The following is a 144179-nucleotide window of genomic DNA, read 5'->3' as shown; positions in this document are numbered from 1 at the left end:
CATACAAATCTTAAGTTTGTGACTTGCAAATTTTCAGGAAGAGATGGAGATAAAATTCTTAGAATGACTGTGGAGTGTGTCCCATATGAGTACCCACCAAAAAGCCCCCACTTGTCGACAAGTTCTGTAGATGTCAGCCTCACTTCTCAAACATTGCCAGTGGGTTCATGGCAGAGTAGCAGAAGTTCTGAGTGTAATAACTTCATGTGTTTTGCTCTGGACTAAGTAGAACTCCTTCTCTTTCTATCCTAATCAAAAGTGATAACCTCTTAGGTCAAACATAAGGTATTATATTTATACCTCTGTGTAATAGCTATTGCCTCCAAATGTAAAGAAACTTTCTAGCATTGCCTCATAGTAGAGGATGGCCTTGATGGAAAGGGTCATGTTCTTCGGGACAAACGATATGCATGGACATCACAAAATAACTTGCAGTTGCTAAGGTTGGCCCAGCCATCACTGATTTCTCATTTTACAAGCAATAGCCAACTACCAGGATTTTTTGTTTGTTTGTTTGGTTTTGTTTTTTAAGATTTTATTTATTTATTTGACAGACAGAGATCACAAGTAGACAGAGAAGCAGGCAGAGAGGAGGAAGCAGGCTCCCTTCTGAGCAGGGAGCCTGATGCGGGGCTTGATTCCAGGACCCTGGGATCATGACCCGAGCCGAAGACAGAGGCTTTAAACCATTGAGCCATCCAGGTGCCCCTACCAGGGGTTTTCATAATCTTGGGACTACTAAGTAGTTACCTGATGGCTGATTGATTATAATGGAATGCTCTCCTCATGGGTGGAAGCACTTGAATTTGTTCTCCTTGGAAGATAGTTACTCTAAACGTGAGTTTGCTTCCAGCATCAGTATCAGTGGACTTACTAATGCTTTATATGCCATTATCATATTTCATACCACATGTATTCTCCTCATGTTACAATTAAAGATACAAAGCCTAGAGCTGAGCCCATAAATCCACTGTTCATGCTTATGAAGACTCCATTTCCTAGAAGCAGCTGGCCTTATGAAATGGCTGAGTGCTTTGTAAAAGACTCATGCACCCCACCATCTGGGAACAATTCTTTGTGAGGTTGGGATGCTGTCGTGCAGACAAGGGTATAGGTTCTGAATCAGTGACCAATATAATTACACTATTTCTTCTGTAGACATGGTATAGGAGTCAGAGAATAAAAAGGTGGACATGGAAAATTTCTAAAATCAAATAACCCACTCACAACACTTTTTTTTTTTCTATTCCCAAGATTCTTGGCTCTGCTGTTTTATTTTTAACCAAATGGCACACAGTGTCCCTATTGAATTAGAAGATAAAACTGCCAGCTACCATCTGGGGATTTTTCATACCATTGACTGATTAGGTAAAAGCAGATTTGAGATGTTGGTTGGGTTGTTGATCCTTATGATCAGGGAGAGATGGATAGCTACTAGTCAGTGAAGATGAAGAGGAATATGGGTGGAACACAGGTCATCTCTGGGGCTACTTCCTTTCATTACCGTGTCTGGTACAGAATGCTGAAGAACACTGGAAGAGTATTATATCCCCATGAACAGATATGTACCTCAGAGTTAAAGGAACTTAGAATATAAAATAGAAAGGGGAACTCAAATATGCAGCTAAGACCTACAACAAACTGTAGAAATAAGAATTATGGTAACTTCTTGTGTGTGTGTGTGTGTGTGTGTGTGTGTGTGTGTGTGTTTACATGTATTCATGTACAGGCAGATGTATCTGTTCGTGCGTGTGCTTGTGTGTGCACTTAGGTTTATACACACATTGTGTGTGTGTGTGTGTGTGTGCATACATAGATCTTCATACTTTTTTTCTGTGTCCTTGTATGTAGGGTATACATTGGGATAATTATTAACTTTATGATTTTGTCCATAGCTGGTATGATATTGAATCAGTATCTTGCTGGAACTAGATGAGGAACAGGTCTCCCCCTCAAAATTCTGAACATGGAATTGAGCTCCCCCCAATGAGAAATTTGTGGAGAGGGTAAAAGTGCTTGGATTTATATGAACAATGGTTGCATTTTGTTATGAAGGGAGTCATTCTTAAAGGTTAAAGTAGGAAAAAACCAAAGATCTTAATATTGTGCCAATTGATATGAATTGAAGTGGCTATGTGTTGGTTTTTATGGGGAAAGAAAAGTTCATTCTCTCCTACTATAGAATCTAAAAAAAATAACAAAAAATACAAAACAAAACCTCCATACTTATTTTCTCAGGCCCCTGTGCAAAGACCATGGCAAATTCCTTTGGGGGCAGTGGTACGAAGCAGTGTAGAGTTTCTAGGACTGAAATGATAGGAGTGTGAGTTGGAGGAGTGATGTCCAGAACTCAGCCTCAGATGTGCTAGTGAAGCAAGCTGAGCCTCCGGTACTGTACTCAGTGCTTCAGGTGTATATCCTGCCAGCATAGTGTTATGGCCTTATTTGCCTTGAGTTCTAGCCATTCAGCCTCCCTTTGATTTGAGGGCTCCAATCTCTGGCCTTCCACATGATTCTGAGTATCTTTCAAAATCTTCTACATAAATTATTTTTACTTTTTAAGAGGACTAAATCAGTTTTCCGTAGTTGTCTTAGGACCCTAATAAGCATAACAACTTTTTATTCCAAAGATATTTTCTTACATGTTATGTCCCAAAAATTAAATCACAAAAGAATGTATTTGAGTTATTTTCCAGTTTTCTAGTAGAGACATTTTTTTTCTGCCTCGCTGAACTGATGTACTTCACAGTAAAAATTCTTCAGAGAGGGAGGGATTTATATAGTTCAACTTATCTTTTCTGTGTCACAAACAAGGGATGTAAATTTTGGAGTCAAATTATCTACTTAGTATATCTGATAAGATATAAATCCACTCAAACTAAAATTATTAAATTATATCTCACAAATATTATATTATCATTTTTTCTGGTTTCTGGAAGACTTGGAGTCCTTATTAAAAAAGAAACAAATAGTAAAAAATTAATTCTACATTTTAGCAATTAAAATGCATCCATTGTTTTAGTAGGTGGTCTGAGATTAAGCAAAACAAGCTACTCATTTCAGAAAATTCCTGGCAGTGTTTCTTCGACTACCAATTAGAAATAAATAGTAGCTCTTCCTGCCATCTGCTTTAATACTCTTGTTTTCAGGGTCACTTTGTTTTGTTCACTGAGGCCTGAACTAGTTTGTTGTCATTGCAATGGAGGAAGTAGTCGACATACACTTATCGTTGATATTAATGACTATCAACTTTGTGAAGACCTCAAAGTCGATAACATACCAGTTTTGAGGTCCAGGCTATTGTCATCATTCCAGACCTAATTGCTTTGCTTAAATCATTTTCCATGAACATACAGGAACCTCAGTCTCAGATTTTATGGGTTTGCACCAGTGACACAAGAACAGATTGAGCACTTTTCAGCTGGAGAATAAAGTGCCCATGAGAATAACACTTGCACACCTGCTCTCTATCCATCTAGACGACGGGCACTCTTTATAGGCTCTTTGGGGATTCAAGACAGAGTCCCAAAGGCTAAAGCAGAGATGAAGACATTGTTGCTTTTCATAGTGAATGGTGTTTGATAGTGGAGTTTCAAGGGAAAGATGAAACACATACACACACATCCCCTCTTAAAACAGCTCAGCAATGAAGGAATGCTATCTCATTTTTAGCCTTACTCATTTAATAGATTATGCCTTTCTCAACAAAAACAAAAGCAAAGTTCTGTTGGTCCCATAAAAATGTGACTCCCAAGTGAGCAGATGGTGACGAGAACTCCATATGTAGCTCCACTAGAAATAATTTGCTTTGTTTCAACAAAAAGCAGAAGAACATTTACATTACCGATTTCCTTTTCAAATATTTTACTGTATTCTTCCCTGTTTTTAATCAGGTTGCAAATCACTTGTCTTGACTACTTTAGTATCTTAGGTAAGTGATTGCACAATATTCTGACCAATGTCAGAGGACAGTTCCCCAAAATGTTACCCAACATTTATCATCAATAAAACGTTGATGTCAGTGCTTAGTTCCTCATTTATTGGCTCATTTGTATCTGCATATGAATGTCTTCACTGTGAAACAAACTTTTGTGGCATTTTGTTTTCTGTTCCTGATATATATATATATATATATATATATATATATATATATATATATAATCAGATGAAGATTGAAAGTAGATACTTCATAGGATTGATGTTTTAGGGGACCAGACTAATTTGATATTTTTAGGTCTGAGTTGACAACCACTTTAAACAAAATAAAGGTTGATCTACAGCACCCATTCAGTTGGAATAAGTAGGCAACTATGTATAACTTTCTCTGAGCCATTTTTTTTATTACAGCTATCAATTTATTTATTTTCAGAAAAACAGTATTCATTATTTTTTTAAGTTAAAGTCTGATGACAACCCTAGGAGTGAGGTTTTTATTAGCTCTGTCAGAATCAGACTTACAAAAGGTTAAATAATTTATTCAAAGTTACAGAGCTGAGAAGTGACAGAGTCAGTATTCAAACCTAGATGTATTTGACTTTAATCATATGCTATTTCTACTCTACCATTCTATCAACTGTCTAAAACGTATTTTTGCTCTATGTTTAATGGACTTTGTTCTTGTTAAAAGAAGCAGTTAATAGTTAACATGAAGGATAAGGTAAGAGGGGTGCCAGTGGGTCAAAGCCTCTGCCTTCAGCTCAGGTCATGATCCCAGGGTTCTAGGATGGAGCCCCGCATCGGGCTCTCTGCTCAGCAGGGAGCTTGCTTCGTCCTCTCTTTCTGCCAGCCTCTCTGCCTGCTTGTAATCTCTGTCAAATAAATAAGTAAAATCTTAAAAGAAAAAAAAAAAAAGGATAAGGTAAGAGGAAATTGATGTGTTTTGAATGGCAAGAGTATTCACATTGGTTTTTACCTATTGTTGTCTGTCTAATCATCACAAAAATCTTACAGATACCATGACCTTATTTTATAGATGAAGAGTTAGTTACTTTTACAATATTATATAGTTAATATGTGAGAGACTAATAACTAAAAACTTAATTTTTCAAATGCAAGATTGAAGAAAAATTTGTGCAGGAACTGATACAGAACTAGTGTGTAGAAAACTGAAGTAAGTTGCTTGCAGAGTTATCTTCAAGATGTTAAGGAAAGATGTGTAGGATTTTAGGAAAGGACCAGAACAAGCTCTTAGGGCATGTGGTAGATTTTATCCATGCGTCTAGAATGGTTTTGTTCAAATGTGATAGGTAGTATAAGAATGCTGATGTCATGCGTTACAAGATCAAAGTAGAGAAATGGAAACAGTCTAGTGCTGTCACACAATTTGTAGTAGTAATGTGGAAAATGTAGAATTGCTCATTTAGTGTTTAGATACATTGAGGATCTTCTACATTCACATGTTACTCTAATCCTTACAGCATCTAAGGTGATCATAAATTTCAATAATGTTTTTGGATATAAGAGCAAGAGAAGAGGCTGACTTTGAATATTCCATCAACCAAGTCACTAGCTTTGTAACTAGAGTCTACTTCTTTGAAGCTCACTTGAAAAATACTATAAAGATTGGTTCAGATTTTCAGAATGGTAGTTTGGGAAGGTGTATCAAAATGTAAAAGATAAATACCATTTATATAAGAAATATCTAAGAAGTTAAGCTTACAAGAGCCATGCAAGTGGATATCAGGGTGGGAATTAACCCAAAGGACATAATTCTACCAACTTTGAAAGTAATCTGTCCTTTTTAAGAAGAACTATATGAGAGAAAATACCATAATTTATTCAAGTTGGGGTTGGAGGCAAGGTTACAAAGAGAAAGCCATCTGTCAACAATGATAATGGATGGTAATATGGGAGAGATGGATAAAACTCAGAAGAATTGAAGGAGAGGCAAGATGGGAATCATACCCATGAATCATGATGGGAAGTTGAAATCCGAGTTTAAGAATGCCCAAGCCATTTTTAACAACATGAACACATCATATAAAATGTGGACTTGGTTGCCTTGTTGTGATACAGTTTCTTACATCTCCCCAAATCTCCTATGCCTCACAAAAATGAGTTTGTGAGTAAGACAATTTGGGAGGATATTCAGGAAGAGTGTTTGAACAGAAGAGAAAGAACATACACAGAGTGATGAAGCAATATTAAACCAAGTCAGTCGAAGCAGGAAATCAACCTACCAGTAATGATGAAAGTAACACCCCACCAGGATATATAGAAATCCTTGGAGAGGCACTGAACTTTCCATAATTTGTGGAATAAACATTGAATCAATTATGTCTCGATCTTAAGGTAAAACTTGATAGCTGTTGACCTTTGATTTATAGAGTATGCACAAAGGTGATGATTATATATTTAAACAAAAAACATCACCCAAACTTCAAATTTCCATTCACTAGGGAGTGATACTTATGTTCAGTTCCATGATATATATTTTTGAAATATTTGGGACATTTTTGAATAAAAATAATGTTAGTGTACTGGATTCATAGTTTGATCGCAACTGAAAATAATTCTATAAGTTTATTTACATATGAACATCTGTATAAATACATAGCCAAAAGGTGTTTGCTCAAACACCTTTCTCCTGGGTGGGGCATATAAAATATAAAATAATACAAACCATTCTAATTTGTATACTTCTTAGTGTTTTATTGAGATTTGATAAGAGTATGCACTAAATTTTAAAAATTCTGTGTAATTATTTTCAAAAGTAAAAAGAAAGTAAAGCTAAAACATTTTACTTTTTTTTTAATTTTTTATTTTTTATAAACATATATTTTTATCCCCAGGGGTACAGGTCTGTGAATTGCCAGGTTTACACACTTCACAGCACTCACCAAAGCACATACCCTCCCCAATGTCCATAACCCCCCCCTTCCCCTCCCCCAGCAACCCTCAGTTTGTTTTGTGAGATTAAGAGTCACTTATGGTTTGTCTCCCTCCCAATTCCATCTTGTTTCATTGATTCTTCTCCTACCCACTAAAGCCCCCATGTTGCATCACCACTTCCTCATATCAGGGAGATCATATGATAGTTGTCTTTCTCTGTTTGACTTATTTCGCTAAGCATGATATGCTCTAGTTCCATCCATGTTGTCGCAAATGGCAAGATTTCATTTCTTTTGATGGCTGCATAGTATGCCATTGTGTATATATACCACATCTTCTTGATCCATTCATCTGTTGATGGACATCTAGGTTCTTTCCATAGTTTGGCTATTGTGGACATTGCTGCTATAAACATTCGGGTGCACGTGCCCCTTTGGATCACTATGTTAGTATCTTTAGGGTAAATACCCAGTAGTGCAATTGCTGGGTCATAGGGCAGTTCTATTTTCAACATTTTGAGGAACCTCCATGCTGTTTTCCAGAGTGGTTGCACCAGCTTGCATTCCCACCAACAGTGTAGGAGGGTTCCCCTTTCTCCGCATCCTCGCCAGCATCTTCATTTCCTGACTTGTTGATTTTAGCCATTCTGACTGGTGTGAGGTGATATCTCATTGTGGTTTTGATTTGTATTTCCCTGATGCCGAGTGATATGGAGCACTTTTTCATGTGTCTGTTGGCCATCTGGATGTCTTCTTTGCAGAAATGTCTGTTCATGTCTTCTGCCCATTTCTTGATTGGATTATTTGTTCTTTGGGTGTTCAATTTGCTAAGTTCTTTATAGATTTTGGACACTAGTCCTTTATCTGACATGTCGTTTGCAAATATCTTCTCCCATTCTGTCAGTTGTCTTTTGATTTTGTTAACTGTTTCCTTTGCTGTGCAAAAGCTTTTGATCTTGATGAAATCCCAATAGTTCATTTTTGCCCTTGCTTCCCTTGCCTTTGGCGATGTTCCTAGGAAGATGTTGCTGCGGCTGAGGTCGAAGAGGTTGCTGCCTGTGTTCTCCTCAAGGATTTTGATGGATTCCTTTCGCACATTGAGGTCCTTCATCCATTTTGAGTCTATTTTCGTGTGTGGTGTAAGGAAATGGTCCAATTTCATTTTTCTGCATGTGGCTGTCCAATTTTCCCAGCACCATTTATTGAAGAGGCTGTCTTTTTTCCATTGGACATTCTTTCCAGCTTTGTCGAAGATTAGTTGACCATAGAGTTGAGGGTCTATTTCTGGGCTCTCTATTCTGTTCCATTGATCTCTGTGTCTGTTTTTGTGCCAGTACCATGCTGTCTTGATGATGACAGCTTTGTAATAGAGCTTGAAGTCCGGAATTGTGATGCCACCAACTTTGGCTTTCTTTTTCAATATCCCTTTGGCTATTCGAGGTCTTTTCTGGTTCCATATAAATTTTAGAATTATTTGCTCCATTTCTTTGAAAAAGATGGATGGTACTTTGATAGGATTTGCATTAAATGTGTAGATTGCTTTAGGTAGCATAGACATTTTCACAATATTTATTCTTCCAATCCAGGAGCATGGAACATTTTTCCATTTCTTTGTGTCTTCCTCAATTTCTTTCATGAGTATTTTATAGTTTTCTGAGTATAGATTCTGTGCCTCTTTGGTTAGTTTTATTCCTAGGTATCTTATGGTTTGGGGTGCAGTTGTAAATGGGATTGACTCCTTAATTTCTCTTTCTTCTGTCTTGTTGTTGTTGTAGAGAAATGCAACTGATTTCTGTGCATTGATTTTATATCCTGACACTTTACTGAATTCCTGTACAAGTTCTAGCAGTTTTGGAGTGGAGTCTTTTGGGTTTTCCATATATAGTATCATATCATCTGCGAAGAGTAATAATTTGACTTCTTCTTTGCTGATTTGGATGCCTTTAATTTCCTTTTGTTGTCTGATTGCTGAGGCTAGGACTTCTAGTACTATGTTGAATAGCAGTGGTGATAATGGACATCCCTGCCGTGTTCCTGACCTTAGCGGAAAAGCTTTCAGTTTTTCTCCATTGAGAATGATATTTGTGGTGGGTTTTTCATAGATGGCTTTGATGATATTGAGGTATGTGCCCTCTATCCCTACACTTTGAAGAGTTTTTATCAGGAAGTGATGCTGTACTTTGTCAAATGCTTTTCCAGCATCTATTGAGAGTATCATATGGTTCTTGTTCTTTCTTTTATTGATGTGTTGTATCACATTGACTGATTTGCAGATGTTGAACCAACCTTGCAGCCCTGGAATAAATCCCACTTAGTCGTGGTGAATAATCCTTTTAATGTACTGTTGAATCCTATTGGCTAGTATTTTGGTGAGAATTTTCGCATCTGTGTTCATCAAGGATATTGGTCTATAGCTCTCTTTTTTGATGGGATCCTTGTCTGGTTTTGGGATCAAGGTGATGCTGGCCTCATAAAATGAGTTTGGAAGTTTTCCTTCCATTTCTATTTTTTGGAACAGTTTCAGGATAACAGGAATTAGTTCTTCTTTAAATATTTGGTAGAATTCCCCCGGGGTAAAACATTTTACTTTTAATGGTTGCTAAAGGAATTCTATGTTTAATGAAATATGGGACCCTAGTACAACATTTGGTTCATTATAGGTGCTGAGGAAACGTGAATTTGCTTTGCTCCTCTTCTCTGCATATTTGTTCCTCTCAGCTTCAGCTTTCTTTTCTGTAAAATGGAAGAAATTGGTAGTTATAACCTGGCAAGTTATTAGAAACTTCTGGAGAAATTAGAGACCAATCAAAACAGTAATAACAAAAACCAAAAACAGTTTCCTGGGGCTCTATTCCTGAAGGTTCTGATTTGGGTAATTATTTAGATGGGGAAAGTGTTGACTCTGATGGTTCCTAAGCTATCACTCATCTCTAATATTCTAGAGTGCGTTTATTATAATGCATCCTATTGGACATATGTGATTATTACTTCTACCTAGGTAAGCATTGGTGTTAGATTTCATCTGAAGTAGAGTGAGAAGGTATTTTAAAGTTCTGAACAAGGGAATTAGTTGAAACTATTTATGTTTTGTTCTGGTCTATTCTTTACTCAGAAATATGTCAAACATACAAGAATATGAAATTATGTAACAAACACTTATGTGTGCAGCAAACTTTTTGTCAAATCTTGATATAACGAACTTAAAAAAAAAAAAACTGTTGATGAAATGGAAGTTCCTGGGTACTCCTATTTTCCTCTCCCAGAAGAAACAACAACTGTGAAGTGAGTGTTCATTATTATCATATATAGTTTCATAATTTTACAACATGATTATGTACTAAAAATTTATAGCAGTAGTTTTCATGCTTTAAACTTATATAAGTAGTACCATATCATAAAGTTTTATAACACTTTCCTTTTTTTTCTTTTTGCAAAATTGCATTTTTGTAACATTTTTAAAATGTGTATCTCAAGTTCATAATTTAAATTGCTGTATAAGAATCTACTATATGCATTTTTAAAGGCAGACCCCCAAAAAGGATCTTTCTGCCTCACTCTAATAATCTACCAAATGAGAAATAAATTAATGAGGCACAGGGAAGATCAAAATATCATCTTTATTACTGATAGCCTAATGCTGAGTTATAAGATGAAGCCTAATGTAAGTGTCAAATAGTCCTGCTAATTCTCTATCCCACCTGAAGGCAAATTTGAATCTGTAAAGCAGACAAATGGACTCAGTTCTCTGAGCTCACCTGCTTGGGGAGAATAATGGAAAGAAAGAAAAAAAAAGACCAAATCCCCTGTGCTAGGACTTCAGTTAAATTAGCCCCACCTAGGGGAGAAATGTTGATCCATGGTTGTCATCAACTGCCCAGGTAACTCAGCTCATTTCCTTGGGGAATAATAAGAATAGGGTAAAATGCCATTAATATTTCTTATTAGTATCTATTAATAGCAAAAGTTCTTGCTTTTGATTACACCTATTTTTTTTTCAATTTTATGGTTTGTGTTTTATGTCCTAAGAAATCTTTATTTACCCCAAAGTAACAGATAATACTCTATATTTTCTTCTTGAAGTTTTATATTATGAGATTTTACATCTAGACCTATCACCAATTTTTAGTGAATTTTTATGTAGAATGAAAAACATTAATTTTTTTCCCATATGGGTATCCAGATGTTCCATCCCACAGTGGAAAACATTCCAATCAGAAGACATTTAGGAAAGAGATAGCAACATGGATTGACCTTAAAAATTTATGACTAACTCAAATAAGAAAAAAAAAATCAAAATTATGCTTTTAGTTTTTAGCACATAGCAGAATAAGTTATCTGAATAAACTTCCCAATAGGAAAAATGCTGAATAAAAATATATTTTTAAATGTTTCACTTTAAACGCATTGCTGAATTAGTATGCAGAAAATTCTTCAGAACCAAAAGAAAATACTCAGATAACTAAATACCAAAGATTAGTTTTGCCCTAACCTAACCATTTTAGCTCAGTTAAAAGAATCTTAAATCGGCTTGATTGCTGAAAAGGAAAGAGGACAAATGATAAAGATCAAGGCCCTTCTGGGATTAGGCATCTTACTGGAGACTTCATCATAAAAAGTAGGGCCTTAAAAAACAATACACTCAGTATCAGAAATAAATGAATTGTGCAGAAGATGTAGTGAGGAAAATCATTTTCAGATTTAAATGCTGTAAAAAGGATTACAAAAAGTCTCCTTGAGATTTCATGGCCAAAAGGCAGCCTTCTATGAATCTATAACCTGAATTAATACTACTTATGTGGTCTGTGTAAGGTGAGGATTAAAATTCATTTTAGAGTCATTTTGGCTTAGGTTAAAGCCAATTTTTAAAAAGTAAAAGTGAAATCTACTTAGAGGAACACTGTTTCTAAAGTTTAAGAAGTTTAAAGAAAATGAACAGTTTGCACTCAAAAATAAAACACATGGAAATAAGTCATTAAGTGAAAGACAATGAAAAAGAGCAAAGGATATATGACTCTCAAATACAAAATACTGAAATCATGAGAGACAGATTTACCGAATCTATTCAAAGAAATTAAAGAGAAGTATGCAAGTATAAGCAAGAGAGGAAGACTCAAAAATGCAAAGAAATTTTGAAGAAAAAAACCCAAAATATTCTATATTCTCAGAATATTTTGAGAAAATATAATGGTAAAATAAAATAACCAATGAAGAGCTAGTTAAATTTAGAAATAGAAAGTTGGAAGTTATACTTGAAGGAATTGTTCATAAAGTGAAGTAGAAAAGATGATATAAAATTAAAAGAACTTAAGAGTTGTGGATGATAAAATAACAAGGTCTGACATACATTTAATGGAAGATCCAGAGCGAGAAAAAAGGAAGAAGCAGCTGTATTTGAACAGAAAATGGCTGAAGATTTTCCAGAATTGTTAAAAGTCATCAACATTTAGACACAGAGGAAGCCTAGTAGAACTTAGGTAATAAAAGTAAATTTATTCCTAAAAAAAAAAATTACAGTAAAACTGAAACAAAAAAGGCAAGGTCATTAAAGAATGGTAATAATTATGAGATGCCTGTGTGGCCCAGTTGGTTAAGCATTTGCCTTCAGCTTAGGCCATGATCCCAGCATCCAGGAATCAAATCCTACATCCGGCTCCTTGCTCAGTAGAGAACCTGCTTTTCCCTCTTCCTGAGGCTCCCCTGCTTGTACTCTTAAAGCTCTCTCTCTCTGATGGGTATATAAAATCTTTAAAAAGAAATGGTAGTTGTACTGATGATCAATTTCTTAATCACGCCAATGAAAGCCAACAGATTCTCACTAAAGCAATGGTGAATGAGGTTCTCAAGCATAAAAAAAAAAAAAATCCGAATAGTGTATTGGAATGCAAAAAAAAAAAAAAGGAATCTAAAGATATTGGTAAATATGTAGGTAAATCATAAAACAATAGTAATATTGCTTAATTTATGGACAATGAAACAGGAGAGAAAGAAAAACTTTGGAAGATGGTGATACAAGCTAACAATTGGGATTCATCCGCTCTTTGCCTTTTTAATCTACTTTGTTTTTTATTTGAGTATACTTGACACACTATGTTACATTAGTTTCAGGTTTAGGACTTAGTGATTTGACAAGTTTATACGTTATGCTATGTTCACCACAAGTGTAGCTACCTTCTATTCTGGTACATCACTATTACAATATCTTTGACTATACCATGTCTTTCATTCCTGTGAGTTATTCATTCCATAACTAGAGGCCTGTATCTCCCTCTTTTCTTTACCCATTTTGCCCAGTCCCCCACTTCTTCACATCTGGCAACCATTAGTTGGATTTCTTTAGTTACAGGTGTAATTCAGGATTTTCTTTGCTTATACATTTTTTTGTAGGTTCTATTTATGAGTGGAATCACATGGTATTTGTCTTTCTCAGTCTGGTTTATTTCACATAGCATAATATCCTCTAGGTCCATCATATTTTCTCAAATGGCTGGATCATATCCTTCTTTATGGCTGCATAATATTACAGTGTGTGTGTGTGTGTGTGTGTGTGTGTGTGTGTGTGTGCCACTTTCCCTATCCATTTGTCTGTTGATGGATGTTTAAGTTGCTACTATCCCAGCTATTGTAAATAAAAATACAATAAACACAGAAGTGCATATATCTTTTTGAATTTGTGTTTTCATTTTCTCTGGTAAATACCCAGTAGTGGAATTATCGGATCATACGGTATTTCTATTTTTCACTTTTTGAGGACACTTGATACTGTTTTCCACAGTAACTGTACAAATTTACATTCTTACCAACAGTGCACAAGGGCTCCTTCTTCATATTCTCACCAAAAAGTGTTATTTCTTATAATTTTTATTTTAACCACTCTGTTTAAGATAATATCTTGTTGTGGTTTTGATTTCCCTAATGGTTAATGGTATTGAGCATCTTTTCATGTGTCTTTAGGCCATCCAGATGTCTTCTTTAGAAAAATGTCTATTCAAGTCCATCCATTTTTATATCAGATTGTTCTTTTTTGTTGATTTGAGTTGTATAAATTCTTTATATAGTTTTGGTATTAATTCTTTATCAGAATTATCATTTGCATATATCTTCTTGTATTCAATAGTTTGTCTTTTTATTTTGTTGATGGTTTCCTTTGCTGTGCAAAAGCTTTTCATTTTGATGCAGTCCCAATGGATTAATTTTGCTTCTGTTCCACTTGCCTTAGGAAATATATCTAGAAAAATGTTCCTGTTTCCGATGTCAGAGAAATTACTGTCTCTGTCTCTTTTAGATTCTTGTGGTTTCAGGTCTTTAATGCCTTTCAGACATTTAGGTCTTTAGTCCACTTTGAGGTGGTTTTTTTTGTGTGTGTATAGTATTCCATTTTCCTGGCACCATTTATTGAAAAGACTGTCTTTTCCCAATGTATAATCTTGCCTCCTTTGCCATAGATTAATTGACCATATAATTATTTCTGGAGTCTCTATTCTGTTCTCTTGATCTGTGTGTCTGTTTTTGTGCCAGTGCCATACTGTTTTGATTACTATAGCTTTGTAGTATATCTTAAAATCTGGGACTGTGATACCTCTAGCTTTGTTCTTTCTCAGAATTGCTTTGGTTATTTGGGGTCTTCTGTGGTTCCATAAAAATTTTAGTATTATTCTAGTTCTGTGGAAAAATGCAGTTGGTAATTTGATAGGGATTGCACTGAATATGTAGATTGCTTTGGGTAATATGGATATTTTGACAATATTAATTTTTCCAATCAATGAGCATGGAATATCTTTCCATTTATAAGTGTCATCTTCACTTTATTCCACTAGAATTTTACAGTTTTCAGAGTACAGGTCTTTCACCTCTTTGGCGTAGTTTATTCTTTTTTTTTTTTTTTTTTACAAGAAATAAGCCTATTATACGTATATTTTAATTGGAAAATGCTGATTGGACATATGACAATATTCTCCCCCTACACTGGATTAGAATTTTATTAATGCTATTGGAATTTGGAAGTACAGGCATACTTCATTTTATTGTGCTTTCCTTGATTGTGCTTTGCAGATATAACTTTTTTTTATTATTATTATTTTTTTTTATATTTATTTTTATTTCCAGCATAACAGTATTCATTATTTTTGCACCACACCCCGTGCTCCATGCAATCCGTGCCCTCTATAATACCCACCACCTGGTACCCCAACCTCCCACCCCCCGTCCCTTCAAAACCCTCAGATTGTTTTTCAGAGTCCATAGTCTCTCATGGTTCACCTCCCCTTCCAATTTCCCCCAACTCCCTTCTCCACTCTAAGTCCCCATGTCCTCCATGCTATTTGTTATGCTCCACAAATAAGTGAAACCATATGATAGTTGACTCTCTCTGCTTGACTTATTTCACTCAGCATAATCTCTTCCAGTCCCGTCCATGTTGCTACAAAAGTTGGGTATTCATCCTTTCTGATGGAGGCATAATACTCTATCCCCAGGGGTACAGGTCTGTGAATCACCAGGTTTACACACTTCACAGCACTCACCAAAGCACATACCCTCCCCAATGTCCATAATCCCACCCCCTTCTCCCAAACCCCCTCCCCCCAGCAACCCTCAGTTTGTTTTGTGAGATTAAAAGTCACTTATGGTTTGTCTCCCTCCCAATCCCATCTTGTTTCATTTATTCTTCTCCTACCCACTTAAGCCCCCATGTTGCATCACCACTTCCTCATATCAAGGAGATCATATGATAGTTGTCTTTCTCTGCTTGACTTATTTCGCTAAGCATGATACGCTCTAGTTCCATCCATGTTGTCGCAAATGGCAAGATTTCATTTCTTTTGATGGCTGCATAGTATTCCATTGTGTATATATACCACATCTTCTTGATCCATTCATCTGTTGATGGACATCTAGGTTCTTTCCATAGTTTGGCTATTGTGGACATTGCTGCTATAAACATTCGGGTGCATGTGCCCCTTCGGATCACTACGTTTGTATCCTTAGGGTAAATACCCAATAGTGCAATTGCTGGGTCATAGGGCAGTTCTATTTTCAACATTTTGAGGAACCTCCATGCTGTTTTCCAGAGTGGCTGCACCAGCTTGCATTCCCACCAACAGTGTAGGAGGGTTCCCCTTTCTCCGCATCCTCGCCAGCATCTGTCATTTCCTGACTTGTTGATTTTAGCCATTCTGACTGGTGTGAGGTGATATCTCATTGTGGTTTTGATTTGTATTTCCCTGATGCCAAGTGATATGGAGCACTTTTTCATGTGTCTGTTGGCCATCTGGATGTCTTCTTTGCAGAAATGTCTGTTCATGTCCTCTGCCCATTTCTTGATTGGATTATTTGTTCTTTGGGTGTTGAGTTTGCTAAGTTCTTTATAGATTCTGGACACTAGTCCTTTATCTGATATGTCGTTTGCAAATATCTTCTCCCATTCTGTCAGTTGTCTTTTGATTTTGTTAACTGTTTCCTTTGCTGTGCAAAAGCTTTTGATCTTGATGAAATCCCAATAGTTCATTTTTGCCCTTGCTTCCCTTGCCTTTTGCGTTGTTCCTAGGAAGATGTTGCTGCGGTTGAGGTCAAAGAGGTTGCTGCCCGTGTTCTCCTCAAGGATTTTGATGGATTCCTTTCGCACATTGAGGTCCTTCATCCATTTTGAGTCTATTTTTGTGTGTGGTGTAAGGAAATGGTCCAATTTCATTTTTCTGCATGTGGCTGTCCAATTTTCCCAGCACCATTTATTGAAGAGGCTGTCTTTTTGCCATTGGACATTCTTTCCTGCTTTGTCGAAGATTAGTTGACCATAGTGTTGAGGGTCTATTTCTGGGCTCTCTATTCTGTTCCATTGATCTATGTGTCTGTTTTTGTGCCAGTACCATGCTGTCTTGATGACGACAGCTTTGTAATAGAGCTTGAAGTCCGGAATTGTGATGCCACCAACGTTGGCTTTCTTTTTCAATATCCCTTTGGCTATTCGAGGTCTTTTCTGGTTCCATATAAATTTTAGCATTATTTGTTCCATTTCTTTGAAAAAGATGGATGGTACTTTGATAGGAATTGCATTAAATGTGTAGATTGCTTTAGGTAGCATAGACATTTTCACAATATTTATTCTTCCAATCCAGGAGCATGGAACATTTTTCCATTTCTTTGTGTCTTCCTCAATTTCTTTCATGAGTACTTTATAGTTTTCTGAGTATAGATTCTGTGTCTCTTTGGTTAGGTTTATTCCTAGGTATCTTATGGTTTTGGGTGCAATTGTAAATGGGATTGACTCCTTAATTTCTCTTTCTTCTGTCTTGCTGTTGGTGTAGAGAAATGCAACTGATTTCTGTGCATTGATTTTATATCCTGACACTTTACTGAATTCCTGTATAAGTTCTAGCAGTTTTGGAGTGGAGTCTTTTGGGTTTTCCACATATAGTATCATATCATCTGCGAAGAGTGATAATTTGACTTCTTCTTTGCCGATTTGGATGCCTTTAATTTCCTTTTGTTGTCTGATTGCTGAGGCTAGGACCTCTAGTACTATGTTGAATAGCAGTGGTGATAATGGACATCCCTGCCGTGTTCCTGACCTTAGCGGAAAAGCTTTCAGGTTTTCTCCGTTGAGAATGATATTTGCGGTGGGTTTTTCATAGATGGCTTTGATGATATTGAGGTATGTGCCCTCTATCCCTACACTTTGAAGAGTTTTGATCAGGAAGGGATGCTGTACTTTGTCAAATGCTTTTTCAGCATCTATTGAGAGTATCATATGGTTCTTGTTCTTTCTTTTATTGATGTGTTGTATCACATTGACTGATTTGCGGATGTTGAACCAACCTTGCAGCCCTGGAATAAATCCCACTTGGTCGTGGTGAATAATCTTTTTAATGTACTGTTGAATCCTATTGGCTAGTATTTTGTTGAGTATTTTCGCATCTGTGTTCATCAAGGATATCGGTCTATAGCTCTCTTTTTTGGTGGGATCCTTGTCTGGTTTTAGGATCAAGGTGATGCTGGCCTCATAAAATGAGTTTGGAAGTTTTCCTTCCATTTCTATTTTTTGGAACAGTTTCAGGAGAATAGGAATTAGTTCTTCTTTAAATGTTTGGTAGAATTCCCCCGGGAAGCCGTCTGGCCCTGGGCTTTTGTTTGTTTGGAGATTTTTAATGACTGTTTCAATCTCCTTACTGGTTATGGGTCTGTTCAGGCTTTCTATTTCTTCCTGGTTCAGTTGTGGTAGTTTATATGTTTCTAGGAATGCATCCATTTCTTCCAGATTGTCAAATCTATTGGCGTAGAGTTGCTCATAGTATGTTCTTATAATAGTTTGTATTTCTTTGGTGTTAGTTGTGATCTCTCCTCTATCATTCATGATTTTATTTATTTGGGTCCTTTCTCTTTTCTTTTTGATGAGTCGGGCCAGGGGTTTATCAATTTTATTAATTCTTTCAAAGAACCAGCTCCTAGTTTCGTTGATTTGTTCTATTGTTTTTTTGGTTTCTATTTCATTGATTTCTGCTCTGATCTTTATGATTTCTCTTCTCCTGCTGGGCTTAGGGTTTCTTTCTTGTTCTTTCTCCAGCTCCTTTAAGTGTAGGGTTAGGTTGTGTACCTGAGACCTTTCTTGTTTCTTGAGAAAGGCTTGTACCGCTATATATTTTCCTCTCAGGACTGCCTTTGTTGTGTCCCACAGATTTTGAACCGTTGTATTTTCATTATCATTTGTTTCCATGATTTTTTTCAATTCTTCTTTAATTTCCCGGTTGACCCATTCATTCTTTAGAAGGATGCTGTTTAGTCTCCATGTATTTGGGTTCTTTCCAAACTTCCTTTTGTGGTTGAGTTCTAGCTTTAGAGCATTGTGGTCTGAAAATATGCAGGGAATGATCCCAATCTTTTGATACCGGTTGAGTCCTGATTTAGGACCGAGGATGTGATCTATTCTGGAGAATGTTCCATGTGCACTAGAGAAGAATGTGTATTCTGTTGCTTTGGGATGAAATATTCTGAATATATCTGTGATGTCCATCTGGTCCAGTGTGTCGTTTAAGGCCTTTATTTCCTTGCTGATCTTTTGCTTGGATGATCTGTCCATTTCAGTGAGGGGAGTGTTAAAGTCCCCTACTATTATTGTATTATTGTTGATGTGTTTCTTTGATTTTGTTATTAATTGGTTTATATAGTTGGCTGCTCCCACGTTGGGGGCATAGATATTTAAAATTGTTAGATCTTCTTGTTGGACAGACCCTTTGAGTATGATATAGTGTCCTTCCTCATCTCTTATTATAGTCTTTGGCTTAAAATCTAATTGATCTGATATAAGGATTGCCACTCCTGCTTTCTTCTGATGTCCATTAGCATGGTAAATTCTTTTCCACCCCCTCACTTTAAATCTGGAGGTGTCTTCAGGCTTAAAATGAGTTTCTTGGAGGCAACATATAGATGGGTTTTGTTTTTTTATCCATTCTGATACCCTGTGTCTTTTGACAGGGGCATTTAGCCCATTAACATTCAGGGTAACTATTGAGAGATATGAATTTAGTGCCATTGTATTGCCTGTAAGTTGACTGTTACTGTATATGGTCTCTGTTCCTTTCTGATCTACCACTTGTAGGCTCTCTCTTTGCTTAGAGGACCCCTTTCAAGATTTCCTGTAGAGCTGGTTTGGTATTTGCAAATTCTTTCAGTTGTTGTTTGTCCTGGAAGCTTTTAATCTCTCCTTCTATTTTCAATGATAGCCTAGCTGGATATAGTATTCTTGGCTGCATGTTTTTCTCGTTTAGTGCTCTGAAAATATCATGCCAGCTCTTTCTGGCCTGCCAGGTCTCTGTGGATAAGTCAGCTGCCAATCTAATATTTTTACCATTGTATGTTACAGACTTCTTTTCCCGGGCTGCTTTCAGGATTTTCTCTTTGTCACTGAGACTTGTAAATTTTACTATTAGGTGACGGGGTGTGGGCCTATTCCTATTGATTTTGAGGGGCGTTCTCTGAACCTCCTGAATTTTGATGCTCGTTCCCTTTGCCATATTGGGGAAATTCTCCCCAATAATTCTCTCCAGTATACCTTCTGCTCCCCTCTCTCTTTCTTCTTCTTCTGGAATCCCAATTATTCTAATATTGTTTCGTCTTATGGTGTCACTTATCTCTCGAATTCTCCCCTCGTGGTCCAGTAGCTGTTTGTCCCTCTTTTGCTCAGCTTCTTTATTCTCTGTCATTTGGTCTTCTATATCACTAATTCTTTCTTCTGCCTCATTTATCCTAGCAGTGAGAGCCTCCATTTTTGATTGCACTTCATTAATAGCTTTTTTGATTTCAACTTGGTTAGATTTTAGTTCTTTTATTTCTCCAGAAAGGGCTTTTATATCTCTCGAGAGGGTTTCTCTAATATCTTCCATGCCTTTTTCAAGCCCGGCTAGAACCTTGAGAATTGTCATTCTGAACTCTAGATCTGACATATTACCAATGTCTGTATTGATTAGGTCCCTAGCCTTCGGTACTGCCTCTTGTTCTTTTTTTTGTGTTGAATTTTTCCGTCTTGTCATTTTGTCCAGATAAGAGTATATGAAGGGGCAAGTAAAATACTAAAAGGGTGGCAACAACCCCAGGAAAAAATGCTTTAACCAAATTAGAAGAGATCCAAAATCGTGAGGGGGGAGAAAGGGGATAAAAAGAGGTTCAAAAAGGAAGAAAGGAAAAAAAAGAAAAAAGAAAGAAAAAAAAAAGAAAAAAGAAAAGAAAAGAATTAAAAAAAAAAAAAGGAAAACACCTGAGAAAAATGTAAAAATGAAAAAATATATATATTAGATAAACTAGTAAAAAATCGTTAAAAAAGAAAAAGGTAACAGTTAAAAAAAAAAAAAAATTTACCCGAAGGCGAGAAAAGAAAAAAACAAAAAAATGAAAAAGAAAAAAATTGAATTAACTGCAAGACTAAAAAAAAAAAATCACAGGGAAAAAGCCATGAGTTCCGTGCTTGGCTTTCTCCTCCTCTGGAATTCTGCTGCTCTCCTTGGTATTGAAACCGCACTCCTTGGTAGGTGAACTTGGTCTTGGCTGGATTTCTTGTTGATCTTCTGGGGGAGGGGCCTGTTGTAGTGATTCTCAAGTGTCTTTGCCCCAGGCGGAATGACACCGCCCTTACCCGGGGCCGGGGTGAGTAATCCGCTCGGGTTTGCTTTCAGGAGCTTTTGTTCCCTGAGCGCTTTCCGTAGAGTTCCGGAGGATGGGAATACAAATGGCGGCCTCCTGGTCTCCGGCCCGGAGGAGCCGAGAGCCCAGGGCCGCACTCCTCAGTGCGCCCTCAGAGAACAGCGCCCAGTTACTCCCGTCTGCCTGACCTCCGGCCGCGCTCCGAGCTCTCCGAGCCTGCGACCAGTTCAAGGTAACACCGAGCTGTGAGCTTACTGTCGGCTCCGTCTCTGTAGCCGGCTTTCCCGTTCCAATACCCGCAAGCTCTGCGACACTCAGACACCCCTGCTCCTTTTGTGACCCTGCGGGACCTGAGGCCACGCTGAACCCGCGTGGGCTTCGCCCCGGTTTAGCCTCTGGAGCGATGTCCCTCAGCGGAACAGACTTTTAAAAGTCCTGATTTTGTGCGCCGTTGCTCCGCCGCTTGCCGGGTGCCGGCCCCTCCCCCCGGGGTCTATCTTCCCGTCGCTTTGGATTCACTTCTCCGCCAGTCCTACCTTTCAGAAAGTGGTTGTTTTTCTGTTTCCAGAATTGCTGTTCTTCTTCTTTTCGATCTGCCGATGGATTTTCAGGTGTTTGCAATCTTTAGATAAGCTATCTAGCTGATCTCCGGCTAGCTGAAGCAGTCTCAGCCTGCTACTTCTCCGCCATCTTGACTCCTCCCCTGGCGTAGTTTATTCTTAAATGTTTTATTCTTTTTGGTGCGATTATAAATGGTGGGGTTTTTTAATTTCTCTGTTACCTTTTTATTAGTATATAGAAATGCTACTTATTTCTGGGTGTTAATTTTGTAACTTGACACTTAAATTTTATTTATCAGTCTTTTTTTGGTGGAGGTTTTAAGATTTTTGATGTATAGTATTATGTTATCTGCAAATAGTGACAGTGTCACTTTTTCCTGTACCATACCAATATGGATGCCTCTTACTTCTTTTTCTTATTGCTGTGGCTAGGATTTCCAGTAATATATTAAATAAGAGTAGCAAGAGTGGACATCCTTGTCTTATTCCTGACTTAGAGGAAAAGCTCTGTTTTTCACCATTGAGGATGATATTAGCTGTGGTATTCCCCCTAACCCCACTTTGTTGAGAGTTTTCATCATGAATGGATGTTGTATCTTGTCAAATGCTCTTTTTGCATCTATTGAGATGATCATATGATTTTTATCCTTTGTTTTGCTGATGTGGTATATGAGGTTGATTATGAATACTGACCAGTCTTTGCTTCCCGGGAATAAATCCTACCTGATTGCGGTAAATGATCTTTTAATTGTATTGTTGTATGTGGTTTGCTAATATCTTGTTGAAGATTTTCATATCTATGTTCATCAGGGATATTGGCCTATAGTATTCTTTTTTGTTGTTTTGTCTTTGTCTGGCCTTGGTATCATGGTAATGCTGGCATTGTAGAATATATTTGGAAAATTTCTTCTATATTTTTGGAATATTTTGAGGAGAATAGGTATTAACTCTTCTATAAATGTCTAATAAAATTCCTCTGCAAATCCATCTGGTCCTGGATTTTACTTTTTGGTAGTTTTTAAATTACTGATGCAGTTTCTTTACTTGTAATCAGTCTGTTCAGATTTTATATTTCTTCCTGGCTCAGTTTTCGAAGGTTGTAGGTTTCTAGGAATTTATCCATTTCTTCTAGGTTGTCCAGTTTGTTGGCATATAATTTTTCATTGTATTCTCTTATAGTCCTTTGATTTTCTGTGATGTCAAATGTTACTTCTCTCTAATTTTTTATTTTATTTATTTGAGACCTTTCTTTCTATTTCTTTCTTATTTGATGAATCTAAGGGTTTGTCAATTTTGTTTATTTAAAAAGGACAGCTCTTAGTTTTATTGATTTTTCTCTATTTTTTTTTAAGTCTCCACGTCATTTATTTCTGTTCTGATCTTTATTATTTCCTTTCCTCTATTCACCTTGGGATTTCTTTGTTCTTCTTTTTCTAGTTCCTTTAGGTGTGAGATTAGATTATTTATTTGAGCTTTTTCTTGTTTCTTGAAGTAGGCCTGTATCACTGTATCCTTCCTTCTTAGAATTGCTTTCGCTGTGTCCCAAAGATTTTGGACTACTGTGTTTTCATTTTCATTTGTCTCCATATTTTTAAAAAATTCCTTGATTGCTTTGTTGACCCACTGGTTGTTTGGCATCATGTTATTTAGTTTTCATGTTTGTATTTTTTTCAAGTTTTTTTTTCTTGTGATTTATTTCTAGTTTTATTTTGGTGTAATCAAAAAAGATGCATGATATTATTTCAATCTTCTTAAGTTTATTGAAATTTTTTAATGGCAGAATATGTGATCTATTCTGAAGAATGTTCCACAGGCTCTTGGAAAAAACAAGTATTCTGTTGTTTTGGGATGGAATGTTCTGTATAGATCTATTATATCCATCTGGTCCAATGTGTCATTCAAAGAAATTTGTTCCTTCATGATTTTCTGTCTGGATGCTCTATCCATTGATGTATCCATTGATTCCTTACTATTGTATTACTTTAAAATTCTTTCTTTTGTTTAAAGATTTTATTTATTCATTTGAGAGAATGAGTGAGAGAGAGAGAGAGAGAGAGAGAGCAAGCACACAACCAGGGCAGTGGGGAGTAGAGGGAGAGCAAGAAGCAGATGTGCTACTGAGCAGGGAGCCGATGAAGAGCTCAATCTTAGGACCCTGGGACCATGACCTGAGCCAAAGGCGAATGCTTAACCCACTGAGCCACCAAGGCACCCCTCAATTTCTTTCTTTATGTCCATTAATGTTTGCTTTATTTACTTGTTCCAGTGTGCTCATTATTTTTAAGTAGACATGGAAATGATGAAAATTATGTTTAGCCATTAAGATAGCATCACCAAATTTTAAAATATTAATATCACACAGACCTTATTTTATAGTCTTAGTATAATTTAGAAATCAATGATCACAGAAACCAAAGAACAACATTAGAAAGACTCTGTATATCTGAAATTTTAGGACATACTTATAAACAATTCAAGGTATAACTAAATGAAAATAAGAATTGTATATATCAGAACCTAAAATATGGATAAAGAAAAGTTTGTTACTTAAACACTTAAAATGAGCAAGTGATACAAGGATAATATTTCTTTCCACTTAAATTTCAAAAACAGGCAAAACTGTATGATATATTGTATATATTAACAGGTTTGCCCAAGTCTGTAGAGAAAAGAAAGGGAATTGTTAATATAAACCGCAGAGTAGTAGTTCCTTCTGTTGAGGGGAAAAGGGATGGATTTGAAAAGAGGTATGTAGGTACTTCAGTTCAAATTCCTACTAATTCTTAAGCCAAATAGTGGATTTATGGATATACATTATATTATTCTTTAAACTGTGTGTGTGTGTGTGTATATATATATATATATATATATATATATATATATATTTATATACTATATGCAATAATTTACAACACAGCTTATAAATAGAATGCCACAGCAGAAAATCAGGTATGGAAATGTGAAAGAAGTATACAAATCAACTATTCTATGTATACTAATTCTCCCTTCTTTCATCCTCCTTTTCTTTCCCTTCTTCCCTCCACCTATACACACAAATAGATGTCCAATGAAACATTCCATATGCATCAGAGTATCTGTTTGCAGTATAGCTGAGAAGAAAATGAAATAAAATTGAACAATACTCAGTGGGAGCAAGGATCAGTAAGATATTGTGTCATAAATTGAGGGATACATATAATTGAACCCCCAATCCAATAATTCAGCAAAACATAAAGAAATTGAAAACTCAGGACAGAAAGAAATAAGAATTTAAAAAATTTCCTTTTCAGTGAGGACTTTATTTAAATTGCAGTTTAAATAATCTATCAACCACATTTAAATTGCAGTTTAAATCATCTGTCTGGGGTGCCTGGATGTCTCAGTTGGTTAATTGTCCTGACCTTCAGCTCAGGTCATGATCTCCAGGTTCTAGGACCTAGCCCTGCATCAGGCTTCCTGCTTAGCAGGAAGTCTGCTCCTCTCTCTTTCTCTCTCTCTCTCCCTCTTCCCCTCCTCACCACTCATTATCTTTCTCTCTCTCTCTCTCTCTCAAATAAATAAATAAAATCTTTCTCTTTCTCTCTCTCAAATAAATAAATAAAATCTTTTAAAAAAAATCACCTATCAACCACGGTCTTCTATTCACCTTTTTTCATTTCCTGTCATTGCCTTTTGTTATTGTTGTTGTTTTTCTCACCAACATCTTTAAACAGTACCTGGCACAACATAGATATTAAATAGTACTTAGTACAAAGTGAACACACAATAAAATTATTTTTGAGTGAATGAAAAAAAAAGTCTTTTAAAATTTGGTTATGAAATGGAGTAGGGTGAGTAGGAATAATGCAGGTCCAGGACTGATTTTTTAAAATAAATATGGGAAACACTAAATTTCAAGGGCTCAGGGAAAGGATCCTCTAAAGGGAGAGGCTGAAGAAGCATGAACTAGAGATCAGCAATGAAATGACGTCCCTGAATTGACAGAGGTGGTGAGATCTTATTCACAATGGAAAGAGTTGACCTTTGAATAGAGAAGGAAAACTTCCTTTGATTTAAGAGAAGGAAAAAAGATGTAAGGACACATGATGGGGTATATAGACTTAATTGGTGTGAGGTTGAAGGACAAGGAGGAGAAGGGAGAGATTGCTAATTATGTTCTGAAAATACGATATTTACATGGTGGAGCTTAGATCTAATGCCTAATTGTGGCCACTGAGTGAACTTTGTAAACTGCTACAGAAAGAGGAATCAAAAAAGACAAAACATGTTTCTTTTAAGAAGTCTTTCCAAAGGGATAAAACAGAGAATCATTCTCTAGAGCTGAAGAAAGAATAGTGGATGAGCTATTTCATCTACCTGGCACTGAGAATTGTTCCTTGGGGGAACTCAAACCTAATTTTGTTGGTGCCAACCTAGAGTTGGTCTTGAATTCATTATTCCCATGGTAGTGATGATGTTTCACATGGAGAAACAGGAAGGATATCATTAGAAAGTGTGTACCTCAAATAGCTCAGGCTCAAGAAACTCTGGAGTTCTTTGTTTGCCATCAAGTAACACAAAACTCATAATGAATGTTAGAAAATGTATTTTCTTCTTTAGTGATATGTTTGCCTGAGTTTTGAAATTTTGATTTTATCATCATAATGATCTTTCCATGTTAATCATTTCAATTTCTTTTAGATGGAATTTATATTTTAGCTGCCTAACATCCAAATAATCCTTGTGAAAAATTTCAAACATAATAACTCAGTTCTTTAAAAAAATAATAAAAAATAAGTGATCCAGTCTGTAGAAACTCCCAAATTTTCTTTAGAAAAGACGTTTCTGAAAGAAGTCATTTATGATTTAGACAGATAGTTCCTCAGGAATGTACTCCACAGCTGAGAGATTCGGGAGCCCCTCCCCCACCTAGAAAACAGGTATGGAAGAGCCCTAAGGAGAAAAAGTAGAGGAAGACTAAAGGAAAGACTTCTACGAAAGCTTACCCCCGGGTAGAGATAATTCAAAGTACAAATCCATCCAAAAGAAATGTCTAAAATTACCATTTAATTTTTTTCATTCCAGAGGCATTAGAATTCAGCAACAGCCTGAAAATCTTTGTGCTTTTGGGTCTGGAGTATGAGTGAGGAACAAAGATGTATGCTTTAAAATATGCACATGATATTTCAGAAATTATCACTCTGTGGAAATTAACTTTATAAATTATCAAATTAAATTTAGGGCAAGAGAGAGCATGTTTTTCTCAGGTCCTTATATACTGTATTTAAAAAAATTTCCCTCAACTTTTTATTAATAACTAATTTTTTAGGAATAGCATAATTAAAAGAAATAAAGAAAATATTTTTTAAACAGTTTTGTTCTTCCTGGGTCTTAAGTAGCATATGTTCTTACATTTTTGATCTGCCTTGTCAATATGGAACTAGTAGGACTGAAAGGATTGCCTTATTTCCTGATGTTCTGAGTCCTTGAGTTGCTCAATATCAGTAAAGTTACATATACAAACAAGGGTAATTGATGATGTTCATTTACTTCATTTGGTCCATAGCTGGTATCCATTTTGATTTGTTTATAGTTGTGAAAAAGCATAGATGTAAGAGACTTACTATACAGATAATGGCCAAATCTCATGTAACTATAGAATTCTGATCCATGGCCTTCAGTAATCAGTCCAGGAAACCAATCTATTATCTACTGTAAGCAGCCCAACTACAAGTCCAACTTGTAGAATAATGGATTACTATCTGTAGCCACTAGTCCAGGAAGCCAAACAATAACCCTTGCAAAAACTGGCCCCAAGTGGCCAGGACTTGATAAATAACTGACTTAATTGCCCTAATTTTCCTCCTATTCCCAATTAAGGACCAATCTGAGAAAGCCAAATATACATTCCTATCCAACCACATAGGATACTTCATTTCTAATTAGCCTGCCAGCTTCCCCTTGTCATCAAACTCCAGTGAGGACACATCTGAAGCCTTCCTGTTTTTCCACCATAAAGTTTTCTCTTTCCTGTGCCTGTCTTTGACCCTCTGCCAAGACATCAATGACAGTAGCTAACTTTCTTGGTATGGCAAGTTTGGAATAACCTTTGCTTGCTCTCATGTGGTGTTCTTTGTTTCCACGTGTTCTGTCGTAATTTCTGCTCCATCCAGCACCTGCTCTTTCTTCAGTAGGGCCTCTACAATTCAGTCTATCTGTGCGGATAGACCCTCCTCCATTCTTACTTAGCCATGACTCACACTTCAGATCTCAGGTCCATGGCCCCTTCTACAACGTTCCAACTAGGTCAAATAAATGTAGGTCAGATTCTTCTACACCAAGCACTTATTTGGAGATGTTAGAATTGTTTGAATCAAGTGAATACCAGTTTCCCACACTATATTCAAGGTTCCTAAGGGAAGGAACTGTACAGTTTGCTCATCATTGTATTCTGGAATCATAGTCTCCAGATAGTATATACTTGATAAATGTCAACTTGACAAATGAAACAGTGATACCTACATTATTTCTTTATAAAAGAAGTACACTACTTAATAATAGGGCCATAGAATGGTTGATGTCAGGAAGCTCTGATCTTTCTGAAACATTCACCATAGGGCTTATGAGTTTAAGCCCTTTACATACTGCCCATTGGAAATTCCCCCCACTACCTGCCCTGGATCTTCATGAGTTATCTTCATCTTTTCTTATGTATTGGACAAACTCTTCATTTCTTTTAAGGCTTTGGTTTAAATGGCACTTCCTCAAACAGCACTGAAGACTCCAGGCTGGTTGGTGTCCTATGTGGCCCTTTTTCCATATTTCTGTACATTTTGTTGTGATTATTTTCTTAGATCTTCTCCACTTCAGTCCTGAATTCCTCAAAATATTTCCTCAAAATATAGGCATCCTTCACAAAAAGAAAGCACTATGTACTTGTTGTTGAATTAATTACTAAACCATAGCAATTGATTAGTTTTTAACTACATGCTAACCAAATATCAATAGATCATAATGTTATTTTGCCTCACAATAACCTTACAAACTAAATACTACAAATAGTATTTTATAGATGAGAAAGATTGAGTCTGAGATAAGTGAGTATATTGTTGAAGATCACACACCAAGTGCATATCAAAGTCAGACACTGAATTCAGACATGTCATATTCAAATTATGTAATCTAAACTCCATGCTATATTAAATACAGACCCTATAATCAGTTATCTAAAATCATCTTGTCTAATTTTCTTTTTGCCACATAATATAGTTTCCATTTATCCCTGGAGTTCTCCTTTAATTGTATAGATACTGCTTTTAGGGAACGCATATAAACTAATGAAGTAAAATGGTTAATCCAATATCATCCTCAATATTTACATTAAAAATGTTGTTTAAAATATAATTATTTGAAAGTTGTACTCTTTTATAAAACATAAAATGTCATTCTTTAAAATTCTACCTCCTAAAAATATATTTGTTTAAAAAAAATATATATATATATACCAATCACTTCATGTTAATCTTTACTTGTTATATTCTTCTGCATTTTTCTTAGAAAGTTGAAGATCCTAGTCAATAAATCATTCTCACATTTATTTGCCTAACTGCTATATATAAAAGAGTTTCTAGATGGTTCTATGAAAAGTTAAGGCCTTAGAGGTGATTTAACATCATACGACATCAAAGTTCATTGTTGACATTAATGCAATGAAATAAAAAGCTGTAATGCTTAAACTGTTCACAGTGTGCTATTTGTGAAATGTAAAATACTCATTAAATGAAACCTAGAGTTTATAAATTGATTTATGTCAACACATGAACCAAACACTACCATTTACTGTTACATGCTTTTTATTAAACACATCATGAGATCAAAATGGCAGTTAGAACAGTTAATTCTTTCATATTAAGCGGAGATATGAAGCTGTTGCCTGTATTTAAGAAGGTAATAACAGTCATTTTGCATTTCTTTTCTAAGCACAATACATCAGCTAAAGCTCAGCTAGTATTTCCTACTAAAAAAAAAAAAAAGACCTCAATACGAAAAGGGAAGAAGCAAGGAAGAAGAAATAATTCTTCTCTCTGACAGTAAATTACATTTCTTGGGCTTCCTTGTCTCAAGTAAGATGAGAATCATGTAGATTTTATACTTTTCTCCTTAAATCTTGAAATATCTAAAGTACAATTTAACTCTTCTCGTTAGTTACTTTTTTGGCATAGACAATTTATAAATTTTTTCATTTATGTATTTTTTAAACATCTGGTAAAGGTTATAAAGAGAGTTTATATAATCCTCAAAGGAAAATAGACTGAATAAATCAGGACTGTATTTATCAGCCAAAGATGTGAATACCAGAAAAAGGTAGGTTGGTGATATTTCCCAACCCCCCCCTTTTTTTTCTATCCTTCAATTTTTCTTCATGATTAAAACCAAAGTCAAAGACAAAGTATCTGCATATGGGCAATACATAACATTGGGCACATAATTATACGCTGTCAAAGACTGATGAGATGTTGTTTGGTTTTGTCGAATATGACCCTTAAGTAAACTACCATGATAATGATCGTGCCACTCTGCCCTATGTTCATGTTTTAGCATTTTCATTGTAGGGACCCATGAAAATGTAAAATGGAGACTGCAGGGATGCAAGGAAGGGGGTGTAAGAAAACTTCCGAGTCAGAGATTCCACTGGGAACATGTTAATCCAGACATCAGTATTTTGCTTGATCCAAATAAGTGCTTTGTGATTTTAAAAACAGAAGAATTTCACGTCCCTAATTTCACTGAATCTAAGATGTCAATCAATTATGAGACACATCCTGATTTCAGAGTTGTTAAAGTGTGAAAAAAACATATTTTAGAAACAATGAAATATGGTAAATATCTGGACTTCTGGCTTCTTTCAGCAAATTAAAATATTTGATCACACTAGTGCTGTGAACCCATATGGTAACAATAGCTTCTGTCAAGTAGTGGCTGCTCCATTTGGGTTTCCTTTCCCTCCCTCCCTCCTTCCTTGTCCTGTCATTAATTCCACACATGCCCACATAGTATCTGCTAACAGCAAAGACACTAAGCTAGGCTTCGGGGAGATGTTGGTTAATGAAACAGGTAAAATCTTGCCTTTGAAGAGCTTACCTTTCAGGTAGGAAAGACAGGCTTTATTATTTCTTTTTTAGTTACTTTATTTTGTTATTAACATAAAATGTATTATTTGTTTCAGGGGTACAGGTCTGTGATTCATCAGCCTTACACAATTCACAGCATTTACCATAGCACATACCCTCCCCAATTTCCATCACTTGCCACCCCATCCCCCTGACCCCCTTCTACTCCAGCAACCCTCAGTTTGTTTCCTGAGATTACAAGTCTCTTATGGTTTGTCTCTGGTTTTCATCTTGTTTCATTTTTTCCCCTCCCTTCCCCTATGTTCCTCTTCTCAAATTCCTCATATCAGTGAGATCATATGATAATTGTCTTTCTCTGATTGACTTAGTTCGCTTAGCATATACCATCTAGTTCTATCCATGTTGTTGCAAATGGCAAGATCTCTGGTTTTTGATGGCCGCATAATATTCCAATTGTATATATATACACCACATCTTCTTTATCCATTTGACTGTTGATGGACATCTAGGCTCCTTCCATACTTTGGCTATTGTGGGCATTGGTGCTAGAAACATTTGGGTACACATGCCCGTTTGGATCACTACATTTTTAGCTTTAGGATAAATACCCAATAGTGCAATTGCTAGGTCATAGGGTAGCTCTATTTTCAACTTTTTGAGGTAACTCCATGCTGTTTTCCAGAGTGACTACACCAGCTTGCATTCCCACCAACAGTATAGGAGGGATCCCCTTTCTCCACATCCTTGCCAACACCTGTTCTTTCCTGATTTGTTAATTTTAGCCATTCTGACTGGTGTGAGGTGGTAATACACTGTGGTTTTGATTTGTATTTCCCTGGTCCTGAGTCATGTTGAGTATTTTTTCATGTGTCTGTTGGCCATATGGAGGTCTTCTTTGCATAAATGTCTGTTCATGTCTTCTGCCCATTTCTTGTTTGGATTGTTTGTTCTTTGGGTGTTGAGTTTGCTAAGTTCTTTATAGATTTTGGACACTAGCCCTTTATCTGATATGTCATTTGCAAATATCATCTCCCATTTTGTCAGTTGTCTTTTGGTTTTGTTGACTGTTTCCCTTGCTGTGCAAAAGCTTTTGATCTTGATGAAGTTCCAATAGTTCATTGTTGCCCTTGTTTCCCTTGCCTTTGGCAATGTTCCTAGGAAGAATTTTCTGTGGCTGAGGTTGAAGAGGTTGCTGCCTGTGTTCTCCTCAAGGGATATTGGTCGATTCCTGTCTCACATTGAGGTCTTTCATCCATTTGGAGTCTACTTTTGTGTGTGGTCTAAGGAAATGGTTCAGTTTCATTCTTCTGCATGTGGCTGTCCGATCTTCCCAACACCACTTGTTGACGAGACTGTATTTTTTCCACTGGATATTCTTTCCTGCTTTGTTGAAGATTAATTGACCGTAGAGCTGAAGATACATTTTTGGGCTCTCTATTCTGTCCCATTGATCTATGTGTCTGTTTTTTGTGCCAATATCATACTGTCCTGATGATTACAACTTTGTAATAGAGCTTGAAGTCTAGAATTATGATGCCACCAACTTTGGCTTTCTTTTTCAACATTACTCTAGTTATTTGGAGTCGTTTCTGGTTCCATATAAATTTTAGGATTCTTTGTTACATTTCTGTGAAAAGAAGTTTATGGTCTTTTTGATAGGGATTGCATTAAATGTGTAGATTTCTCTAGGTAGCATTGACATTTTCATGATATTTGTTCTAATTCATGAGCATGGAACATTTTTCCATTTCTTTATGTCTTCCTCAATTTCTTTCATGAGTATTCTATAGTTTTCTGAGTACAGATTCTTTGCCTCTTTGGTTAGATTTATTCCTAGGTATCTTATGGTTTTGGGTGCAATTGTAAATAGGATTGACTCCTTAATTTCTCTTCCTTCTGTCTTGGTGGTGGTATAAAGAAATGCAACTGATTTCTGGGCGTTGATTTTATATCCTGACACTTTACTGAATTCCTGAATAAGTTCTAGTAGTTTTGGAGTAGAGTCTTTCGGGTTTTCCATGTAAAGAATCATACCATCTGCAAAGACTAAGAGTTTGACTTCTTTGCTGATTCAGATGCCTTTTATTTGAGAGACAAGCTTTGAAAGAGTAAATCAATACTGTGATCATTTTAAACATGGAAAGTGCTATAAAGAAAATGAATTCAGGACATGAAATAGAGTGATTTGGAGGTGTGTATATTATTTTTGATGCTGTGATAAGATCTCCTTGGGAAGGGGAACTTTGTCATAGCCCTTAGTGATGAAAAGGAGCCAGTCCTATTGCAAAGTCCTTCTCCTACTTTTCTCATCCATTATTTTTGTGCTTTTTTGTTTGTTTTGTTTCCTTGGATGACCTTTCTTTGCATGTGCTTATTAACCTTGATTCTTTTTTCATTTCAGTCTTTTTTTAATGATTTTATCCAAGAGTTATTAACTATGACTTAACCTTTTCAAGATTCTGGTATTTTTTTAAAGATTTTATTTATTTATCTGACAGACAGAGATCACAAGTAGGCAGAGAGGCAGGCAGAGAGAGAGAGGAAGAAGCAGGCTCTCCACAGAGCAGAGAGCCAGATGCGGGGCTTGATCCCAGGACCCCGGGATCATGGCTGAGCTGAAGGCAGAGGCTTTAACCCATTGAGCCACCCAGGTGCCCCAGGATTCTGGTATTTTTATCTTAATCCAATATCCCTGGCTCTAGGACTGTTTTTCTAATGGCCTAGAAACAACTATCTCCACCTGGAAAGTTCACAAGCCACCACACACTCCAAGAAGACACAAAGTGAATTACTTATTTCACCCTTATACTGCATGCACTATTTTATTTTAACAAACACTTTTATTGTTTTTATTATCTGCCTGAAACTATTCCAAACACTTTGCAAATATTGTATGAGACTGTATATTCATTGAAAGAAGGAACTATGTGTTTTCATTTCTTTATCACCTGCTCTTTGCATATAAATGACATTCAATATCACTTGGTGAAAAGAAAAAAAAAAAGAAAGAATCAGTAAGTGAATACAGTAAATGGAATGTGTTATTGAGAAGAGTGAGAACAGTTGCTGACCAGACACAAATTACATGATTTCCGGGCAGCAATGAGAGTTCAGTCATGTTAGTACACTGAATTTTTAGAAGTTCCAATTTGCATAGTTATATTCTGTTCTTTAACTATATCTATGTGTAAGAAAAAGTAATAAGGATTTAGCATTGATTTAAAGTTAGATTTTGTAGAACGCATGTGGTAGAAAGATAATAACAGGGGAATAAAGGGAGCTAGAGAAACTGGAGGGAAGATCATCATTCTTGGGTTCCCCAGTACGAAGAAACATCAAAATGACTGAAAAAAGGGAAATACGGAAATAAAGAATTAAGATAAATAAAGGAACTAAGACTATGAGATCAGAATAGGATTAGGAGAATAAAAGAAATGTGAAATGTGTGTAAACACATGCACACACACACTCTTTATTATATAGTTCTTTTTTTTAAATTATAAAGTTGTTCTTGACCAAAACTTGGATTATTAAAGTTTAAGCTTTCTCTAGAGAAATGATTACCCTAAACTGCATGGCAAGATCCAGAAGATGGTTTGGAGAGAAGAATGGAGGTGAAACTCTCTAGAATAGCACCATCCATAAGAAATATAATAATATGAGTCACATATTTAATTTTAAATTTTTTACTACCACATTTTAGAAAGTAATAAACATGAAATTTGATATTTTATTTAACCCAATATATCAAAAATATTTTTTATATATAATGAATGTATAACAAAATATACCATATCTAATCATAATGAGGTATTTTATCTTACTTTGCAATCAGGGATGTATTTTACACTTAGCACATCTCAGTTTGAGCCAGCTATGTTTCTAATGCTCAATGGCCATATGTGGATGGTAGCTAGCACACTGGAGAGAGAAGATCTAGCTAGAACTAAGGATGTCAGGGAATGGTGAATTCTGAGTATGAGATGTGTTCACCACATGGTAGTTAAAATATTTCTGAATTTTAATGAAATTTAAGTATCATACATGAAAATTGAATCAGATACCAATGATTTCGATGATCTGAAGTAAAGGGGAAGATTAGAACAATTAGGTATGCCTCCTGGTCATTTAGAGGATTGTTGAGAAAGGACATTGTTTCTACCTGTATCATCTATCTTCAGGACCTTTATATTCATAAAGGAGTATGAGAACATATAGGGAATCTTCTACAGGTTTCTTTCAAGGTGTTCTTTTGGGAACTAAAGAGGACAACTGCCATTTCACTTAGCTCTAACCACTTCAAAGTTATAAATTTACCTTTTGTTGTAAGGAAAACGTTATAGAGAAACTTCAACTTTAATTTTTAAGAATAGTTTCTAAGCATTTCCACCTATCTGAAGGGCTGTGCCACTGCTGTCAACTCAAAAGCCTCCTGGAAGGGTAGGATTTTGAAACACAAATACTGAGTAAGACACTCAGACAGCTTCATCTTCCATAGGTGTCAAACGTCAATCGATGCATTGCCATTTGGGGGCAAGAAAAATGTCAGGTGTATTTCAAACTGGTTTTTAGTGTATGATTCATCTACTCATTATCTTACATTAAAGAAAAAGCAATAGACCAAGTTCTTTCAGTACAGAATTTCAATTGACTGTAGAAAATGAAAAATTTCTGCTTCCTCAAAATTACAATTATGCCATATTGTTAAAATGTCTTGATCTTCATAATACTATCAACTGAGAGTCACCTTTAAAAAAGACTAGGGATACAAGCATCAGACTCTTGATTTTGGCTCAGGTTATGATATCAGGGCCATAAGATTAAGGTCCACATCAGGCCCAGCCCTGGGTGTAGAGCCTGCCTGGGATTCCCTCTCTCCTCTCCCTCGCCCCTCCCTCTGGCCCCCCTCTCCCTTCTGGCATGTGTCTCTTTCTCTCTCTCTCTCTCTCTCTCTCTCTCTCCCCCCCCCCCCCCCCCCCCCCCGTCTCTCTCTCTTGCTCTCTTTCTTTAAAAAAAAAAAAAAAGCCTTTAGGCTATTTGACTGGATGCCACATAGGAGAGTTTTCATGACCATGTTGTTCATCATTCTATCTCCGATGCCAATAACCAATGCTTAGCTATGCGATCAAAAAGGGAGCTGAAAGTTTCCAAAAGCATGTTTTAGACACATGCATTTGTACATTAACCCAATTCAAGAAACTGTGCTAATTATAAAAACAAAGATGGGCCCGTTAAAATTCCGTGTTTTTCTTCTCAAAATCTATTCATTGCTGAACCACTTCATTGCCTACTGACACCAAAAAGAAGACAAAGCAAAAGCAAAACAAAAACAATAAACATTAAGACAGATTTTTGGGAACATTAAGCAGTTACTGGCTTCTGGTTTTGTGCTAGTACATTATGATAAATATAAACTATTATTTCTCACTGCTGGTATTTCACCTTATGGTGTTGCATCTGTGTTTAGCCAAAAAATGCCAGATGGCATTGAGAAACCAATTGCTCACTATGCAAGAACAATGACATATACATTACACATGAACTGACGAAGTTCCAACAGTTATCAAGGAAGCCAAAAATCCCTCTAACCATTTTTGTCAGGTTTTTACAATTAATGGAATACAGACTCCTTGGAATATTCTTTGAAGATTCCTCTTTAAGGATAATCATACACTCTTAATTATGTAACCATGGATGCAGCTTTGAACTTTTCTGCCACCGACATCCAAGCTTAGAAGACTATAATTTCAAAAACTGTATTAGGTCATCAGCTATGGGCTTCTGATTATGTTGTCCTCCCATCATTTGCTAGAAGGTAATCTTTTCACACCACTTCATGATGATGAAATGACCAGTAGAACAAATACTCAAAAAACCCAGATGCTATTAATTTTCAATCTGATTTTTCTACTCATAATTGACTCTGCTTCTTGGGAAGCCTTCTTTCTGTTATATGAAATTATTTTTATGTTAGGTTGGATATACTCAAACAATGTATTTAGAAGCTCTTTACATTAAAGCATTAAGAATTACGTCTGGGGGCACAGAATAGGTGATAATATTAAGTGATATAAAGTGATATAATATTAAGTGATATAAATATAAAGTGATATAATATTAAGTGATATAAATATTAAGTGATATAATATTAAGTGATAATATTAAGTGATATAAAATATTAAGTGATATAATATTAAGTGATATAAGTTTATAATATATGCCTCATGAAGACCCTGAATAAAGGAATTTTCAACATCTTGGACTTTTCCTAGATTCTCTTAGAGGACAAACTATTATTATCATGGATACTTTCTATGATGTGTTGTAAACCTGACAGTAACAACAGGTGTATACTAATTACATAGAGCATATGGATCATCAAACAATCTTATTTGGGACAGTAGCCTTGCATTTACTTAAACCAAATTTAAAGAATTTTTAAACAATTTCTGGTCATGGTATTGCTCTCCATCCTCAAACATACGGTGATGATAAATATTAGAACCCAAACAAAAAGATGTATCTGTATTTTAGGCTAAAGTCTTTGTGAGCCAGAAAAAGAGCAGTAACAAGCTGCATGGAAGATAAAGCCATAGGCCTGCTGGACCTTAGGTCTAAAAGACCCCCGGGATTAGATATCTCCAGAGTAACAAGGGCAAAAAGCATCACACACAGTTTGGGGAACTGGATCCAATTTCTAGGCTAAAGTCTTTGTGAGCCAGAAAAAGAGCAGTAACAAGCTGCATGGAAGATAAAGCCATAGGCCTGCTGGACCTTAGGTCTAAAAGACCCCCGGGATTAGATATCTCCAGAGTAACAAGGGCAAAAAGCATCACACACAGTTTGGGGAACTGGATCCAATTTCTTGAAAGAAAACCTGGGGCTAGGATAGGACTTTTCTACCCTTAAAGAGATGGAAGAAGGCTATGACTGCTGCCTGGGGCTGTGGCTTTTGAAAGTGGCCGAAATGAGCTCAAGTGGCTGAACCAACAGCACCTGGGCCAAACCACCTGCTGATCCAGTGACTGAATTTGTAAATTCCCCAGCATCACCATTGGATAAAAATCCACCTGTGGACACAGAGAGGGCATGTAGAGAAAGGGAACAGTAAGTAATTTCTACTTTTATAGCCTCAACATGAATCTTCCAATCACATATACAAAATGTATCATTAAGAAAGAGAAACAACAAAATTAGCAAAAAGGTCGTCTACTACTGGTAAAATGCAAATAATATGGAATCTTAAAATGACTTAAATGTATGTTAACAATCCTCAAACAGGTAAAGATAGGAAAATCACCATAAAAATAAGTTATAAAATGCAAATAGCTATAAATTAAGGTCAAATCAATATGAAAAATAACCTGCTAGCAATCCTTGAAATGAAAAATATAACCACTGGGTTGAAGAATTCAATAGATAGGAATTCTAGACTGGATCTAATAACAGAAACAATGTGATAGTACCTAAAATTTGGCCAAAATGAAGTACAGAGAGATAAGTAAAACAAGAAAATTGGAAAAAAAAGATGGTTAGATGGAAGAGTTCTAATGTACTTCTAATAAAAATTCAAGTAGAGAAAATGGTAAATTGCACAAATAAGGTCAAAGGGTTAATGGGTGAAAATTTCCAGAACTAGAAGAAAAAAAACCTCTAACTTCTTAGGCTGAAATAGTACATAAAGAGTAGGGCAGAATGAATCAAAACCACATCCACATATATCATAATGAAACTGCAGAATATTAAGCATAAAGAGAAAATCTTGAAAGTTACCAGAGAGAAAAGACAGCCTGTAAAGGGCCAATAGCTACACTGACAGCAGATTTCTCATCAGCCAAAATATATTTCAAAAGTAGTGTGAAGTCAAGATTTTAGTTTTTGTTTGTTTGTTGTTTTGTGTGTGTGTGTGTGTGTGTGACTTAATTTTTTTAAAATTTTTCATTTTTTATAAACATATATTTTTATCCCCAGGGGTACAGGTCTGTGAATCGCCAGGTTTACACACTTCACAGCACTCACCAAAGCACATACCCTCCCCAATGTCCATAACCCCACCCCCCTTCTCCCAACCCCCTCCCCCCAGCAACCTTCAGTGACTTAATTTTTAAAGAACAGTTTAAGTTAACAACAAAAAAGGAGAGATTTTCCACTTACCCTTTGCCCCCATGCATGTATAGCTTCCAACATTATCAACATCATTCAGCAGAATGGTACATTTTTCTACCAAGGATGAGCCTACAATGACACATCATAATCATCCAATACCCGTTTTTTACTTTAGGGTTCCTGCCCAGTGGCTTCTTTTACTTAGGTTCTATTTAAGTTTCTCCATGTCTTTTCATGGCTTCATAGTTCATTTCTTTTTAGCAGTAGATAATATTCCATCACCTGGATGTACCAGTTTGTTTATCCATTCACATGCTGAAAGACAACTTGGTTGTTTCCAAGTTCTGGTAATTATGAATGTAGCCTCTATAAACATATCAGTGTGCAGGTCTTTGTGTGGACATACGTTTTCAGTTCCTTTGGGCAAATATCAAGGAATGTAATGGTGACATCATGGAGTAAGAGTATGCTAAGTTTTAATTTAATTTTCCCCCCCAGTGGTCCAAGATTCATTGTTCATGCACCACACCCTGTGCTCCATGCAATATGTGCCCTCCTTAATACCCACCATCAGGCTCACCCAGCCCCGACCTATCTCCCCTCCAAAACCCACAGTTTGTTTCTCAGAGACCATAGTCTCTCATGGTTTGTCTCCCTCTCTAAGTGATCCCCCAAATCACTTCTCCTCTCCATCTCCCAATATCCTCCGTGTTATTCCTTATGCTCCACAAGTAAGTGAAACCATACGATAATTGACTTTCGCTGCTTGACTTATTTCACTCAGCATAATCTCTTCCAGTCCTGTCCATGTTGATACAGAAGTTGGGTATTCATTCTTTCTGATGGAGGCATAATATTCCATTGTATATATGGACCATACCTTCCTTATCCATTTATCTTTTGATAAATGTTACATGATGTTATGTTAATGATAAATGTTGATAAATGTTAAATGATGATAAATGTTAAATTGATAAATGATAAATCTGTTGAAGGGCATCTTGGCTCTTTCCACAGTTTGGCGACTGTGGCCATTGCTGCTATGAACACTGGGGTACAGATGGCCCTTGTTTTCACTGCATCTGTATCTTTGGGGTAAATACCCAGGAGTGCAATTGCAGGGTCATAGGGAAGTTCTATTTTTAATTTCTTGAGGAATCTCCACACTGTTCTCCAAAAAGGCTGCACCAACTTGCATTCCCACCAAGAGTGTAAGAGGGTTCCCCTTACTCCACATCCTCTCCAACACTGTTGTTTACTGTCTTGTTAATTTTGGCCATTCTAACTAGTGTGAGGTGGTATCTCAATGTGTTTTTGATTTGAATCTCCCTGATGGCTAGTGATGATGAACATTTTTTCATGAGTCTATTAGCCATTTGTATGTCTTCTTTGCAGAAGTGTCTGTCATGTCTTCTGCCCGTTTTTTGATGTGATTATCTGTTCTATGTGTGTTGAGTTTGAGGAGTTCTGTATAGATCTTGGATACCAGCCCTTTGTGGTGACATTTGTGAATATCTTCTCCCATTCTGTGGGTTGCCTCTTTGTTTTGTTGACTGCTTCCTTTGCTGTATAGAAGTTTTTGATCTTGATGAAGTCCCAAAAGTTCATTTTCGCTTTTGTTTCCTTTGCCTTTGGAAACATGTCTTGAAAGAAGTTGCTGTGGCCAATGTCAAAGAGGTTACTGCCTATGTTCTCCTCTAGGATTTTGATAGATTCCTGCCTCACATTGACGTCTTTTATCCATTTTGAGTTTTTTCACATACATGTATGGTGTTAAGAGAATGGTAGAGTTTCACTCTTCTATATATAGCCGTCCAATTTTCCCAGCACCATTTATTGAAGAAACGGTCTTTTTTCCACTGTATATTTTTTCCTGCTTTGTTGAAGATTAGTTGACCATAGAGTTGCAGATCCATATCTGTGCTCTCTACTCTGTTTCACTGGTCTCTGTGTCTGTTTTTGTGCCAGTACCATGCTGTCTTGGTGATCACAGCTTTGTAGTAAAGCTTGAAATCAAGCAATGTGATGCCCCCGGTTTGTTTTTCTTTTTCAACATTCCTTAGCAATTCGGGGTCTCTTCTGGTTTCATACAAATTGTAGGATTGTTTCTTCCAGCTCTTTGTGAAATGTTGGTGGAATTTTGATCAGGATGGCATTGAAAGTATAGATTACTTTAGGCAATATAGACATTTTTTCAAAAAATTTTTTAAAAAGATTATATTTATTTGACAGAGATCACAAGCAGGCAGAGAGGCAGGTGGGGGGCGGGGAAGCAGGCTCCGTGCTGAGCAGAGAGCCCGATGCGGGGCTCAATCCCAGGACTCTGAGATCATGACCTGAGCCGAAGGCAGAGGCTTTAACCCACTGAGCCACCGAGGCACCCCTAGGTAGTGTAAATATTTTAACAATGTTTATTATTCTGATTCATGAGCATGGAGAGCATGGAATACTCTTCCATCTTTGTGCATCTTCAATTTCTTCCATGAGTGTTCTGTAGTTCTTTGAGTACAGATCCTTTACCTCTTTGATTAGGTGTATTCCCAGGTATCTTATGGTTCTTGGTGTTACAGTAAATGGAATCGATGCTCTAATTTCACTTTCTATATTTTCATTGTTAGTGTATAAGAAAGCCACTGATTTCTGTACATTGATTTTGTATCCTGCCATGTTACTGTATTGCTGTATGAGTTCTAGTAATTTGGGGGTGGAGCCTTTCGAGTTTTCCATATAAGGTATCATGTTATCTGCAAAGAGAGAGAGTTTGACTTCTTCTTTGCCAATTTGAGTACCTTTTATTTCTTTTTGTTGTCTGATTGCTATTGCTAGGACTTCGAGTACTATGTTGAACAACAGTGGCAAGAGTGGGCATTTTTGTTGTGTTCCTGATCTCAAAGGGAAGGCTGTCAGCTTTTCCACTTTGAGAATGATATTTGCTGTGGGTTTTTCATAGAAAGATTTTATGAAGTTGAGGAATGTTCCCTCTAACTGTATACTTTAAAGCATTTTAATGGATGCTATATCATGTCAAATGTTTTTTTCTGCATCAATTGAGAGGACCATGTGGTTCTTCTCTCTTCTCTTATTGATTTGTTCTATCGTATTGATTAATTTGTAAATGTTGAACCATGCTTGCATCACAGGGATAAATCCCACCTTGTCATGGTGGATAATCTTTTTAATGTACTGTTGGATCCTATTAGCTAGGATCTTGTTGAGAATCTTGGCATCCATATTCATCGGGGATATTTGTTTGAAATTCTCCTTTTTGATGGAGTCATTGCAATCTCTATTAATCTGTGTGTGTGCATCTCCTTTATTCATTCACCTGTAGATGGACATTTATGTTCCCTTATCTTGACTATAGTGAATAATGCTACAGTGTGGGTATGAAGATATTTCTGCAAGATCCTGTTTTTATTCACTTTGGATATACACTTAGACCTCAGAATGCTGGATCATACTGTAATTCTATTTTTACATTTTTGTTTCAAATTTCATGTATTTGGTGTTGGTATACAAGAAAGTGAGTAACTTCTGTGTTTTAAACTTGTATCCTGCAACCTTGCTATAATCATTTATTAGTTCCGGCAGGGGATAGGGGTTGTTTTGTTTTCCTTTGTTTCTTTTTTGTTGTTGTTAGTTTGTTTGTTTTTGTTTTTTAGAGATTTATTTGAGAGAGAAGGAGTGAGAGAAAGTGTGTGAGTGAGCTGGGGGAGGGGCAGAGGATGACAGAGAGAATCTAAAACCGATTCCTCGCTAAGCACAATGACTCATGTGGGATTTGATCTAATGACTCTGAGATCATGACCTGAACCAGAACCAAAAGTCAGACTGATTGAACCATTGAGGCATCCATTTTTGTTTTTGGGGGTTTTGTTTTGTTTTGTTTCATTTTATTTTGTAGATTCTTATGAATTTTCTACATAGATGATCATGTCTTCTGTGAACAAAAACAGCTTTATGTCTTCCTTCCCAATCTGGATGACTTTTACTCCTTACATTAGCAAGGACTTCCAGTACAGGGTTTAAAAAGGAGTGGTAAGAGGGGATATCTTTGCCTCATACCAGATGTTAGTAGGATCAAGTTGCCTACCATTAGGTATGTTGGGTATGTTGTTAGTTATTGGGTTTTTGGTGGGGGGGTGGGTAGACTTCATCATGTTGAGAAAGTATCCCTCCATTCCTATTCAACTGAAAGGATTTTTTTTTTTTTTAATAAAATCATGAATGGATGTTGGATTTTATCAAATGCTTTTTTCTTTTTCTATTGATAAGATCATGTGATTTTTTTTTTTTTTTTGCCTTTTTAGTCTGTTGATGTGATAGGCTATATTCATTGATTTTGAATGTTGTGAATCTTGCATACCTGGGATAAATCCCACTAGGTTGTGATATATAATTGTTTCTGTACTTTTAAAAAATTCAGTCTGCCATATTTTGAGAATTTTTCACATCTATGTTCTTGAGATCTGTTGGTCTGTAGTTTCCTCATAATGTCTGACTGGTTTTGGTACTAAGATAACCCTGACCCTTAGAATGTTAGCAAGTATCCTTTCCGCTTCTGTCTTTTGAAAGAGATTGTAGCACATTAATTCAATTTCTTCCTTAAATGTTTGGTAGATCGGTGAACCCACCTGGGCCTAGTACTTTCTGTTTTGAAAGATCATTAATTATTGCTTCAGTTTCTTTAATAGATATAAGCCTATTCAGATATTTATTCTTCTGTGAATTTTTATCTTTTAAGGATTATATTTCTTAAGAAATTGGTCCATTTCATTTATCAAATTTGTGGTCACAGAGTTCATAGTATTCTTGTGTTATCTTTTTGATATCCATGAGGTCTGTAGGGTTGTCCCCTCTTCCATTTCTGATATTAATAATTTGGTCCCCTCCATTTTTTTCTTAGCTTGACTTATCAATTTTTTTGATCTTTTTGAACATTTTTTTAAAATTTCCCTACAGATTTGTTCTTTTTAATTTCATTTCTAATTCTTATTTTTTTCCTTCTGTTTACTTTGGCTCTTATTTTCTAGTTTTCTTACATGAAAACTTAGACTATCAATTTTAGATCTTTTTTCTTTTCTAATATATGTATACAATGTTATAAGTTTCCCTCTAAGCACTACTTTCACTGAATCCTGTTAATTTGATAAGCTTTCATTTTCATTTAGTTCAAAGTATTTAGTTCAAAGATGTCTTCTTTAACCTATGTGTTATTTAGAAATGTGTGGTTTAATTGCTATGTACTTTGGGATTTTTCAGTTATCTTTCTGTTATTGATTTCCACTTTAATTCCATTGTGTTCTGAAAGCAGACATTGTATGACTTCTTTTAAATTTGTTAAGGCATTTTTCATGGCTCAGAATGTGACCTATCTTGGTAAATGTCCATGTGAGTTTGACAATGTGTATTCTGCTGCTGTTAGATAGAACAATCTACAGATAGCAATTCTATCCAGTTGATTGTAGTACTGTTGAATTCAACCATGTCCTTAATGGTTTACTCCCTGCTGGATCTGCCCATTTCTGAAAGAGGGGTGTTAAAAGTCTCCAGCTACGATAACGTATTCATCTATATCTCTTTACAGTTCTTTCAATTTTTGTGTCACACATTTTAATGTTCTATGGTTAGGCACACACATATTAAGAATTGTATCTTCTTTGAGAACTCCTTCATCAATATGCAATGCCTTTCTTTTATGCCTGATAATCTTCCTTAGTTTGAGAACTGTTCTGTCTGAAATCAATATAGCTATTCCTGCTTTCTTTCTTTTTTTAAAGATTTTATTTATGTATTTGACACAGAGAGAGAGCACAAGCAGTGGGAGTGGCAGACAGAGTGAATGGGAGAAGTGGTTCTCCATGGAGCAGGGATCCTGAAGGGGGCTTGATCCCAGAACTCCAGGATCATGACCAGAGCAGATATTTAACCCACTGAGCCACCCAGGGGCCCTTCCTGCTTTCTTTTGATTAGTGTTAGTATGGTATATTTTTCTCCATTTCCTTTTACTCTATATGCATCTTTTTTTAAGGTTTTATTTATTTATTTTAGAGAGAGAAAGTCCAAGTGGGGGGAAGGGAAATAGGGAGAAAGAGAAAGAGAATCTCAAGCAAACTCTACACCAAGTGCAGAGCCTGATGCAGGGCTTGATCTCATGATCCTGAGATCATGATCTAAGCTGACATCAAGAGTTGGATGCTTAAAAAAAAAAAAAAAAAAAAGAGTTGGATGCTTAACTGACTGAGTCACCCAGGCATCCCTACTCTATATCATCTTTATATTTAAGGTGGGTTTCTTAAAAATAACAAATAGTTGAGTCATGTTTTTTGATACACTTTAATAATCTCTTTAAATTTATAGATTTAGATCATTATCATTAAAAAAGATGGTTAACAGATACAGATTAATATCTACCATATTTATTAACTTTTTTTTATTTGCTGTCCTTGTCCTTTGTTCCTATTTTTATCTCCTTTTTCTGCTTTTGATGGTTTTAATTAAGCATTTTCTGTGAATCCACTTTCTCTCCTTTCCTAACATATTGGCTATATTTCTTTTTGTAATGTTTTTTAGTGGTTTCTCTAGAATTTGTAATATATAAGTAATCCAAGTTCATTTTCAAGTAAATCTATCCCACTTCATGGTAGAGTCAGTACTTTATAAAAACAAAATAATTCTTCCTTTCCCTTGTATCATTGCTATAATTCACTTCACTTATATATAAGAATACATAGTGTGTATATATACATATATACATGTATATATACACACACACATACACACACTGTTGTCAGATCAATTAAGAATAAGAAAAGTAAAGGCTTTAACTCACTTATTCTCCTTCAGTGCTCTTTTTTTCTTTATGTAGATATAAATTTCTGACCTGTTACTTTCTTCCTAAAGAACTTCTTTTAATAGTCCTTGCAAGGCTTGTCACGGGCAAAAATTCCAATTTTTGTTTCAAAAAGTCTATTTCTCCTTCACTTTTGAAGGATAATTATACAGAGTATAGAGTTCTAGGTTGATAGCTTCTTTTTTCTCTCAACACTTTAAATATTTCACTCATTTTCTTCTTGCCTGCCTGGTTTCTGACGAGAAATCAGATGTAATTCTCATCTTTGTTCCTTTCTAAGGTGTTTTACTCTCTTCCCCTTTGGCTTCTTCCAACATTGTTCTTTTATCTTTGATTTTTCTATAAATTGAAAATGACATCCCAAGGTAGTTTCTTTTTCCCCCCTTGGGATTTATTCTACTTGAATAAATTAGCTTCCCCAATATGTGGCTTGGTATCTGACATTAATTTATGGGAAATTCTCGCTCACTATGATTTCAAACTTCTGTTCCTTTCTGTCTGTCTTCTCCTTCTGGTATTCCTATTACATGTATGTTGTATGTTGCATAATTGTCCCACAGTCCTTGGATATTCTGTTTTTTCCATCTTTGTTCTTTTTGCTTTTTGGTTTTCAAGCATTCTGTTTTTATATCATCTAGTTCAGATTCCTTATTCAGCCACACCCAGTCTAATAAGCCCACCAAAAGCATTATTCATTTCTGTTACAGTGTTCTTGATCTCTAGCATTTATTTTGGGTTCTTTCTTGGAATTTCCATCTCTCTGCTTACATTGCCCCTCTGTTCTTGCATACTGTCTACTTTATCCATTAGGACCCTTAGCATATTAGTCATAGTTGCTTTAGATTCCCTATCTGATAATTCCAACATTCCTGACATGTTGCTTATCTCTTCAAATTGTGTGTGCCTTTTGGTATGCTTTGTGTGTTTTTGTTTTGTTTTTTTTTCTTTCCTTGATAACCAGACATGATGTGCTGGTCAAAGGAACTGCTGTAAATAGTCCTGTAGCAATGTGGTGGTGCAGTGTAGGAGGTTGGAAATCATTCAGTCGCCCTATTATTAGGTCCATTCTTTTAGTGAGCTATGCCTTTGGACTGTGACTTCACAAACGTACCTCAGTACCACATGCCCCGCCCCCTTAGGTGGGACATGATGTCTAGAGTGGGTTGGAGTTGTACCCCTTGGAAGGCTAGAGCTAGCTGGAGCTGGGTATTTCTTTTCCTGAAGTTAGTTAGGCTCTGATAATACCCCAGAAAGTTAGGCTCTGGTTAACTAGTTTTCCCTGAGGACAGGCCTGTGTGTGACAAGCAGAGTACTCTGACATATTTCAGAATGGCTCCTTTTCCCCTTTCCCTTTCAGAAGCTGAAGGTAACTTTTCTCTGCTATTTTCGGTGGGAATCCAGTCCAGTTCCTGAAAGTAAATCAATACTGAGGGGGCCTCTCTATGACTAGATCCCCCTGAAGTGTTTCATTCTCAAACTTGTCCCCACGGAGCCTCCAGCAGTTTATCAGTTACAGTTCAGGTTTTCTTTCCCCCTGGCACCGGTTCTGGTGAAGTTTTCTGCTCCTGAATCTCTGCTCAGCTAAGCCAGTACTCTCAGTTTGTCTGTCTGACTCTTCAACCTGGGGGCAGCAGCTTGCCTTGTGTTTTCTCCCTCTTATGGATCCAGGAATAGTTCATTTTTCAGTCTATTCAGCTCTTTACTTGTTGTTCGGACAAAGTAGTAATTTCCAAGCTCCTTTCATGTGGAACTTCCAAACTGGAAATCTGAAGTCAAGTTTTCAGCCCCAAGAGAACTGAGCAGAAGTAGTGGCATCTAGGCACAAAGCCAAATGAGGCTGGCATGAAGGGTAGCAGTTGAAAGGAGGAACAGTGTGAAGTGAACAATGATTTGGGGATCATTTCTGAACTGAAGGGAAGGCAATTCAACCAGAATTAATTTAGTTCCTGCTGCTGTGAATATTGGCATTCCTTCCAGTGATTAAAGGGGAATTCCATCAGCTTTTTTTTCTAGAGCAGCATTTTGCAAACCTGTCCTATGGAATATTGATGAATAAATAACAATCTGTCAAATGAACAGAGAGTTTCCATTGTTAAATGATATTGGAAATCTCTGGATAAGACAACATTAGGTTTCTTCACAGTAAAAATTTACCAGACTTTGATATCGATATGCCCTATAAATCTCTCAGACGGGTGTTTAGAATGCAGGGTGTTTGGATTTTCAAACTTTTGAATTTAGGTGGTTATTTCCTTAGGAGGGCAAATGAGCTAATCCACAGGACATGCTCTGGAAGAAAAGCTTTATATTTATCTAGTCCTAACATTTTCACTACGTTCTATGAAAAGTCTCTGGAAACACAAAGTAAGCAAAAAATTATTCTCCAGTCACTGTAAAACTCCCCACAAACTGCTTACCCCTGATGATTAAAGTTAGTTAAGGTGGAGTCTTCCCTATGCCAAGTTGCCCTGTAGTTCAGTCTTGCTTCTGTCCACTTGGCCTGCCAGCCCTCTTTTTCTTCCTTGACTCAGGGTAGAGTGGTTTTTGCAGCTATCAAGGTCACTCATTAAATGCCTTGTCATTCTTTACCTGTTTTACTGCTTAAGGAACCTGCAAAAGGCATGACTTAAAGCAATCTCACATGTGTTTAGGTACACATAATTGGTTTATTTAATAACATGTTGAATCATTAACTTACAGAGTCTACAAATGACGGATAGTTCATCTGGTTCTCTAGTTCATGACTTAAAAGTTGCTTTCCCTGCACAAACAACTAAATGCCTCTTGAAAAGAATATTCCCAAAAGGAACAGAACTTCTGGTTTTTTATCATCCTAACAGAAAATAGTATTTTATACAATGATAACGTATTATCAGAGAAAAACATACCCAGAGAAAAACATACTTAGGATAACATTACAGAAGATGAACCACTCATATGATCTTCCCATTCTGACCCCTAGAATGACAACTGCCAAGGACTCTGTTTGACTCTAGAGTCCGTGCTCTTACCGGAACCGTAAATAAACAACCTATAAATAATATATAGTAAGGTTATTCTATAAATTTGCATCCTCTATGCAAATTTCTTATCTCTTCTTTTCCAAATTACTGGTCACCAGTCCAGATATCCTCATATAACAAGTCCTAGAGAGGTTTTTTTAATGTATGACTTCATATGGGAAAGGAAAAAAAAAGGATTATATAAGAATTATTAAAACCACAATTAAGAGTAAGAATCAAGTCCATCCTTTTACATAAATGACAATAACATCTAGCACTTACATAATGCTCACCATGGCCTTGACATGTGAGCACTTTGAACACCTGAACCCATTTAACACTGACAAAACGCCTATGAGACAGAGAAGGTACCCTTATCTTCTGGAGAAGACACTTTACATGACTGATAACTCACCCATTGCAGCATATGATGTGTTCACTGTGCTGTGCAGAGCTGTAAGGGTTGTGGTATACTGATTCATTCCCATCAGTCCCGCACATGCATCTGGCGTCTGTGATGTGTTGTCTCAGATGATGTTTTTTCACTGATTGAACCTGAACTTCTCACAAACTCCAGAAGTTTATTGGAGGAGTTCAAAATTTTTTTTAAAAAAGTACAATCATATAATAGCATCTATGCTTCTGAATTTTATGGGTACGGTGTATTATTATCTCCATTTAAAAAATGAGGACAGGGAGGCTCAGAGAAGTTAAATTTGCCCAAGGTCACAGAGCTGTAAGTGGTGGGGAATTGACTTAAATTAAGGCTGTTTGACTCTAGAGTCCGTGCTCTTACCGGAACCGTAAATAAACAACCTATAAATAATATATAGTAAGGTTATTCTATAAATTTGCATCCTCTATGCAAATTTCTTATCTCTTCTTTTCCAAATTACTTATCTGTTTGTGTCCCACTGTGTTCTATAGCAGAGAAGTTACGTCTTTTATTCTTTTGTGAATGCAGAAGTTTTCAGACTTTCTCAGAACTAGTTCCAAGGATGATCATAGTACAAAATGCTGTAAGTCATTAGGACAGGACTGTCCTTTCCTGCTACTTTGTAAGTGGCTACAGTAATAATCTAATTATTTTGTTTGGAAAAAATAACTTCCAGTGGGGCCCAAGATGATTAAGAACTGAGTACATGTGTGGATACTGTTATACTTCCTATCAGACTCTGTTAAATGGCCACCAAGGTCCTGCTATCTTAGGTTGACTATTATTTTCATGACTACTGTCATGTTGGTCACTCTACATGTCATTATATTCCTGTATATATACACTTACGTCTATAGGAAAGTGGAAAGAATTGCAAAGAGAATGGTTTTCTGGTTGCTTTTCCCATGTTAGCATGACTTTGCAATTCTGTTTTTTTCTTAAATGGCAAATTCCTGAATGGTCTTCCTCTGAAGAATGGTGCCTCAGATGAAAAATAAATTTTGATGGCCCAGAGCTGTCAGGATGAAAAGTCAATGTATTACACTAGGATTTCTTATAGGTCCACGTACAATTATGAGACAATTACAATCGGCTGTTGAATTATTCGTGGTGGACAGCTTCCACTGAAAGATGTCATAAAGTATTTGAAATATAAAAGGAGTATGAGTTGATATGAGGGAGGAAGAAAGGAAGGAGAGAAGAAAGGGAGGGAGGGAGAAAAAATGAGGAGAGAAGGCAGAAAGATCAAAGGTTTAGAGAGGAATTGATGGATGTCTATGAATTGGGGGTGGGAGGCATAGGGAGTACCTGGTTTCAATAGGGCACATAGAGTTAGAAAAACAGAAATTGGGGTTATTTTCAGTATAAGTATTTTTTATTTGGCTGGTGAAATTTAGCATTGATGGCCAGAGAAAATTCACTACCTTGAATAAGAAGGAATGACGGGGCTGGATCATCTCTGCCTGTGACTTGACAGACACATTCTTAATTATCAGGAATGAGGTACAAAAATAGCTAGCTCTGCAACAGAAGGAGAGGGAGTGGGTACCCTCTAAGGAAGGTTTCTATTCCTGCTCAGATAAACTGTTTCAATAGCCTATTCTTGGATAACAAAGAATCTTAATAGGATTGGACCTATAATATTTAATGCTATTTTAACATACACATTTGAACATTTGATTTTAGTGACTGAAAATCTGGTTGCTAATAAATGTCTCAATTTTTAGAGTAAATAAGTTTTATTGTAGAGGGGATAGGCACAGAGGGATAAGTTGTTTCTCAATTTAAAAAACCCTAACTCTAAACCATCAGTCAAATATCCAAAAAATATTTTATATGGAACATTATACTCTGCGGTTTTAAAATAATGAACTATGTCTCAGCCATTAAAGTAGCAGCTTAAACCCATTTGCTTTTTTTCACTAAGGTGAAAGACTCATAAGAATATTCTATGGAAAAATAGAAACATGGAATATTAGAACTATAAGGAGCATAGTATTTTAAGACACGAGCATATTGCCTCTCAGCTTTCCTTGCTATGCAATATGGCTAATAAGAAGGGAGTTGGGGTAAATTGGAAGGGGAGGTGAACCATGAGAGACTATGGACTCTAAAAAACAATCTGAGGGGTTTGAAGTGGGGGGGGGAGGTTGGGGTACCAGGTGGTGGGTATTATAGAGGGCACAGATTGCATGGAGCACTGGGTGTGGTGAAAAAATAATGAATACTGTTATGCTGAAAATAAATTAATTAATTTTAAAAAATCCAGACAGATCTTTTAAAAACACACATACACACACACACAAAAAGAAGGTGGGAAAATAATTTAAAGCAGTATTACAACAATAGCAACCGTTCCTCTGGTTTTTATCACTGTTGTTATTGTTACTTTTAATTTACACCTGTGCCAATGTGTTTTATGATGTTCCACTTAACTTGCATTTTTTGATGTTCAGAATTGGGACTGTGATTTAGTTGGCCAGAACTTTCATTAAAATACTTGGGAAGATGCACCCCTATGTTTATTGAAACATTATTTACTATAGCCAAGATGTGGAAACAACCTGTGTCCATCTGTGGATGAATGGACAAAGACTATGTGGGGTGTGTGTGTGTGTGTGTGTGTGTGTGTGTGTGTGTGTGTGTGTGTATGTGAGTGATATTACTCAGTTCTAAACAGAATGAGTTATTTCCATCTATGACAACTAGGATGGACCTAGAGTGTGTTCTTAGAGAAAGATAAATACTATCCAATTTCACTTCTATGTGGAATCTAAAAAAACAAACCAGAGAGAAACAGACTTTGGCAACTAGTGGTTGCCAAAGGGAAGGGGAGTTGAAGGTACAGGTGAAATAAGAGAAGGGGATTAAGAGGTACAAACTTCCAGTTGTAAAATAAATCACAAGGGATAAAAATTACAGCATAGGGACTACAGTGAATAATATTGTAAAAAGTTTATATGGTGACATATGGTAACAACACTCATCACGGTAAGCTTTTCATAATTCATATAGTTATTGAATCACTATATAGTACACCTGAAAATAATATAATATTCTAGGTCAACTATACTTCAGTTAAAAATTTTAAAAAATACTTGTAACGATCTTTTCCTTTGGCTTACATAAAATGATTTGGTTTTACTTATGTGGTATTAAATCATTTCAGATCTTCTTAATGACTGATTTACTTTCCTAATTCATTTTGAAAATCAAAACAGAGCACTAACTGACAGTTCAAAATCCTTAGCTTGATACTGATGACATCCACTTAATAGGAGGTCATACATATTTTCTAAGATTACTGGAAAAATTTTCCTTGAACCTCCCAACCCCTATATCCCACAGAAAATAATGTTTTCTTTTCCTTAACCAATGACAAAGGGGACAATTATATTAAGAGATACAAACCTATTCCTGTTCTCTCTCTGCCATATCACATTTTCTGTTTTAGGAATGGCCACCATGGGTGTCTGCTTTATTCACGAAATGCCTCAGATAGCACCATATGCTTGCAAGTCTTAATACATGCTATTTGATGATTGATTTATACACTCCATTTACAAAGTGCTAATGCAAAAACTGGCCAAATTCAGTCTCATGTCTCTTTTTTCACCACACCCATGTCTCGTGTCTAAGAACTATTAAAATAGTTCTTATGTCTATCCAGTAATGTCTTTTGTAAATAATACTAAATATTATTTTAAATTCATCAACAGCTCTTCATGATTAGCTGATATTTTCTGACAACAGAATGTACATGAAGTGTACAAATAAATACGTCCTGGGTTAGATGAACAATGCACAGATGGTTTTAAATTTTTACAATGGATTCATGGCTTGTGTATTTTATCAAGACTATTTGTTACAACTGGTCTGGAGAGTTATTCTGAAAGACAGAACATTGCAAGCAAAATTTAATAGAGCTTTAGAAAGAAAAGGGAGACGTAGAAACACTTGGGTTCATCAGTATGGTAAAACTCTTCTGTCTAGCCCATGTGTACAACATTCATTGCATGCACTAGAAAGGGCCATAATTTTTTGCTAATTCTTTGCTATATAAATAATTATTTGAGAGTGAAACATCTATAAAGAAAATTTAGGTGACTCTCCAGGTTTAGAAATACAGGAGACTGAAAACAACATGAGCTTTTGAATCCATCACAATGATAAACCTGCCTCTGTCTGTTCTTCAGATCTGTCTTCCGTAAGTGGAAGAAATATTACCTACATCAAAGGGTTAAGAGAGGGAAATGAGATAAATTATTACACATGAATGATGAGATTTCAGTGGGTTAAATGAGATGAATGAGGTACTCAGTAATGATCATTATCACCATTTTTATTATGTCAGTTTCCCTCTTTCTAAATCTGTGAAACCATTATGACAAAGTCATGGGGAAGAGAAAATGCAAAAAGTTAAATGCCAGGTAAGAAACTTGGAATTTTATTCAATAGGCAAGAAGTGATCATTAAAAAGCTTTCAGAAAGAGAAAAATTACCTCATTTGGACTCTGCCTTATCGTAGCAATTCTCAAATTTGAGGGTACTTGAGAACCATGGAGGTGACGGTTAAAAATGCAGATTTGGGGATGTCACTCTAAGAAGTATGGCTATAATCAGGTCTGAAACAGGATCTGGTTCTTCTATAGAAAACTCTGGGATCACATTTCATAAAGCACAACTTCAGAGAAATTAATCCAAATGCAACATGAAGAATGTTTGGGAAGAGGAGAAATTAGACCCAAGAAGGCCACTTATAAGCTTGCTACTCAGGGCACAGTTGGCCGGCCAGCTGCATTGAGAGGATATGGGCACTTCTCAGAAATGCAGAGCTCTGGGCCAGCTGCAAAACTATCCAATCAGAATCTGCATTTTTTCAGCTTTATTGAGGTGTAACTGATCGATAAAAATTGTTTATACTTAGAGTATACAATTTGGTGTTTTGATACCATTGTGAAATAATCATCATAATAAAGCTAATTAACACACCCACATACCTACCATTTTCCCTTTTTTTTCTCCTCCTCCTCTTGCCTTCCTCCTCCTCTAGGGCGAAGACTTAAGATAGCAAGTTTCTTAGCAAGTTTCAAGTATACAACACAGTGTTGTTACATTCCATTTTAATAAGAGTCACACATAAATCGGCTACATGTTAAAATATGAGATGATGTGCCTTTAATATGATAGTGCAGATGGAATTGATAGTGCAGATGGAAATCACTAGAAACCTGGAATTGGGCAGTGGCAGAGGGAGAAGAAAGGAAGAATTAAAGAAGAGGGGATGTACCAGTTGACATAATGAATTCGACCTAAGAATTCAGGCCAGTGAGGTCCTCCCTCCTCGGGTCAGGCTTAGTTCCTAAGAGACGTCTTTTTTCACACCACAGTCCGTGGCTCATCCCATGCTTTGTGGACAGAACTCAGTGGGTTTGGAAGAAGGAGAACCATTACCTTGTGCAGCTCCTACACAGAGCAGAAGGAGTTGAATCGGCTCCCTAGCAGCCTCAAGAACAAATTTCAGAATGGAGTAGATCCATTCTTTTGGGTAATTATTTTTAACTGTATGATTTATGTTGAAGAATTCCTTCCTGGGTTTTTTTGTTTGTTTGTTTTTCCTCCTAGGAGCACATTTGTCCTTCTATTGTGGTTGTTTTGATTCTGGTGTTTAACAGCTTTTCCTTCAAGGATACTCTGCAAACCAGACTGAGACACTTTCAAATATCCATCTGGCCTCACTTTCCACCCTGGTGTGGCATAAACATGGAGATGACCGAGGAGAGGAAATTATCAGATTCAATTTCGGGAAGCAGGACTAGAGGTCTGAGAGTAAATGAGTATTTGGCAAAATTTAGGCATGAGGCATTGGGCCCTTTAAAAAACGCCTTCTTGATACAATAGCTTCACAGAGGCTGAGGAAGGTATTCACATCTCTTCCTTTGACTCCTTGAGCAATTTTCTTTTTCCAAACTGATGTGCTGAAAGTGCTAGGATATTGTTTCTATAACGATGAAATATATTACTGCCCACAGAGTTGAGCCTGGAAGTTTGTAGCTGCACAGCTGCCTCACTAATTACTCTCCTAATGTGATCGAGGGAAAAGTACACTGTAATTCTGATGGAGGGTAGTTTTCTGAACATAGCATTAGTGCAGAACTTCGGGGGTGCCTGTATTAGCCAGAGAGTGAGGCTGAATTAAATACACAGTAACGATTGAGCTAGCAGAGGTGTTCTATTAGCTGAATGGCAGAGAGTGCAATTTAGAAGCTATAGGCTCTGAGTTTTCTCTCAGCAGCAATGTCTAAACATAATTAATCAGTTGCTTCACCCAGTAAGTGACACTAATTAGTTGCATTCTAATTGCTGTGTGTGGCGTAATGTTACTCCATTCTAAGTGCTCTATAGAGCAGCAACATGAGATCTTTAATATATTATCATGGATTTCCATGTAATTATAGTCCTTTCCAATGGAGCGAAAGGAAAATATTGTAGGAGATTTCATCAGGAACCGATAAATAACTTATATCACCTCTATTAAGAAATAGAGTGACTGAACCCCTTCCTTGTTATTAGCATGTATGTGATTAGAACTGTATACAGTTCTAAGTGCCAGACCTTAGAACTGAAAATATGCCCTTTGCTAGCTACATACTGACTAGATGATTTTCTCTCCCAAAGGAAATTATTCTAATTTGTCTTGAATTTTAATAATTTCCTGGAATCAGACACATGGATTTGACTTGATTTGATAAATGGAGAAAAGGAAATATGAACTTTTAATTTAACTTCAACGTTCAGTCCTTAGTCTATATCTGGTTATATCCTTTTATTCTTTATGACACATTTTTCTTCTTTGTGGAAGATTAACTCCTTTTATATATTTTACGTTGTGCTTTATGCTTTAGTATTTGAATTGGCTAAGCAATTATTGAGCTTTTTTCTAGAAGTTTCTTCCAAGTATTCATGATTCTAGAAATTCATTCTTTAAAAATTATTTTAAGCTATAGCTGAAAAGGGAAAGCATTCTTGGGTTCTTTTGGAGTTTGAATCTTATAAAGTAAAGAATATCGTGTGCTTTAAAGAAAAAAAAATGTGATGAAGCAGAAGGAAAATTAGCAAAGGAAATCAGGCTTCACAAATGCACTCAAGTATTAGAAATAAGATTTTGAAATTATATTACTTCAGTTACTTACTAATTCTTCTCTTTTAAAAGTCTTACTCATGTAGATTTTAATTATTCTGGACTTATATGGATCTGATTTTCTCATTCTTTTGAATAATTATTTTTTCATTATATGATTTATGTTGAAGAATTCCTAAATTGTTTCTCCTGAGAGCGTATTTATCCTTCTGTTGTGGTGGTTTTGATTCTGGTGTTGAGCAGCTCTTTCTTTAAGGAAACTCTGTCCCTTCCTGTATCTGTCAAGTCATTCTGTAGATTTGAGAACTTTTCTTCAATTCTGAGATTTATGCTATGTACAGACTTTAGGTATTCTCCAAAAATACATGTGGCTGGTGAAGAACTTAGTGCATGGCTTACTCTAAGTATATTTCCCTATTAGGACTTCCTAAGGTTTATAAGTTTGTTATTGAGTGTACCTATTTCTCTCTTTCCATTAGAAATATAAGTGACGGGAGCATCTATGCGGCTCAGTTGGTTAAGCATCTGCCTTCACCTGAGGTCCTGATCCCAGGCTCTTGGGATCGAGCCCTGCATCTGCCGTTCCCTGTGCTTTGGCTTTCTCTTGCTCTCTCTCCTGCTCTCTGTCAAATACATAAATAAAATCTTAAAAAAAAAAAAAAGAAATATAAATGACTGAAGAAACCTGCAAATTAAATTTTCATTTCTAATTTGTTTTTAGTTTTCAAAAAAGGAAAAAATGGTTGAAATTGTAAGTAGAAAAGACTATTTCCAGCTTTTCATTTTCCTATTATTAATGAATACACTTAAACCAAAATTAATTTTAATTAATTCCTTTTCTAATCTGCAATGCTGTTTCCAAACATGCCCATACTTTTTGACCTCAGGAATCTGTTTCCAGCTGTTTCTACTTCTGTTATTCATTGAATGTGTGTAAACCACAGTTAATGCTGCGTCTTTCCCTGCTCACTGTCAGTATTGTTTGTGCTCCTTCTAACTGCTTACCGGGATGGCTTCTTTTCTCACCATCCTCTAACCCGTCCCTCTCCCAGTCACCTCTCCCATGTACCAAATAGGTCACAGCATGCTGTGTTTTAAAACAACATTGGTAATATAAACAATGCGTGGGAGGAGGAGAGATCTGGCCTGAAGTCCTGACTGTACCAGTGCATGTCCCTTAACTTCCGTGTCTTCACTGGAAACATGGAAATAAAAGTTGGGTAAAGTGGAAAATTTTCTAAGACAATATATTACTAAAGCTGACTCTAGGAAAGGAAGAAAATTGAAAAACTCATTTTAACAAGGGGGAAAAGGTGGGGGGGGTGGTTTCATGGGGCAACCCACCTAAAGCACCAGATTCAGATGACTTTATGGGTTTTATAGGGTAGTTCAACTAAAACTTTATTTATTTATTTATTTATTTATTTATTTTTAGATTTTATTTGACAGACAGAGATCACAAGTAGGCAGAGAGGCAGAGGGGGAAGCAGGCTCCTTGCTGAGCAGAGAGCCCGATGTGGGGCTCAATCCCAGGACTCTGAGATCATGACCTGAGCCGAAGGCAGAGGCTTTAACCCACTGAGCCACCCAGGCACCCCTCAACTAAACCTTTAAAAGGCAGATAATTCCATGCTATTTTAACTCTTTTAGAACATATAAGAGGAAGGAAAATGACCCCAAGTTTGATACAGACTGTGTAAAACAAATTTACAAGTCAATATCATTTTGAATATAGATTGTAATATCCAAAAAGGAGACTCCTTAAGCATATTAAAAGAATAACATACCAGGAATATGAGGAATTATTACAGAAAAGTAAGGATGGCTTAGTGATGAGAAACCTATTAGTATAATCCATCAAATTAATATATCTAAGAAGAAATTACTTGTAAAACTAAAAAAATCAACATCTTACATGATAGAATTTTTGAAAAAAACCCCAGTAGAATAAGACTAAACTAAATACAGTAAACATGACAAAATATATCTTCATGAACTTTTCACTAAAGTCAGGAACAAGATAAGGATGTCCACCATCACCTCTATTATTTAACATTTTACTGGAGATAATAGCCAAGATAAAGACCAGAGAAAAAATTTCGAAGTAAACAAATTTTCATGGAAGAGATAAAACTCTTATTATTTGCAGATGTGATATATACAGAAGTCAAAGGTGGTCAAATTTAGAAAGCTCGTGAAATGGAAAATAAAATGAAATGCAGATATTAACTGTTGGTATATACAATATAAAATCCAACCAAAATGGAAGATAGTGGGTATAGCATTCCAGTTTTGCAAGGTGAAAATGTTCTAGACATGTATTGCAGAACAATGTGAATATACTTAACACTATATTTGTATATTTGAGATATATATATATTTCAAATGAAAGTATAGGTAATATGTTTGTAAAAGCAATCCTTAGGAAAATAACGTACATATATATGAAAATAACTACAAAATGCTATTTAAAGATATAGAAGATTTGGGAAAATAGAAAAACCATGTTTGGATATCCTATACTTGTCATTTCTCTCTATATTACTTTATACATTTAAGTAATTACTGTATTGATTTTTCCCAGGTTTATTGAGGTATAATTAACAAATTATATATATATTAAATGTATACATTGTGATTTGATCTACATTGTGAAACAATTAGCCACAATTTAATTAACACCTCCAGTACCTTATATAGTTACCATTTTTTTGTGGTAAGAACTAAAGGTCTACTCTTAGCAAATTTCAAGTATGAAATACAGTATTAACTATCGTCACCATGCTGTACATTAGATGCTCAAAATGTATTCATCTTAAAACTAAAAATTTATACCCTTTGACCAACACTTCCCCATTTCCCAGCCCCTGCCAACCACCATCCTACTCTGTTTCTATGACCAGCTTTTTTTTAGATTCCACATATGAGTAAGATCATACAGTATGTCAGACTTATTTCACTTAGCATGATGTTGGCCAGATGCACCCATGGTGTTGCAGATGTCACGATTTCCTTCTTCTTTGTGGCTGAATAATATTCCATTGTATATTCAGACATATACACCATATTTTCTTAATCCATTCATTGTCGACACTTAGGTTTCCATATCTTAGCTATTGTGAATAATGCTGTAAAAACATGGGAGCACAGGTATCTCTTTAAGGTACTAATTCTATTTCCTTTTGCTTTATACCCAGGAGTGGGATTGCTCGCTCCTATGCTAGTTTTATTCTTAAATATTTGAGGATTTTTCATACTGTTTTACATAAAGCCTTCACCAATTTACAATCCCATCAAAACTGTAAAAGAATGCCCTTTTCTCCACATCCCCAACAGCATTTGTCTCTTTGATAAAAACCATCTTAACTGGTATAAGATGATATCTCATTGTGGTTTTGATTTGCATTTTCTTGATCATTAGTGAAATTGAGTACCTTTTCATATATTTGTTGGCCATTTGAATGTCTCCTTTGGAAAATATCTATTTAGTCCCTTGCTCATTTGTAGTCAGATTTGGGGGAGGGAGCAGCTATTGAGTTGTAAGATTTCCTTACACATTTTACATATTAACCCCTTATCATATATATGGTTTGGAAATATTTTCTCACATGTCATAGGTTGCCTTTTCATTTTATTGATTGTTTCCATTGTTGCACAGAATCTTTTTCGTTTGGTATAGTCCCATTTATTTTCATATTTGTTGTTAGTGTATTGAGGTCACATTCAATAAAAGTATTGCCATGGCCAATGTCAAGGAGCTTTGTTCTTATTTTACTTTAGAAGTTTTATACTTTCAGATCTTACATTTAAGTCTTTAATCCAATCTGAGTTGCTTTATCAGTGATGAAAAATCAGGGCTCATTTTCATTGTTCTCAGCAGTACCTTAAAACAGTCATACACCATGATAAAATGGGATGCAAGATGGTTGAACATATGAAATCAATGGGGTACAACATATTAACAGAATAAAGGATACCAATCACTTGATCCTTTCAATAGAGTAAAAGCATTTGACAAGAATCAACATCATTTTATGAGAAAAACTCTTAACATATTAGGTGTAAAAGGAATGCCCCTCAACATAATAAAAGTTATATGTGGAAAGTCTATAGCTAACATCGTATTCCTTGGTGAAACGTTTAAAGTTTTCCTCTAAGATCAGGAAGAAGATGACAACACACATTCTAGCCACTTCTGTTCAATATAGCACTGAAGGTTCTAATCAGAGCACTTGTATAAGACAAGATATAAAAGGCATCCTAATTGGAAAAGAAATAAAATTGTCTCTGTTTGGAGATGACATGATCTTATATGTAGAAGAGAAAACCCTAAGACTCCACCAAAAAAATGTTAAAACTAATAAGTTTAGAAAAGTTGCATGATACAAAATCATACAAAAAATTAGTTGTGTCCTTGCACTTAAAATGAACTATCAGAAAGAGAAATTGATAAAACCATCTCATTTATAATACTATCAATTATAGTGTACCTAGGAATAAATTTAACCAAGGAAATGGAAGACCTGTACACTGAAAACTATAAAATGTTGATGAAAGAAATTGAAGATGAAACAAATAAATGGAAAAATATTCTGTATGTATATAGATTGGAAGAATTAATATTATTAAAATGTCTCTACTACCAAAAGATATATACAGAGTCAAGGGTATTTTTCATAGAAATAGTGAAAACAATCCTAAAATTCACATGGAACCACAAAAGACCTACAATAGCCAAAGCAATCTTGAAAAGAAAGAACACAGTCAATGACATCGTGCTTTCTGAGTTCAGATCATGTTACAAAGCCACAGTAATCAAAACAGTATGGTACTGGCATAAAAAAGGACACACAGACCAATGGAACAGAATTTATAATCAGAAATAAGCTCACACATATATGGTTAACTAATCTTTGGTAAAGACACCAACTGGGAAAAGGATAGTCTCTTCAATTAAATGGTAGAGGGAATGTACAGTGGAATATTAACCATAAAAAAGAATGAGATCTTGAGATTTGCAACAACATGGATGAACTTGGATGTTATGATGCTAAGTGAAAGAAGTCAGACAGATAAAGAAATACCACATGAATTCTCTTACCAGTGAAATCTAAAAACAAAAAATGAACAAAGAAACAGACCCATAAATACAGAAAACAAATTAGTGGTTCCCAGAGGGAAAGGTGGTTGGGACAAAGGTGAAGGGGATTGGGAGGTATTGACTTCCAGTTATGGAATGAATAAGTCACAAGGATGAAAAGTACAGCATAATGAATATAGTCAGTACTATTATAATAACATTGTACATTGACAAATGGTAGCTACAGTTGTGGTGAACATAGTATAATGTATTGAACAGCTGAATCACTATGGTAAACCTAAAACTAATGTAACATTGTATGTCAAATATACTTCATTTAAAACCAGTAAGATAAATGCTACTGGGAAAACTGTACATCCACATACAAAAGACTTGTTGATTTCTTTTGTTTTGTTTGGAATGTTTGGAATGATACAATCTGACTTGTTGGAAAGATAAAACAAATAGCCAGGAGTACTTTTTAAGAAGGAGCAATGAGTGTGAATGAGCTCTATTAGATATTAAATATACCAGATATTAAAATATAGTATAAAACATGACTGAAAGACAATGAAAAAAATGGAAAGTCCAAAAATAAGCTGATATTTATATGAGAATTTAGCATATCACAATGGATCCAGAAATGGAACAAAATTAAGTTGGATCTATATATCACAATACACAGTAGGAATAACTGCAAATGACATCATAATGAGAGTATTAGAACTATCTGAGAATTCCTTTATAACCCTATAATGGAGACAGGCTTCCTACCTCTGATTCAAAATCCAAATGTCAGAAAAGAAGAGACTATCAAATTCAAATACATAAAAATAAAAATGTGTAGGGGAGGAAACACCAGAAACAAACGATAACCTGAGAAGTAATACTTGCAACCCATATTACTGAAAAAAGCTAGTTTCCATATTTGAAGAACTCTAAAAATCTATGAAGAAAAATACTAACTCCTGCCCCCAAAAGACAGAAAATATGGACATCCAAAACAGATGGCTTTAAGTTTGGTGAAAAGAGATCCAATATCACTCATAAGAGGATGGGAATTAAAATTGTAATGAAGTATATATTAATTTTTTATCTAGACCAAAATCCCAAAGTCAACCTCATACTCTGATAATAAAATGGTGGGGAAAGAGGCCTGTTGTACTTCTGAAGAAAGTGTAAATAAATTAGCTCAACTCCAATGAAGGACAATTTGACAATATTAATAGACATTAAAATTGCATATATTCTTTAGCTCCAAAGTTCTATTTGAATATTTGGACTATTAATGTACTTAAACAATGACAAAATAATGCAATAACTGTGTTATTCTCTGCAATAACTGTAAAGCCTGGAATCCACCTATATGTCCATATATAGCTCAGAAAGAATTCCTTTCCTTTGCAAGATGAAGATCTATTTTACCAAGAAGGCACAGATGATTTGGTTGGGACAATCTGCTTATTTCTATTCAACTAAACAGGAGCAGAAAGGAGGAGGGGGGGTGTCTTTGTTTTTCTCCTTTTTTCCTTCAAATGCTCATTTGCTCCCTTCCGTGAAACTTGTATCCAGATCCTGGTGTTCTGTCTTCCCTTGAAAGTCTTCTCATCTCTTACTAATAACTTTGATTTGGACCTGGTCTTACTGGACCAAAAGGATCACAGTGTTATCAACACCAAGCTCATAAGTGAAGAACCGTAATTTATATGTACATGAGCATCTTCAGTGCATATTATTGGCTCTTGATAAAAGGCAAATAGTAATGATGAACCTTGAAATACGCCTTTCCAAGATACCAGCCAACAAACTGCATGAGCCATTTTGAAAACAGATTCAAAGGAAGATGTCCTGAACTTTCATTTCCCGTCTGCTGGGTTTCTTTGAAGTGGGAGTTAACCCTGACATGAAACAGCTCCAGAAACTGAGCCATACCCAGTTGTTTTTGGCCTGATAATTCAACCCCCAGTGAGGACTCCCACACACAACTGGGTGTCTTTGATGACTCTGTCTTCTCTTCTCAGAGATAGGCTTCTTAGACATGTGTGTTTCCTATACTCTGCATTAAAGCTTTTGGGGAAGAAGAAAATAATAGCTTCATTTAATGAATGAAATCAAATTATCTGCAAACATGAGCCCTTTTTGAATAGAACCTTACCTCCTTTATTCTTGTTTGTACTCGAGCTCTTTCAATTCAGAGTCTGCTAGTCAGCGGAAATAGAGCACTCATCTCCCGGCTGGCAAAAAGCTGAAGGAAGATGTAGGAATAACCCAGGAAGTTGTTTTTCATTTTTTTGAGACAAAATAGAAAAAAAAAATTGTTTTGTTCGTAAACATCATGGAATTTGCTTAAAAAGTCTTTAAAACTAAAGCCTTTTTTAGTTTTGTAGCTTTGTTGAGGACTGAGGTGGGGATAGAGTACAAATTTGAGAAGAATCTCAAACCTCACCTCCTTTTATTGCCACACACTAGACTCTAAAAATTCCAACCACCTCCTGCTTGGAAAAAACTAATCCTTAAAAAGCAAAACATGATCCTTACAGAAGATCCACATTCTGTAAATTATTTTAAATCGGGGTCAAAGTGATTTCCCCTTGGAGAACTACACTACTCCTTTTGAAATAACTTTTTCTTTTCATCCGCTTTCTTAAGTAGTTCATTTCTAAAACAAAAAAAAAGTCGATAACAGGAAGCTTCTATATTATATTTCTGCCATACACACTCTGTCTTCCTATTACAGTCTAAAATGTATAAAATAGATGTATTATTTTTATTATATGCTTTTTTTTACAACCATGTTGAATTTATGGAGCTTTCCTTTTATGTATATGCTTTGTTTTATTTGACAATAAGCCTAAAAATTCCCTATAATTTTTTAGTGAAGAAATTCAGTTTCTCAAGATAGAGGTCCTATATAGTCAAATAAATAGTCTAGAGGTCCTGTAAAATCTCCACAAATGCTCTAGTTCTCTATTATTCTGTGTCCTTGGCCACTAAACCAGAATAAATATTTAAAAGATTCTTCTTGCAAATGGAATTAATGTGTCAGATTTTTACATGACTCTCTATATCGACATATTGTTATATACTTACTAATATTTAGCTATGGGATGCACACCCTTATTCTCTACTCAATCTGATGTATTTTCTGTTTGTTTCCCTCCAAAGATGACAGGCCCCTGGGGTCAAAAGGTCATGTCTTCTGCTTCTATCTCTTAGAGAACCTGATACAGTGTTGAATAGTAGACACTGAGTAAATACAGGGTCACAGTCCCCCTACCCACTTCCTAATTCTGCCCCTCACTACCATTCAGGTTCCTTGACGATAAAATGGGAATGCTTTTCCATTGCATAGGGTTGATAAGACAATGTATGTAAAAGGACTTCATGGACTGTAAAGCTCTCCACAAATATTTGGCTGACCCAGAAAGGTTGAGTAGCACTCAGCTAGATGAAAGCTTTGGAGAAGCGGAGGAGAGTCTGGGCAACACATAAAAGAGAGGGACGTGACCAATCTCAGCTCTAAGGCCTCAGTGTTTCCTGGCCAGTTCTTTCAGGGCTGAGTCACTGATGTTCATGCTGCTCCTCTGGCTTCTGCTTGGAATAACATCCCTTTGTCTCCCTAGGCCAAAGCTATCAGCAGGTTTCTGTCAAATAAATAGATCAGTCTCCCGATCCCAGAAAGCTGTCAGGCTCCATGCTTTGCAACCATCTGTGTGTCCTTCTTGCCTTTTCTTCTTCCTCCTGCATGAGCAGGAGGAAGGACTGTTCATAGCCATTTCTTCCTTTCCAGGTTCATAGTTACCATCTTAGTCCAAGCTCTTGTTACTTCAAATAGAGAATGGGAGAGATGCCAGAGCATTGGAAATAGGCAAATGTCCTCCTCCAAAAATAATAGTTTGGTGATTTCACTGTCAACCTCACCCCCAGAGTTTGGAATTTATTATTAAAAATTAGTAAGCATCAGAAGGAGATAGGATCTTAATTACTGCCTAGCAATATTAGACAGCAATAATGCAGTGGGTACTTTGTGTGTGAATTCAACATTTGACAGAACTCATTCTCTCAAATCATGTGAATTAAGCATCTGCATGTTTTGGAATTACATGGAGGTCAGTACTTACATTCATCAGACATAATAGGTCTGTACCTATAGGTCTGTAATCTGTACCATTTTACACATATGTAGCTATTTCTAGAGAGATAAATAATATGAATAGGCTTCTGAATGTTTGTGACATTCATCCATTTAGTTGGGCATAGCTGTAGTTTAAAAAATTCTATTTATAATGACTGAGTTCTTATAATTATCCATTTTCCTGTTGATCAATATTTAAACTGTTTCAAGTTTTAGGTTACTGTCAGTTGGGCTTCTATGAATATTCTTGATTCCCATTGGATCAATACCTAGATGTGGAATTCCCAGGTTATCTTATTTAACTTTACAAGAATCTGTTAAACAGGATTCCACAGTGGTTGCACCCTTGCATATGACACTAGCAATATGAGTTTCCAGATGCTCCAAGTCCTCAGAAATATTGTTATTGTCAGTTGCCTCAGCTCAAGCTGCTTTTATTTAAAAAAGAAATACCATCAACTCAGGGGCTTTAATAGATATTCAATTCTTATTTAAATAAAGGATATTTTTATTTCTCTCATCCTACTAGCTTCCACATTTAAAGGTATTGCCTCTTTTTTCTTTTAATCTCGCAGTAGAAATGTTGACATCTATAGTTGACGAAGACTAAAAAATTAGTGTATTTACCTAGAATACTTTAGTGCAATTACTTCCTTCCTGATTTAATAGAATATTTAATATTTTTATTTTTAATGGTACGATTAATTCAATGTTACTATTGTTGCCTTATATATTCATTTTTATTTGTTTAGATTTATCCACGTGTTTAATATTTTCTTTGTTCTCAGAAAATTCTTCTGAAATAGAAGAAATAATTTAGGTCTATATTTTGATCATTAACAGGTTATGTTTTTCATATCCTTGAAAATGTTTTAAATGTTTAAATGTCCTTGAAAATGTTTTCTTTTTTTTACTTACTATTAAAATATAGAGTTGTTAAGCTTTGAATTCTGGGTTTTTTATTTAAACATATCATTCCAGTGCTTTCTGTCTTCCATCTTTGCTACTGGGAAATCAGCTGCCAATCTAATTGGGATTTTTTTTTTTTAAGATAACTCTTTTCTGAGGGTGTCTGGGTGGCTCAGTCCGTTAAGCATCTGCCTTTGGCTTGGGTCATGATCCTGGGGTCCTAGGATCAAGCCCTGCATCAAGTCCCCCATGGGGGCGGGGAGTTCCTGCTCAGCAGGGAGTTTGCTTCTCCCTTTCCGTGTGCTCTCTCTTAAAAAAATTAAAAAAGGAAAAAAAAACTTTTCTGTCTTCTTTAGAGTGACACTATTTTTGATGTATTGTACTTTCACTATGATATTTCCAGATGTGAATTTTTATTTATACCTCCTGTTTGAATTCTTAGGGCTTCTTGAATCTAAGGATCCTTGCCTCTATCAGTTCTGAATAAAATTTCCACCATTTTTCTTTTACATATTTCCTCTTTCAACTCTTTCTTTCTCTTCCATGTTCATAAATCATTCTTTCATATTTCCCTTATTTTAACTTTGCCATATTCTGACAAATTTCGTGGGATGGTATGGTTCACCAATTTTGTTATACTGCAGTTATACTTAACCCATCATCTATGTTTTTGGCTTAACTATATATTTTTATTTCTAGGACATTTTTAGGTTCTTTTTATAAATTCTGCTTATTTTTGTAAACTTTTCTTGCTCATATTTTTATTTCCATCTTTTGTTAAATGTATAAAGCATAATTATTTTGCATATTATAACTGATAATTTCAACACTGCAAGAAGTACTTTGGGAGTTGGTATTTTGCAAGAATTTTTTGAAAAGTGAATTGAATAACACTTCCTCCACAAACTACATTTGTTTTTACTATGTACTAAAGAGCTAGATATGCTTGATGTTTTTTGATTCATGTATTTAAATTATGCAGATTATACTGATTCAGGCATTAAACTCATACAAAGTAAGCCAGTGGTCCTGTAATTAATTGATTGGAAGACTTTCAATTTTTAAAAAAAATTATTTATTTGATAGTGAGGGAGAGAGGGACAGAGAGAGCACAAGCAGGGGGAGCAGCAGAGGGAGAGGGAAAAGCAGGCTTCCCACTGAGCAAGGAGCCTGATTCAGGGCTCTGTCCTAGGGACCCTTGGATCATGACCTGAGCTGAGGGCACTTAACTGATTGAGCCACCAGGTGCCCTGAAGACTTTTCTTAATTGCTACCTAGAGTGAAGGATGAGAGAGACAATTTTTCTTGTAGTTTTCTGTTTTAGCTCACTACTTCATCGAAGGTGGAGCGTCTCTTGGCCCAACTACATGCAAGATGTTTCCAGTAAGGCTCCTGGAGATCAGTCTCTAGACTCCATTAATTTATATAGGCACTAAGAATAATTCAAAGTTTTGTCCCCAGAATGCTTTGCTCTAGACCAATATATCCAAAAGTTTTAGAGCCTTCTTGTCTTTTTGCAGTTTTATTCTTGTTTTGATCCTGGCACTGGCACATTTTTTATCTCACAACGTTGTTTATTCATGTGAAAGTATGGATTTTTCAAACACTTTTATGTGTTTACAGCAGGAGGTTTTCAGTGTCTCTGGTTTGCCTTACTGCCAGTAATAGAAGTCTGAACTGAAGAATACTTTCCATATTTCAGATACAATATATTGGTCAGTTTAAGTATCTAACTTCTCTCCAAGATTGCCATTTTGCTTTCTTTATAATAATTTTAATGTATCCAGTTTTATTTTTAATCATTCAAGCTTTTGGATCATGATTAAAACATAATTTCCTGACATAAGTTTATAAAGAAATTTTTATATATATTGTCCTAAAAATATTAAAATTTTTTTTTTCTTCAAGTTGGTCCTCATTCCAACTGGAACTGACTTCTGTGTATGAAATAAGGTAAGAAAAATATCTTTCCATATAAATAACCAATTACCAAGTCCCAGTCATTGAATAGTTCATCATTTCCTCATTTGGCCATGTAAGTTTTCATATATATGTAAATTTTTATTAGAGATGGGCTTTCAACTGATGACTAAATATATTTAATGGTTATTGTTCCAGGTTTTTTATTTCTTCCCACATTAATTTTGTGCCTTTTAATTTTATTGGAAAATTGTCTATCCCTTTAAAGGATATATTAGCATAAAGTTTATAGTGGTTTGTTAGGACTTTTTAAATTTTTTGTATTGTTTCCAGAATTACAAGGGTTTCTCTCCTTTTTGAATCCTGGTATGTCTTCCTCTTCTTAGATTTAATCTAACACTACTCTGGCTTTGGAACAGTACCTTCAAGTTTAAACTGAGTGGATCATTTTAACCTGAACTTCTTACCTTTAAAAAAAAATTGTACATCTTTATTGTTGGTAGAGAAATGCTTTCTTGGTACCATAATTTGCATTTCCTTGGTTATTAGTGAAGGTGAATCTTTTCTTTCTTGTATGTATCACTTTCTTGAACTTCTGCTCAGGTTCTTTGTCCCGTCTCCTCACTGTATTTTTTTATTAACATCTTGGTATTTTTCTCATGAATTAATATAACTATATTAATCCTTTATCATATTTGAATGATTATTTTCCCTAGATATTTGCTTAATTATGTCTTTAATTGTACTCTGTACTTTTTGATTTGTATTTTATTCTTTCTTTGCATATGTGTGTGTGTGTGATTATATATGTGTATGTGTATACCTTACTACTGACTGTGGAATATGTCTAGAAATGGATGAACTCCTTTCCTCAGGCTACAGACTGTTTTGAAAGGACTTTAGAGTTCTATAAACTGAACTACATAAAATTTTCATTTAAACTTTCTCTGAAAAGGTATTAAGAGGGTATGATAACATTAAGGGTTTATGTTACTATATTACATAATATATGATATGTATGTGTGTGTGTGTATATATATATATATATATATATATATATATACATTTGATATGCCAGTTGATTTTGCTGAAGCTGCTATATAAAAATGAATATTTCCTAATGGGGAAACAATGACAAGAGTGTTCACTTCATAATTATTTTCTTTTGAAAAAAATCACAAATGTACAATAAGATGACTTTGATTGCAAAGGAAAATGTCAGAAGTGACATTTCAACATTTCAGTGTACTAATGATCTCAACTAAAAGAAATGCAAATCAACCAAAGCTACTTCTTCAAGCCCAAATTTTCAGGGGCTCACAACTGGAGGAATAAACAATTAATATGTTAAAATTATTCACTCTTAACATACTATTATGATCCCTAAATATCAGGCAAACCATGTTGATTGGACCCTGACAGAATGGACAAAAGTGCCATTTAGTTGGCAATACAACATTATCAACAAACTAAAAAAAAGGCATTCCAGAATGTCAGATTGGGAGAGTGAAAGGGGATGGGAGAGGTTGGTGTGTAAAGCCAAAGTGGGTTTGTATGCAAACTATAGCACTGACCCAGTCAAGGAATCAGTTTAAATAGAATTAATCATGATACATTACAGACTAATCAGTGTATTTCATATTTTCACTTCTATCTCATCATAAACCACTTACCTTGACCCCTGAAAGCATTCTTTTAGCAAGACTGCCTCATAGAAGAAGCTGTTTAGGTTAGATGAGACTTGATACTTCAGAGAATTCAAAGGAAGATGTTCTGCTCTTTTGATCCACAATTTAATTGAAACACAGAAGTACTTAACCTTGAAATACTATGCCTTGCATTTGTCCATGTCACCATCTGTAATCAATCATATCAATGTAGTTAATTCAGCAGTTCCCAAAATATTTTTGCTGAGTTTGAAACCCTGTGATTTTTCCATATGAAAGTTTGAAATTAGATATACACACATATATATACATATACGTGTATATATGTTATAGCTCAATTTATCTATAACAGGTTTGAAAATATTTGTTTGGATTTTTCTACTCTGAAGTATCAGATTAGAAAGTTGATATAAAAGCAAAAATTATAGATAGCAACTGAAAGGAAATTTTGAGTGCTTTATCTTAGATTGCCACCTAGCACAGGCAGTGGTAATTCTAATAAATTATCAAGACCACCCCCCTCCTTGTTTAAAAGATTTTCAACTGCTTGTCTCCAATATAAACTGTCCTCCACATCATCTTTTCTTCTTTTGAGTAATTTATTCATTCATTCATTTCCTGTATACCGGCACCAATGCTAGAGATTATATGATAAAGAGAAACCATTTCTGCTCTCATGAAGTTTACAGGCTTGTGGGAACACCATCATAGATCAAATAATCAGGGTAATGAGTATGTAATTACAAACGGAGGTAAATGCTCTGAAGGAAGATTCTAGGAGAACATAAAACAAGGAGGTGTAGACTGGCAAGGAAAGGAGGGTTTCTCGGGAACGGGACCCTTGAGCTGGAGGTAACTGGGAGAAGGAAGGGGAGCATTCCAGACAGAGGAAACAGTGCATGAGGACCATGTAACCAGAGGAAGCCCAAAGCCATTCTTCGACTTTTCTCCCTCCGGATCCTGAGGGCTGGTGGATTACAGCCAAAGGAGAGTGCTTTGCCAATGCTGTTGCTTCTATTTAGGGTTTAAGGTTGAATCCATGACAAGGAAATTTCTGGTTGGGTGTGACAGGTTGAATTGCCCTTGACCTGGGACTCATAGCCTGAACTCTTCTCCCAAAACACACCAGGAGGGACATGAACTTTGGCCCTTGTCTAATACGAATAACTCATATGTAAACAACAGTAACTGAACACTATGTGATGCCTGAAACAAAATTATTGAAAAAGAACAAAAACTTTAAGTATGCATGAAAAGGACATTAGCAATCTGAAGGAGCCCTTGAATACAACTGTTAATGTTTTTTACAGACTTATAAAGATAGCCTTATAAAGGTTTATTATAAAGGATAGCCTTATAAAGGTTTATTCTAAGCCTTCCCCCCACTATATCTTATCTAAAGATACCTTGTCTAAAGAACTTAGAGACTAATATCCTTATGACTTGTATCTTATTTATGTTGGTCACTAGAAGAATCCTAGGACTCTCAGTTTATTCCACATCTCCCATAGTTTATATCTCCTTAAGCTCTGACCCATTTCCTCCATTTCCTAAAGTCCTGAAGCCCTTCCCCTGGGCCCTGAAGATGTCACAATCAGTCATCAGCAAATCATTCTTATCCTTGACCTTTTAGCTATACCTTTCCTTCACCTTCAGGCTTTAATTAAAATCTGGGTCTCCTTTGAGGACACTGTCCCAAAGCTTTTTCACTGGTGGTTCTCTTCTTTCTCATACCCCTCTTACTTCTGTATGTGGAGATACTGTAGCTGTCTTCCTAACATTTCATTGTTGCTTCTAGTTACCAGTCCCTTTCCATTCCTCAAATACTTTCAGCTTCGACTCTCAGGTCAACCCTTTATCTCTTTTTGCTGTAGTCATCTCCCACCCCTGTCATGCCTTGAAGCTTTAGCTCCTGGACCCTTCCCTTTTATTCAACATTACCGCTGCAGTATGCACCTGGAGGATATTTATGACAGTTGGACTTCCAGAACCAAGACTGCTTCTCTTCGGATGAGGAGGGTGTCCTCCCTCCACCTCTGTGTTCACTGCTGGCAGTATTCTCTAGATCTTGTCATCATTGATAACTGCAACCACTCTAATTTCAGTTATAAGCATCCTATTTCCAAACCAAGCCATAAATTTCACTCTTTCCAGCTCAGCCTAATTTCTAAGTTTCTTCAACTCATCAACCTTACAAGGAACTACTATCCATTTTTCTATCACATTTTCATCTGCCCTGTATGCACCTTACACCCTCATTTCTTTATTTAACAAGTTTGAATGTCAAAGAAATATAGGATTAATAAAACCATGCAATATACAAAATTGTTTACTAATACTAAGTACTTCCTGAGTTCAAAAAGAACATAAGGAAAATTACAAAATACATAAAATCAAATGACAGTATCCATCATACCTTTCTAAGTATGTTGGATTCAAATTAAAACTCTATCTACATTTAAATACACTACAGCATTTAAATATATCAGGAAATAAAGTTAAAACAAGTTAATCAACTCAAGAAGTTGTGAAGAGGCAGTACAAACATAAGGAAACAAAGAAAATAAATATATAGGCTAAAATAAAAACATGATAATGCTGGCTCACTGCAAAGTTTATTAAGATCAACCTTTGGCAAAACTGATAAAGAAAACAATAAGATAAAATACAGAATGAAAAGGCAGAAACAACCACAGACACAATATAAATTAAAAATGGTGAGAGTATTATGAATAACTACCTAATCAATGTGATACTCAGATGAAATGGATACATTTCAAAGTTAAATGAAATGGGTCAATTTGTAGAAAATTGTCAAAATGCCAAAAGTGGCATAAGAGGTTCTCGAGTAGCTAATTAACATTAGCAAAGGCAAGTGTAGAGCATATTTCTCTAGGAGGTTTATTTGCTGGTCAGAAGAATTAGTAAAAGTCGGGGCATCTGGTTGGCTCAGTCAGTTCAGTTAAGCATCCAGCTCTTGATTTCAGTTCCGGTCATGATCTCAGGGTTATGAGATCAAGCCCAGCATTGGGCTCTTTTCACTGGGTGTGAAGCCTGCTTAAGATTCTCTCTCTCCACCTGCCCCTCCCCATTCCCTCTCTTAAAAAAAAAAAACACAAGTAAACATTGCTGTAAAGAAGAATTGGTCTTTATAATTTAAGTAAAGCTGACATGAGGTTATAGCAAAAGCAGGAGAAAGAAGAGAAGGAAGAGGACAGAGCAAAGTCCAAAGACACTGAAATGGTAATAAAAAATCTCTGCTCCCAGGAAGCTTCAGTCCCAGATGGTTTTGTAGGGACTTTCTATCAAACTTGTAAGGAAGACTTAGTCCTGTTTTGTAAAAAGTTATTTCAGAAAAAAAGTAAGAGTGAAACTTGTAAGGAAGACTTAGTCCTGTTTTGTAAAAAGTTATTTCAGAAAAAAAGTAAGAGTGAAAGCCTATGTAGTTCATTTTATCAGACTAGCATAACTTATACAATGGGATAAAAACAATAAAAGTAACAGAAGATAAAGGTTAATTTCACTTATGAACATTGATGACCTAGGAATAGTCTTACCCAAAGAGGTGAAAGACCTATACTCTGAAAACTGTAAAACACTGATGGAAGAAATTGAAGACAATACCAACAAAAGGCAAGATATTCCATACTCATGGACTGGAAGAATTGAAATTAACAAAATGTCCATATCACACAAAGCAATCTACAGATTCAGTGCAATCCCTATCAAAATACCAAGAGCATTTTCCACAAATCTAGACCAAATAATACTGAAATGTCTATGGACCCACAGAAGACCCCAACTAACAAAAGAAGTCCTGACAAAGAAGAACAAAGCTGGAGGTGTCACCATTCCAGATTTCAAGATATACTACAAAGTGGTAGTAATCAAGTAGTATGTGATACTGACACAAAAATAGACACATATATCAAATAAATAGAATAAAGTCCCTAGAAATAAACTCACGTTTATATGGTCATATAATCTATGACAAAGGAAACAAGAATAGATAATAGGAAAAGACAGACTTTTCAGCAAATGGTGCTGTGAAAACTGGACCGCTTACATGTAAAAGAATGAAACTGGTCTACTTTCTTACACTGTACACAAAAATAAACTAAAAATGGATTAAAGAGCTAAACATGAGGTCTGAAAACATAAAAAACATGAAATCTGAAAACATAAAAATCTTAGAAGAGAACATAGGCAGTAATTTCTCTGACATAAAACATAGCAACATTTTTCTAAATATGTCTCCTAAGGCAAAGGAAACAAAGACAAAAATCAACCTATTGGGACTACATCAAAATAAAAAGCTTTTGCCCAGCAAAGGAAACCATCAACAAAATAGACAACCTTCTGAATGGAAGTAGATATTTGAAAAGAATATACCTGATAAAGGATTAATATCCATAAATAAAGAACTTCTATAACTCAGCACCTGCCAAAAATCATTAAAAAATGGGCAAAGGACCTGAATTAGACATTTTTCCCAAGAGGACATACAGGTGACCAACAGATACATGAAAACATGCTCAACATCACTCATCATCAAGGAAATGCAAATCAAAGCCACAATGGGTTATCACCTCACACCTGTTAGATGGCTAAAAGAAAAAAAAGAAACAAGAAGTATTGGTGAAGATGTGGAGAAAAACAAACCCCCTTGCACTGTTGGTGGGAAGGTACACTGGACCAGCCATTGTGGAAAACAGTCTGGAGGTTCCTCAAAAAATTAAACATAGAAATAACACATGATCCAAAGACTCTACTATTGGGTATTTACCTAGGGAAAATGAAAACACTAACTCAAAAATATATATGCACCCCTATGTTTATTGCACTATTAATTACAGTAGTGAAGACATGGAAGCAACCTAAATGACCATGAATAGACAAATGGATAAGGAAAATGTGATGTAAACACACACACACACACACACACACACACACACACAGGAATATTACACAGCCATAAAAAGTATGAGAGCATGTCATTAGAGACAACATGGATGGATCTAGTATTATGCTAAGTGAAATAAATCAGAGACAAATACCATACACTTCCATTCTTAAGTGGAATCTGAAAAAAAATGGAAAAAGGCAGAATCAGAACTATAAATACAGAGAAGTGAGGGACTTGGGGGAAATAGGAGATGAGGAAAGAGAGATACAGGCCTCTAATTATGGAATAAATCATGGGAATAGAAAGCAGAGCATAAGGAATACAGTCAATAATATTCTAATGGCAACATAATGAGACAGATGGTAGCTATGTGGTGAACATAGCATAACATATCAAACTTGTCAAACTACTAAGTTGCTCACCTGAAACTAATGTAACATTGTGTATCAATTATACTCAATTAAAATATACACAAAACAATCATTAAAATATTAACTCAATCTTTCAGGTTATTTAAAAAATGATACATTTCCAATAGGAATTAAATGAAGATCATCAGAAATACTACCAATGTAATTCACTGTATTAACAACCATGTGAGAAAAATCCCATGTCAATCAATGCATAGAAAATACTGCTAAAATTCAAGAACTATGATTAAAACTCAGAAAACTAAGAATGGAGAGGGTCTTCCTTAAGTTGATGAGATTAAATATAAAAAACCTACAGTAAACATTATACTTGATAGAGAATCATTTATTCCTTCTAAGATAAGGAATATGACAGAGTTGCCTGCTATCACCACTGCTCTTCAACAGAGTAGATCCTGGATAACAGGATAGGAATAGAAAGAAAGAAGAGTTAAAAAGCACTGAAAGGGAGGACATTAAACTTTCATTACATTCAAAACCATATGATTACCTGCCTTTGAAAACCCACAAGTTTCCATAACTAATAATGGTAAGAGAATTTAGTAACGATTTAAAAAAAAAACTCACAAAAATCAATAGAATTTATCTACATCAAGAGGGATTATATATCAGAATTATATATCCACACCCTCTATCATATAATGAGGCACTGGCATCCTCCAGCCCCATTATGGCACAGGGTACTTCTTCCAAAATGATGTTGGCTTTGGCTGTGTGACTTGCTTTGCTGAAAGCCTGTTAGTGGACTGAAGGAGAACAAAAGTTTTCAACCTGCTTGAATGGTTCAGTTTGGTTCCTTGCACTCCAGCTAGTCATCAGAAGAATATTCCTTGGGTAGCTCCTGTTCCAAAGAGAAGGAAAAGCCATGTAGAGTAGATCTGTAGCCAACCTGTAGCCCAGAGCCAAGGCCAGATGCTCTTAGTCCTGAGCTGCAGAGCCCTAACCAACCAACCTGGGGACACTTGAGAGAGAAACAGACATGCTTACTTTCATGAAACACGGAGTTTTGGATTGGCCTGTTACACCACATTACTGGATTAATAGCTAAAAAACCAGCAAAATGTAATTTGAACTATAATCAAAAATAAAAATTAAATCCATATTCTAGTCACTGAGCTTGTTGTTACTTAGATTGTTACTAGTGTCATTGTAGCAGTAGCTAAATGAAACAGCCAGCAACAAGCTGAAAATATAATAAAAAATGAGATTCCATACTTCCTAACAATCAAAAACTATATTCCTACATAAAAATAGAAAGATATAAAATATCTAGGCATTAATGTAATGAAGAACACAGAAACTTCCATCATATAATTTCTATAGTGCGACAGTAATTCTACCATGTAACATAAAAGATAATAAGTGGAGGAATATTCATTAAATGAATAATGCAGGCCCATGTTTTATAAGAATGTATCTAACTAAAAGAATTTCTCTGAATGATATTGGAATGATAGCCGGTGGGTGGAGGGAAGCAAGTGCATGTGGGAAAAGGAGACAGAAGGGAACCAGTCCATTAAGTCAGAGCCTTTGTCAATTGATAGTGAAAGTCATAAACCAAGGAATGTGTCACCTCAAACCTCTATACCCAAGGTCCAGAAGAAACAAAGGGAAAAATAAACACATCTCTTCTAGAGAATACCGAATACTAAGAAGAAATTATTGTGTAAAATGTACATACACAGAATACAGTGTATTTATAAAGTGAGACAGAAAGCTTACTTTTTGATCAGTTAAATGTCTTCCAAAGCAGAGAGCAATAAGAAAGGGAGGGAAAGAAGCATTATCTCATTTCTTTCTTTTTTTCCCTCAAAACTTCTCATTCTATATTTGTACATATAACTGTCTGTGGCTGGCTTTCCACACACCTGGCTCTCTTCAGATAAGCAGCACCAATAATTGCCACATCTGTACAAGCTGATGATAAACCTCACAATCTGCCAAATCCCTGTGAATGATCTTTGAGGATTTGGGGGCTGCTTTACATTTGAGTTGGATTGCACAATCCATAATGTCCCACACAGCTGCTTGGGAGAAAGAAATATGTGCTATTTTGTAGCTGAAAAGGGGTGAGAAGGTAGACCCGGCAGGAGCAGCGCTGAGCAGTGTCCTTCTCACCCATGTCTTCCCCAGTGCTCACTCATTTCCGGGCCTGACCCTTCAAAAGACTACGTGGCAGGCAGGGTGTAGAATGGATCGTGGAATCCCGGTCACACTACTCCTGCCTTTCCTTGGGAACCAGCTTGCGTCTACCTTGACACAACAACTTTCTCCCTGAAAGCTCTCTTGACACACAACTTTCTCCCTGAAAATTATATATTAATATGTGCAATGTAATGTGTACATTCTGTGCTCGGCCCAATGCCAAGTACTCAGCTTCTTCTCCAGCAATTTTTTTTAAAGATAAAGAAACTGAACTCAGAGAAGTTCAAATCCTTTATCCAAGGCCCTGCAATTAATTTTAAGAACTGGGGTATGTCTGATTCCAAAGAATCTTTGGGCTAGAGGAGCCTGGCTCAGATCACATAACCGGTAAATGGCAGAAACCTGATTTAAAGTGAGATCTTGACTCCCACATTCTGGGTTTTACCACTCAATGAATAGTTGATGAACAATGAGTGAAGCGATCAATCAGTGCTGTTTGAAGTGAAACACGCTTAATTAATTTTGTGAGTGAATGTTAAGAAATATGCTAATATCCTACCTTTTTATTAAATTTGAGTAATGAATGTTATGGCTGCCAGGGGTTAAAGGCAGTGTTGAGTCTTAAAACAATTGATTCAGCATAGGTTTTGAAATCGATAGGCTAGGACCCATGGCAGGGACTGAAAGTAGGACACCAGAGGGAGATTACAACATAATCCTGCCACCTAACAATTGTGCACTAATAAATCCATTAGCTGGGGTTAGAAACATGAACAGGAATATCTAAAATCAACTCTCTGTTCCTCAGCTTAGCTGTGTAATGACAACAATAATAGTACCTTTCTCAGTATTTGGGGGGAAGATTAAATGAGTTAACACAGTTAAAGTGCCTAGAACAGGGTCAAGCACATAGTAGGCCCTTAAATATAGTCATAAGTAGAATTAATAATATTATCATTTCAGTTCCTGGTTTAAAGGAACCAAGCAGTTGGAATGGGGGGGAGGGGTAACTAGCTAATAGTGCTTCCTGAAATGTCCATGGGTAGATCACATCAAATTAAGAAATAAAAAAGCAAAATTATATCAACTCCGCAAAAGTGTATATTTTTCTAAAATATGCATGTCAAAGTTCTGAGAAATTAATTTTTAATATCCAATAAAAATCGGAAGTATGTCTCTAATATTTAAATTCCAAACCACCTCTCTAGCAGAGACAAGAGTGGTTATATCCAGTCATGGTGGGAAGAGTTCGTCTTAATGACAGTCCTTTCTGAGGTTCTATTCCACATTACCTTCTTGTGACCTGAAAATGTCACTTGACGCCAGTCTCTCCTTCAGATCAACTGTGAAACTGGATAAAACCAGTTCCTTCCAGCAACCCAGATGCTGCCTCTAACCTAAACGGTGCTCAGCGAGTCCATCTTGGCCTCCCGTTGCCCCTCTCTAGTCGAGGAAAGAGCAGTTCCTATATTCACTGCTGCCCTCTGGCAGAGAAAGCAAACGCCTGTTGACGGACTATTGCAAAACAATTTTCAAGCGAAACTTCAAAAGTTAAGACAAGTTTCTTCTCAGGTCAGCACCACCTCAGATGGGCTACGGAGAGGAAGACCCAGTGGCCCGGGTTGGTACAGGAGCATGTCAATGAGTACAGGTGCCTGTCACCATTCTTCCTGACTGAAGTGTGGTCAGCACCTCCTCAGACAACATCAGAACCAGAAATCCCACAGAGACCTGCCCGAAATCATCGCACCAGGACAACAGTTCAGTTTGTGACTAATGCCTGGATAATGTATTTATAAAAGATGTTGGAGATTTTGAACCTTGGCAAATGATGGATGTTTATAAAACCATGCTTAAGTGGACACATATTGTAAACAGGCAGGTCAGCTTAACAGGGATATCCTGTAAAATGTCTTTAATAAATATGCAATTAAGGAATGGGGCTTGATGGCTTTTCTAGATGGAATTTTGTTATAGCTACCTTCAAATCCGAGAGCCCGGGTTGGTTTGTTGAAGCTTCTTCTGACCTCAGAAGAATCATTGTATTTCCCAACTGCTACCACAAGCATTGATCTCATTCGGTTTTTTCTTGATTTTCTGAAATCTAATTGGGCCAGCTCTACCTACATGTGTTCAGCTTTCCAGTGATTTATTTCATATGTTCCTTGGGCTTCTTTCAATTTGGCATTTGTTCCTATCATTTCCATATGTCAACAGGTTACTTTAAATTCAGCTATCTTCTATAGGCCCCCAAGATAACCATGATTTTCATACCAGTGAAAATAGTTACAGAAAGATCACTTCAGTATTCGAATGAGCTAGTGAATTCCAAAGTGTTCATTTCCCGTGGAGCCTTCATTCCTGCACAGATGAAACTTGAGAAACTTTTCTCCCCATACAGGCCCTAATGGTATCAACTTCTGTTTCTCAGACAAATCTTCTGTTTTCTTTCCTGTTCAACCCCAGCTCTCTTCGGAAAAGTGAGGATGCTGGGTGCTCCGTAAATACCACCAGCCTCGAATGGAAGCATATGCTACTCAGAAGCCTTTATCACCCAATTATATAGATCAGCTTCTTGACACTATCCTCTTACGTTGATGGATCCCAGACCAGCCACACTCATTCGTCTCCTCCTTCTTATTAAGGACTACTGTTCAACTGTTTGAACAAATAGAATGCTCTGAGATGCCCCTTTCTTTAAGAAAATGATATACGGTAATTTTATTTCTTAAAAAAAGACATAGCATCATTTAAATAGGGAAACATGGATTTTACCGGAGAAATGACAACTAAATCTTCAAAAGACTGAGTTCCCATGAAAGCTGTACCACCAGCACTCTTGGCGGTGCTCAATTAATGAAGCACTTGACCCACACAGGGTAGCAAGGCTGTGTCAACGCAGAACGAGAGCCTCTGGGTACAAAGCGAAAAAGCCAACTATGATGATGCTTCAGTAGCCGGCACCGAGTCGTCACACTTCAGACAGTAATGTTTCTCTTTGAAAAAATCATCTTGTTATCTTAGCATCTACATTAATAAGCTAACAGCATTTGGTCTAAAGCACTTTCCTAAACACTCCGGTTCCCCTAACAGCTCTCCTGACAACGTGACATAATACTATCTGCATTTAACAGATGCCATGGATGCCTCTAGCGCCAGCTAGGTTTGACTGCCTCCTATCCAAGGAGCAGGGTGGCTCCAGCCTGATCTGTCCCTGGAGCGTTTCAACTTGTCATGGCATTTATTACCAACAATGGGTACTGAACAGCATAGTTTGGGCATCCTCTTTTGGGCAGGGAATTGGCAGTATACTTTAGAGCAAAGTTGTTCTTTCTTTTCCATGGCCAGAGAAGCTTTGCAACCATTTTGATTTCATTGAATTACCTTGCTAGTTCTTTGATGCTAGCAGACAAATACTGCATTTGGGCTTTCCCTGTTGCTTGGGAGTAGTTACTGAATCTGACCTGCTTTTTAATGCAAACATTATGCAGACTGCAACCAGACAATGGAAAGTCTGTTTGCAACCTGAGCAGGGCTGGATGCAATCTTTCCCAGTGGGTATCTATCATTTCAGGTGCTGCTGAAGAATTCATTCTAGATTTTTCATTTTTCAACTGTTTGTTAAAATCGCATACCAAGTCAAATTTAATTAGTTATATTCATCCGGCAGATGGTACAATATTCTATAATAAAGTCTAAATTCCTTTACTTAATTGAGTAATGCATTTCATATGATCTCTTTTACAAATTTCAAAACTGATTCTCCTTAAACAGGCCTGCACACTATTTGGATGCAGGCCCAAACAGGTTAAAATTGATTTAATACTTTCCCCCCAAAGAACATTATGTAAATGAAAGCAAGTCTGCCCTGAGTGACTTATTTTAATGTCTGCTTCTACATAAATTACATCTGCATCTGGGAGAAAGAGGTGGGAGTGAAATTATGTGGGAACAAATTTCTGAAGCTTTGAAGGCAACATGTTACAGAGATGGTCATATTTAAATAAATACAACCTGTTGCGCACTGGAAGAAACTTAAATATCCATTATCAGTTCGTTGGAACTGAGTCTTTGATAATATTAAATACTTTCTTCATAGTTATACCGATTTTGCTCGTCGGTCAGCCAGTTAATCTGAACATTAAAACTGGAGTGGGAGGGTCTACCTCTATATATTAATTATACATTATTATAGGCATCCGAAACACCTACACCATTTTTGGAAAACATGGGATGAATGGGATATTGCCTTCTTGGTAGATCTCAGATTGCTGCTTTACCAGCTAAGACTCAAAAGGGATTTCATTCTCCCCTAAACTGTATCATTACATCAGGCATCTGCCCACTTCTTTCTCAGGTGGAATTTGAAGCATGCTAACTTTTTCCCAGTCTAGCTCAACAACCCATAAAAGGGTACAAACAGATTCACCGAAGGCCAGAAGTGGAAGAAATTCTATGCATCTTTTATCCCAGAGAGGATATATGTTCTGCACATATGCTGGAATTGCTTTGCTCCAACGCAGCCTACTGTAGACATTAATAATCATGGTACAGGTGGCTTCTCAATCTTCTTTGACAAAGCCTTCCAGTCAGGAAGTGAGCCCTATTTGCCATCCTCTTCTAAATCTTTTATTATGCTCATAAGGAAATTAAGGCACAAAGACTTGTAGTAGAACTCTTTGACGTAGTGACAGAGGTAAGGAGCATCCAGGATAAGACTAATAAATATCTCAGCTGCCAGTCAGATATTTCCCCACTGCATTATGTTACCTCCTGATTGAAAAAAGTCTAGGGTCCAGACTGAGGGGGAGGAAATCCAGCTTTCCTCTACCCTCTTATCCTGAGTAGCTAGGGCCTGCAAATTAAACTGACACGGAACAGATTCACTGGGGGGAAGCTGCAGTTTTTATGGATACTAATATTTTTTTGTGTGCGCACAGAAATGACAGGAAAGAAGTGAGAACTGGTTAGCCAAGGAGATGATATACCATTTTAACAAAGGGCAGTAAATTGTGGAGAAGTGACTAGAAAGTAAAAAGGGGATTTGGGCTATTAGTGGTGATAAACTGTGGGAAAGTGATTAGGAAATATATGGGAACTAAACATAATGGAAGATAAGGTTATTTTAGTAAGTTTTGTTTATACAGATTAATCTCAGTGTGACTCCCTGTCTCTGGTTGTAAGAACTAGACTCTTCTTCCTGGGCACTTTCGTCAAAACAGAATTTCTGGCCCCATTTTAGACAGATAAGGGAGGGCAGAGAACTCTTCTTGCATCTGTTAATTCTCAGTTGCCTTCAACCTAAAGTAATTATTATGCCAAAGTGGCATTTTGGGGTAGCATAGTCTCATCCTCTTTAAGCTATAAACAGTGAGGTATATAACCAGTATGGTTTCATTTTTCTTAGCTTAAACTGTGAACTTACTAAACAATCCTTCCAGGCAGTCACAGCCATCTGCCCATCAGCCACACCCCCCCCCCCCAACTTAATCTCTGGGTATACTTTCTAGGTCCTGCCACTTGAAGTTTCCACGTGACAGCTTTACTTGTCATCTTTAAATTATCTAATATTTTTTAAAAAGATTATTTATTTATTTATTTATTAGAGAGAATGAGAGAGCATGAGTGGAGGGAGGAGCAGGAGGAGAGGGAGAAGCAGATCCCTCACTGAGCAGGAAGCCCCATGCGGGTCATGAGCTCAAGGCAGATATTTAATGGACTGAGCCACCCAGCCACCTCAAAGTCATAGAATATTTTTTAATTCTTTCAGTTTCTAGATGGAAAAGATTCTACTTATCTGAGCCTCTTGTGTATCTTTTATGGACTTAATGGCCTCAAATTCTGTGATCAAGCAAGTTCCCTTACTTCTAGTTTATTGGATTAGAATGTACCACACAGGCTGATCTCTGAGAAACCCAAGTGAAGTACAAAGATCATGTCTTTAAGGAGAAAGATGTTGAATCTAGTCCTTGCTCTGCTGGATACTGGCAGCAAGACTTTAAACAGAACCATTATGGACACTAAATTTTAATGCATATATGTCACCTAGGCTGGAGCTGAGGCTCAATAAATAGTGTAATTTTAATGAGGATGGTGATGATAATGACAATGACTATGGCTAGTGTTCATAAACTCCTTTGTTTTAGTTTTCTCCAAAAGAACCTAGTTAATTATCTACAGATTTCTTCCTTTCTCCTACTCCTTTCCCCCATCTTTCCCTTTACAAGCACATCAGATAGAATCATACTTAAATACCTGCAACATTCATTTCTTTGGGAAAGACAACTATGTCTTGGCTTAGAGAGATTTCACTGACTTCCCTACATGCTAAGATGTAACATTTAAATATCTTACAGCAGTCAACTTAGATACCTCTTCCTCTAGGCACTGGTCCCTAATAAGCCAGACCACCAGCACCTAGTGTCCAAAGGCTAGACTGGTCTCTGTTGCCTACTTACTCATATCTCATCCCTCTAAATTCTAATCTCCTTCGGAGGAGCATTTGTGTCTAGTTCAGTGTGTCTTGCATCACGGTAGGAAATTATGTCTAAAAGAATAAATGAATTAATGTTATCTGGGATGGAAAGTAGGGAAAAATAAGGAGGTCAGTTCCCCAGCCACTAAGATTTGGGGATAATGAATATTTGGAAATTATTTGGACAAAGAAATGAAAATTACTTAATTTACAGTGATTAAATTGAAGCTATTTCATTGACCATTTTCCCTTTGAAACACAAATTGCTGATATAACAAGCTCCCATTTAGACACATTTAAGCAGAAATATTCATTTTCTTTCTTTTTTTTAATGAAAAGCCAAAGCACTGGATGATTCATATTTCTAAGAAAATATTCCTATAGGCATTTTCATCTCTGAACAAACATTCATCTTCAAAAGTATGTTTTTAATAAAAAGACTGGTGCATTTATTGTAAGACGTTTCTTGGTGAACACGTTCCAGAGATTTTTTTTTTTTTTAAGGTCTGTAGGTCTCTAGGCAAACATGTGTCACAGGGAAAACTTGTCTTTACTTTCTATACACAGAACCAATCGATCCCAGCAGCAAGCAAAGAAGGCGGCATAATTGCGCTGACTGGAGAGATAACAGGAAGGGCTCCAGTGAACTTCTGGGCATAATGAACTGATAATAATGATCCTACCATTAGACCTATATATATCCTTTTGACTCCCTGTTACAATGAAGACAGCCCAGTTCTGGGAGGGAAATATTTATTATGCTCTTTTTCAGGAAACATTTTGATTGAGGGAAAGTTCAAAAGCATGCCAGAGTGGGAAAGGATATGTCCTATATATATTCCATAAATGGCTCACCAATAGAATGAATATAACAAAAATATTTAAGGAAAGAGCAATAACCCAACAGAAAAATAGGCAACTGGCTTGAATAGACATTTACAACACAGGCGTATTCTGGTCATGTCTATCATAGCTTAATAGGAACCTTAAAAAGATTAAACATGTTTCCAAGTCAATTGCCGAGTCCCAGAATAAACCTCCAAAATAATTATAGAAATACAAAAATAGCCAGCACTTGACAAGTTAAAATTCACACTATCCAGCATTCAATCAAAAATTGCCAAGTGTGCAAAGAAACAGAAAATATCCAGAATGCAGAGAAAATTCAATCAGTAGAAATAGACCTAGAAATTAAATTGTTCAAGTGATAGTAAAGAATAATACTGAAATAGCCTTTTCTTTCCTTTCCTTTCCTTTTCTCTTTTCTTTCAAGAGAGAGAAAGTAAGGAGGAGCCGAGGAAGAGACTCTCAAGCAGACACCCCAAGAGTCAGATGCTTAACCCAGCTAAGCTACTCAGGCACTCCAGAAACAACTTTTAAAACCATATTTTATATGTCTAAAAAGGTAAAGGAAAACATGAGTATGTTAATGAGAAACTGGAAGATAAAACTGAGTAAAATGTAAATTTTAAAATTTAGAGAAAAAATTCAGTAAAGAAAAATAAACTCAATGTGATTAATAGAGGTTAGAATGTTGCAGAAAACAACAGTAGACTTGAAGACCTAATAATAAACTTTGCAATAATTTTCAACAAAGAAAAAATATGGTTAAAAAAAATAGCCATGGGACAATTTCAGACAGCTTAACCTATTTGTAATTGAAGTCCCTGAAGGAGAGAGGGAAGCCAGAAAAAAAAAAAAAAAAAAGTTTTTTTTTTTTAAACAATGGCTAAAATTTTTTTCAAATTAGATAAAAATAATAGACTTATACTTCATAGAAGTACAACAAAGCTACCACAAGAAATATGAAGAAATTGACACTAAGACACATCACAATCAAATGACTTACAACCAGAAAAAATTTAATAGCCGCGCAAAGAAAAAAAAGTGGCAACATCTTGTACACAGAGACAGAAATATCAGTGATCGCCCTGGGGGAGGGGTGGAAAGGAGGGTCAGGATGGAATAATTACAGAGGGACATTAAGGAAACTTTTAGGAGTGATAAATATATTTATTGCTTTGATCGTGATGATGGCTTCACAGGTGTATACATGTCAAAACTTATTTTGAAAAACTTATTTTTACATTTTAAATATGTGCAGCTTATTGTATATCAATTATATCTCAAAAAGACTATTAATAACTTCATAATGAGAAACTACTACATAGCCACTAAAATGGATAAAATTTAAAAAAACCACTACCAGGTATTAATAGAAGTTATAAAAGCCTAATCAATAACCATGCTGGCAGAGCTGGGGTGGCTCAGTCGGTTAAGCATCTGACTCTTGATTTTGCTCTCAGGTCATGATCTCAGAATTGTTGAGATTGAGCCCCTCAGTGGGCTCCATGTGCTGAATGTGGAGTCTGCTTAAGATTCTCTCTGCCCTTCAACGGACAAATGGATAAGGAAGATGTGGTCCATATACACTATGGAGTATTATGCCTCCATCAGAAAGGATGAATACCCAACTTTTGTAGCAACATGGACGGGACTGGAAGAGATAATGCTGAGTGAAATAAGTCAAGCAGAGAGAGTCAATTATCATATGGTCTCACTTATTTGTGGAGCATAACAAATAGCATGGAGGACATGGGGAGACAGGAGAAGGGAGTTGGGGGAAATTGGAAGGGGAGGTGAACCATGAGTCTGAGGGTTTTGAAGGGGTGGGGGTGGGAGGTCGGGGTACCAGGTGGGTGGGTATTATAGAGGGCACGGATTGCATGAAGCACTGGGTGCAAAAATAATGAATACTGTTATGCTGAAAATAAAAAATAAATTTAAAAAAATTCTCTCTCTCAAAAATAGATAAATTAATTAAAACAAAATAAAATAAACCACTTTGGAAAATCCTTTGACAGTGTATCCTATAGCTGAACTTGTAGCATACACTATCCACCAACAATGATACTACCAGGTGTATAGCCAGGAGAAATGAGTGCATGTGTTTACCAAACTACACGTGCATGAGTAGGGATACTCGTAGTCAGCCCCCACCCACCCTGGAAAATCTTAAAGTCCAACAAAAATAGAGCGGGTAAAGTGTGGCATGTTCATAATATAGAAAACTGTACAGAAAGCAAAAGCAAGACCACTAAATATAACCGTCTGGATGACAGACACATGTTTCGCAGTAAGGAAAGCGTATATATATCATATGATCCCAACTACATAAAGTTTAAAATAGGCACAACTTAATTTAGGTGATAGAAGTCGGGATGAGGGTTCCTTTATGGGAGGAAGTGACTGGGAGGGAGAATCGGGGGCACGCGGGGTGATTATATTGTATTTCTTGATCTGGATACTGGTAACACATATGGGTTTACTTAACATTTTAAAAGTAATATGCCTATTATAAAAGATCTACAAAACAAAGGGGTATATATTAAACATTTTTAAATGTTAGGCTGTAGTGGGGAGGAGAAAGAGAGAGGTGGAGATTTAAAAAAAGGTGGAAGGAAGGAAAGGATTTAACTGTGGTTTGTCTCCTTATGAAGAAGAATTATTCATATTTATAAGATATACTGTTGAGTATGAAGTAGTATGTGCCAGGCATTCTCAGTTTTTCAGTCCCAAATCTATCCTTACCTAAATGTCTATGCTTGCTACACTCCTCCCTTCCTTTTTACTACCATCATCCCCATTAACAATAACAACAACAAAAAGACTGGCATTACTTATTTGGTGGCAAAATTAGGCAATAGGTATAGTTTCAAACACATTTTATTTTTATTTATTTTTAATTTTTTATTTTTTATAAACATATATTTTTCTCCCCAGGGGTACAGGTCTCTGAATCACCAGGTTTACACACTTCACAGCACTCACCAAAGCACATACCCTCCCCAATGTCCATAATCCCACCCCCCTTCTCCCAACCCCCCTCCCCCCAGCAACCCTCAGTTTGTTTTGTGAGATTAAGAGTCACGTATGGTTTGTCTCCCTCCCAATCCCATCTTGTTTCATTGATTCTTCTCCTACCCACTTAAGCCCCCATGTTGCATCACCACTTCCTCATATCAGGGAGATCATATGATAGTTGTCTTTCTCTGCTTGACTTATTTCGCTAAGCATGATACGCTCTAGTTCCATCCATGTTGTCGCAAAAGATGTGGTATATATACACAATGGAATACTATGCAGCCATCAAAAGAAATGAAATCTTGCCATTTGAAATCAAACACATTTTAGACAAATTCTGAAAATCATCAACCAACATGGCAATATCCCTAGAATTCCTAAATATTTAATTATATCATTTGTCCTCGAAACCCATACTTTCATACTCACTTTTTATAAAATTCTGAAGCTACTACCTGTCTCTGTAATAGGCAGCCCACTAATTATGTAGGAAGTCCTAAATAAAACTCTAGGTTCCTAAAGAAATTTTAACTGTGAGCCCCTTAAAATTTCTAAAATGCACAATGAGGGGTGCCTGGCTGGCTCAGTTGGTAGAGCATGTGACTCTTAATCTTGGGGGTATGAGTTCAAGCCCCACATTATGTAGAGAGATAAAAAATATTTTTTAAGAAAACACATTGAGAAACAGAGCTTATAAATCCTGAATCTAAATGAAGATTTCTTAATTGAGAATGGAAATATTTACAACGGTCTAAACTTCTAGTGTACTTTTAAATGTTCAGACATGGGAGGGCCTAGCTGTACTTTTTATATTTCATTCTTACCCTTCCCTACCATTGACCTTCAACAGATGGATAAAATATATATTTATATACAAATATACATCTAATGGAATATTATTCAGCCCATGAGAAAGACCAGGTGTGACAACATGGGTGGACCTTGAGGGCTTTATGCTAAGTAAAATGAGTCAGATTAAGACAAATACTGTAGGATATCACTTACATGTGGAATCTAAAAAAACGAACTCCTAGAAATACAGAGTAACTAAACAGGTGATTGTGGGAGGATGGGGAGAATGGGCAGATGCTGGTCAAAGGGTACAAACTTTTGGTTATAGGATGAATAAGTCCTGGGGATCTAACGTACAGCATGGGAACTATAATTCACAATACTGTATTATGTACTTAAGAGAGTCCATCTTAGATGTTCTCACAGCAGAAAAGAAATGATCATTAGAAGAAATGACGGAGTCATTAGCTGATGCTATGCTGGTAATCACTTTACAATATATAAATGTATCAAATCAATATATTGTGTGCCTTAAACTTATGTAATACAACATGTCAGTTATATCTCAGTAAAGCTGGGAAGCAATAGGAAAGCCAAAGAGATAAAAGCCAAAGAGATAAACAATATGTGATATATTCATATGCTGGCGGATCACACAGCCATTAAAAAAGAAAAAACTGTAAAAAAAAAAAATAAAGTATTATGAATTATTAGCTAGAATACTGAGCAGAAATCTAGAATCACATAATAATGGAAATTTCTGCTTCATAGAAATTCAACTGTGAATTTGCTATGAACATCAAATTACAGTAAAAAATACTTAAACTATTATATCAAAGTTTGAAACAAATGAGAGTAGGCTCATACACGCTGACAGAATCAGATTATATATTACAGTATCTTTAATCCTCGAAGGCAAGGCAAGAAGTAACATTAAAGAAAGGTGTTTGTGCAGAATTCCGTGGGAAGTTTAACTCCAGTAATGGGGTTTCTATAATGAAATGACACTTTATTAAATTACTGCAGTGTTCACTGCCAGGCATGTAATACATATTCAGTATTAAAAAATCAGCTTAAATTTGGGTACTTTAACATTCCAGTGCTGAAAATACAGATGTCTCTGCCTTTGACTCTAATCCCCGTACATTGATGTCTGCCATCCAGTCTGGCTTTAGATGTCAAATGCAAATATTTCACATTTGTTAAAATGCAGTTTTCCCTAATGGTGAGTGAGGTAATTTTGTCACTATGCTTTCTCATCACTGATAATTAAAAACTTAACTCTCTTGCAAGATGATACTTTTCAAAGGACTTTCTTCCACCCACACAAAACACTTACTAATACAGCTCGGGACATTTTATGACTTCATAGGATTCCAAACCCTAGCAGTTAGAGATATATAAACAGCATAAAAACCTATGTTTTATGCAGTGTTTAGCAAACCATAATTGTTCTTTCCTTGGCATTTGCTTTCTATCTCATATATCTCCTAATCCTTGATGTGCATATTGAAAATGTCACCAAGTCTCTGAAATTAATCACATCTCCACATCAGAACCAGACAAATCTTGTTTATATGCCTGAATCACACATATTCAGGGACTTCCAAATGCCAAAAAGTTCCTTAAATTTGTATTAAGTGTCTAGAAAAGTAAGACAAAAACTCATACGCTCGCTCTGATAGAAACAACACTGTCCAGTGTGAGAAATGTTTTCCGGCAGATTAGGAAGAATTCCTTAAAACAAACACACTTTCCAACACACTGCAGAATTATTAGACTTTGGGTAGGCTGTTCTTTTGTTGGAGTGGGCTAACGTATTGAAGTCCGCCTCTCACGGCAGAGCGGTAAGGACAAAACACAGTAGTGAAGATAGATCAATACATATTGACACTCTCCCGTGAAGACAGTACATAAAAGGAAGATGGAAAAACAAACTGGGGGTATAACCACCACCAATCTTTTTCATCATTGTACACTCTGATCTGGCCAAGACAGCAAAGCAAAGAGATGCGGTCATCTTCTCTTACATCTGATGTTATGAGGGTAGTTTGCTTTTAAGCCCTTTTGTAAAGCTGAGTGCTAATTTATTCCCTATGTAAAGAACCTAATTTATATCATGATTATTTGTTATGTTCTAAAGACGAATAATTGTTCTCACCTTTTCCCTCCCTTAACTCAGCTTTTTAACATCTTTTCTAGAGGCTGCATAGATGATTTTGTCATTTTAAAAATACTTCTTCAGGAAGCTATCTATCCAATTTGCGAGTCAAATTGCACGAAACATGTTACTATCAGAATTTAGAGTTGTTTTGTCTGTATTTAACTGCCGTAAATTTTGTCAACAGTTATTGATACTGAGTGTAGACCATCCTAGACAAACGGTAGGTGCCCTCTTCCAGTCCAGAGGATTACAAATGATAGACACACATACATACACACATAGACCCTATTGAAAAATTTAATCATGACAATATAAAATTACTTTCCAGTATTAATTTCAATTCTCTGAAATTCTGAATTACCTATTAAACCCTCTTCCTCTGCAAATTAGTAATTAAGGAAAAGAAGAATGTATATACAATGTATCATACTTTCTATTTTTAACATTCATTGAAAAATATGGCCAAACTCATTAATTCAATTGAAAGGAAAATTGTTCCATGCTGTTGTTTATCTTCAGAAGAACTCATTTAAATTCAAAAGACAATAAAGTAAAACAAAGTTTCATCCTTTATATTTATATTTGTTAATTTATTGCCTAAATCACCCACTTAGGATTGTCTACACATTTTTCTTTTTTTCTTACAGGAAACCATTTTCCAAGGAATATAATTCCTCATTGTATTGGCTTTGATAGAATGCATAACATGTGTTCCTGTCACTTTTACTAAATTACTATATTATATATCACTTATAGTATTTTCATTAAATAGAATATTCACATGTAGGTAGACATCTGTGAACAGTTTTTAGAGCATTAACTGGCTTTTAAGGGGAAATAAATTGATGAACCAAAGATAGAATGTAGGACATTGAATGTGGACTAATAATAAAACCCACCTAAAAAAGGAAGCAAGAGAAAATAGTTAAACAAAATCTGAAGAAGAGATTAACAGAAATCAAGAGAAGCAGCGTAAGGATGACTAGAGGTAAGAAGGAAGAAAAACTGCAAAAAGATACAGGATGGAAGGTTAAGCAAGTTGGCAAGGAAGCTAGGAAGGAAGGCAGAGAGCCCGTGAGTCAGAGTCAGAGTTGCCTGTGATGGGGTGTGGTGGCTCTAACCTGTGTAGGGGCAGGGGTTCTAGTTCTGAAACCAGTGGGCACTAGTTCTGGACTCTGATGGGCACATCCCTAAAATCATCCAGGGGAGTGAAGTCAAGAGCCTGTGCACTCAGGCATGAGAGACTGTGGTGGAAGAGGGCAATGTGCAGGGGGTGGAGTCACCAGTCACAGTATGTGGTGATGTCCCTGGACAATTCTGTGACTTCAAGGAGTTGTTCAGTGTGGCTGGTGAGTCCCTGAGACCAATGACCTTTTCATAGGAGATTTATGATTCATAGTTTCTGGACATTGAAACATTCCTCCTGCTGCTGGTACTTAATGTTCAATAGGCTGATCACATCACCAAGATCCTGGGGAAACACTAGAGCTACCAGATCCCCTGGGCATATGGTTTGGTGACCATGTGATGCTGCTGACCTGAGATCTTTGACGAGCTTAGCCTGTCAGTCTTTTGCATACATGTGTGCTCTCTCCTCCATCCAGACCCTAGACCAGATTCAGATGATTTGATTAAAAGCAAGGAGTGCCTCACAACAGGGCCATGTGTGATCTGCTCTAGTCTAACCCTGAAGACAGCCCATAGGACTGACTACCTATGTGGCAGTAACACGGAGCCAATAACATTGGCATGATCTGGTATTCCCACTAACTGGTGAGGGAAAGTTACAGGTGGTACTTCAATGAAACTGTGCTCTCTGTGCTTTTTCTGTCATTGTGGGAATGTGGCAGCCATCTGGAAGCTAGATGAGCATCTCTAGAAAGATTACATCATCTTCTAGGCTGCCTCACAAGACACATGGGGCATCCTCTCCAAGAAGCTTGTAGCCAACTACTTCTAGTGATCCTTTGGCTCCTCCAGCTCCTCTGGCCCTCAGACCATTGTGGTGGTCTGAATATATAGAAAGAATATATATGGAGAATATATATATTCTCCAGATGGAGACAGGGCCTTGGGGCTACGGGACTGTGTCTCTGGCTCGACTTACCTCCTCAATGAGGATGCTTCAAGAATAAGGACTGTCTCTGGAGAGACTTGGAGCCTCAGCTCCACGCTCCTCTCCCTTCTCCCTACTTGAACCATTAAGTATTTTGTTTCCTTTTTCCTTTTTTTTTTTTTTTTTTGCTTTTTGATAAAAATTTTGAGGAGAAAAAGGTATTGATTGATTATATCTCTTAAATAAGTAGATTTAAAGGAAAATATTAAACAATAGCTCAGGTTTTATTTAAATATGGAAAATCATGAAAATATGACTCTAATGACTACAATTAGAATACACTATTCTATTCCATACTTCTTTCTGATCAGGATCGCTACTTTAAGGTTCCTTAGCTTATAAATTACCCATTAACTCTGTTACATCTCAACCTATCAGATAAATTTAATATTTATGTTGTACTTGGGGATACATATTTCAATCATCAACTTCATGATAAAGCCTGGTGGGAAGGGGCTGGTTACTAGAGATGAAATACAAAGATGACTATAATGCTTACATCTACTTACAGATTTTAGCCTAGAGACAAACTGAGGGTTTTAGAGGAAAAGGGCATGGGGGAATGGGTGAACCTGGTGATGGGTATTAAGGAGGGCACATATTGCATGGAGTACTGGGTGTTATATGCAAACAATGAATCACGGAACACTACATCAAAAACTAATGTACTGGGGCACCTGGGTGGTTCAGTGGGGTAAGCCTCTGCCTTCGGCTCAGGTCATGGTCTCAGGGTCCCAGAATCGAGCCCCGCATTGGGCTCTCTGCTCAGCGGGGAGCCTGCTTCCCCCTCTCTCTCTCTGCCTGCTTCTCTGCCTACTTGTGATCTCTCTCTGTCAAATAAATAAATAAAATCTTAAAAAAAAAACTAATGTACTACATGGTGACTAACATGACACAGTAATAATAATAATAATAAAAAAGATCAGTTCCAATGCCCATCTTCCACAAACTTTACTTCTTCAACCACAAATTTGGCGGCTGTATTATGGCATTCATCACATTCTCATCTTTGCAGTTCATGAAAATGTGTGCACAACAGAAGAATAAATAATCTTGTTACTTTTAATACATGTTTGAATGCACAGTTCTGGAGATGACTCTCCTTATGTGGTACAGTATTGGTCAATCAAGAAGTATTTCAGAGTTCCATGAGCAACAAGTTGGTCTCCAACTTCCCATTTTTTAAAAACACAAGGGTAACATCTAGATTATTCTTAAGGTAAGTTTGTAACCAAAATCCAATATTCTTATCTACCTACATCCTTTCTCAAATTGTGGCTTTCTCCAGGCCAGGAAGCTTTGTGGTTACAATGATACCTTTAAGCCCAAGTGCAGTTCTAGGGAGAATCAATAAAAATTCTCCTTCAGAGCATACACTGTGACCTGATGAGATTCAGTTTCTGGCTTAATTTAGCTTTGAGGCAGGAGGCTGAAATTGTCACTGCTTTAGTATGATGTTCACTAGTTTGCAAAACCTTGAGATCTATGCTAGAAAATAATTGCAGGAAAAAAATAGGAGATATAGCCTATCTTTACCAACAAGGCTGGTAGGGTGACATGCATAAATATGTTATAACAGTCTGTACATAGAGGATCCAACGTTTTGGCTCTGGATTCAAGAGAAAAACTCTAGTCTACATAAATATCAAGACAATTCAAAGAAAAGAAAGTCAGCAGAAACCAAAGCAAAGAACAAGAGTTTTGCATTAAGACAATCCTACGCTCACACCTTAAATGGAATTTTTATTTCTCCTAGGAGTCTTATTTTTTCTCTTTTTGCAAAAAGCTTTTGACAGAGATGAACTGTATTTCTTCATATCCAGATTGCGGTGTGGCATTTTCCTACTCTCCTATTAGGGCCAGGACAGCTGGGGAAGGCTAGGTTTTCTGTAGAGGACTCAGTGCCAGCTTCTGCCTCCACATGCTCTGAGAGCCATTTCCTATGTCCCTTTGAATACTAAAACTCCAGTGCCCGAGACCTAGAGTAAGACCTGAAGGAGGTAAAATATAAATGTACTTACATTTTTGGCTTAGATTTTTTAAATTGGTTTCTTTCTTTTGAGTTAACTTTTGGAGTTTAATGTAATTAAAATGTTTTTAATTTAAATCTTCTACTTACATTTTTTTATTTGTTTGTGGAGGAAAGCTAAGCATCTGGTTAACTTAATTTTCTATCCTGCCAGCATCCTCTATTAGAGACATTTTGAGGCTTCTGTATTCCTGGTTGTACTTCTCTGTTTTTAAAATATTATTATTATCTCTCTTGTGGTAAACCTAAAATAGGCAGTTTTGTGATGAATAGGTATAAAAAATTGAAGTCTGTCTAGTTTTAAGTGAATGTTAGGAAAAGAAATTGAGGCAGTATTTGAACTCAAATATTACTAACAAACCACTAAGTAATATACTATATAATAAACAGTATTTTATTGAACAATGAGCCTGAGAAATATATAATGGAATATTAGTAAGGAAATATGTTTCTTTAAACTAAACATTATCTGGTACAATGAATGATAAGTCACAGGATGAACCTTGGAGATGAAGATAGTTTTAAAAATCTTCACAAATAAACCAATTTTGGGAAAAAATATTTTATGATGGGAATATGGGAACATGAATTAGGAAATACATAATAAAAATATGTATTTCTAATGACTTTGAAATTAATTTTGTTACTACATAATATAATCTAATAAATTAAAAATATTCTTTCCTGGAAAATATGGCCTTATAAAGATATCAAGTTAGTCCTTCTCTAAATAGGGTATTAATTTCATAGAATTTTTCTCTAATTTTATCTCCTTGATTTTTTGTCTGAATTAATTCACTCCTGTGTTTAATCCCATCAGTAACATCTGGTTGAAAATGAAAAGACAATCTCTTCTGTATCACAAACACTCATGAGTTCAATTTATTAACAAACTGACCAAAATGATTAGCTAAAAAATGATACTGGCTACTTCTGCTGGATCAATGTGTTGTATTAACTACCTACAAGACTCAGATCTGATTTTGTTAGCAACAACAAAACCTAGTGAAATCTTTACATACTATTTTATACTTTTGCTCAGACTTCACAAACTGTAGAAACTGTTCTTTTCATAACAATTGGGATTGAAATGATATGAATGTCTAAATGATATGAATGTCACAGTTCTAGGGAAGTGCTTTTTCACATTGTCTACAAAACTTGTGATACCATGTAATGTGTAAGTATGAAATTATTTTTTTTTAAATTTTGAACTTGTAGAAGATTGCTGAAACTCTCAAATCTATGCTTTCTCTCTGGACCAGGTTATTTGTATGTATTAATCAAGTAATTGGAAATATTTTCAGATAACCACATATTTGACATCATAAAGACCTAACTTCAGAGTAATACACATAATTTAAAAACAATACAATAATTATGACTTGCAAAATTATTAGCAATGGGGGATTTTAAGTTCAACTTGCAAGATATATATTCTCACATCAAAACCTCAACATTTTTGTACACTAACAATGAGACAGAAGAAAGAGAAATTAAAGAGTCAATCCCATTTACAATTGCACCCAAAACGGTACACATACTTAGGAGAAAGCCTAACCAAAGAGGCAAAGGATCTGTACTCAGAAAACTCTGGAACACTCATAAAAGAAAATGAGGAAGATACAAAGAAATGGCAAAACATTCCATGCTCATGGATTGGAGAACAAATATCATTAAAATGTCTATGCTACCTAGAGCAATCTATACATTCAATGCAATACCTATGAAAATAACATCAAGTTTTTCACAGAGCTGGAACAAATGATTCTAAAACTTGTATGGAATCAGAAAAGACCCCAAAGAGCCAAAGGAATGTTGAAAAGAAAACCAAAGCTGGCAGCATCATAATTCTGGACTTCAAGCTCTATTACAAAACTGTAATCATCAAGACAGTATAATATTGGCCCAAAACCAGACATAGATCAATGGAACCCTCAACTCTATAGCCAACTAATCTTTGACACAACAAGAAAGAATATCCAATGGAAAAAGGAGTCTCCTCAACAGATGGTTGGGCAGCCACATGCAGATGAATGAAACTGGACCACTTCCTTACACCATATACAAAATAGACTCAAAATGAATGAAAGACCTAAATGTGAGGCAGGAATCCATCAAAATCCTAGAGAAGAACATAGGCAACAACTTCTTCCACCTTGGCTACAGCAACTTCTTGCTAGCCGTGTTTCCAAAGGCAAGGGAAACAAAGGCAAAATGAACTATCGGGACTTCATCAAGATAAAAAGATTTTGCCCTTAAGCCCCCATGTTGCATCACCACTTAAGGGGGAAGGAGAAGAATAAATGAAACAAGATGGGATTGGGAGGGAGAAAAACCATAAGTAACTCTTAATCTCACAAAACAAACTGAGGGTTGCTGGGGGGAGGGGGGTTGGGAGAAGGGGGTGGGATTATGGACATTGGGGAGGGTATGTGCTTTGGTGAGTGCTGTGAAGTGTGTAAACCAGGCGATTCACAGACCTGTACCCCTGGGGATAAAAATACATTATATGTTTATAAAAAAAAAAGTAAATAAAAAGATAATTTACCATCTTAAAAAAAAAAAGATAAAAAGCTTTTGCACATCAAAGGAAACAGTCGACAAAACCAAGACAACCTATGGAATGGGAATGGGAGAAGGTATTTGCAAATGTTTTTTTCAGATAAAGGGCTAGTATCCAATCTATAAAGAACTTCAAACTCAACACCTAAAGAGCAAATAATCCAGAAAAGAAATGGGCAGAAGACATAAACAGACATTTCTCCAAAGAAGACATCCAGATGGCCAAAAAACACATGAAAAAATGTTCAACATCACCTGGCAGGGAAATACAAATCAAAACCGCAATGAGATACCACCTCACGCCAGTTAGGCTAAAATTAACAAGTCAGGAATCTCAGTCAATGGGTGTTGGTGAGGATGTGGAGAAAGGGGAATCCTATTACACTGTTGGTAGGAATGCAAGCTGGTGCAGCTACTCAGGAAAACAGTATAGAGATTCCTCAAAAAGTTGAAAATAGAGTTACCCTACAACCCAGTAATTGCACTGCTGGGCATTTACACAAAGGATACAAACATAGTGATCTAAAGGGGCACGTGCACCCCAATGTTTATAGCTGTAATGTCCACGATAGCCAAACTATGGAAAGAACCTAGATGTCCATCAACAGATGAATGGATAAAGACGATGTGGTATGTGTGTGTGTGTGTGTGTGTGTGTGTGTACACACAAGGGAATACTATGCAGCCACCAAGAAATGAAATCTTGCTATTTGCAGTGACGTGGATGGAACAAGAGAGTGTGATGTTAAATAAACTAAGTTAACCAGAGAAAGACAACTGTCATATGATTTCACTCATATGTGGAATTTAAGAAACAAAACAGAGGATCATAAGGGAAGGGAGGGAAAAATTAAAAAGAGGTTAAATTGTTTGAAAGACAAACCATAAGAGATTCTTAATCATAGGAAACAAACAGGGTTGCCGGAGGGGAGCGGGGTGGGAGAGATGGGGTGGCTGGGTGATGGACACTGGGGAGGGTATATGCTATGGTGAGTGCTGTGAGTTGTGTGTAAGACTGGTGAATCACAGACCTGTAACCCTGAAACAAATAATACATTATATGTTAATTTTTAAAAATACGTCTTAAAGAAAATGCAAAAATTGGTAAGCTTGGTTGCCACTGGGTTGGAGTCCTGGGAACCTGACAGGGTTGGAAGACTCTTCACAATATACATTCATTTTTTAGGTGTTGTTTGAGATTTTAAAAATTATTATGTGTGCATTACCTTTAAAGTGTCATTAAACTACAAAAAAAAAAAAAAAGAATACAAACAAATCATCATTTTAGAAACAGCCTTAAATAGCTACATGGGGGTTTGGGAAAGTTGTTTTTTGCACTTAACTTCTGTTATTTAGTATTTTCTTTCAATAAAATATCGATAATATTAAGCACACACACACACACACACACCCTCAACATCATAAAGTCCATATAGAAGACACCCACAGATAACAGCATCATACTGAATGGTGAAAAATGGAGAGCTTTCCTCCTAAGGTCAGAAACAAGACTAGAATGTCTATTTACCACTTTCACTCAATATAGTACCAGAAGTCTTAGTCACAGCAATCAGACCAGAAAAAGTTAAATACTCACTATTTGCAGGTAGCATAATACTATACATAGAAAATCCTAAAAACTCCACCAAAAACTAGAAGTAATATATGAATTCAGTAAAGGGTAGGATACGAAATTAATATCCAGAAATTGGTAGCATTTCTAAGTCAAGGATAACTCAAAGATGACAAAATTGAAATGGGAAATAGTGGGAGAAAGAGCTAATGTTAGAGAATACAGCAGGAACAGGTTATGGACAATCCAAAACCTGGCAGGGAATTGAACTTAAATTTTAATTTAGAATCCAGAGGTACTGGGGGAAAAATTGGCCTGTGGAAGAGTGGAGACATAGACTGGACCAAAAAAGTATCAGTGGGGAGAAGACATTGACTTTAAAATACTAAGTAGTCAATAAATAAAAAGATACTAGATCTCAAACTAAAACGTCCAGGACTCTGTCTTCCCCCCCCCCCCCCCCAGTTAGGACCATAGATAATTTTCATAAGCTATGTGTAACTCTGTAATTGCTTGTAATTCTAAAATCAAAATATAAGCTGACTTCTTTAACACTGTGATGATAAACTGGGATAGTGTAATAAGTCCATATCAGTGCTCAACAAATTATTTTTAGTTATTTATTTGTCATATATTTATTTCCCAAATTGATTGGATTTTTACATACAACAATAAAGGTAGTAAACACATATATTACTTTCATCAATTATTGAAGCAAAATTTTTCTGTAACATAACAAGAACAGATTTTGACCCCAGTAATATTGACTCAGCCATCATGGTATCCTTTAGTTGAGGGCAGTGGTCCCCAACCTTGATGACCAGTAGAATTATTATGTGAGCTTTTAAAAAGCATCCATGCGTAGGTGCTAATCCAGAATAATGAATTTAGATCTAGATGAGGTCCAGGAATCAGCATTTTTAAAAAGCTCCTCCAGTGCTTTCAATGTACAATAAATGTTGACAACTACACTTAGGGATACTAACATACTGAACAAGTTGACAGTCTACTTGTGTTAGCTGGGCTGGTCTACCATAGTTTTCTTTACAATGCCTTATTCTGAGAAATCATCTGCTGAAGGATAAGAATCAGGACAAGCAAACTCTAATCCCTTTAAATTCACTTTGGAAAATGTTATGCCAATCTGATGTTGCCAAACCTCATGAGGCATCCCAAACTGGCAAATTCTTCTGATATTAAATTGAAACTGCATTCCTTTCTCTTTCTTGGAAAAGAAGCTTAGAAAGTACTCATGTAGCATACAGTCTACCACAAAATCCTAACAAAATTTCAGCCAGGCTATGCAAAGAAAAATTCTTAATCCACACACATTTTCTAAAGACACATGATATTTTTAGAGTACTTTTTTGGCAAACACAAATACAGCTTCAAGATAGAGCCACCTTCTACTTCCCATATATAGACAGCATTCAAATAGATCCAGTCTCTCTTTACCATTCAATACAAGCAAGAACTCTGCGGGAAGGGCCCCTGGCTGCCTGTAAATTATAAGCATATTGTGCATATGCCATTGCTTAATCACTCTGGTCTTTGAACACTGGCTGTGGCTAAACAATGGGCAAGGCATTGACAATTCCCCAGGCCATTGGGAGTAAGCTGACCCTTCTGCATAAATCACTGAAAGACAGTTGTATTCAACTCTTAAAAAAAAAAAAAAAAAAAAACCAAACTAAAAAAGCTGACTGAGATGGCCACTCAGTACAGACTAGTAACTAAGTTTTGGGTTAGAGATCAAGGCAAGAATTAGATTTCTGCCTAAATCTAATCCTCTAGGTCAATATTACTCGAAGTTGTCTGTAGATAGGCAGTGGTCCAAAAACTGTTGCCAAGTTAAGTACAAAAATTGAAGTTAAGAGTTTAGAAACTTCACAGTAATTTGACAAAGCAATTTTATACCTATTGAATCTAATAACCAAAAAAAGGGGGGGCTTATAATTTATAGCTGTTTTCTTCTTTCTTTAAATTTCTTTTTATGGAATGTCAGCGATAGGCAAATCTAAAGTAAAAAAATAAAATGGGTTCTTTCCTATATATAGTTCTAGACATACTGGTCTAATTTACTGTAAAAGCTAGTGTTTAAATTACAATGTTTTAATGAAATGAAAAATCAAAATTTGTAGTTATAATTCCATCATGCTGCCCTTGGACTTTAAAGGTCAAAAGTCAAAAGGTAATTTATCCTGATAATTCTCTTTATAAAATTTAAATGTCAATGTCTCTACCACAGGATAAATATAAAGGTTAAATGAGATAACATAAAGTGGATCAGTCCTCAGCAGGAGATATATGCCCCTGCTGACCCAGCCCCTATCTTCCCATCTTCATCCCCTGCCCCTAGTCCATATGCATATAAAATTCAAATTATAGTCACCTACAAACAGACTTCAGTTTACTCTGTGTCTTCTTTAGAAATATTTTAAATAACAACACAAAAATATTCCAAGTTACCAAACTTCAGAGGGAAATGCAATTATATGATTCAAGTGATCAGAAAGTAAAATTATACCAACTGTTTTGAAGGGGTGGGAGGTGAGAAGTAGGGTGAGACTGGTGGTGGGTATTATCGAGGGCACGTATTACATGGAGCACTGGGTGTGGTGCATAAACAATGAATTTTGGTATACTGAAAAAAAATCTAAAAAAATAAAAATTAAAAAAATATATACCAATTGCTCAAAAGAGGAAAGATTTTACGTGACAACTAAACCAGAAATTTCTCCCATTATAATCTATAGAGAAAATACCACTGTGTAATTATTAAACATTTTATAATGTGTCAAATGTGGGGATTTAAGTAAATGGTTACAAATACCTTAACGCCTCTGTCATGGAAAGATGGGGTATATGACCATTTTATTTCAATTGGGACTACATCAACCAAAAAAAGACAGAGAAAATGACATTCTGTGACATTTGAGGCTCTTTCAGTGAAAACCACACACCTTCCATTTGATTCTTTGGGATGCTGGTTTTAGGGATGCTTCCTCTAAGGACACTCCAATTTTGTACCAAGTATCTATGCTGGGAGAAGCCTAGGCAATCTAGAGAATTCATGTATAGGTGTTCTGCAATGAACATATCTTTCAAATCATCTCAGCATTGGTGCTGCCCATCTGAGTGAAGGAGACTTCAGATGATTCCAACTCCCAGCCATTTAAATTAGCTCAGCTTTCCAATATTCCCAGTTGAGTACTGGGATATCATGAAGCTGAGTCAAGCCCTCCTTGCTATTCTTCAAATTTCTGCCCTATATAATTCATAAGCATAATCAAATGGCTATTGCTTTATGCCATCAAGTTTTGGGTGAACTGTTTTGTTGCCATAGATAACTCGAGCAATAAGTGATACTTCAACAACATCCTTGTGGGTAGAAATCACAATCATTTTCCCCCTTATTTAGCCTTTCAGTACATTTTATTGTCTAAATACGAAACAAAGCACAATCAACACTGATAAAAGCTCATAAATGGAAGGTGCCACCTTAAGGAAAAAACTTTTTTCCAAAGATTTTATTTATTTATTTATTTAAGAGAGAGTGGCAGATAGTGACAGAGATAGTGAGAGAGAGAGCACAAGCAGGAAGGAGAGGTTCTGAGAAGCAGGCTTCTAACATGAGAAGCAGGAAGCCCAACATGGGGCTTGATTCCAGGACCCTTGGAATCAAGACCCGAGCGAAAGGCAGACGCTTAATCAATTGAGACTCCCTGGTGCTCTAAAGAAAAGACTCTTTTTAATGACTCAATACCATTTCAGATACTCTTCTTCTACCTGGACCACCCAGGTTCCCAACTTCACCTCTATTTTCAGGCTATTTGCCCTTTCAAAGCTCATCTTAAGATGTATCTTTTTCTGTGTTGCTCCTTAAAAATTTCACCCTACTCCAGGACAATTAGAGGCTCCATCCTATCTGCTCCCAGAGCACTCTGTATTTTTTTTTTTTTTCCTGTTGTTAAGGTGTAACTAGCATACAGTGTTATTAGTTCCAGGAGTATAATATAATAATGCAACAATTCTATCCTTAGTTGGTGCTTATCACCATATGTGTACTCTTAATCCCCTTTATCTATTTTACCTATCCCTTTACCTACCTCACTCTGGCAACCACCAGTTTGTTCTCTCTATTTGGCTTTGTTTTTTTGTTTGTTTTTCTGGTCTCTTTTTTTGTTTGTTAATGCATTTTGTTTCCTAAGTTCCATATATGAGTGAAATAATATGGTATTTTTCTTTGACTTAATTCATTTATCCTTACACCCTCTAAGTCCATCCATCTTGTTTCAAATGGCAGGAGCCCATTCTTTTTCATGGTTGAGTAATATTCCAGTGTGCGCATGCATGTGTGTGTGTGTGTGTGTGTGTGTGTGTGTGTGTGTACACATGCCATATCTTTATCCTTTGATTTATGGATGGATGCTTGGTTTCCTTCATATCTTAGCTATTGCAAATCATGCTGCAATAAACATAGTGCATATATCTTTTCAAATTACTGCTTTTTTTTTTTTCTTAAGGTAAATACCCAGTAGCGGAATTACTAGATCATGTGGTAATTATATTTTTCAATTTCTCAAGGAACTTGAGAAAAAAAAAGACAATTACAGGCTAGTATTTTTGATGAACATATATTAAAAAATCCTCAACAAATTATAAGCAAACTGAATCCAACAACTCATTAACAAAATATTCACCATGATCAAGTGGGATTTATAGTTCAAGAAGGAAAGGGTGGTTCAATATTCACAGAACAACAATGGGTTATATTACATTAATAAAAGAAAGGGTAAAAAATCACATGATCAACTCAATAGATGCAGAAAAAGCATCTGATAAAGTACAACATCCATTCATGATGAAGACTCAAAAGGTAGGTTTATAGGAAACATACCTCAACATAATAAAGGCCATATATGAAAAACCCACAGCTGACATCATATTCAGTGGAAAAAAAACTGAGAGCTTTTCTTCAAAGATCAGGAAAAAAACAAGATGTCCATTTTCATCACTTCTATTCAACATAGTATTGGAAGTCCTAGCCATAGTAATCAGACAAGAAAAAGAAGTAAAAGGCATCCAAATTGGTAACAAAGAAATAAAACTTTTACTGTTTTCAGATGGCGTAATATTATGTGTAGAAAACCCTAATGATTCCACCAAAAAACTACTAAAACTAGTAAGTGAGCTCAATAAAGTCATAGATATAAAATTAATATACAGAAATCAGTTACATTTATTTATGCATAATGAAGTAACAGAAAGAGAAATTAAGAAAACAATCCCCTTTACAATTGCACAAACAAGAATAAAATACACAAGAATAAACTTAACCTGGGGCGCCTGGGTGGCTCAGTGGGTTAAGGCCTCTGCCTTCGGCTCAGGTCATGATCCCGGGGTCCTGGGATCGAGCCCCGCATCGGGCTCTCTGCTCAGCAAGGAGCCTGATTCCCCCCACTCCTGCCTCTCTGTCTACTTGTGATCTCTCTGTCAAATAAATAAAATCTTTAAAAAAAAAAAATAAATAAATAAACTTAACCAAGGAGGTAAAAAACAAAAACAAAAAAGAAACCCATGCTCCAAAAACTATAAAATGCTGAGTAAAGACATTGAAGATGACACTAACAAATACAAAGATATTCTATACTCAGGGACTGGAAGAACCAATATTATTGAAGTGTCTGAACAACCAAAAGCAATCTACATATATAATGCAATCACCATCCAAACACCAACCATTTTTCAAAGAATTAGGACAAGTAATACCACAATTGTATGTAACCATAAAAGACCCTGTATAGCCAAAGCAGTCTTGAGAAAGAACAAACCTGGAAGTATCACAATACTAGCTACAAAGCTGTAGTATGATACTGACACAAAAACAGACACATAGACCAATGGAAAAGAACAGAGAGCCCAGAAACAAATTCATGTATATCAGTTAATTAATCTATGACAAAGGAGACAAGAACATATGATGGGGGAAAAAAAATCTCTTCAACAAATATGCTAGAAAAACTGGACAGCTGCATGCAAAAGAATGAATCTGGACCACTTTCTCACACCATACACAAAAGTAAACTCAAAATGGATTAAAGACCTGAAACCATATAACCTCTAGAAGAATACATAAGCAGTAGTTTCTTTAACATAAGCCATAACAACATTTTTCTAGACATGTCCCCTTAAGCAAGGGAAACAAAAGCAAAATTGAACTATTAGGACTGTACCAAAATAAAAAGCTTTTGCACCATGAAATAAACTATCAACACAACAATAAGATAACCTCCTGAATGCAAGAAGATATTTATAAATGATATATCTGATAAGGGATTAGGAATAAATATATAAAGAATTAATACAACTCAACACCAAAAACAAAAACAAAAACCCAACTCACTTAAAAATGGGCAGAGGACCAGGCACCTACGTGATTCAGTCAGTGAAGCATCTGCCTTTAGCTCAGGCCATAGTCACAGGGTCCTGGGATCAAGCCCCATGTTGGGCTCCTTGCTCAGCGGGATATCTGTTTTTCCATTTTCCTCCTTTCCCCTCCCCCCATGCACTCTCTTTCTCTCAAACAAGTGAATAAAATCTTATCTAAAAAATGGGCAGAGGACCTGAATGGACATTTTTCCGAAGAAGACTTACAAATGACCAAGAGACTCATGAAAAGATGCTCATCACTCATCAAGAGGGAAATGAAAATCACAACTGTTGTGAGATATCACCTCACACCTGTTTGAATGGCTTAAAAAAAAAAGACAAGACATAGCAAGTGTGGACAAGGATGTGCAGAGTGCTCCATATTATAGTGCTTGTAATATTATAGCAGAGGAATCCTTGAGAATGAGGATAACCCTCTTTTTTGGGCTTACCTGTTCTATCAGGGTACCTGTTATATAATAGGTACTTTAAAAATGCATGTTGAATTAATTACTTGTGAAATATGTTAGGTAAAACCCTTCCCTATATTCTGATTCTTGGGTTATAAATGAGCCACCACTGTTCTACAGTGCCATACAAAGTACTGAGGACCTTAGTAAAAGACCAGTAAACCTAGATTTACCATACACCATGCCCATTCAGTTAACCACTCTTTGCCATATGACTCTTGAACAGCTGTCCCACTTTCTAAACAACTCTTTCTTCTTTTGATATAGTGATCTTTATTTCCTAAAGCACAGAGAGCAAATAAGTGTAAGAAATATATTTTGACATTGCCATTTTTGAGGAAAACATGCTATTTATTCTATGTGACTCAACAGCTATTAGTCATCAAACATCAGAACAAATTTTGAACTGTACACCATGTTCAGATAAACTAAAGATGTTTTATTTTGCCTAAGTATGCCTAGTCAGAAAGATGAAGAGATAACATTTTTATCACTTTTCATTCTATATGTCCTACATAGACTATTTAATCTTTCCAAGTGCTTTCATCTTTAGCTATTATTTTGACTAAAGGTATATTTCTATGCTTCTATACCACAGAATGCTTCTATACCATAACTTTATGTTAACTTTATGTACTTTGAGTACAAAATAACCAGGATCCTTCAAATTGTTGAAAACATTACTAAAGAAAATTGTTCAGAAGGAAGAATATAGCCTACAAAGAACAACGACCTTCAACACATGTCCACCAACGAGAACCCATCAAGTCTTTTCCTCTTTGCTGAGTAAAACAAACCTTCATGTCATTATATTTTAAGCACAATTTATCTTCAATTTGATTTTAATTGCTTATACAATGTTATGACAATTGAACAATATTTTTATTGTTCAATTAAAATAGGTTCCTATCTGTATACAGTTTTTGTGTGTTTGCAGCTGCAATGGAATTAATCATAATTAAAGAAATTTAAATTAAAGAAAATACTTTTATAAAAGACCAGGGTTTCACTTAGTAGCAGGGTTTTTAGGGACAAATTAAGGTTGTTAAACAAGGGACAGATCCATTATGGAAGTCTGGCTAACAAACTCTGAGGTTACCCTTACTAATTAATGTGTTGAGCAGAAAAGGGTAGAACCAGGCAAATTCATTAGATTTCTTTAACTGACCAGAGAAGAAATGATAGCTGCTTAGAAGAAGGATTTAGCAGTGGAAATGATGAGTAGTGGTCAGATTCTGGAGATATTTTAAAGATAGCACCCTCACATTTTGTTGCTGGACCAAGTATGGTATGTGTGAGAAAAAAAGAAGAGTAAAAATAACTTGAAATTCAGAGATATATAAAGTTCACTTTATGCCACATAAAAGGTAGACGTGAGTTATTACTAGGATCAAGGAGTTTTTTGATGTTCATTCTAGAGTTCTGTTCATTCCCTCCTGCTACTTCAAAGGAGATCATCTTGTATTTGAGGTCTCAATAGCCACTTTCTGACAAGAGAGCCAGGAGCCTTTTTAGTTACTGTGAAAAAAGGTCTTTATCAGGAATTTTTCCTTGGAGAACTTAAAATAGCTATTCTGGAACACTGAGGATCTGCAACTGCTTTGATATTTGCTCCAAAGCATTCTTAACCAGTCATTACTGAGGCCAGAGGAAGAAAGAACATTATTTTGATGTTCTTGCAGATTTTCTAGTTGACTCAAAATAACTACATATGGAAAGATCATTCAACGCAAACTAGTTTGGGAAGCAAACTAGTTTTTAGTTCTCAGTAATACCACCAGTTGGCTGTCATAAACTCTCTGAAATCCAGATTCCTCATTTCTCTAAAGTAAGGAGATTGGATGGGTAGGACTTTCTAATGAGACTATATTCATCTTGTAGAGCACTCATAACCCTCCCTGAGAGCTACCTTCTACACAGTTTCTGGGCTTATAGAAATGTCTCAGATATCTTGTCTTCCTGGTAATCTGAAGGTTCTGAAGACATAAAAGTTAATTCCTGTTGCTCATAAAACTGAAGAAATCTTTATCATAGGTGGTTTCAATATTCTTCTCGTGCTTGAACTCTGATTTGATATTGCTAAATCACTTCTTTCTTTTATGTCCTAAATCACTTTTTTGAAGTAGATGAAGTATTGATAATTTTTATTAAAGAACTTGGAAATACTATGTGTCAGATAGTAGAAAAGTACTTTAAATATATAATTATATCCACACAATTAAGTAGGTTTTCTTATGTGCTGTTTCACAGATAAGGCCACTAGGACTTACAAAAGCCAACTCACTTGTCTAAGACCACACAATGGTGGAACTGGAGTTCAAACCGAAGTCTGTTTGGCTCCAAAACTTCTTTTATTACACTAAAATGTTAACAGTAACCATAGAAATTATAATTATCATTAAAAAAGACTACCAAAAAAAAAGAATTTATACTTATATAATTCTATTTTTCACAAAGTAACTTCATATAATGGGTAGGTGATAGGACATGTGGACCTTGAGCTAACTCTTAAGAGACAAGATTTATGTCTGTCCTGTTCATTCCTTCAAGGCTCTGCCAACTGTTCTTATTTACTTATCTATTTATTTGACAGCTGGAGATCACAAGTAGGCAGAGAGGCAGGCAGAGAGAGAGAGAGAGGAGGAAGCAGGCTCCCCGTTGAGCAGAGAGCCCGACGTGGGGCTTGATTCCAGGACCCTAGGATCATGACCAGAGCTGAATCTGCCAACTGTTTTTTATTATTAATTTTTAAATTTTTTTAAACATATAATGTATTTTTATCCCCAGGGGTACAGGTCTGTGAATCACCATGCCAACTATTCTTAAAGCCATACTCACTCTTGGGCACAGAATTTGGGCAGTAGCCAATTCTTAAAAGTCAGATGCCTGGTTTGTGACATTTTCCAGTATGAGGCAATAAATTGGGTGGGAACTGGTTAATTTCACTAGACTAAAAGAATAATTACATTCTATGGAAGATTTTTTTAATGTAGACAAAATTTCCTACCTTTTTAGCCAAGAATTGATAATTATGTGCTTATGAACAGAAGGTAAAGAAATATTTCCAAAATTTGAATGAAATATGAATTTAGAAGTGGAAAATGATTTTGTTTTTTAGAATTCAGGAATATTCCCTGCTTAGTGGCATGAAAGGGATTATAGTCAGTTTAGACTTTAATAAGACATAAAAGGGCAGAAAAATTCAAGTTTTTAAAAATAGATTTAGGGGAAAAAGGCAATGAAAAATGAGCTGAAACAAGGCAAAAAATGAAACAAATGGGCACTAAAGAGGGGTAATTTGGAATGAAAATAAGTCTAGATTTATTCCCTTGGGCAGGGATATCTGAGCCTTTTGACATACAACTGCAAGAAAGAATTTTCCTGCATTTAGGAATAAAGGGGAAAAACGAAAAGATACTGCTAATGGGGAAGGTGGCATAAAGCCTGAAGGATCTTTATCTGTATTTGACTAAAACTGGAAGTCACATTAATTTTACATTATAATTTGCCACACAACGACAGTTATGTTGGCTGTACAGAGACCCAGCCCATATGGCCCCGCAATATTATATCTGCAAGTTAGTAGACCCTGACTGGAAAGTATTTGAGGGATAATGAAGTCACCAACCTGGATGGTAAAGAGCTATTCTCTCATAAATAGTGATTACAGTTTATTTCACCTGGAGAAAAGAAGACTAATGAAATTGCTCTGGTGGCAGTGGGCTCTGAGTTTGGACAGAACAGGGAGGGAGATAAGGGAGGCCCAGGTATGTTATTAAGGCAGGTATAAAAATCTGCCTCCTTCCAGCACAAGCTAGACATCCATATGGAATGGTTTAGGAAAGAGAGTTGGAAACTGGCAGGACTTTCAGTCACGGGACTATGGCAGAGTCTAGGGGACTTTGTCATGTTTGCCATTTCTCTTTAATTCCTCATTCCATAACTGTAACTATTTTAATGCTATCTCCGACTCAGATTTTTTTTTTTTTTTTTTTTTTGGCTCAGATATTTACTTCTGGGTCTTCCTTTGAGATTCATTGTTTGATTTTTTTCTTTGGTTCCCATCTTCTATCAATTCTAGGTGGGGGGAAAGGAAAGGGAGCAGGGACAGAAACTGTATCCAGGCATTAAGAACTTCCTTCCAGGCTAAGTGCAACATAGGGAGGAGAAATGCTCTGAAATGCTTCCCACAAGGTGGGAAATCTCCAGCTCATCAAAACAGATGTTAGACATGCATTTGCTCACCAATGAACTGTTATTTATTACTTATTAAGAGATAAAGTCAGAACTAAATTATTTGGCACATGAAGACTGAACAAAAAAGTAACAGATCAACAACAGAAGATACTATTGGAACATATTTCAGTACAAAAAGATATTAAGGGTATTCATCACTTTGATTTGAAAAAACCCTGAACATCAATGTTTTTTTCAATGACTTAACATGAAAAAAGGATGAACCTTTTGTGGAAAGAGATGTTAAACATGAAGCAGATTTCCAGCTTTCTAAGGGCTATAAAAGTCAGTTTTGATGGAATGCAAACCAGACCCCACCCCTTCAATTATGCAGTTTTGCAAGAAGAATGCAATACTGTGGTCACCAAAATAACACCAACACTTCTGGCTTTTAGTTAGTAGTTAGGCAAGAAGATTTAGAATCTTAACCATCTCTTTTATTACTTGGCAGCTTTGGGGTATCCGATTTAAGCCATGAAAAATCCCCTTTGAAAACAAAACATCTCCTCCAGAAGGATAATTAGACTATTACTGAGGACAAACTATCCAACATCAAAAGCGTAGACCCTAAGAAGTCACGCAACAGGCAGTCTTCTCCCAAAATTAAAAGCATGCTTAGTATTAGAGGTCACTACAATAAATAAAGGGATGTGAAATAATTACTTACCCATTTCAGTCAAAGCACTAGAGCACAAACTAACAAAAAAGTGACTGTCTTCTGCAAAGTGAATATGCTAATTATATTCAGTGTTCCAACTGGAGCTTGGAATCCTGTCCCCCATTCTCTGATTAAGAGTCATTAATCATTCCTGTGAGGTCACTATTATGCCAAGGGATCTTCAATAACAGAATCAAGGATATTCCTGCTAACAGTGTTAGAAATGGGGGGGAAATTCAGTGAAAGGCCCAGATGGTAATAATTACATTAAGACTACCCCCCAAATTACAAGCCTATTTTCTCCCAAGGTCAAGATGTGGAATTTTCTTTGTGCACATAACACGTAACCAAGTGACTTATTATTAATCATAACACCAAGCCCACATCCACTTTTTTCATCAGCTGAATGACAGTAAAATAATCAGCTTGGCTTATGGCATTTTTTTTTTTTTCAGTTGGCTGCTAAGTTACCCGCAGTAGCCCATTCTTTGAAAAGTCACTAATGAATGATCAGAGTGCAGTAATTTTCCATTCAGTATTTCAAGCTCATCCTACTAAAGTCCTCTTTTATGCCATCAATGCTAAATTATTTGTGGCAATAGAAGATGGTCACTAAATAAAAACCTCTAGATTTCCTGGGGATTTTCTTTAGACCACTTCTTTACATTCAGTCATTTTGGGAGATCTGATATTGCATGAAGGCCCACTGAATTTCTTTTCTTTTCCTTTTTTTCTTTGGAAGGAGATACTACATTGCAATGAAATCATCAAAAGGAAGACATTTGGAAAGAAGAGTAAATATCAAATGATCTGGCCAAGAAGATACTGATTGTAGCACTTCTTTAAAAGATGGTCAACTGGAATTTTTCCTTATAAGTTAATTGTTACCTGTAAAGTGGTTGTGAAATCTGAAACTATTGAGGTCTACTATTTGGAAAGTAATAAAATTAAAGCACATTCCTCATTCCATGGGTTTAGTTGGTTCTCTCCAGCTTTGTCAGAGTAAGGCTTAGATGTTTTGTGATCACGATTTATTAGGCAACTCCTCCCAACTCCACTTGTACCCATTCTGCCTCAGTTCACTTGTCTATTAAATAGAAATGAGTGCCTTTCTTTTTTTTTTTTTTTTAAGAATTTATTTATTTATTTGACAGGCAGAGATCACAAGTAGGCAGAGAGGTAGGCAGAGAGAGAGAGGGGGAAGTAGGCTCCCTGCTGAGTAGAGAGCCCGATGCGGGACTCAATCCCAGGACCCTGAGATCACGACCTGAGCCACCCAGGCGCCCAAGAGTGTGTTTCTTACATGTGTTTGAGTATTAGAAGAGATCATGGAAATCAAATGCTTAGGATAAAACCTGCAATATGGTACACAGAAAACAAATGTTGGTATTTTTGTGGATGGATATGCAAAATTTAAGACTAGAGATTATCTGAAGTGTGTATACTGACCTCAGTTTACACACGACCCCAGATCAGCTTGACTCTGCCCACTTCCTCATGAGAGTGACCCTAGAGATGGCTCACAGCATTTCCCTCACCCCCTGCCAATCACAAAAACCCTTTTAAATGTCTGCTTCTGCCCAGTGAGAAGCTCTTAAAAAAAAAAAAAAAAGATTTTATTTATTTATTTGACAGACAGAGATCACAAGTAGGCAGAGAGGCAGGCAGAGAGAGAGGAAGGGAAGCAGGCTCCCTGCTGAGCAGAGATCCCGATGTGGGGCTTGATTCCAGGACCCTGGGATCACGACCTGAGCCAAAGGCAGAGGCTTTAACCCACTGAGCCACCCAGGCACCACTGAGAAGCTCTTCACATGCAGCTGTCACATGCCGAGAGCTGCCCAGTAACACAAAGCTAAGTTTCAGGGGTGACAGTGCTCCACGGGGCTGACCAACGAGAGATATGCAATTGGAAAGAACGCGCAGTTAAACGGTTTAGCCCTAGTCCTCCTATAATGCATTGTTTTGAGATGCAGCATATGGCCTCTCAGATGTCTCAGCGGACAAAGCAATCAGCTGTGCCTTTTGTGACACTGTGGTCAGACTGGTAATGGACCTCCTGGTTTTTATTTTCCCTCCTTCTTCTCTGTCTCACTTGGCCTTTTTTCTCACTCTGGATTTCTTGGAATAATGCCTTGCCAGGATAGGATTAACAGATAAATGTTTGTTCAGCTCCCTGCCTTCTCTCTCCTCTCTCTCTCTCTCTCTCTCTCTCTCACACACACACACACACACACACACACACTCCTTCCTCAAGTATATCCAGAAGCTCACTGCAATGCCCTGCTGCCTCTTTTCTTCAGAACCTTGCATTTGGGGGGCTATAAAGGACCTTTCTGAACACACACTGTCATTCCTTGAGCGGCAAAGAAATTGTCACAAGATAAGTAGGGTTGGCATATGAAGAAGAAAAGTTAATTTGATTTCATTCTATATTCAAAACAGCTGGGAGCCATTTCTCTGGAAATTTCTACTTTTCCCTTGGATCTTAATTTTTAAAATCATTCTTGTTTTCTTACTTTTTTTACTTGGTTAAATACAGTCCCCAATGTAATTTTATGCAGTATTAACTTCACTATTAAGCAGTTTCTGTGAACACTTGTTAAATGAGTGATATTTAAATATTTTTTTTCAATTCCCCTCTAATTCAGTTACTATATATTTATTTGGTATACTGTACAAAGAAAATTACAAGTAAAGATTTAGAGGGGACACCTGGATGGCGCAGGTGGGTTAGGTGTCTGACTCTTGGTTTCAGTTCAGGCTGTGATCTCAGAGTCCCAGGACTGAGCCCAGGTTGGGCTCTGTGCTCAGCGTGGAGTCTTCTTAAGAGTCTCATCTCCCTCTAACCCCTCCCCCCCAAGTGCACACGCTCTCTCTCTCTCTTTTTCTAAAACAAATAAATAAAATCTTTACAAATAAAGATTTAGATTTTATAGTTTTGTAAAGAAACACACATGAAAAATACCAAGGAGGAAAAGTCCTTTACTAATTATAAAAAGCATCCCGTTTTTTATGTTCAGTTAGTCATTATACATATAGTACATAATTAGTCCTTGATGCAGTGTTCAGTGATTCATTAGTTAAGTATAACACCCAGAGCTCATCAGAGCTGGTGCCCTCCTCAATACCCATCACCCTATTACCCCCTCCCCTCCAAAACCTCCAGATTGTTTCTCGGGGTCCATAGTTTCTCATGGTTCATCTCAGATTTCTCCCCCTCTGGACTTCCCTCCCTTCCCCTATGGACATCCATGCTATTGCTTGTGTTCCACAGGTGAGTGAAACCATACAATTAGCATATGTCTAATTGTATTGTCTTTGTCTGTTTGACCTACTTCCCTAAGCATAATCCCCTCTAGGTCCGTCCACCTTGATGCAAATGGTGAGTATTCATTGTATTTGATGGCTGAATGAAATTCCATTGAAAAGCACCCTTTTTAATATTATCTTTCCTCTATCTGTTAAATGAAGTTGTGGCCTAAATTCATTTTCTAACCTCCCCAGTATTTGTTCATTAGAAGCACAAATGTAGCAACAGAAGTCCTCAGCTCACAAATAAATTTGCTCAGAAAATTTACTAATAAGGCTATTTAAAACTTGGAGTACATTTTTCGTAGAAATAATGTTGCAAAATTATGACTAGATATTCACATAAGTTCGAAAATTTTACTTTGGTGTCTAAAATAGATACTTCTCTGTGTGAATATACTATATATAATGGTAGTAATATTTTTACCACATACAACTACAAGTTAGAACATTGTTTTTGTGGGAGTCAAAGTCCTTGTGCCAGGCTAGGGTGCCAGGAATCCCTTCCCCCAGGCCCAGGCAGCAGCATCAGACACTCCCTCTGCTAGACCAGCAGTAGCATAGTAAGGTTTGTGGTTGGAGAATGGGGTGAGGTGTCTTCCCTACTGTCCAAGTTGCTAACTCGCTGTGACTACATAATTGCGTAATAGAACTAGGTATCTCTTCCCATGAGTCTTCCATAGGAGTAGTATATCCATTTACAACAAGTAAAAAATAGTAACAAGGGGCACCTGGGTGGCTCAGTGGGTTAAGCCTCTGCCTGCATCTCAGGTCATGATCTCAGAGTCCTAGGATCAAACCCTGCATCGGACTCTCTGCTCAGCGGGGAGCCTGCTTCCCCCTCTCTCTCTGCCTGCCTCTCTGCCTACTTGTGATCTCTGTCAAATAAATAAATAAATAAATCTAAAAAAAATAGTAACAATAATAATAATGCTATTGTACAAGAGGTTTTTTTTTAAATTTTTTATTTTTTATAAACATATATTTTTATCCCCAGGGGTACAGGTCTCTGAATCACCAGGTTTACACACTTCACAGCACTCACCAAAGCACATACCCTCCCCAATGTCCATAATCTCACGCCCTTCTCCCAACCCCCCTCCCCCCAGCAACCCTCAGTTTGTTTTGTGAGATTAAGAGTCACTTATGGTTTGTCTCCCTCCCAATTCCATCTTGTTTCATTGATTCTTCTTCTACCCACTTAAGCCCCCATGTTGCATCACCACTTCTTCATATCAGGGAGATCATATGATAGTTGTCTTTCTCCGCTTGACTTATTTCGCTAAGCATGATACGCTCTAGTTCCGTCCATGTCGTCGCAAATGGCAAGATTTCATTTCTTTTGATGGCTGCATAGTATTCCATCGTGTATATATACCACATCTTCTTGATCCATTCATCTGTTGATGGACATCTAGGTTCTTTCCATAGTTTGGCTATTGTGGACATTGCTGCTATAAACATTCGGGTGCACGTGCCCCTTCAGATCACTACATTTGTATCTTTAGGGTAAATACCCAGTAGTGCAATTGCTGGGTCATAGGGCAGTTCTATTTTCAACATTTTGAGGAACCTCCATGCTGTTTTCCAGAGTGGCTGCACCAGCTTGCATTCCCACCAACAGTCTACAAGAGGTTTTAAATTCAAATCCAGAAGCAGCTACCTTATCCTAGTATAGGTAAAAAATAGACCAACAAGTCTCCAGGACCTGTTCATTTTTTTTTTAATTTTTAAAAATTTGTTTTTAAATTTTGTTTTATTTAAATTGAATGAATTGATATACAGCGTATTACTAGTTTCAGAGGTAGAGGTCAGTGATCCATCCGTTGCATATAACACCCAGTTCTCCTTACATCATGTGCCCTCCTTAGTGCTCATCATCCAGTTAATTTTTATTAATTTGTAACCCATTAGTTTTCTCAAAATGGCTTAAATCAAGTCATGGATTCATTGAAAATACAGCGAGATAGAGGTGCCTGGGTCACTCAATCAGTTAAGTGTCTGCCTTTGGCTCAGGTCATGATCACAGGGTTCTGGGATCAAGTCCTGCATTGGGCTCCCTGTTCAGCGGGGAGCCTGCTTCTCCCTCTGCTCCTTCCTCCCCCACTTGTGTGCTCTTTCTCTCAATATTGTGCACGTGTGTGCACACGCAAAATAAATAAATAAAATCTTTTTTTTAAAAAAACCACAGCAAGATAATCCATGTTTTTAAAATTAAGAAAAAATAGGCAAATGGAAAAAAATAAAGTTAGAAGAGTTTAGTGAGACCTGGAGTGACCTGAAAGCAGATCAGATCACCTAATGCTGTGAAGTCAGTTACCCTTGGTAGAGTTGAGTCACTGTAAACTTGCCGTCAGCTAGCAGAAGAAAGAAGTCTGACCAAGGATATAATGCATGGTGTCCACAATACAAACCAAGCCAGTCAGTTAGGAGGAAACGACTAATCTTGATAGGGAAACTAAAGTAGCTTTTCATTTGATATGTATAGTGAGAACTTTGTATAATGTACTTAACATTCTTACTTTGTTACAGGGAATTTATAAAATTGTCTCTTGTGATAGGCAAATCTATCAGATTCAATATGATTTATTCTAACACAGGTATTTCTAACTTGTTTGACTTAACCAAAGAGAAGAGCAGTGAGTTTCTAGATGATAGGACATGTGTTCCAGGACGTCTTCCACAAATATTATTTCTTTCAGTTGAGCTCTTAAAGGTATTCAGTGGCAAGGGATTATCTACACTTCCTTCCAAGTAGCTGAAACAGCTGTATTCTGTTGCCAGCGGAGTTCAGGCTTTAGCAACTGAGCTGTGGCTAGGATTGATATTCTCCCCTGAAGACTAAGAAAACAAACAAGCATAAGCCCCTGCCTAGAAGACCACCACAGGACCACTTTATAGTGAGTTAGGGGAATAAATATGCAGGGCAAGATTAACCTCAGAAAGTCATATTTGAACCCTTCAAACAGAGACAAATGAACTAACAAGAGCACACACAACTCCATAAAGTATTGGCCATAATACTTTTAGCCAGGAAATATGAAAAAATCAGATATTCCTAAAAGTACACCTTAAAATTCCTATGTACAGACAGTGGAAGATTAACTCTGACATTTCCCCCTGAATTTTAATGAAAATACTTATGAAATGTGCTGTCTCCAGCATTATTCAACAGAATTCATAAAACATATTTTAAACTTTTAAGTTAATTTTTAGGAAACTTGTAAAGAAAATTTATAATGGTGAAAATGACCTCAAAAATTACTCAGATTCCTTTCCTTATTTGTATTTTAAGATTCCGTTTCCTTATTTACAAATGCACAGCTATAGATGCAGATGATTTAGGACACTGGGTGAAAGAGGTGACACTCTTCGAAGTCATCAAACACATACCCCTTGTTAGTATCAAGTACTTATCAATATACCTAACTTCTTTCTTGAAAAACAGATGCTGGCACATGAAAGATGGTAAAAAATTCTTTGCTTTTCCTCCAAGGAGAAGTCTGATAGGTAAAATCTAATCCCCTTCCCCTGGAATCTCAGCCAACATTAGCTCCTTGCTTGACCAAAAAAGGCAGTAGAGTGAGCCTTGCATCTTCTGCTCTGATCTTTTGTAGCACTTGCTTTTAAAGCCCTGCACTGCCTTGTAAGAAGTCCCACGGTGCTGAGATCACCCTGCTGTAAGGAAGCCGAAGTGAGCCATGAGGAACAAGAAAGCAATCCTGGCCACCAGCTATTCCAGCCACCTCCACACTGGAGCCAAGCCTCTCAGTGAAGTTTTCTGGGATGTTCCAGTCCAGACCAGCTGAGCCAGGCCCCAGAGGATGCCATGCAGGATTAAAAAACCATCCAGCTGAACCTTGCCTGAATTCTTGGCTCAGGAAAATTGCATGATATGATAAAATCATTCTTCTTTTCACCCACTCACTGTTAGTCTAACAACAAAAGACAATTGGATCATGCGAATCACGTGCTACACTTACAACGTGACAACTATCTAGAGAACTATTTCATGAATCAAAAGCATTTGTCTATTCACTTGCAAAAGAAACATTGATTCAGCCATACCCATTTGCCAGGCAGCTGGCTAGAGACAGGGATGCAATATTGAACATGACATGATTCTTGTCCTCAAATCACTTTCTCTCTAGTGGGGCAAACAGATACCTAGGCTAATAGTCACAGTTTAATGACATAGGTAGCGCTACCATGTTGTACAACTCCAGAGGTACACTGGCATTGAGACCTATGGGAATGATACCTTCTAGAGTTGAACACAAGGTTATTCAAAAGGCCTCAGTGTGAATGCCTCATTAAGTTGGGCAGCAAAGAGGCCCTGGGGATAAGCACCAGGCTAGGAATAAGCACAGAGTGTTGGGGAAGTGTGGAGGAGAGACAGAAAATTATGGATTTTACCTGGAGCTTTTTACTTTCATTAATAGGACAGAGGGAATTAATGAGCCCAGAGAAATACACAGATATTGATAATGTAGTTTAGGAATGGTGACATTTATCCTAATATATATAACACAGATGGGCTTAATTAAATTATTACTAAACACACATTTTGTATCTATGTTTAACACACATGGGAAATCTTTATCAAGTAATAAAATAAAACCACAAATTTTTGTTTAAAGAAAATTCTTGAAAAAATTCAAATTATGCTTTCATAGACATTGTACTGTAATTTCAGGTGATTGTTCTTAGATGAAAACCCTTTGACCACAGACAAACTATTACATCATGCTAAACTGGGAAGAAAACTCACTAAATGTTGAAGAGAGTGATAGCAGTTTGAATTCCAACAGCTGAGATTAACAGAACTCAACAGACTCAAGAAGAGAGAAGGATTAAAATCCACTGGTCAGAGCCTAGCTATTTCCACTCAGTTCATATATTATTCATTCATTTATTTATTCTTCCTCTCAGTAAATATCAGGGGAGGGGGAAAGAGTGGGGGGGGGAGATAGGTGCCCTTTGCGCCCTTTAGTACCGAAGGACACCATAAATTGGAGAATCCACTCTCAGTAGACAAAGCACAGACCCACCTTATCTGATTTACGATTCTCTGGTAGAGCAGGTCTTCTGATTTTTGAGTTTTTATTGGGTTAGCAATAAATATGAGTCACAATTGGGTTCTCTAATGTTTAGGGCATTTTTTTGTTATAAATCAACAAATGCAGAACTCTAGCACTAGGCCTACAAGCTTCTTCACATATCTTAACTATAAAAAAAAAAAATTTGGAAGTGGACTGAAATCTTATTTCTTGTGATTGTATTCATTTCAGTCAGTTTAATTCGAAGTGGTTAAACAAAGCACATTTGCAAATTTGAAAGGACCTTCCAAGTCACACAGCAAAGAGACCAAGAAATTCCTGTCTTTCATATTTTGAGGAAAGCAACTGCCCTTTAAATTTTTTCCTTAAAGTGAGTTGTCACTATCCATCCACAGCATATGGAGGAGCAGTAGTTACACCTGTTGTCTGTTTTATTCCACTGCTTAATTATGTAAGGTCACCAATTATTCAAGCTAAAATGTATCTGTGTGTATAATATTGCTGTGACATTGATATTTTTCTCCAATTACCTCTCCCTTCATTACAAAATACTAGGGACAGCTACAGCAGGAGGAAATCAATTCAGATTACCCATGGTTCTTAATTAGGATCAAAGCCGTCATAGAAATTCACATTTTCTAAACTAGTGTAAGTCACCTAACACCCCATTTGGAAAAGAGAAATAGACCCTTAGTTCAAGATCAAGTGTAGCTACTTTCCCATTATCCACTCTAATGAAACTGCACCAACTAGCACATACATGCATACATACATTTCAGATCATAGTCCATTCTTAATTGGAGAGTAACAATTTCAGTAGCTTACCTATCAATTTCTGATGTTACAAAGACACCCCAAACTCAACAAATTTCTTGTTTTTGTTCTCCCAGCTGCTCAAGACAGAAATTCCACGGTCCCATGGGCTTATCCCTCTTTCTTATTTCCTACAGTTAATGAATCTCCATAACCTGTGAGTTCTGTCTCTGAGGTTAGCAGTTCTTAAATTTCTTGCACATGAGAAAACATAAGAAGAGGACTCTGAAATGCTTATTCCTGGTACCCAAACCCAGAGATTTGTGGGTATTAGATTTATATTCTGTTTAAAGCTCCGAGATAATTCTTGCATAGACAGGTTTGAGAAACATGTCCTAAAAATTTCTGATTTCCTTTAGTCTCTTCATCCCTATTGGAATTACTTGTAATTCTTGTCTCCTACCTAGACTATTCCAATAGCTTGCTAATTTTTTTTTCTCTACTCCATTAATCCCTTTCTATTTTGGTTGATCTTCTACACTAATTGTCTCATTCTCTTTTTAAGCCTTTTAATTCGATTGTGGCTACTATTGCAGGAAGGTAGTATCTAGAGAGGTGGACGGGGATTTCTGGGCTGTTGAAAACACTGTTTCTTATTCTGTCTGTTGGCTACATAAGCCCGCCCTCTTCCTGAAAATGCACCAAGGATTTCCTTTAGGTATGTGACTTTTTGTATGTTGTGTTTGATCTTTTTTTTTTTTTTTTTAAGATTTGTTTTTTTGAAAGAGGGAGGAGAAAGAGAGCAGGGGGAGGGGCAAAGGGGAAGGAGAAAATCTTAAACAGACTCCCCACCGAGCCCAACACTGGACTTAATCCCAGAATCCTGAGATCATGACCTGAGCCCAAATCAAGAGTCAGAAGCCTAACCCACTGAGCCACCTAGGCAAGTACTTCCTCATTCTCCCCATACTGCTTTTTGGCTATATTTCTAACACGATTCTGTCCTTTAGGATGTGCTGTTTCCTTTCCTTAGAACATATTTTCTGCCTTCTTCCACCCTGTAGCCCCACAGTCTTACTTTTAAACAATGTTGCTTCCTTTCTATGTTCCCACTTTACTATTTTTTATTATTTGTTATTGTGTATTTTTTTTTTTACCTTAGTAGTGCAGGTTATATGCAAAGTATCTATTTTATTCATATTTGTGGTCCCATGCAAAGATAGCAATTTCAGGGCACAGAAATTAGTACATAGTATGGGCTCAACAATGCCTTATAAATAAAATGAATGTATGTGAATGAATGCTGTGGTTTCATTGACAAATAGGAAATCTTGTGTAAGAAAATAAAGGAGTGAAGACCAAATCTTGTTGCTAGGAGTGAAGCTATAATTCTTAGACGTACGTATTTTGAATGTGGATGAAGCCAAGCACAAACAAATAGTGAGGAGTTAAAAACGATTTATCACAATGGGACTAACGAAATCCCAATCTAGGAAGCAAAAGACCTGGGTTATAGTTCAGACTCAAACACCAGAGCATTTTAGATAAGCCACTTTATCTAGGAAGGCCTTGTATTTTTCTATAACTACTTTAAAAGGTGGGGGTGGGGGCAGAGCTACACTAAATGATCTTTAAGATCCTCTGAATCACAAGCATTTTACTGCCTGAATAATCTATAAGAGAAAGAAACCATCAACATTCCACAATTCATCATGTAAACTACCAGCTAAGAAGCGTAAATGTGGTTCTTTTGATCCCTGTTTTTCTCATTTCTACTCTAGTCCAGCACATAAGTCATAAGATGAATTTCTAGCAATGTATGCTAAACAGAAAATAGTCATGCACTTTTTGAAAATATAAGGTACGCTTTAGCACTAGCTTTCCTAAGGATTTTTAAAACCGTTTTGAGATATAATTTACGTACTATACAATTCAACTATTTCAAACATGCATTTCAGCATTTTTTAATGTACCACATCATCATAATCAATTTCAGAACATTTCAGCACTCCTCTCCTAAAATTCCTGTAAAATTCGTAATCTCCCAGTTCCACTTTCTCCTGCCTCCCTTAGGCTTAGGCAGCTACCAAGCTATTATTTTCTGTTTCTACAGATTTGTCACTTCTGGATGTTTTTTATAAGTGGGATCATACTATATGTGGTCTTTTGTAACTAACTTCTTTCACTGAGCATAATGTTCATCCATGTTATATCTTCAGTAAATTTCTTTAAAAAATAATATTCCACTGTGTGGACAAACCACATTATCCATTCATCAACTGAATGAATTTTTTAATTGGCTATGAAGAGCAATGATTCTATGAACATTCATGTACAAGATTTTGTATGGACATCTGTTTTCATTTCTCTTGAGGATACACCAAGGAATGAAAATGCTGAGTCATATATTAACTTTGTATTTAACCCTTGAGAGAGTTCTAGACTGTTTTCCAAAGCATATTTTCCAAAGCAGCCTGTACCATTGTACATTTCCACCAGCAATATATGAGAGTTTCAATTTCTCAACACCCTTGCTACCACCTTTAAATTGTCTTTTTTATTTTAGTCATCATAGTGGATGTAAGGTGGTATCTTGTTGAGATTTTGATTTGCATAAAGGCTAATGATGTTGAATGCCTGTTCATGCACTAATGGGTCATTGGTATATTTTCTTGGCAGAAATGCCTATTCAGATCCTTTTCTCATTTTTTATTTGGGCTATTTATATATTATTAAATTGTATGGGTTTTTAAAATATATTCTGAATGAAAAAATCCCTTATCAGATATATCACAAAAATTCTGGCCATGTCAAAGGAGTTGGAAAATATTCCCTCCTCTTCTATTTTTTGGAAAAGTTTATGAAGAATAGGTTTTGTTTCTTTAAATGTTTAGTGGAATTCACCAATAAAGCCACCCCAGTCTGTGCTTTTCTTTGTGGGAAGTTTTAAAATTACTAGTCCAAACTCTTTGTTATAAGTTGTTCAGATTTTCTATTTCTTCTTGATTCATATTAATAGTTTGTGTCTTTCTAGGAATTTTTCTATTTCATCTAAGATGTCTAATTTATTGATGTACAGTCCTTTACAGTATTGACTTATAATCCATTTTATTTCTGTAAAGTCAGTAGGGATGTGCCCTCTTTCATTCTTGAGTTTAGTAATTTTAATCTCTCTCTTTTTTTTTTTTTTGGTCAGTCTACCTGAAGATTTGGTTCTTTAAAAAGATCAGCAAAATGGGCAATTTTTTGTTTCACTAGTATTTTTTCTATTGTATTTTTATTCTTTAATTAATTTCTGCTCTAATATTTATCATTTCTCACCTTTGGCTGGCATTAGGTTTAGTTTGCCCTTCTTTTCCAGTGTCTTAAAGTAGAAGTTAGATCTTGACTTGAGATCTTTCTTATCTAACATAGGCATTTATAGTTACAAATTTCCCCCTAAACCCTGCTTTAGCTGCATCCCAAAGGTTTGTGTTTTCATTTTCATTCATTTTATAGTATTTTCTAATGTCTCTTCTGATTTCTTCTTTGACCCACTGGTTATTTAGGAGTATATCGTTTAACTTCAATACAGTTGTAAATTTTCCAAATTGACTTGTATTGTTGGTTTGTAATTTTATTCCATTTTGGTTGGAAACATACTTTATATGATTGTAATCCTTCTAAATGTATTGAGTCTCACTTTGTGACCTAGTCTATGATCTGTCCTAGGAAATTTTCATGTGTGAGAAGAATGTTTATTCTGCTGTTTTCAGAGACTTCTATTAGCTCTAGTTGATTTATAGTGCTGTGTAAGTCTTCTGTATCTTTGTGGATCTTCTGCCTAGTTATTCTATCCATTATCAGAGTCTCAAGCTATTACTATTCAGTATTCTATTTCTCTCTTTAATTCTACCAGATTTTATGTCATATGTTGTAGGGTACTGTTTTAAGTATATATATATATATAAGTTGTAATTATTATATAATACCTGACAGATTGACAATTCTGTCATTGTAAAATGTCTTTCTTTTATCTCTAGTAATGTGTGTGTGTGTGTGTTGGTGTGTATTTAAGTCTGTTTGTCTGATAACAACATGGCTACTCCAGCTCTCTTATTATTGGTCTTTGTACGGTATTTTTTTCAAACTTTTACTTTCAGATGGTTTAAAGCTATTATTAAATCTTTAAATCTTAAATGTGCCTCTTGTAGATAGCATATAATTGGATCTTCCTTCTAAAATCCAGCCTCACAGAGCACTTGTTATGTGAATACTGGGTGTCGTATATAAATAAAGCCACTGATTTCTACTCCTGAAACCAATATTGCACTGTATGTTAACTAAAATTTAAATAAAAATTTTTAAAAAACTAAAAAAAAAAATCCAGCCTCACAATTTTTGAACCTTGAATGAATTGTTTAATCCTTTCACACTTAATGTTAGTATTGATGCTTGAATTTACATTTGCTAATTTACTTTTCATTTTATATATGTTTCATGTCTTTTTTGTTCTTCTGTTCCTTCATTTTTTCATTAATTTTACTAATATTTCATTAGTAATTTTGATGGATCATTTTCAATCTTTTGTTATTTCACCATATTTTTAAGTTACTTTCTTAGTGGCTTTCTAGGCTACTATAGTAGACATACTGACAACAGAATCTATGTCAGATGTATACTAACAACTCTACTGGGATATAGAAATGTACTCCTTTATGGTACTGTTTCCCTCTTTTCATGCTCTGTTATACAGAGTATGGCTATGTTACCCAATAATACACCATTTTAATTATTACTTTATATAACTGTATGTCTTTTAAGAAGTTGAGAAAAGAAAAAAGTATTTATTTTAATTCCTGTAATTATTTTTCATTATATTTTTGAGTTACTTTTCTAGTGATTGTTCTAAGACATAATATAAATCTTAATTTATCAGAATATACCTTAGAGTTATACTACTTAGTTCAGTGAGAGATAAAAATATGACTTCTATAAATGCTATATTCCCTCTACCTTTTATTTTACATTGCCTGAATAAAGTATCTATAACACAGAACCAGGGAGGCTAAGAAATACTGGTGACCTATTCCTCACTGAGAGGAAATGTAATCATAGACTACAAGCTGGGGGAAGAGGGAGCCCCATCTTCTTGGTTACACAAACCCAGAATAGAGCTACCTTCACACTGAGCTGGGGGGTGGAAGGGGAGTTGGTCATGACTAAAATGACAGACTCTCACTTTTCTGAGTTAATATATTTTCCTGCGTATTTCTCCACTTGCTGTGTGCCCTTAGAAAAAATTCCAGAGACTTTAAATGACTTTTTATGATTTTCACCAGGTATGGTTCTTTCACTGAGGAGAGGGTCAGCAGAGTTCCTCCTGATGTCACTCTAGAAGTGCTTCTCCTCCCAGATTTTTTTTTATTACTGAAATCGCAAAAAACTTTAGTATTGTATTCTCACAAAATGGATGAGAAAGCAAATTAATCTATATGAAAAATGGGAAAGAAGTGGATGAAACATTATTTGAGTTACTATGGACTTTAATATTTTTCACCAAGAAAAGACTTAAAAATGTTTTGCTGGGATTCTGGAACATTATCCCAGATACCATTATTTTTTCATTTATTCCAGAAATTATGTCATATAAAAATTAAAGCAGATCCCATTTTTTGAAGAACCAAAAACTGCATCAGGGCCACATTTTTCTTACTCCTCAGGAGGCAAGTTGGCTTAGCCACAAGAACATGGGTTTGGAAGCCAGTAGACTAAACTTGAAATCCCTGTTCTGAAACTTGGGAGATCGAGATCCTTAAATCAGTTGCTTTACTTCTCTGTTTTTTTTTTTTTTTTCCTTCCTCTGTAAAATCATGAAAAGAATTCCTACCCTTCAGAATTGTTATGAAGATTAGAGACAACAATATGTCTAACCTGGTCTGATCCTTATTTGGTGCATAATAAATAGTTGCTGTGGTACATAAATTAGTTTCTCAGTTTCTGTGCCCTGAATGATTTCATACATGACTGTGCTATCACTGGAAATTGCTATCAGAAACCCTGAAATTGTTTGACCAAGCTTTTGGCATTCCCATTACTGTTAAGTACCAAACTATCCTTTTCAGTGACACACCCAGAACAAAGTAAGTAAAACAGAAAGTGGAAACTGAGTAGCTTGTTGCATAAATTTAAATCTAAAGGGCCATGATACTTAAGGCATTCTAAGAACATTTTAAAACGTGTATCCTTTTTCAAGGGAGAAAATACAAGTATTTGAATGTCTGGTGTAGCTTTTACCTTATATCATATGTACAGTTTATATTCTTGAAATTAGAAGATTTTTTGTAAATCTAATACTCTTACCAAATTACAGGAAAAAGAATGTTTTTTATATATATTATAAGCAATGTTAATATAGCTCATAATTCTTTTTAAAGATGTTAAGAGAAAAGTGATGGTGAGAAGTCAATTGTTTATTAAAAAATTCAAAAAGAAATGCCAATATAAACACACACATTGGACAAGGGCCACTTGGACCAAAAGTTAATGCTGGGATCTTATGTGTTATGTGATAAAATACCATATTTCAATCTGAATCCCTCTTTATTTCCATAATGTAAGAGCAACATATTCCTCTATAGTTGCTTTAGGGAATATACTTTTGATTGAAATGTTTCAGTGTTTGTAAAAAAAAAAAATATGGAACATTAATAGATGCTATCTGATAATAGATTCTTTAAAATTGATCTGATCTTTCTTAAAAAGAACAAAACTCCAGTGAAGAAACATGTTGATGAATGCTTTTCATCAACGTGAAGAGTTGAAAAATACTTTTTTCTTAAAGGAGAGACAGGGAGGGATGCATGGGTGCTTCAGTCAGTTAAGCGCCTGCCTTTAGCTCAGGTCATGATTCCAGGGTTCTGGGATCAAATCCCTCATCAGACTCCTTGCTCAACAAGGAACCGGCTTTTCCCTCTGCCTGCTGCTCCCCCCATTTGTGCTCTCTCTCTGACAAATACACAAATAAAATCTTTTAAAAAGAGAGAGAAATAGGGAGAAATCATTATGGGCTGAGGATTGAGATGTTTAAATGGTGGGACGGAGTACATGATGGTCCAGAGAAGGCTATTTCCTGATGTTTATGGTGCGAAATGTCTGTTGCCTCTCAGAGGTCCTTTTCTTTCACTTGTGAGAGGGTGTCAAAATTTCATATCACTCACTCCTTTAGGAAGATTAAGCAATTTTAATATATTGTTATCAGCTCTCAATAATGTATTTTAAATTATTTTACAAATGAACTTCTCTTGAACTTGAGAAAATGAGATTGCTAGGCATACTGTATCTAATAATGATAATGGAGAACGAGAGGCTTAGTCTTCCAGAAGGTTTTCAGCATGGGGACATTTTGAAGAAAGGAAAGGTGAAGGACAAAAGGAAGGAGAAAAGAGGTAGCAATAAAATTGGTTTACTTTCTAGTCATGTCTGAACTTTGGAAGGAAGAAAAGACAGCTAGGACAAGAAATGATAAAGACTTTAAGAGTACAGCAGCCTGTCAGATTATGTGCCATCTTGGACCTGCGTGCTAAAGACTCAAACCCAAATATTGCCAAAAAGAGAAAAGATTTTCTTGGCAAATCTATAAAGATGCACACATGCTCTGTATTAGTCTGGGTGCTTTAGGAAAATGGCACCAACAGGATATATCCTGTAGGCTATATTACACATATAATGACATTTCTTGCAAGGCATTGGCTCATAGGATTATGGAAGCTGAGAAGTCCCACAATTTGCCATCTGCAAAATGAAGACCCGAGAAAGCCCATGATGCAAATTCCAATTCCAGTCCAAAGGCCTGAGAATCAGGAATGGCAATGGCATAAGTCCCCGTCCAAGAAAAGGAGAAGATGGAAGCCTCTTCTCATACAATCAGGCAGGGAAAATAAATATTCCCTCCTCATTTTTGATCCATTCAGGCCCTCAGTGGATTAGATGACGTCCGCTCCTATTGGGGAGAGAAAGGGCTTTACTCAGTCCACCGATTCTAATGCTAATCTTTCTGGGAACACCTTCACAGACACACCCAGAAATAATGTTTCGCCTTCTCTCCCCCACCCAGCCCCCAGTGTCCCAATCCAATGGACACAAAAACAAACCAATAACATTCTCCATCCTCCAGGGACTCCTGAATGGAGGGGGCCTTCCCTCCCACTGAGGCTCTGATACACCTGGCTGATTTGTCAGCAGATGTCGAGAAGTCCAAGTGGGAAAAAAGACCAAGAGAAAAGAACGACTGGGTAAGTTAGAAAAGCTTAGGGATAGGCAAATAGGACTACATCATTCTTTAGCTAACCTACTAATCACTAAAAACACTAAAGAGAAAGAACGTTTTTAATTAGCAGGTTAAAAAATAAAGTTTTTCTTTACTCCCTCTGTTCAGAAGTTGTCATGGGAGAAGTATCTGCAAGTGGAAATATACTGAGCCCCGTGCCGAAAGGATAGAGATGTTTCCCTCTCTCTTAGGAAAAACAAAACACAGACTCTATAAACAACTCAAAGGTGTGAATACAATTGCCCTGCATACCTTTTCCCCCAAATAAATATCTTGTCTGGCTACCATTATTTTCCTGTCTTGGTGGGATATCCTGCATCTATTTTTCCATTCGTTTCTGCTTGGAATGGGCATTGGGTGTGTTGCTGTATCACTTGAGCCCAGTAACAAACTGTGCATTCTAAGCCCTCACTTCACAGTCCCAGGCAGGGAGGAAGTTCTGACAACCTGAAAGCCCCTATTCAGACGGTCTCTCCGAAAGGAAAAAATGCCAAGGGCATGTCTAACCACAAAGAGTAGAAGGCTTCCAAGAACTACAGGAGGAAAAACAAAATTCCCTCTCTCAAGTCAATTTAAAGCCGTTTCAGTCAAGAGGTATTTTCAAAAGATTTTGGAGTGATCTATTGAGTTTTTTTTGAACAATCCCCAATCAGAAGAAGGTCCCAATCTATTAATGTGATATAAAACATAGTGTTTATTAAACTTTTTGGTCAAACACCTCCTGAAAGGATTTAGTAATCTAAATGCAAATATTGGCAAAGGCAGGGGGGAAAAAAAGTCTATCTTTTTTGTGTGTAGATTTATTGCATTAATCTAAATAGAGGTTCTGTCCTATGTATTTGTGTACCTAGTGTTGGAAGTGCTGTGGTAAATTAAGGGTCGGAAGCCAGCAGACTGAGGTGCACAACTTGCCTCTGTGCATATCAACCAAACACGGGAAACTCATGTCATGTCTCCGACACCCACTTTTCCACGTGTAAAGTCAGGACAGTAGAACGTACTTGAGGAAGTTGTTGTAGATACCAAATAATTCACGTGCCATGTGCCAATGCAAGGCTTAGCACCTGCACCCTGTTCAAGTTGGGGGGGGGGTGTTCATTTTTGTTTATCAGTCTGTGTTGGCCTAACTATTTTGTACTCTGTAAGACATGAACTAATGGATGAAGCTGTGTTTGACATTACTTTATGTACTCAAATTTTTCAGCCCGTTTTACCTGATTAATTAAAACCTATCATCCAAAAAGTAAAAACGCCTCTTTTTTAGAAAACGAACAAAATAAATAAATAAATACAAAGAGCTGGAGGTAGAGAACCCTATCAGATAAGCCTTATTACACATTTACTCAGTGCTATGCCTGTGCTGTGCCTGGGTGCTAGAAAGGTAATTAGGAAATGGTATATCTTCCCATAATCTGGTGAAAGATATTCGGATTAGGAATTTTATGGGCCTTGGTGGCCCCATTATCTGCCCCCTTACCAGCCTTACCAACCCCTCAGTACTCCTGCCTTATTACCTCCTCAGTTCATCTTCCCTTTCCTCCCCTCCCATCTGATGACCCCACACACACACACACTAAAATGGGCTAAGTGCCACTCCTTGGGGTTTACATAATAGGTTCGCATGTTCCTATTTCTGTAATTCCACATTATTTGGCAACCACAAACTCTTTGGACTTTAAGTTATTCTACCTCTGAATTTCTTCCTTGTAGCATAGAGCCCGTTACCAAATAGAAATTCAAAAAAGATCAGTGGATAAATGAATGGATTAATGGTCTCGTGTTAGAAAATTTAGGAGTAGCTGCCATATGTTGAATGTGTTTCCCCCCAATCCATGTGTTGAAACTTGATCATCAATGCAAGCATGTTTGGGTTGGGAGCCTTGGGAAGGTGATTAGGTCATAAGAACATACCTGTCATGAATGAGATTAGTGCCCTATAAAAGAGGCCCCAGAGGGATCCCTCCTTTGCCATATGTGGATACAGGGAAAAAATGGTCATCTATGAACCAGAAAGCAGGTCCTTACTAGACACTGAATCTGCTGGCACCCTTATCTTGGCCTTCCCAGCCCTCAGGATTATGAACAGTAAATTTCTGTTATCTATAAGCCACTCAGTCTATGGCATTTTCTTATAGCAGCCACAACAAACCAAGGAGCATTAAGGACACAAACTAGGCCCCTAACTTTGGGTTAAGATCTGCACTCATCAGAGCACCCAGGCCTGAAATTCCTTGGAGAGCTATAGACATAGCTAATGTATTATCCTGCTTTTTAAATGGAAAGATTTAGGAATAAAATATATGACTCTATCATGAGTCAAGAATCTGGCTTGAAATAAAGTCCCCATCTCTAATTATCCCGCCTGGCTTTCTGTGATTTCTGCTCTGTACTCTCTTCCATAATAAAGAGTCTAATAAAACTCCTTCAGCATCATTATTCAGTAGCAGGAAATTGTGATATGAGACCTTAAAGTAAACAAATCTGAGCACATCAGGTTTAAGTTGAGTCTGGATGAGTTTAACAGAAAACCAATTTCCTCAGACTTTTTCTGTGACCTTGCGGGCTACCTCAAGTCTGAGGATATATATGTCCAGAGATTTGACAGGACTGTTTACAAATTCGTATGATTTCATTGATTACACGGTGGAAAAAAATTTGGAGTTGGTTTGATATTGTCATTGGCATTAGTGAGGTTGAGAGTTTTTGTTTGATCTCCATTCAAGCTTCTCAGAGCTTGGAAATTGCAGACTGAAGCAATTCAAATTTATGCAGAGTTTGACAGTGAGTTAATTACCAGAACTATGCAAAATTGAATTTTGAGAAAACAATTCTGGCATTTTTGAATAGTTGTATGTTATGAATGTACTTATCCATAAGCATATGCAAGCTATCTGTCAACTAGCTGGCTCATTTTGAAGACACGTCCACTTACGAGAAAATATTATATTTCAAAGAGTCTTATGAAGCATAGAGAAAAGACTGCAAGTACTTTGCCCTTTACCCTTGAAATGTATGCAGACCCCAAACTCGAGTTGAACTCATAATAACTGAACTCCCAGGCACCATACTTGTTAAAATAGATACAGACACTAATCCAAACAGGCAGGGTGGTCTCTTCTCAAATAGTCACATTCCACACACCGCCACAGACAAACGCAAATCAGAGCAAGACTTTACATGGAGGAAACACAGGAGACAACCATCTCAGCTGTGACTTCAAACATGTCCAGGTGGCCCCTGAAGTACAAGTCCTTTTTCCAGCTGGAATTTCCCAATTCGAGATTTATTTTGTGTCTTAACATTTGGAATACTGTGAAAGGGAAGTTCTCTGATGTCTTTGCATAGAGAATGAGAGGGAGATAGCGTTAAATTATTTTTCCCTTTTGTAAGTAAACATGTCAGATACTTCTCTGAAATCGGTTAAAAGAGGAAGAACAATAAAAGCACGAGTCCCTAGGTACCAAAAAGAAAAGGTAGTATCTCTATAAGCTAGAGAATGGATTAAAGGAAAGAATGTAGCATCAAAGACAAAATTCTGACTTTGATATCTGCCAGTATAGAGCTTGGGCGTTACAATTTATAAGGAAAAAGATATCAAAAGTGTGCGTAGGGGCTGAGGGGGCGATGTTTTCCTTGCGCTTCACCCTGTCATTTCAATGAGTCACATTTTCCATCTGAAAGTTTACTTGTTTTCAAATTCTCAATATGGTACCAAAAATGAGCCAGGAATCATTTGGTTGCAAGACACATACACCCACTTAGAATATGAAAATTACCAAGTTTATTGAAAAGATATTAGAGAATCGCAAGGAAATAAGGTACTTGCAGTTTACTTGGATTTGGGTAGATCTAAAAGTCATCAGGCAGCCACTTTGCATCCCTGTCTCTGTAGCCACATCCCTTTTCTGCTTTTCTTTGCGTGTCTGCCTTGCTTTTAACCTGTTTCCTTAAAATCTTCTTAAAGTTTTGGCTTTTCCATAAATGTACCTTTTATTGGCCTTGGTACCAACTCAAAGTCCAGCTCTATGTAATTGTCCAGTGCAGTATCACAACAAACTGAATCAGTATGCTAACTGCCAATTCCTAGGGGAGACAGGAAGACAGAGTGGGGAAAGAGAAACACCCAACATGACCTCAAACCCTATATAGCTGGCCAGCGGAGAGCAGATAGGCACATTCCAGGGCTAAGTTTTTCACCAGACATTTAATGGGAGATAAATTATCTTAGAGTAGTGTGTGAGAATGGTGACACTGGTTAGGCATTTCTAATAAATTAATACTGCAAAAAAAAAATGGACAAAAGGGTATTAATAAAACCACGTAAATCAGCTCCAGCTGGGTTTCTTTATTCCTTTGGCAGGTGACTTGAGTTCTAAGTCCTCCAAATAAAATGCATATGACCCTAGTATCAGTAATAGAATGAATGATTCGAAGGTACATCCCAAAATGTGTAGGCCAAGTATTTTCTAAAACAGAAGTTTTATACTTATACTCAGCTTAGGTATAAACATTTGTCTATTTTTGACATGTGTCAGTGGAATAGTTAATTGTTGCTTTGCTAATAAGAAACAAAAAGGAGAAAAAAGAAATCAATTCTAAATATCAGGATCTTCCAAAAAAATTTTAGAAAATAGATTATTTTGGAATACCCAACACAGAGATTAAATAGGAGATAGGAGAAATGTACAGAAGCATTTGAGCTCACAAATGAAGTTTTCCTTTATGTACTATGGAATTTTTCCAAGAGTGTTTCCAGTACCAACAGAAAGAAAAGTCCTCTTGCTATGATTTCTTTTCCTCCCTTCTGTACTGTACAGTCTCCAGCTCCTTGGATCTAAAAATCAGGCCATAATAATGCAGTATTAGTTCAACTTCCATGTCAATGAGGACATTTTGCCCAATCTTGTGAGCCTTAACTATATTTTATCTTGCATGACAAAAAATGTTTTTGAATCTAAGTCATGAAACTTGCAAATAAACTTCAATGACTTTCTAAATTGTGAGCACTCTCTGTACCTAGTAGAAACTCTGAGAGATTTCCACTTAACCAACTGACAGATGAACAAATATTGCCCATCTCTGTGCTTAGACCTAGGAAATACCTAGAAAATTATTTCTGCTCTCTTAGTTTCAGCGATGTGCCTTGCAAGAGTCAAGGTTTTGACCCTAAACTTCTTGATGTCAGTTCTGCTTATTTTTAAATAATTTTAATTTTAAATTAAATGTTTAATTAAAAAAATGTTTAATCTAAAAAAATTTTAAATGTTATACCTTCTCATGATATGTGAATGGGAAAAATCTGTTATTTCTCTGATAACTAAGTTGAATATTTTGGAAAAGCTAAAGAAATGTGAGTTGTTAAAAATTTCAGTATAACAAGAAGTCATTCACACCTGTCATTCATTCAACACTCAATGAATATTTATTGAGTATTTTCTGAGTGCTAGGCCTTATCCCAGACACTGAAAATACAGAGATGAATAACGCAATGTTTCTCCTCTCAATGTGCTTGTACAGTCGCTTGTGTGAGACAGACATAGGTGACCAAACACTCTCACTGTCCTTCTATATGTACAATTCCCCATAGGAGGGACACATTGTATAGTCTTGGGAGTTAAGGAAGACTTCCTGGAGAAAGTTACATCTGAACAGAAACCTGAAGGACACAGAATTATCCTGCATTCAGGAAGCAAAAGGAAAAGGGAATTTCAGCTAGTGGGAATTACACAGGCAGAGGCCTAGGGGAAGGGTGAACCTACAAGATTCTGGGAATTGGAATGAAAGGAGAGAAAGATCATTGATGTTATTTTAGAAATAATGCAGAGAGTCATGACTCATATCTTGTGTAAGGAGTTCGTATCTTATCTTGAGAGGAATAAAGAGTTGAAGGGTTTTCAGAGAAGGATGTTAATTAGAATAACAGTTTCGAGCTGTCTCACTGACTCTGCAGTGAAAGGAATGAACTGGAATTGAGGCAGACCAGCTAGAAATCAGTTTTAAACAGTCCAGTGGATAGCTACTGGTCATCCAAATGAGGAGAACATGAATTACCAAAACTGACTCAAAAAGAGACACAAAACATTAGTAGTCACGTAACCAGAAATAGTTGATAAAACTGTCAAAGAAACATGTACTCCTTAAAATCACAAAAGGTCAAATGGTTTTGCAGGAAAGTAATTTAGAAATGTATATGCTGGTGAAGCGCTTTTCAAACATTAGAAAGAAAACAAAAAATATTCCAATTGATTTTATGAAGTTAGAAAAACTTTGGTAATGATATGTTTGACAGTTACTACATCAAATGAGCCCAAACAAATAAATAATTTTAAAAAACTCTCTTAAAAGCCCATTTGTTGATATATTTACAAAATCTGTAATAAGTTATAGACCAATTAAATTTATATTTAAAAACACATCATGGCCCAGTAGATTTATTCTTGGAATGAAAGGATAGTTCACATAATTTATCATACTCATGGATAAAAGAAGAAAAACCATATGATCGATCATCTCTCAAGACATGGCTATAGGACCTGTTAGTAATATTCTAAATCATTCCTATTTTTAAAAACTCTTTTTAGTAAGTTAAGCCAAAAATTTTATTTTCTAAGTATAAGAAAGGATTCAAATTATCATCTAAAATTATATGTAGTCTCAACATTTATTAAGCACTCAGTATATGCTCTTAAATGCCTTTCCAGGTAAAAAGTAATCACCATCTGTAATCTCATTTGATGTTCTTGCATTAATTAAACCCCAAATTCTCTTATTCATCCCTACCTTGGCACCTTGACCTGACTTTTCTACAACTGTTGGTCCATTTTTGTGTTTTAACTTACATGTCACTTTTTTTTTTTTAAGACAAGCACATTTTAAAGATTTTATTTATTTTATTTATTTGACAGAGAGAGATCACAAGTAGGCAAAGAGGCAGGCAGAGAGAGAGGAGGAAGCAGGCTCCCTGAGGAGCAGAGAGCCCGATGCGGGGCTCAATCCCAGGACCCTGCCCACTGAGCCACCCAGGAGCCCCCATGTCACTTTTTCAAAGAGCAATTACTTGGCCCTCTAATCTAAATTAGGGCTATCTTTTGTTTCTCACAGCATCCCCCTTTTTTCGTTCATAACTCCTATCACAAATTGTTATTATGAGACCATACCTTTATAACCTTAAAAATTTTTGTCTCTCCACTTGACTTTAAATGTAACATCAAAATGGGTATGAAATTATTTCACCAGACTATAACCAGTACCTAACACAATGATAGGTGCTCAATAAACATTTATGGAATAAATGAATCTAAATAAATAGTGAAACACCAGAGACATTCTTATTAAAGTCAGGAACAAGAAAAGGATTATTTCTGTGACTTTTGTTATTCATCAGTATTCAGAAGCTGTACTCACTGAATGGAAGAGGGACAAGACTGAGAAATATATTTTAGATAGGAGGGATAAAGTGGTCATTATTCGCAGAGGTATTTTTTATCTGAACAACTCCAGATAAGAGATTTCAGCATGGCAAGTAAGAAAAAAAAATCTTAAAAAATAAATAAATAAACTTCTTTGGGGTGCTTGGGTGGCTCAGTGGGTTAAGCCTCTGCCTTTGGCTCAGGTATGATCTCAAGGTCCTGGGATCAAGTCCCGCATCAGGCTCTCTGCTTGGCAGGGAGCCTGCTTCCTCCTCTCTCTCTGCCTGCCTCTCTGCCTACTTGTGATCTCTGTCTGTCAAATAAATAAATAAATAATATTTTAAAAAATGAGAGAGATTTCAGCATGGAGGCCAGACATTAATACAGAAAATTGAAATAGACTTATGTGGCAATAGCTAGTTAGAAAATATGAGGAAATATACTAATTCAAATAAAAATATGAAATACCCAGGAAAAAACTAACAAGAAATATGGAAAAGTGTAAATGGCAAGAAGCAAAAGGAGGAAGAGGAAGAGAGGAGGAGGATCCCAAGTCTTCTGAAGCCTTTGACCTTAATCATGCCCTTGACCATTACCAGTGTCTCTTATACTTTGTTGTTTCAAACTGCTCCAGAAATTTTTTTGGGGTGGGAGGAAGGGGAGTGCTGAGGGACAGGAAGAGAGAGAATCTTAAGCAGAGCCAGTGCCCAGCACAGAGCCTGACATAGGGCTTGATTCCACAACCCTGAGATCCTGACCTAAGCCAAAATCAAGAAGCAGCCCCTTAACCAATGGAGGCACCCAGGCACCCCTGCTCCACAACTTTTAACCTTCCCTCCTATCTCTCAGCAGAGAAGTTAACTGCTACTTCACACAGAAAATAAAGGCATCAGACTAACACTCTTAAATTCTTATTATCTACAAATAGGCAGTGCTGGTTTAAATCTTCTCTCCCTCTTCCAACTACAGTGAATTAAAATCATTCCTCCTGCCTAAAAGTAATCTAGCTGTGCAATAGACTTGGCAAACCTTACGGTATCGATTTCCTTCACCTTTGATTCCGTATCTTCCTCTAGCTGTCATCCTTTTCCTATCTTGACAACATTTTTTTTTTAAAGTGGTCTATACATATTCTCTCTTTCCCACCTTTTGTGTACTTCTTATCTCACTGTTTTCTTGTTTCTTCCCTGACTCCAGAAAACTGCCATTCAAGGCCACGAGAGCTTTGTTAGGATTAAATTTTTTATTTTTATTTTTTTAATTTTTTTTTTAAGATTTTATTTATTTATTTAGGATTGAATTTTTTAAATATCTTTTGAGTTATTTTACTTGCCTCCTCTGTAGCATCTCATACCATTAACTGTTCCATTCTACTTGAAACTCTTATGCTGGCTTGAATGTCCAAGCTCTCCTGATTTTCCTCCTGTCTCCCTATATCTCTATTCACTCTTCTTTCTCTCCCTACCTTAACGGGTAGTTGTTTCTCGGAAAAAAAGTCCTGGTCTATCTTCTCTTCTTATTCTTTACACTCTTTCCAAGTGACCGTCTAGTTACAGGTATGTCACTTACTATCTATAATGCCAGCTACTCACATGTCTACATAGTTCCAGCCCAGATAATTTTACTGAGCTCGAGTCCTGAAGGTCCAGCTTCCTCCAGAAGTTAATTTTGGATTCCTCTATATATACCTGAATTTTAACAAAGGTAAACGTATTGGTCATCTTCCCCATGTAACTTCATGTTCTTCATCTGAAAATGTTACCTCCATCTACTTTGTTGCTTCAACTTGGTCCCTACTGTTGACTCTTCCAACTTTTCTTTTTATCCCCCATATTCAATCAGTCACTAAGTCCTACTGACTCTACCTTAACTACTCCCAAATGGGACTTCTTCATGTCACGACTATTATTCTGTTGTAGATTTCTACAACTATCTCATAAGTGGTTATCAAAACTCCCTCCTTTTGTTAGTCAACATCCATTCTTCTCCTTATTCATAATAGAATGGTTTTATTCTGGACTGCAAAGCACCTAGCTAAGAGATAACATGTTCCAGCCTACTTTGGGGATAAGATTAGCCTTACACCCTGGACAGATTTATAAATGAAATGTGGAGTAGAAGGCCTTGATGAGTCTTCAGGAAAATCTGTTTAATGATGGCTGACTCATATGGGAAGAAGGCTTTTGGTCCTTCGTCCCTTCTCTCCCCACCCCCCCATCTCTTTCCTTCTGTATAGAATACAGTCATTTTGGACCATGTACTGATCTCAAGGATGGGAGCCATGAGTTAAGATGATACACTGGGACTATAGAAAGAATTTGGATGATTAAGTTACCTTAGGTTCTGGAACCCTTATCTCCTGACTTCTTTTACATGGAGAAATAAACTTCTGTTTTGAGAAAGCCATTCATATTTTGTGTTTCTTTTTATGTAGAAAAATCAAATCCTAACTGATACTACATATTAAATTACCTTGCATAATCACAGGTGTGTGGATATTTATTTATATACTCAGGCATCAGCTGTCAATTGCGCACCCAATTATGGTAAGAAAGTGAAGACCATTGCCAATATTGCCGGTATTTGATGTTAAGCAAACAAAATTTATTTGGTGCCACTAGTCAAAGAACAATTGTAGGTCTAGCTTTAATGTAACTTGGTTGATTCAATTGAGTTCCCACTTAGAACTATACTTTTATGATGGAAAGTGATCTTTGTTATCATCTAAACTCTCCTATTTGATAGAAGAAACTGAGACCAAGAGAAGTCCACAGAGCAATTATTGGCACTATGGCATAGTGATTTAAACACACAGACTCTGGAGCTAGACCACTTAGACTAAAAATCCCTTCCCCTTCTTGCTAGCTGTGTGACTTCAAGCAAGTGATTTAACCTTACTATATCGGCTTTTGTAGAACTGTTATTGAGAAATGAATGACTTATCCCATGGCAGGCACTTAAAATAGTGCTTGACAGAGGTGAGCATACCCCAACCATTGATCAGAACTTTGACTCAAGTCTCTTATGTCTAGTTCAATGCTCTTTCTACTCCTATTATGCTGCCTCCCTGAGCACTGGTTAGGAGTTAAGAGCAAAAGAACAAAGATGGCTAAGATCTGATGGGTGCAAAGAAAGCAGGATAACTTTGGCAGCAAGAACACTGTCTAGAAAGGAAGGTCTAGATTCAGAGCATATAACAAGAGTTCAAGACAGTCAGGGAAGAGTACAGGAGAGCTCAGCTCCTAGAGGGTGGACACCTAAAGAGATATAGGAGAAAATGGCTGACAAACTCTTCCCATTTCAAAACTTGCCAGAGATTCGCCATACCTGATGTAACAAAAGGTAATATCTTTTGTTTTTTGAAAATTAAAAATCTGGAGCTAATGAAAAGAGCATACGATGTCTTTAATTCTCAATTGAAATAGATACAGAATTGTTCTCGCTGCATTCTTAAAGCTGTTTGCAGAATGGCAAGCCAAAATACCAAATGCAGAGAAAGGACATAAAAGGCTAATACTTTCAGGAAAAAAAAAATGTATATAGGATTTAGGCATGCAAATTGCCTGTGAGATCTCGATTCATAATTTGCATCCTGAACATCCCTTGAGAAGTATATAAATAGGACTGTTTTGTCACTAAGGGTTTGTTTGAGGATTTAGAGCTATACCTAAACCATTTTCACGTAATGGCTTTGAGGTATATTTCTCTCGTTTTTGTTAGGAATTTGAAACACCAAGTGAGATTTGTATGAGCCAGGACGAGACAAAGGATGACAATGCTGTGCTATTGTAGAGTGTTCATGCTTAGGAGATTCCATTATGCCTCCGTCACTCAAAATAAGCTGAAGCACCAAGAGCTTTCACATGTGGATTATCTTTCCATCATTGCAGATAAAAGAATGTTGGTGCTGTTACTTTCACTAAACCTTTCCCATGGAGGATTTTGCATCGTTTTCCGTGGATAAGCAATGCACACACGAGAGAGAGCAGAATGCTGACATGGGGGAATAGTCTTTTTTCTAAACCGTTTGAAATATGAATAGATGAAAAAGTAACAATTATGAAGATAATGTCGAAGAACGCTTTGAGCTTTTCTTTAACTCAGAGGAAACAGCATTTTCTTCAGTTGATGAAATGTCATGAACTTGTTCAAAGAAAGCCTATGAAATTTTAAGTAGAAAAGTGCTGGTTATTTTTCTACCTAGAGGCCCAACATTAAGTCTACGTGTGACCTTGCCCGCACATGCATTTAAATAAACAGCAGTTCCGTCCAGAGATTGTTCTCGCAGTTATACTTTGCCCTTAAAATTTTTTTCACCTTTCCTCTAAAAAAGAGAAAATTATTTTCTGAAAAATAATTTTTATTAGAGACCGACTGCCCAAACTGTCATGCAATTTTATGACTCCATCTGTCACTTCACTGTCAACTCAGAGTGTGTTTAAAATGGCCAGATAGCAACCTAACGGATGAAGCAGTAGTTTCCAAAGGCTCTTTGTTAATTGCAACAACACTTAGAACAACAACAATCACTGCCCTCCACTGTGCTAGGTTTCTTGCAGGAATCACCACACTGAACTCAACAATCTTGCGGGGGACACTATTATTATCCCATTTAACAGGTACTGTAACGGTCTCAGAGCGGCCCAGTAACAGGCACAGTCACCCAGATAATTAGGTGGGTTTAGGATTCAAACACAGATCTGTCCAAAGCTCTTGGGACAATCCTACTGTGTTCCTCTCATTTCTCATGTCACCCTCTTTTTCTTTATTGTAAAGATACAGATAACCATGACTCCGAAGTCCAATTCAACTACTTTCCCTTTATGTTCTGGCCTAGAATATTTTCATATAATACTCCCTGCTTCAGAAGATCACTCAGGCTCCTGAACTGGGAGCCAGGGAACACAGGTACAGGCACTTTATGCCAGGTTTTATATTTTACTGTCATATTCAATATTTCTCCAACCTTGTTATGAAGGCATGATTGTTCCTCTTTGGAAGATTCAAACACTGAAGCTCTCAGTTAAGTAACTTGCTCAAAGACATAGAGTAAACCTATATCATGATTTAATACAGTGCCTAACACATAACAAATGTTCAATAAACAACTGCTAATGAATCAATGAATAAAAATAGTATGACATCTAGAATGCTTAACCCAGATCTTTTAACTTAAAATATCTAATTTTCCCCCATGTATCTCACTGATTCAGTCCTCAATAGTTTATAGGGTATTAGTAAAAATTTAACTGTTGATTTCTCTGATAACCCTTTTTTAGAGTCCACATTATAACTATATTTCTAGGTACAGCAGATTCTTCCAGAAAGGAATATATATCAATCACATACATAAAAAAAGAAGAAATGGCTTCATCTTAGTCTATTATTCCCATAAAAAATACTGGACAATTCTCAGGAATCTTTCTAGATTTACAAAACAGATGTGGGTTAATCTGTGGGAGCATCATGAGCTAAATCTTCTGGTTACTAAAGTTCTTAAACACAAAGTAAGAAACTGCAAACATAAAATTTAAATGATTGCTGGGGATCTCTGTTCCCCACACACTTAACATTAAAAAATAAATAATTATGCAAAAATTTATGTTAGTGTTTGAAGAAGACTTGCAATGAGAAATATATGTGATTACTAAAAAAAGATGGAATGCTGAGGCACCTAGGTGCCTCAGTGGGTTAAAGCCTCGGCCTTCAGCTCAGGTCATGATCCCAGAGTCCTGGGATCAAGCCCTGAATCAGGAGCCAGCCTGCTTTCCCCCCCCCACCCCCCACCTCTCTGCCTACTTGTGATCTCTCTCTGTCAAATAAATAAATCTTTAAAAAAAAAAGATGGAATGCATCGATTTATTTAAAACCTTGAAATGCCTGTAACTTCATTTAGAATACATAAATTGTCACAGAAGCTTTTTTTTTTTTTTTTTTTTTTTTTTGTAATGGGGAGTAATATAGTAAAAGAGAAATGACAGATTCTTATCTGTGGTAGGAAAAAATTGCGGGAGGTTCCAGTTTCTATTGGTTTTATTATATATCTATGTCTGAAAATATCATACAAAAAGAAGCCTTCTATTAAAACTCTCTAAATTGAATTACTACAGGAAAAAAAGGTAGAGAAGCATAAACTAAAAAGCAATTAGGAGAGAAGGCTGGAAGCCCCAGCAGGCCTTCGTTACCGGCATCCAGCATTGCTCTAGAAACAATTCTACCTATCAGGGCATACCACTGTGGTCTGATTGAAGAAACAGTCTGTGATCACTTCATGAATTAGCTTTTTGCAAATTATCCAAGGGGCATAAAACCCTCATCTTTGAAATCCCTCTTTTGCACAAAGCCGTTTTCTTCCAGATGTTTGTGCACCGGCGTCCATTCACCCATTGACATAAATTTGTTTATAACTTTAGCTAATTCTTACCTGCTAAGAAAAGGGCTAGGGGAAATGAGTCACTGGGCTATCAGAAAATGAAAAGCCAGTGAATTAATTTTCTTTTAATGCGAAATGATTTCCAAACACGATTCATTCAAGAAATGAACAGCTTCCATACTATTACCTCTGAAATGGATTATTGTCTTAGATAGAGATCAGAGGTTTGTTTTTAATTAGAAAAAAAACACAAACAAATGTCCATCCCTTGCTGTGAGAGTTTAGAGCGTGGGGGCAATAAGACATCGTGAAGAAACAGCTTAACAGTATAAAAACATTCCTTCTTCAGAGTCTGGTCTGATTAGACCAGCTCTTCAGCATTTATTTTTTTAATGATAATTTTTAGACACATCCTTAGAACTTTATCTTTTTAAATGCAGCAGAGTTTGTTCTCTACCCAGGGGCTAGAAAAAATAGAAATGGGACATGCATCAGAAGGTCTCCTATTCCATACCAAGATTCCTATCACAATTGAAAAATTTTTCTTAATTCCAGAAGGTCTTAGAAAGTAGGTTTAAATTAGAGAAATGCAAGAGCATTTATAAATTTTTAAAACTAATACTCTCAAACATTCTGTATTGATAAATTAGAAGTGATGCCATTTAGAAGACTCCTCTGCATAATTGTAGCTGGTTAACAGAAGCCAACAGCTTATAATGGCTCTGGATTTCTTTGGCCGCTCAGTCATACGACTGCCTAACAAAAGGACTGGCAATGTTGACAAAGCAATCCAAAACTCGCAGGTCAGACAGAAGAACTGCACTAGCTTGGAAGACAGAGAAGGTGTGCATGCAAGAGATCTTGATTTCAGGAACAGCAGAACTGATGATGGAGGGCTAGTGTGCTCTAAATGGTTCCAAAAGAATCTTTAATCAATATGTTTCTTTACAGTGACATCACAAGCAGCTATTGTTTCTTCCTATTTTCATGAAGTCTCCCGGTTCATGTAATAAAGCCCGGAGTTCCTACATATTCCTGTTATCTGGGCCTTAAGAGAGGGAGTGCCCTCACTGTAGTTCTAGACTTTGGGACTAAATCCCTTTTGGCAAATGGTGTTTGAGACAGAGATGCATTTTTAGTGAAAGGTCTACTCTCTTAGAAACAGAATGAAGATTTGAACAATAACAGGTCCACAAAGAAATAGGACTAAATTATACCAAAGAGATAATTTTAAGAGGATGTGTATTTGAAGGAAGAACAGTTTTTGTAAGTATGATACAGAATGGTCATTAGATAGGCACCATAAAGATGTCAGAGTCCATGTGAGACTTTAGACTTTACGTATCCCCAGTCATCAATGACTATCTCTGTATTAACAATTCCCAAGTCCATATTTCTGTTCCATAACTCTCTTCCAAGTCACAGATCCTCATTTCCAACTCCACAGAGCAAGACTTAGACCACTTCACTGAAACTGAACTCCTAATTTATTTTCATTCACTTCTCATCCTCCCATATTTGTTTCCATTTTATCTAATCTTCTAATCTAAAACAGATCAACCTATATTCCTCTACCTCCCTCATGTATAGCCCTAAACATTTGTACACTAAATTTGATTACTTTTATGCCAGAAAATCTGTCCCAAATCTGAGCTCTATTCCTACCACCACTATTCAGGCAGACCTTCCTCATTGCACCCCTGGATCACCACAGGAGGCTTTGTATCATATCGTAACTGGTCTCTCTTGTCACCAGTGTTTTTTCTTCCCATTTCATCCTCCCCATTTCACTCTTGTCAATTATACTACTAATTTTTTTCCCATTGTCTTAGAACTTCATCCTCCTGCTCAAAATCTCATCTTCTCTCCATTGCCTGAAGGATAAATTCTATGTCTGCCCTTGTGACCCTTCAACTCTGACCCTAGCCTAACTCTCCAGCCCTCTCACTCTCAACCCTCCACCCCTGCACTGAAAATGTACCTAGCCTCCCACAATTTCCTGACTTGCCTTACCTACTTGTATTTCAGAGCCTTTACACATATTCTCCCTTCCCTCAGGAATGCCCTCCCCCACATTTTTCACTTAGTAAAGAGCTCCTTGTCCTAAATGACATATTTACATATTACTTTCTGCACGTTTCCTAGAATCCCTACATGTAGGCTTTGTATTTTGCTCTTCTGTTCCTCCATAAGATTTTGTTCATAATTGTATTATATTGCCCATTATAATGTATTGTA

The 144179-nt window shown here is 36.3% G+C and overlaps 1 long non-coding RNA gene across 1 annotated transcript; it reads left to right on the top strand.

The window, feature by feature from the left end:
- Positions 1-29385: 29385 nt before the first annotated feature.
- LOC116592400 lies at positions 29386-111687 on the top strand. Its single transcript, XR_004286480.1, has 3 exons — positions 29386-29440; positions 68195-68239; positions 111472-111687. It is a non-coding gene; the product is annotated as an uncharacterized LOC116592400 (long non-coding RNA).
- Positions 111688-144179: the final 32492 nt, after the last annotated feature.

Source organism: Mustela erminea, chromosome 6 (assembly GCF_009829155.1).
Source record: "Mustela erminea isolate mMusErm1 chromosome 6, mMusErm1.Pri, whole genome shotgun sequence".
Lineage (NCBI taxonomy): Eukaryota > Metazoa > Chordata > Mammalia > Carnivora > Mustelidae > Mustela > Mustela erminea.
This window is presented reverse-complemented; position numbering and strand designations above follow the sequence as displayed.